The sequence below is a fragment of the Megachile rotundata genome, chromosome 15 (genome assembly GCF_050947335.1).
Source record: "Megachile rotundata isolate GNS110a chromosome 15, iyMegRotu1, whole genome shotgun sequence".
Taxonomy (NCBI): domain Eukaryota; kingdom Metazoa; phylum Arthropoda; class Insecta; order Hymenoptera; family Megachilidae; genus Megachile; species Megachile rotundata.
Window position 1 is genome coordinate 3,503,008 of NC_134997.1, and position 107,651 is coordinate 3,610,658.

General features: G+C 39.8%; 1 protein-coding gene and 1 long non-coding RNA gene across 12 annotated transcripts; one reads left to right on the forward strand and one right to left on the reverse strand.

Moving 5' to 3' along the window:
- Window positions 1–24,767: 24,767 nt before the first annotated feature.
- LOC105663905 (uncharacterized) lies at window positions 24,768–98,233 on the forward strand. Of its 7 annotated transcripts, XM_076540555.1 has the most exons (12): window positions 24,769–25,057; window positions 42,046–42,089; window positions 42,173–42,385; window positions 43,444–44,435; window positions 57,974–58,283; window positions 60,764–61,207; window positions 82,397–83,361; window positions 91,703–91,805; window positions 91,888–91,977; window positions 94,130–94,681; window positions 96,798–97,151; window positions 97,238–97,352. In XM_076540555.1, exons 2-12 carry the CDS (start codon window positions 42,051–42,053, stop codon window positions 97,250–97,252), a joined length of 4,077 nt encoding a protein of 1,358 aa, XP_076396670.1. In that variant the 5' UTR covers window positions 24,769–25,057; window positions 42,046–42,050; the 3' UTR covers window positions 97,253–97,352. The 7 variants fall into 7 exon arrangements, with proteins under 7 accessions (XP_076396672.1, XP_076396670.1, XP_076396666.1 ...); XM_076540557.1 differs by lacking the exons at window positions 96,798–97,151; window positions 97,238–97,352 and having other exon boundaries at window positions 24,768–25,057; window positions 94,130–94,411; window positions 94,579–94,680; XM_076540551.1 differs by having other exon boundaries at window positions 24,772–25,057; window positions 96,798–98,233.
- LOC143265909 (uncharacterized) lies at window positions 25,054–42,114 on the reverse strand. Of its 5 annotated transcripts, XR_013040701.1 has the most exons (7): window positions 41,375–42,114; window positions 39,647–41,021; window positions 28,928–29,374; window positions 28,560–28,765; window positions 28,401–28,487; window positions 28,049–28,224; window positions 26,928–27,935 (listed from the first exon to the last, which is right to left on the reverse strand). It is a non-coding gene; the product is annotated as an uncharacterized LOC143265909 (long non-coding RNA). The 5 variants fall into 5 exon arrangements; XR_013040699.1 differs by having other exon boundaries at window positions 28,401–28,765; XR_013040700.1 differs by lacking the exons at window positions 28,049–28,224; window positions 28,401–28,487; window positions 28,560–28,765 and adding an exon at window positions 25,054–26,873 and having other exon boundaries at window positions 27,531–27,935; window positions 41,375–42,106.
- Window positions 98,234–107,651: the final 9,418 nt, after the last annotated feature.

Sequence of the window (107,651 nt, forward strand, 5' to 3'; positions counted from 1 at the left end):
AAAAATGTTTACGTATTTCTTCTACATCTCACACTCCATGAATTTATCATTTAGATCTTAATCTAAAGTTCAGGATTCGATTCAAAATGAACCTTAATCATTAAACTGTCTCTCAAACTATTAGGGATTTTCAATAATACGAGATCGATTGTAAAATTCATTTACAATTTTCTTTTAAGAAAATCCAATAACCTATTTCATAACACGTGGAACAACTGTCCGTGCTTGTAAAAAGAATACCGACTCTAGGTCAGCGTATGGTCATCAACAAAAATCCTTATTCAATAAAAATTCAGTGTCGACCTTTTGTCAGCTGAAATCAAGTGCAAAGGACAATCGTCTATGGCACATTATTGTCATCAGGTTTCGACCCTCATTTTAGAATATTACCTGATGAGACCCTGGCTATCCTCATGGTCACAGAGTCCTATTCTTCATCTATCTTACATTCTTTTCTCAAGAAAGTTACTTTTATTTAGTTTCATGGAACAAAACATTAGAACCACAATTAAAATATTATTATTGGAATCTATATTACAGATTAACTTTAGATCATTTATGTTCAAAGCATCATAGAATATTTCAGTTCTGAAGATTTACGACCTTCTTGAGCTGGAAATTCTATGTAACGTGAAAACAATGTACAAATACATGATACTCAATTCAAAAATATCAAAACATCACATAATTCGTATTATTTAAGCATTTCAAACATGAGGCTCATCCTTTCTCTGTTTCTTTATGGCAGTTTTGAGGCAACTCGTACAGTCTTGGTTTACTATGGCAATCAGACCTGTTCATTATGGATCCCATTGCACACCAACTGCACTGTGCACACCAACGGTGCACAGTGTTTTACCGAATCCTTGCTTTTCCTTTTGGGCCAATGCATTCAAACTTATCAACATATATCAGCCGCGCAGTGTCCGATCCTCACAAGGATACGCATGACACTCGGGCACAATCAAACATTATGCTTTATCAGCCGCGCAGTGTCCGATCCTCACAAGGATACGCATGACACTCGGGCACAAACAAACATAATGCTTTATCAGCCGCGCAGTGTCCGATCCTCACAAGGATACGCATGACACTCGGGCACAAACAAACATTATGCTTTATCAGCCGCGCAGTGTCCGATCCTCACAAGGATACGCATGACACTCGGGCACAAACAAACATTATGCTTTATCAGCCGCGCAGTGTCCGATCCTCACAAGGATACGCATGACACTCGGGCACAAACAAACATAATGCTTTATCAGCCGCGCAGTGTCCGATCCTCACAAGGATACGCATGACACTCGGGCACAATCAAACATAATGCTTTATCAGTCGCGCAGTGTCCGATCCTCACAAGGATACGCATGACACTCGGACACAATCAAATCACAACCATTCTTGCCAGTCTCACTGCAGACTTGATCAATGCGCCCCAATCAAACGGGTCTACGCATTCAAATACAATCTATTGGTGCGCCCCACACAAGTGGGTCTACGCACTCAGACTTAAACGACAAACAGGCACGCTTAACACCCATTCCTTATTTCCTTTTAAAGACCCAAATCATCCAACTATTTAAGTCACCTTTGCGAATCATCACAACAAAACATACGCAACCAAGACACGAGGGTACACTAGAATGCCAAGTAAAACGGAAAACCAACTTCCGTAAAAACTAATCAACCTCAAAACAATGTATAAATCATACAGGCTGCAACATAACAACATTTCAAACTGCTTTTCACATAAATTTACAATCTTAATATTCTTTGAGAATCTATGAGCCACATCGAATGCAGGTAATTGATTCAATCTTCAATTCTTCATCAAACTGCTTTCATCACGAATACAACTAACTGACAAACACAATCAGAATTCAGCCTCAAACGTGTCGCAAGAACTAAATTATTTACATTGCAATTACATGTTGATCATTCGAACAAAATTATTGTGAAATTACGTTCATTCATGTTTGTCATAACAGACGCAATGATTTATAATTCTTTATTCCAACCGATTTATTATCGGCGATTCATTAACGAGTTCTACGTAAGCGGAAGTCAAATCATCAAACAAATCATCGAGATTCAGTGTTCATTTGAATGAAAACATTATTCAGAAAATAACGCGCCATCACTGCAATGGCTTCTTGGTTCAATTATGCATCCAGAATCAGACAACTCCATCCAGGTGATCAACATTCGAAGTGTCACAATAATTCTTATCAAGAAATCAAACGAGTACTACTTTACCCAATCAAGCAAAACAGGTACACCCAAAGACATCAAGGTAATCGTAGGTGATATCACGTGACAATCAACAGCTCAAAGATAAGTACCCAGACTTTATATTATTGATCGGTACCCTCTCAACGGGGGGAGTATGTTCCGAGTTGCTCGGAATATAATTAAGGTAATATTTATGAGTATTTTGTCAAACCCAAAAACGTTTCACCTTTGGAATTTTAAACTGATATTTAAGACCATATGAACGTCTCCACAACTTGACGTTCTTAACAATTGACAATAACCTTCTAATAGGCCAGAAAAGCACGCTTTCTTAACACCAATATACCTTTTCTTAAAGAAGTTTATTCCGTGGTCCTAAACTGTGCACCCCAATAAAGTGGGCCTACGCGCTCGAACTCCGATGACAAACACATGGTGCCCATTTATTACTTCCTTTGAAGGACCCAAATCACTCAATTGCTTTGGGTTACTTTGTTAACAAAATGTAATTTACAACCCTGGAATAAAGGCTAAAAATCTTACTATCCCATTCGCTAAACCATCTCACCAATCAGTATTTTTCACAAATAACAATCTGTCCTGATTGGCCTTTTTTGGTAACGCCTTCACGTCCTGAACTTCCTGCATTGCTTTCTTTTCTGGCTGTTTAGAAGCGACGAGTCAGTCTTAGATTAACTTCCTTAGAATATACTTACTTCAGTCAGTCTTACATTAACTTTGTTACTATCAACGACTTCAACATACAACAATCATTACTACCAGTGGGATGATGAACTACATCCTTCATTGATCTGGGCACACCAGTGTGGAGGACTCTGAGCCACTCTATCAATTCTACTCTATAATACTAACTCTACATATAATTCCACTACCGTAACAAGTTGTGGAAACGCCATGGGTCGACGAAGATTTACAACCTTCGAAATTAACTATAAATAATTAATATTTTACCCAGCGCGTGAACAGTTGAAAGTTTATCACGTTGACTCTATGACTACTGGTACATTCACTCTTTTTGTCAGTACATGAAATGACACCCAACCCAGATCACTTAATTCGGAAGCCGGCTTTCGCTAGCTGCTATAGCCCAACGATACTGGAATTAAATGAACAACCTAGTCTAACAGGGTTGCAAATAAAATGACTCCATTTGATCGTGATTACTGAACCGCCACCCAAAACACTGGGCTTCAGAGACCACACCGCTCAAATACGGAGCCTGCTGTTAGCTAGGTCTGAAAGTAGAAGCGAACTCCGAGAATCAGACAAAAATATTTAATACAGTGGCTGTAGAGTCTCGTTTCGATGACTTAGACTTTCCTGGGGCTGAGCATAGCACTCTCCAGAGAGAGTTTCAGATAGAAAACCGTTCAAATGGGGCGTCTGCTTTCGCTGGCTGATAACTTAGCGATCAAGTATCCAAATGGCTGATATCGCTGTCCAGTCAAGACATAAGAATCTTTTTGGCTCTTACCCACACAAACTGTTCCGATTATACTTTTCCTAGGAAGTGCAGCTTGTAATACTGTGAAAATTGTTCTGCCTCCTACAGGTCTTCTGTTCGCTCTTTTATACCCCAAAAATTCGGAATTTGCCTACTACTTTTTAAGACCACGCAAGCTACCCCTATGATAAATGTGCACAATTTTTACATATTATTTTTAATTATTTATACTGTGACGGATCGGTGGGGGAAAGCCCGAAGGGGGTTCCCTGGAGTGGGGGCAGTTAGGGAAAACGGCCCTCCACGCACCGATGCTCACACCCACGGCCGATTTATTTAACGGGGCGCCAGTGCTAATGCACTCGTCCGTAGTAATCGCCCTTCCGGCTGCTCTGTCGGGAGCCGGAATCAGAGGGGGTCAGAAAAAAAACTAGTAAAAGACCCGCGAGTTCGTATCCAATAGAAAATGCTTTTATTCGGGCCTCCAAGTAGGCCACGTAAGCAAAACAGAAAAAATGAATTCGCGTGGGCCCCACGCGTTACAAGCAACGGTCGAGGAAAAGGGGTCGACTCGCCAGTTGCGAGGGAGGCTTTCGCGGCGCGGGGGCTCACGGTACGCGCGAGTACAAAGATAGAAGGGTACAAAGAAAACGCTGCGGTATTCGCCCGCGAAGGAACACGCACTCTTAGGGGTCGTGGACAGTAAGGGGACGTTGGTCCTAAATACCAAAATACAGCGAGAAGAGAAAAAACTAGATTAGAGGGGACGGTGTCGTGTAAACCGTCCGCGGCCTCTAGGGTCCTCGTCATTGGGGCCAAGGGTCCTATCGCCCTCGCCCACGCGCAAATGAATAACAAAAAAAAAAAAAAAAGAGAAGGGTAAGGAGATGACTCCTACCTTTTTGCGCAGGTGTATCCAAAAATCCACGCTGGGGCAGCGGCGACAACTCTCCACGCAGGCACACAATACAGTACACAAGCACGCAATACGGGAAAAAAAAGAAGCAATAAAAACGGAATGCACTACTATTAACAAAGAAAAACTGAGACGCAAAAAAAAAGAAAAATACAAAAGAAAGAGAACGGACTTGGGCTAAAGCGAGGGGTTGTGGCGAAAAACTTCTCTCGCATGCGGCGGCTCGCTAGCTTCTCCTGAACCATTCTCTTCTTCCCCGGTTCGCGGTATTCCCCCACCCCGAGGATTTCGGCGTCGAGGATGGGCCATTCCATGGTGGTGTCTGGTGGCCAGGTCCTGGGGCCCTCTCGAGGTGGCAGTTGAGGGTGGCTTGTCTCCAGGCCTGGCGTTTCCCGGTGGTCGGCTGCCGGTCGCCCCCGCGGAGGATGACGGGGTGGCGCCGCGACCGGACAGCCGGTGTCCCCTTCGGTGGACCCATCCCGCGCCTCCGTCGCTCAGAGAGAGGTTCCTCCGCGACCGGGGATAACGGTGGTTCCTTCCTGGTGTTGGAGAAGGGTGGGGGGGGGGGGGGGGGGGGGACAGAAAACGTAGCGTCCGATATAATTTAAAAAAAAAGAAAAACACACACGCTCGCTCATTCATACCTGCCCCAGCGGCGAGGGGGTCCGCTTGGGCGGAGGAGTGGGGCTGGCAATTCGGGAGGATCCTCGTAACGAGGCATAACCAAAAAGAGAAAGTAATCAACCAAATGAAAATATGCCTCGTTACACAACCCCCCCCCAAAAATTGTCCTACCCCCCTCCTCGCTTTCGCGCCCGCTCCTAGAGGCCGCACAACGAGGCGAGCGAGCGGCCGACTTGAGAGAAAAAAAAACTGCGGTCCTGCAACATACTAGGACGTCGTTAGAAAAAAAAAAAGAACCGAGAAAAAAAACATCTCACAAACAACCAACCAAAACAAAAAAACGAAAAGGGTCAGAACGATGGGTCCCATCCAGGGAGGGGGACCCTTGCTTCCTCAGACCCAACGCGCCTGACTCCGTTGTCGGCCGCGGGGAGGAAGCAGAGCAAAAACCTCGCATACCGACGAGCGACGGGCCACGGAATAAGAACTGGCGCAAGAAATCGTCGCGCCGTCTTAATCCGGGCGCGATAAGCCTTCCTCAATCAACCTAATTGGCTTAGCCAAATTAGATGAGAGGCCGGGCTTTTTCATCGTCGTCGGCCTATATTCAGTATTCTCTAGACAATATTTACTCACACTCGCTGATCAGCTGTTTCGGAATGCGAGTCAATCAACGCTCAGGAAATCGGCGGAGACTCAGCATTAAAATCCGAAACCCCAACTTTCGCTCGACATCAGGGGTGGCGATGTCGCGCGATAGGGCGATCCGCGGAGCTGCCTTCTATCTCTACCGTTCTCTGAACAGAAAAATCTGTCCCCCACAACGGAACGGAGAGAGAGGCGGTGAGTCAAACAAAACAAAACCGAAAAGTTTCAATGCAAAATCAAAAATAAAGAGGTGAGAATACTGCTGCGAGGTAACACACAGTAACACGACACACCCCAAAAAAACATATAACCACGGAAAGAAAAATAAGGTAGCAATATAAATGAAATTACGAAAGAAATAACGAGAGGAGAAACAAAAAAGAAAAGCAAAACTTTGGGGGTAAAGAAAAAAAGAGAAACTCAAAAATATAATTATCAAATAAAGAGGGGGAAGAACTGAAAATAAGATAGGGAGAAAAAGAAAAATAATAAAAGACGGCATAAACCCCTAAAATTCCACCACCACACATAAACATATATACTTTTTTTTTCATTTTTAATTTTATAAAATTTTTTTTTTTTAATTTTTTTTTTTTTTTTCCTACGTAGCTAAACTAAATTACCCACCACCTAGACAAAGGACAAACAAACAAAAGCGGTCAGCAGCAGGCTTCCTACCGCCTTCGGTGTGGGGCCGCCCCTCTCTTTGCGGGACCTGCCTGCGGACAATGCGGGCAGGACCGCAGGGTTACCCCTGGCCGCCCACACCTAAAGCAGTAGGGGCCGGCGGGGGAATATGGGTACTGTAGCTGCTCGTGCCCCCTCCGCCGGCACCGAAAACATACCCCTGCGGGTGCCGGGCCCGCCACCGCCGGTCCATGCGACGGCGCATTTCCCATTATTCCTGTCATCAGAGACAGGAACTGCGCCGTCGCGTCCAATATTCGACCCGCGGGACCGCTAGTCCCGGGGCCGACGACCGCGAGGCCGGCCGCGCTTGGCGCCTCCACCGCGAGGCGGGGGCGCTTCACCGGCCGGCGATCCACTACCCGGTGCACCGTGGGTCGCGGTCGAGGAGTGGGGGGGAGCGCCGCTCCCTTTTCGGGGGTGCTCACCCCCCGGGACCTTTTTCGCCTCCTGGGCGTAGAGGCGGGCGCTGCGGCGGGTTGCGGGGCCTTCCTGGATCGGCGCCTCCTCTTCCGCCCCTTCCGTCCCTCGCTGACCCCTGGGGTGGCGACGGCGGGCCGGACCTCTGATGTCCGGTTGTCCTCCGGGGCCCGCCGCGGCTCCAGGCACGCCCCCGGGGGCAGGGGGTCGAACTCCTGTTCGGGGCGGTGGGGCGCCGCTGCACTGCGGGATGTTGCTCGCCCTCCCCTCCTTCCTTGACGCAGCATCCTTAAACAAAACTTCGTTAGGAGGGGTCGGGGGGGGGGGGGGGGGGCGTCGTCGGGGTCATCACCGACAAACGGCTTCAAGTCGGAGACGTGAACCTTCGGAACCATACGGGTTCCGGTCGTCTCCAACTCGTACACGACGGGCGATAGGACCTTTTTGATCTGAAATGGACCAATGTAGGCGGCCGCCAGCTTCGCGGCCACATTTTCTGCGGCGGACGAGAGGACCCTATTCCGACGCCAAACTAAATCGCCTACCCGGTATTTAATGTCTCGATGACGCGCATTATAATACTTCACTTGTCGCTTGTGAGCGCGTTCCAATTGTGCTCGCACTAAGTCGTGCAATAACAACAAGCGACGCGATCGCTGTGCCCAGGCTTGCGGGTCTCTGCGGGAGAGCAGGGGTTCTCCTTCCACGGCGCGTCGAATACTGCCGACGGATCGTGGGGCTCTTCCAAAGTTGAGCACCGCAGGAGATTCGCCAGCTGAGGAATGCACAGCAGTATTAACAGCGAATCGGAATTCGTGCAAGTGCACGTTCCATTCACGGTGGTCCTTTTCAATAAACGATGAAATCATCGTTTTTAGAACGATTAACTCGTTCCACCGGATTCGCTTGCGCGTGATACGGGGGAATCGTGTAATGCGTGATTCCCCATTCTTCTAAAGCCGAATCAATCTCTTTATTGCAAAACTCGGTACCGTTGTCAGTGAGGAGTATTTCGGGGGCTCCCCAACGAAATAGCACGAGGTCTTCAAAAGCTGTTAAAATAGCCGACCCCGTAGCTTTTCGGAGCGCCTTACACTCTACCCACTTTGTAAAATTGTCCAAGAAGATTACAACGTACCGAGCTTGACCACGCCCGGGCGGAAAAGGGCCCATTACGTCGGCGGATACCACGGCCCATGGCCGTTCGGGGATTCGCCGGCCCATGTGTCCAGCGGGAGCGCGCTGCTCGACCTTGTGCTGTTGGCACACGGGACATCGCTGCACAAAACGGCGGATGTCTCGGAACATCCCCGGCCAATAAAATTCTTGGCTCACCCTTTGGTATATTTTATCAATACCGGGGTGACCAGCGGCCGGGGGATCATGGGCATTTCGAATGGCCTTTTCTCGAAGATCCTCGGGGAGAACCAACTTCCACGCATCGTCATCCTCTCCGATAATTTCTTGCGTGGGAGACGGACGGTGATAATACAGACGTCCGTCTTCAACTCGCCAATCGGGGTACGACGCGGGGTGCGATTCTACTTTTTTCAAGCGGTCAGCGTACCAATTACTCTCAATGTCCTTGAGAGCCGCTAAAAAGTCGTGAACAGGTGGTTCTTCAATGACGACGTCGTTCGGGGGTACTATCGCACGTGAAAGTGCATCCGGGACGTGGTGGAGGGCTTCTTTACGATGCTCAATAGAAAAAGAGTATTGTTGCATATCAAGGGCCCATCTCGCCAATCGTCCCGTGGGATCTTTTAAATTATGCAGCCATTTGAGGCTGCTGTGATCCGTAATAACGGTAAAAGAGTACCCCTCGAGATACGGACGGAGTTTTTTAATGGCCCATAAAACTGCCAAACACTCTTTTTCGGTCACTGAATATTTTTGCTCGGCAGCGGTCAAGACTCTATTCACGTAAACAATGGGGTGTTCCTCCCCATTTTGTTTTTGTGTGAGGACCGCGCCGATTGCATAGTGACTCGCGTCAGTCTGAAGAACGAACGGTAACGAAAAATCAGGACGTGCTAAAACGGGGGTGGTGCTCAGGGCTTTTTTCAAATTTTGAAAAGCCGTTTCTTGAGCTTTACCCCAATGCCAGGGCTCGTCTTTCTTAAGCAACTGCACCAAGGGGACTTTGTCACGCGCATGGTTCGGCAAAAATCGTGCGTACCAACCAACCATGCCGAGGAAACTCCGTAGTTGCTTGACCGTCGTGGGCGCCGGATACGACAAAACCGGCGCGACCTTTTCGGGATCGGGTTCGAGGCCCTTTTGGCTTATCAAATATCCCAAATACCGGACCTCTTGGCGACAAAATTCGCTCTTTTCCCGATTGATTTCGAGCCCTGCTTCGTTTAATATTCCAATGACCTTTTCGATCCATTCAAGATGGTCATCGAAGGTCTCATTGACGATAACAATATCGTCAAGATACGCGAAGGCGTGAGGTTCAAGCTCAGGACCAATCAAGCGATCCATCAGCCTTTGAAAAGTGGCCGGGGCGTTGGTCAGCCCGTACGGCATACGCGTAAATTGGAATAACCCTTTCCCTGGGACTACGAACGCCGTAATTTCTCGACTGGACTCTTCCAGAGGAATTTGGAAGTACGCCTGACTCAAATCGATAGTCGAAATGTATCGTGCAGTGCGTAATTTGTCCAGGATCGCGTCCATATGCGGAAGAGGGTATGCGTCCTTCTTCGTGACATTGTTTACATCGCGATAGTCAATACAAAAGCGGTATTTCCCGTTCGCTTTTGCGACTATCACGGGACAACTCGCCCAAGCGCTCGACGAGCGCTCAATAATTCCATCCGCGAGCATCTTGTCAACCTCCGCGTGCGCGACTTCGTAAATTTTCGGGGATACGCGTCGCGCGCGGTGTTTAATCGGTTCGTGTCCCTGCACGTCGATTCTATGCTGAACAAGAGTAGTCGCGGGAGGTTTTCCCGCAGGAGGGGGAATTATTCGATCCAACAGCTGATTTAAGCGCTCGCTTTGTTTCGGAGTAATCTCAACGATAGCGGCGCAATCGGCGTGGATAATTTCCCTCGAATCCTGCAAACCTGGGACAACAAAGGAATGAACGGGACCATTCCTAATTTTCCAAGTCGCGTTCGATGTGTCTAGGGAGATTTCAAAAGCCTCCAGAAAATCTATCCCCAGCACGCAATCGTAATCTAAATTGTTCGCGACTCGGATTGGTAATGCAATCTTTCGCCCGTCGATTTCGATCTCTATCACCGCTTCGCCTAAGATATGGTCCTGCACGCCATTGGCCATACGCATTTCCCCGGAAAAAGTGGGATCTATACGCGACCCTAATCATGCAATCGCGTCTGGTCCCAAATAGGAACGCGCGGCCCCGCTATCAATTAAAGCCCAGAGCGGATGTCCAGCGACCAGTAAGCGGACATAATAGCGGCGGTCAACATATCCCGGCGGAAAATCACGGCGAAATTTAATCGATTCGCGAGCCATTCCGACCACCTGACTGTCCTCTGGTCCAACCGGCAAATTGGCCGTCCCGTGGACAAAGTAGGGATCAGTGGAGGTAGTTACGGCCCTGTTCTCCAAAAGTGGAGGCGCGGGTAATGTACTCGCGGAATCGGGACCTTCACTTCGCTTTCCCCTGGTCCAACCAGCCTTTGGGCCGTCACATAGACAAATTAGGGATCGAGAGGTGACCCCCTCCTCGGTCTCCCTAAGTGGAGGCGCAGGAGGAAGTTCCGTGGGATGAAGGCCATCTTTTCCCGGTCCCCTGGTCCAACCAGCCCTCGGGCCGTCACATGTACAAAGTAGGGATCGGGGAGTGGCCTCCTCCCTCTCCTCCTCCAGTGGAGGAACGGAAAAAGGTCTCTTGAGATCGAGATCGCCACCTCTTTGCCCCCTGGTACAACCGAGTATACGTCCGTTACATGTACAAAGTAGGGGCTCGGAGGTGACCTCCTCCTTTGTCTCCTGGGGTGGAGGCGACGGAAGAGATACCGCAGGATAAAAGTTATCCCCTCTCGGTCCCCTGGTCCAACCAGCCCTTGGGCCGTCACATAGACAAATTAGGGATCGAGAGGCGATCTCCTCCTTGGCCTCTTTAAGAGGAGGCGCCGGAAGAGGTTCCGCGTGATGGAGGCTATCCCCTCCTTGTCCCCTGGTCCAACCAGCCCTCGAGCCGTCACATAGACAAATTAGGGACCTGGAGGTAACCTCCTCCTTGGTTTCTGTAAGTGGAGGTGCCGGAAGAGGTTCCGCGGAACAACAATTATCACCTCCCTTTCCCCTGGTCCAACCAGCCCTCAGGCCGTCACATAGACAAATTAGGGATCGGGAGGTGGCCTCCTCCTTCTTTTCCAAAAGTGGAGTGGAGGGTGGCCCCACGGTTTTTGGCGAAAGAGACGGGAGGGTCAATTCAGGGAGAATTTTGGGGGTTTCCGGAAATTCCGCACAAAGGTTCGGATCCGTTGGCCCTTCCTCCACCTGAATCGTGCCTATCTGTGAGGCCGCCACGTCTTCACGCGGGTGGTCGCAGGCCTCTAGCGACTTCCCCGCGGTGCATTTCCCGACCGCCTAGCAAGGCAATCGGGACAGGTTAGTATCGTCACCCCCTCTCGGTTACACCCGTAGCACACCCGGATCCTCCGGGGGAGGGGGCAGTCGGCAGCCCAATGTCCAGGCTGTCCGCAATTATAGCACTCCCCCCCCCCCCCTAGAGGCCAACGGGGTGGACGTTGCGAGCGGGGGTGCTGTAGCAGCCGGTATCGCGGGGCTCCTCCGCTCTACTTGCGACCTTGAAGGTCGCGGCGGGGTGCGCGTCCGCGGTGGCTGGCGCGGAACACTCGCCTTCGGTGCCGCCGCCGGAGTTCTCACGGTCGCGGGGGTCGAGGCGTGCGGTCTTTCCGCTTCGACCTCGACCACGGGCCTTGAAGGGCCCGTTTTCATGTCCTGCGATCTCGCGGATTCTCCTTGTTTCCAAGCATCGGCAAGCGGCTCGTAGTCGTACGGCGAGTCCGTCGCGGCTAAACTACTAAAAGCTCCTCGCGGAGGCGGCCTATACGCGGTTTCCGCCAACGCGAGATCTGCTGCGCTAGGGGGTGGGCGATGCCCGGCTCTTTCTCTAGCCGCACCTTCCTCCACCTCCCTACCCAATTCGCGCAGCTCCTTAAACGTATTAAATTCCGAGCGTCGGAACCTTCGGCGGTAATATGGCAACAAGTTGTCATATGCCGTATTTAACCGCTCTACATACAAAGGAGGGGGATTCATATGCGAGAAGATCAGCTCTAAGCTATCTAGAAACATGCTGATCGTTTCTCGCTCTCCCTGCGTGCGATTCTTGGCATCATTTTTAAGCTGTTGTTGGAAGTCGCGCGCGCCGAAGCGTTCCCGGAAAGCTCGGGCAAATTCGCTCCAGCTCCGACACGACACACCACAGATACGATGCCAGTTCGCAGCCGCTCCTCGCAAAACAGCAGGCAGCGCGGCCAGCATGTCCGGCACAGGCATCTTCGAGCTGTCCAGACATCGTTCGAGGCGGTCCAGAAAAGTTTCGGCCCCCTCCTCGAACTCGCTGGAGTACGAGATGCGTCATTTAGTCAGCACATCGATCGCCTGATCTCCCCGGAAATGACCGACAGGAGATTGTCGTCGATGCACCGTGGCGTCTCTCTCGTATTCCGTGTCCACTTCCCGGTGTCGCAGCACACGGCGGGAGCGGGGGGAGCCTGGCTCGCCCGAAAATGGACGAGCTTCTTCCTCCCCTCTCCTTGTCGCCAGTGTGCGGTCACGGGGCGCCTCCACCGACGGCCTCGGGGCAAGGTCACGGTCCTCCGCGCGGCGATACGTGTCCGAACGGTAGTCCACGCGCTCTAAATAACCATCCCCGGATGGGGAGGGAGCACGGGGATAACCCCGGGACGCCAGGTTGTCCACGGGGTCGCGAGTCTCTCTTCTCCTCTCGCGCCGTTCGTCACGCTGCGAAACAGTGTCGTAATCGCGCTCGACACCTCCGCGCTCTAAGTAACCAGCCCCGGATGGGGAGGGAGCGCGGGGGTGGCCCCGGGACGCCAGGTTGTCCACGGGGTCGCGAAAACGTAAGCGATCACGAGGAGAAAGGTCACGAGTTCGTTCCCTTCTCTCGCGTCGTTCTTCTCTGGGCAAAACAGAAACGTACTCGCGTTCTACACCTTCGCGCTCTGAATAACCAGCCCCGGATGGGGAGGGAACGCGGGGGTGGCCCCGGGACGCCAGGTTGTCCACGGGGTCGCGAGAACGGGGACGATCACGAGGGGAGAGATTACGAGTTCGTTCCCTCCACTCGTATCGCTCCTTACTGGTCACAACAGAAACGCGTTCGCGCTCGACACCTTCGCGTTCTGTGTAACCTACCCCGGATGGGGAGGGAACGCGAGGGTGGCTCCGGGACGCCAGGTTGTCCACGGAGTCGCGAACACGTAGACGATCGCGATCCTCATCTATTCTTTCGCGTCGTCCTTCGCGTCGCTCTTCGCGTTGCGGTTCACGACGGCTAACGCGTAATTCGGTGACAGCTGGTAGTGGAACGTCTCCGTCGCTCCCACTGCTGTCGTACCAAATCTGTTGGCGGGAGAGTAGGGGGTCTGGTTGACGGTGTTCATACCGACCCGTGGCTCGCTCTCTTACCAGCCGCGACGCGGCAGAAATCCCCTCCCTTTCGGAACGCGTTACTCGGCGATCGCTACCGATCGGTTCGAATTGGGGAAGGGGAGCCGAAGAACCTCGCGTCTCCAGCGGTGGGGAAGCGTGACGCGCTTCGCGATCACCCCTTGGTCCGGTAAATCCGGACCCCGCGAGACGCGACTCCCTAACTCGCGGCGTGCTTGCGGTTGTTAGGGGGCGGTGGGGAGTAGTATCCGCCGGCTGGGACGTTTCCACCCCTTCAGAGCGAAGACTAAGGGGGTCCCGATAACGACCGACGGACTGACCAGTGGGCAGCCACTGGCGGTCCTCCACCCATCCGCGCGGTAATTCGGGGGTGTTGGGATCTTCCGGTTGGTCCAGCGCGGACGCGTTTTCTTCCGCTGGCCGCTCCGTAACCGGACGCGAAGGTTCGGTCACGGTCAAGGTCGGGGCGGCGGCGGGAATCAAATCAAAACTAGCGCGCGCTCCAAGTGGGTACCCGGACTCGCGAAGGGGGGAGAGACGGAGGATGGACTCGTATCGGGCGAACAAGTCCCTTCCTCGGCTGCCGGCCACCAGGGTCTCAAGTGAGGCGTTGGTCTGCGCGCCGGCCACCTCGTCTACTGCAGGGTCCCACCCGGCCGCGTTGGGTCCGAATTCGAGGCGGAAATGGTAACGCCTGAATCGGTCAGCCAACGCGGTCCACGTACCGACGGTACTGAATCCCAACATCTCCATCAGCATAATTACATCTACGGCATTGTGTCGGTCCACTAATGAGGAGCACATCTCCCGCAGCTCAGCTCTCTGTTCGCAAAGGGCGAAACGGCGAGCGCGGTCAGTCTCAGTGGTCTCGGAGCCGGACATAATAAAGAATTTTTTTCTAACTCTAACCCGGAGTTAAGCTGACGATGAAGAAGCGATAATATACGCTCGAGAAAAAAAAAAAAAAACAACAACCGACAGCTCAAACCGTCACGGGTGCCGACTCTTAACACAAACAAAGGCTCGGTATAATCGGCCTTGTATGCCGTTAGAAATCAAGGAAAGTAACAAACAATAAGAATCCGTTACAGAGTTTCGCTCTAGAGACAATCGCGGCAATAATATCGGATATCCACCTGTACACACGGGGTACAGGTAGATGTCAACGAAGCAAAAACGATCGCCTATTCCTAGATACGAAAACCAAGACTCGTCGCTGAAATCAACGGTACGAGTAACGGAAATTTCAAACCGTCTAGAACAAAGAAAATCTTTAAGGGTGGATACTCGCGTCCCTGTGGTCAACTTTATTCTGCCCCACGTTGGGCGCCAAATTTGTGACGGATCGGTGGGGGAAAGCCCGAAGGGGGTTCCCTGGAGTGGGGGCAGTTAGGGAAAACGGCCCTCCACGCACCGATGCTCACACCCACGGCCGATTTATTTAACGGGGCGCCAGTGCTAATGTACTCGTCCGTAGTAATCGCCCTTCCGGCTGCTCTGTCGGGAGCGGGAATCAGAGGGGGTCAGAAAAAAAACTAGTAAAAGACCCGCGAGTTCGTATCCAATAGAAAATGCTTTTATTCGGGCCTCCAAGTAGGCCACGTAAGCAAAACAGAAAAAATGAATTCGCGTGGGCCCCACGCGTTACAAGCAACGGTCGAGGAAAAGGGGTCGACTCGCCAGTTGCGAGGGAGGCTTTCGCGGCGCGGGGGCTTACGGTACGCGCGAGTACAAAGATAGAAGGGTACAAAGAAAACGCTGCGGTATTCGCCCGCGAAGGAACACGCACTCTTAGGGGTGGTGGACAGTAAGGGGACGTTGGTCCTAAATACCAAAATACAGCGAGAAGAGAAAAAAACTAGATTAGAGGGGACGGTGTCGTGTAAACCGTCCGCGGCCTCTAGAGTCCTCGTCACTGGGGCCAGGGGTCCTATCGCCCTCGCCCACACGCAAATGAATAACAAAAAAAAAAAAAGAGAGAAGGGTAAGGAGATGACTCCTACCTTTTTGCGCAGGTGTATCCAAAAATCCACGCTGGGGCAGCGGCGACAACTCTCCACGCAGGCACACAATACAGTACACAAGCACGCAATACGGGAAAAAAAAAGAAGCAATAAAAACGGAACGCACTACTATTAACAAAGAAAAACTGAGACGCAAAAAAAAAGAAAAATACAAAAGAAAGAGAACGGACTTGGGCTAAAGCGAGGGGTTGTGGCGAAAAACTTCTCTCGCATGCGGCGGCTCGCTAGCTTCTCCTGAACCATCCTCTTCTTCCCCGGTTCGCGGTATTCCCCCAACCCGAGGATTTCGGCGTCAAGGATGGGCCATTCCATGGTGGTGTCTGGTGGCCAGGTCCTGGGGCCCTCTCGAGGTGGCAGTTGAGGGTGGCTTGTCCCCAGGCCTGGCGTTTCCCGGTGGTCGGCTGCCGGTCGCCCCCGCGGAGGATGACGGGGTGGCGCCGCGACCGGACAGCCGGTGTCCCCTTTGGTGGACCCATCCCGCGCCTCCGTCGCTCAGGGAGAGGTTCCTCCGCGACCGGGGGTAACGGTGGTTCCTTCCTGGTGTTGGAGAAGGGTGGGGGGGGGGGGGGGGGGGGGGACAGAAAACGTAGCGTCCGACATAATTTAAAAAAAAAGAAAAACACACACGCTCGCTCATTCATACCTGCCCCAGCGGCGAGGGGGTCCGCTTGGGCGGAGGAGTGGGGCTGGCAATTCGGGAGGATCCTCGTAACGAGGCATAACCAAAAAAAGAAGGTAATCAACCAAATGAAAATATGCCTCGTTACAATACAAACATTAATTAATAAAGTAAATATTTTTATTAATTCGCTAGTAATATATTCTGACTAATATTGAATAATTTTAACATAAAAATGATAATTCAATAATAATTTAATTCGAAATACATTCTCTGTCCTTTTCTACTTGCTGCACGCGCATCCTACAAGGACCTATGTAAATTAGCGAAAGGCGCGATTTTTAATTTCTTTAGACTGATGAAAGAATGCATTTATTCGATTACTAATCATTTATTTTGATTCTTAATTAATCAATTCAATATATTTTAATATATAAATAATAATTATTTATAACCTAAATAGTTTATGTTTTACTGACTGATTAAATAATTCATATGGTAATTCTATCGACACATGACGCAATCAGTAAAAAAAGAAACGATGAATTTGCAATAAAGAAACTTGTAACACGGCCGTTTCCTCCACCTGCGTTGCTAGGCAGCGCGGTGGAGTACGCGGCTCACGGGCCCACTTGTGCCGGACGCTTCAGCGCGCCAGGGTCGACGCGAGGGGGCCGTTCGCGGAAGGAAGGGGACTGGTGCGGGTACAAAAGAGAACACACAGTTTAACTCTAACTATACTATACTTTATTATTATTCAAATCCACCGGGGGCGCGGGTGGATTCGCCGGCTGTTCTGCGGTCTTCGGCTTCTAGAATATACAATGCCCGGTGTTAGACGCGATAATCAATACAATATGGCGGCGGTGGCGGCGCAGGTCTTACAAGCTAACGCTTACAAACTATTCTTACATGCTACACACTTACATACTACGCTATCCTATTCTTACAATCTATCTTATATCTAAGTCCGACGCGGCTTTCGCGGTTCGGTCGGTCGGAAGAACGCCTTGCGGAGTTTACGGGTCGGTCGGAGGAACGCGTTCGCGGTTCGGGCGGAGGAACACGTCGCGGTGTTCGCGGTTCGGGCGGAAGAACGCATTCACGGGTTTCGCGGTAATTATACTACGGCCAGTGCGCGATCGAGAAGAGGAGAAGGAGAGGATAGTGAAGAACACAGGGTAAGTGGCCACTTCTGGCCTTGCCTTGCTCTTATTAAAACCGAGGGTTGTTCCAGAGATGTTCCTGAGTTAGCTTCCCGGCGGTCCGGTAGATTCCGCGCCGTGGCCTGACCTCCGACACGGTGTCCACTCCGACTTATCTACCCCGGGCCTGACCGCAAACGGTAGAGAAGTCGGTAGACCGTTGACTCGCGTCCTCCACTGCCGCGGAGCTAGGCCTTGCCGCGACACCATGGCCGGTGGAGGTGCCGAGGGTTGGCGCGGCCAGCCCCGGCGCATGGCCTTACCTCCGCACCAGCGCCGACCTCCGGCTTTCCCAGCCCGAGCCTGTCCGCAGAGTTTTTTTTTTCCTTTTTTTTTTGTTTTAGGAAAACAGAAATCCAATGACGGACATCTGAGAAGATAGCCCAGATAGTGTGAGACTCTCGCTTCCGGCGCCCCTAGAAGAGGGACGGTTTACATGCATACTCGCTAAAACTGTCTCCCGCCCCCGCCACAAGGGCAACCCGTCAGACTTCCCTACCGGATATGGCATAGTCCACCTGCTCTAGGCCATCGCTCGCAGTTGTGGAGAAAAGACTACCCCCCCCCCCCCCCCCACCTCTCGCGCATGTGTTCCATGTGTGGGGAATGGATGCTCTCAACCAAAGGGATTTGGTCCGAGAAGCAGCGTCAAGATCTAGGGGAGGCTCCCGGGCAAAATGTGCTGACCTCCGGCTGACCTTGTAGCGCCCCCTCGGAACCGCCTCCCGGTGGGCTCGAACATACGGCAAGACGCGACCTCTCCCCACCATTTTCCACCTAAATATCATAGTATATGTTTTCCTGCAATTTACGCTTTCTAGTTGTCTGTTTCCTTCCGCGTTCAAAATTTGGCCTCCCCCCCCCCCCCCCTCTTCTTTCTCAAATTCAATTTCAAAGTCATTGATATATTTTGCAACGAATTCTAACACCGTTTAGTTATCAGGTATGTAAGCTATCATACCCCTAAGACATTTCCATGACAAAAAATGCGGTCGCAAGACCCGTAGAGAGGTACATACATCGTACTCTCTCTGATTACACACACGCGGTCGCAAGACCCGTAGAGGGGTACGTACATCGTACTCTCTCTGATTACACACATGCGGTCGCAAGACCCGTAGAGGGGTACGTACATCGTATTCTCTCTGACTACACACACGCGGCCGTAAGGCCCATAGAGGGGTACGTACATCGTACTCTCTCTGACTACACGCATGCGGTCGTAAGGCCTGTAGAGGGGTGCGTCAATCGCACTCTCTCTGACTCTGCACGTGGTCATTCTTATGACCCGTTTCGGGTTTGCGCTTTGCGCAATCACCCTAGTTGCACGCACACATCTCACACTTACATAAAAGAGTTAAATACACGATTTTCACGAGGTTTTTTGGCCGCAAGGTCTTTTTCCTCGGGGTTTACACTCAAAACTATTGTTGTTTTTTATTTTAATGACACCTGACCTTTTTTGCATGAACAACGTGACTCAGACACGAGGTTTGAGTTTCGACGCCTCAACAGGTAGCTTCACTGATAGCTCTAAGGGTATCGAAGCGTGTTGTCTGCATCATCGATTCGTCTCGGATACTAGACGCAAACTATCACTTTCGTGGGTCTCGCCCGACACCTCAGCGACGGCCATGTCCGTACAAACATGCAGGGTACGCCCACGGTACGCCCCCCTGCCGAGAGGCTTTCCACTGTGCTGTCCCCCGCGGCCTCGGATGTAAAATGGTCGCGAATATTCGACGTAAACGGAACTATTCCCGTTAGCGTAAGCAGGTTCCGCCGAGTAGCACTTTTGCAACTCTACCACGCAGTTCTGCACACAATGGCATGCGTTACCCAGATTTTTGGAATTGGGCAGCTCCGGTTGTGGCTTTTTAGGGTTAGCGGTGTGTGGTCCCCGGGATTTTGACTCGGATACTAAGTTCAAGCCCCAACACCTCGTGCGACGGCCCTGTCACGCTAACCCTTGAATCCAAGTTCGAAAATTCCACCACACATAATTATTTCTGTCGTCGTTTGTACTTTGCGCAGAAACCTAAGATCGTATAACTCCGAACGATAGTTTTATGGCCTCCAGAGTGTGGTCTGCTGTGAGACCCCGAGTGGCTCGAAAGTAAACAATAGAGAATCCTTTGATCCCCCTCCATGATCCAGAGGCACTATAGAAGGCCGTAAAAGTCGCATCTCGGTGTGCATTCTGTCCCGATCCTTCTGCCGGGCATAATCGCCACCACGTTCCTATCCAAGTCACGGGTTCGAGCCCCAATAAGTTAGATTATTCTAGCTTTGTTGCATCGCCTTAGAGTGCGATGCAGTTATCTTTTGTATTTTTACCAGGCAATAGACCGAGGATCCCGGACTGACCGTACAGGCAATAAGTTTATGAAGCCATTGACCATTTTTCGTTAGCAAAAAATACCTTCGTGTCGGTACCCAAGTTTACTGCTTGGGACCAGCATGTTTAATTTCCTATTCCGTTACTTTCAATCATCGTCGTCAGGGTCAGAGTGCTTTTTCACCTTATTACCTGCTACGGGTTTTTCCCAAATCGCGGAATCCCTCGTGCGTCACCCCTTGGTCGCGACTACTTCCAGGGGTGACCATTTCTTGTACGAGGGAGGTGACCATTTCTTACGAGGGCGGTCACCTCTCAAAAATCAGCTACCAATGAACGTACACATCCCCTTCCTAATTACCAATTCCGAGGTAATGTCGATAGTCACTTTTGCGGAAACCGACAGAACACGAATATATTATCTTCTACATCACATATCGAAAGCACGGAAAGAACACGATACTATCTCCTATAACATACATCTAAAAAACACGAAGAAGACACGATAATATCACGAACAACACTTCTAACTCATTTGTATTTCGAACAGAATAAACACTTGAAAATACGAACGAATCGACTAAGATCTCAAACAAGAGAATCATCACATCACAAACTATCACTTAAAACCAGGCTCAGAGCTCGTTAAATCGTGACCTGGTCAGAATAGTGCCGGGTGCTCGAATCCGCGCTGTTCACGCAACAAGCTTCTATTCCTGATTCCAACTCTACCTACCTTATTTACGCGTTAATCATTAAGTATTTGCCAATCCTTATTGTACTAATTTTGTTCTTGTTATTTCTTGCAAATATATCATTACTATTATTATTAATATTTTATCATTTGTTATTATACCTTCTCTAGTCGTAACATCCTCACTGACAATGAGTCTTATATTATAATTCTTCTGTCTTGATTTGATCAAGTTCGGAGGTGCGAGACATAGCCGCACGGAATCTCAAGTGATTAAATCAAGCTAATTTCGGCCCGCACGACTCGGGGGTGCAAGACATAGCGGCACGGTGTCATATAGTGCGTTCGACCACTATTGCATTTTCGACTCATGGGAAGAACGCGATGGGGAGGACGACGCTACCAACAGATTCTTTTACCTCCCAAATCCCGAGTTAGTCGCACCGACTTCTTGTAACACCGACGCGAACATCAAGTGGAAATTAATACCATTCGACCTACCCGATAAAAGGGTGGAAAGCATAAAAACTAAATGCTGCATGGTCAAAAAGGATTGTATGTTCAATGTCTACTCTGATGAATTCCTCCTTTTAACGCGAACCAAGATCCGGGACGTAACACTGTCTCACTGATTTCGAAGATTGTAAATCTTCGATCCATGGCATTTCCATAATTTGTTACAGTGATGGAAATTATATGTTGTAAACATGGTTAACCAATGTAAGGAATAGGTTAACACAGGAAATCTCAGGAAATCAAGGTTCTCTGGAAAATAGTAATTAATTCCAAGATTAAGGAGATCGTACAAGAAAAACAAGGCAACAAATTTTCTTTCTTTTCGTATCGCAAACATCATGACTACTTAATCGTTTCTCAATCTCTCTAATCAAACAGGCGTCCAGGAGTAACTCTGTTCTCTCTCGTTCGAATGGCGTCCAGGTAATTTCTCCGAACTCCCCATAACGAACGGGCGACCAGGAGTATCCTCCCGTACTCTCCTGTATTCTTCTCGGGGTGTCCAAGAGATGTTTTGTTCTCTCTCTATAGACAGGCGTCCATGAATGTTCGCTGAACTCTCAATATTGAACGAATGTCCCGGAACAAACTTTCGTACTCTCCTCCTATTCTCCAGGCAGACGTCTAGGAAGGTATCGCCATACTCTCCTGCCGGGGTCTTAAACCTTTACCTCAAGGAGGCTCTCTTTGAACATCATCATCCCACAAGTTGATGGATTTCTTAGTTGTGGATTCGTGACGGAATCAGTTTGGTGATGAATTGGTAACGAAATCAGTTGCATGCATTCGATGTGGCTCGCAGGTCTTCTCAAAGACGATCAGATCGGCGGAGGCTATGTTATCCGTTCCACTTACTACGAATGCACTTTCGTATAATGAATGTTCGTAAATGTTAGTGTAGTTCACCGTAGATTGTTTTAGACTGACGCGTAGTTCAAAAACTGTAAGACACGAAAGGAATATAAGAAAGTGAAGTCGTGAAGACCTTACCATAAACAGCCAATCAAGACAGTTTGTTATTTGGAAAAAAAAGTGATTGGTGGGATGGTTCAGCGAATGAGTTCGTGAACCCTTTAGCCATCACTCTAAGGTTGTAAATATCGTTTGTTAATAAGGTGACCTAAAAACTCAAATGACTTGGGTCCTTCAAAGAAATTAGGTAATGGGACACTCTGCGAGACTACCGAATGATTGAATCCGAGTGCGTTGGCCCGCCGAGAAGACAAGGATTTCGTAAACACTGCACACCACAGAGATGCACAGTTTAGGATCAAGGAAATAAACTTCTTTAAGGAAAGATATATTGGCACTAGACTGATGTGCCTTTTTGGCCTGTTAGAAGGCTATTGACAAAGTTAAGAACATCAACTTGTGGAGATGTTTGTGGTCTAAATTATCCGTTTAAAAATTGTAAGAATGAAACGTTTTGAGTTTGACAGGATACCCATAAATATTAGGTTAATGATATACCAAGCAACTCAAAATAGATACCAGTATCCATTGTTTCGTTTTTTAATAATAAATTAATTTCATCATTGATAGTGTGGTGTCGATTTAGCGGCCGCCACGTTCCTACCTAAGTTATTGTATTTAGTCTAGTCTTAAGATTTTAGGTGTGAATGAGATGCGATAATGAGTTGTTTGCCTGAGTCCGAGTGAATGCTGCGTAGCGTTTGCGAGAGGATGTTTGGATCATCGAGTTGAGTGTCGCGTTGGGTGTCCGAGTTCGAGGAATGCCTAAGAAATGCGCGTGTATCGTTGAACGATTGGTTTGGAGTGAGAGCGATTCGGCTTGGATGAGGAAAGAATGATTCCGAGAAAGAATGCATCAGGGTTTGTGGGGGTGAGTGTTGTAAGCATGAAAGTTTTTAGTTCATCACTGCCAGTCCTAGAGTTCGGTCGTGGACCACTCTTGTAAAATAAATCGGAAAGTTAAAGGTGGAAAAGTAAAGTCATTATTTTTCCCTGCGAGTTCTCATCCCATAATAGTAATTCCCCATTTTTCTCTGTCATTTTTATATTTTACTTCTTGAAATGAATTTGGAATTTTATAAACTACAGATTGTGCGCACATAAAATAATCATCATTTAATTCTAATTCTTCATAAGAAACAGAAGGTTTACATTTTATTCTTTCGCTTCTCCGTGACTTTAATTTATTTTGTTAAATTATTAATAAATTTAGCATATAGCGACATCTTACAGTATTAGAAATGATGTGCGATGTTAGTAACAGAATAATTAAATATTAGAAACAAAATAATTGAATATTGTACTTCCGTCTTGTCGTTATGAAAATGTAAGCATTCGTGATGTGTTTGATTTGAAGAAAAAGTAATCCCTGTTTAAATGGTTAATCTTTAAGTTAAAATGTTTGTTGTATGTGTTCTTTATTAAATAATTTGTTCGTGTTTAAAAGTGTATTATTAGTTTTTTATTTTGCATAATTCTGATTATTTAACACACATATATATATAGAGAGAGAGAGAAAGAAAGAAGAAATCATATGCAAAATCACTAATTTGATACAGAAGAAACGCAATAATAACCTGAGCAATATTCTTTATCCCGAGAAATGTTCTAGAAGAGAATGGAAGCTTAAGAAAATGGATATACTACCCCCCCCCCCCCCCCCCCTGGAATTATATCAAAATTATTAAGACCCCCTTCCCTGACCCAAGACGTAAGCACTGGAAGATGTGTTATTTGAAGAGGGCACAGCATCTTCGAGGAATAACGAAAAAACCTGTCGTTGCTGCAAATACATTATTCAGTATTTCCCAAAAACTGGAAACACGTCTCTTGAGGAGAAGAAACTTCATAAGGAGGAAGTTATGACATCCCAGAAGATTTAACTCTGACGAATTTCGGTGTATATTTAGTTTCTTTATTGTAAATTCATCATTTTGATTGTTTTTTATTACTTTCATTATCGACTGTTTCTTTTTTTACCGATTGCGTCATGTGTCGAAAGAATTATCATATAAAGTATTTAATCAGTCAATAAAACATAAACTATTTAGGTTATAAATAATTATTAAAATAAATTATTAAAATAAATGATTAGTAATCGAATAAATGATTAATAATCAAATAATTTTAAACAAAGATCACGCCCTTCGCTAGCCTATGTCCCTGTAGGATACGCGTGCAGCAAGTGGAAAAGGACAGAGAATGTATTTCGAATTAAATTATTATTGAAATATCATTTTTATGTTAAAATTATTCAGTATTAATCAGAATATATTACTAACGAATTAATAAAAATACTTACTTTATTAATTAATGTCTACAAAAATAATTAAAAATAAGATGTAAAAATTGTACGTATTTATCATACGGGTAGCTTGCGAGGACTTGAAAAGTAACAGGCAAATTCCGAATTTTCGGGGTATAAAAGAGCGAGCAGGAGGGCGCGGTACTTCTGGCCTCCAATTTACAGTAACGGAACTTACGTGCACCAGAGGCAACAGTAAGGCATTTTCACAAAAGAAACGAAGAATTCAATATTTTGTGGCATAGACGATTTACGAGAAATTCGATAACGAATTCAGAAACATTTGATTTTGTGTCGAGAAATATTCGGACGTAGGTACGTGCGAGAGAGAAGTATCCCAAACAGGAAAAAGTCGTGAAGAAAGAAACAAAATGACATTCACGATTAAAATAATTAATTATGGATTCCATCGTCTTTATCTTGTGCTATAATTTATCAGTACCTGTTTCCCCACCGGAGGATTATGTTCGAAAGGACCCAGAGGACCTTGCCGGCATGACGGAGTAGTCACTTTTCGATATAAAATCGCAAGGTGCAAGTCGTTGAGTTAATCTATTCACATCTTTCTGTAAAATTCGAATACTTCCTTTCTATAGCAAACTGAAGTGATAAATACGAGTAATTTTTATGTAGCTTTGTGTTTACGTGCGACTTCCCTTTTTCTTTCAACAAAATATATTCATCGATATAAACAACGAAAAATACGTACGTGAATATACCATACGTTTGTAAAAGAAGAATTTATCGGTGAGTGTTTTAACCTATTACTGAAAAAGTATTACAATTTGCGTAAATAAAATTTCAAATTATTAAATATGTATAGTATATTTGTGTACTGAAAATGTACAGAATAACTGTTAACATTTTTTAAAAGTAGTTTCTAAACTATGGATCTTGATAAGAATGGACATATTATTGTATTAATAGCTGTTTTTCATTATAACAATTAAAGAGACGACGGAACTTTTCCTAGATTTTATGCCAGCGAGGCAAATAGAGCAATTCTTGTTGTATTCTTATATTCGACGCTTTCAAAGCGTTAAATTTACCTTCCAACATGATAATGTTGAAGTAGATAAGAATTTAAAGGTTATGGACTGACCATCCAATAGAGAATCCAATAGAGAATTTATGGGGAATTCTTGCTCGAAATATCTACAGTAATTGCCATCAATACAATACAGTTGCACACCTGAAATATGGCATTATAATAGCATGGGCGAGAATCGAGCCTGAAACTATTTTAATTGCAAATATGCAGGATTTTGTCAACTATACAGTATTCCGACGAATGTACAAAATATTAGTTATTTATATTTGCTTCTTTTTTGTTCGAATAATAAATTTTTATTAACCCCTTAACCTACAATGACGGGCATAGCCCGCGTACGATGGTTGGGCCAGAAGTAAATATTACGGGCATAGCCCGTATAAAATGAACGAGTCAAACATAAACATTACGTTTCCGGCCCAAAATTCTCGAGCGTAAATCGTAGGTTAAGGGGTTAAGAACGTCTAAATTTTTCATACGCCCGTTTTTCGCGTTTGGGATAAAAACATATCCCACTGCTGCTGCATATGAATGTTTTTGATGGTAATCATTATTTCTCAAGGCATTCTGCATATACGATGCAGAAAATCAATCAAAGATTTATCAGAAAGTACATTTTTGAAAAAGATTGCAGTACGTCCAAATTTATTAATATGCAATATACTGACAAGGGACATTACCCAATCGACACACACCGACTTTGATGCACTTTGATATGATATAGAACGCAAAAAAATATTTGATACGTATTTTTTTTATCGGCCATCGTTCACATTGAAAGGGTGAAAACGGCCCTCAAATTTAAGGGCTGAAATCATACTTTTGGGAATATCTCCGGCATTAATGGAAATAATTGGAAGCTCTTTTTTAAGTTGCTGGACTTTAAATAGGGAATGTTTGAAAATTTTTGTTTAAACTTTTGTGCTAAATGTTGATCTATTTTTTTGTAACTTTGTGTATGTAAAGTATGGACTAAGATAGAGGATACATGTTTTCAGAATATGGTGTTTGTAGCAATGTTTATTAGATATATAATTTAAAATCACTCCCTGTGAAGAAGGGAAATCAGCATATTTACTATTTAGAAGGGCAATATTTATTAATAATATCATTATTTTTACAATCTTTTACAATGTTCTTGACATTTTATGGATTTCCATTTGCCGTTAATTGATTTCTCAATATTTATTGTAAGTGTCGCAGGTATGTGACACGATTCTAGTCACCGCCACGCCGCGCCGCAAGGAACAAAACGCATCAAAATCGGCATGAATCAATTAGGTAATGTCCCTTGTGAGTCCCCCTGAAACTAGTGTAACAGTCGAAAAAAGGTAGTAGGCGAGACGGTTCTGAAAAATTTTTTTCTTCGCCAAAATATTGGTTATGGCTACATTTTCGGATTACTAGCAAAAAAACTGTCTAAATGCATGAGTAACAACTTCGAGTGTGACGGCCGATCGTGGTTATAAACAAGGCTATCGATCCTGCGTCGATATAACAGGGCGCTATTAGCTGAAAGTTAAAAGAGACAGTCATCGTTTATTGTCGAAAAAAAACCAGGCGGAATAAAATATCATAGTTTTTAATCGAAAATTTCGCTTCATGAATTTTTCATGAAATTATTCATGTATTTTCGTTCGCGTTTTTTGATTTGGTCTATTCACGTGTCGGATTCGCAATGACTAATTAGTGAAAACTGACAAGGAAAAATGATAATTCAAGCTAATAATAAAAGATGACAGTGATAGATGATAGTGAAGTAAATTGAGAATTTCTGTGTGGTGATTTATTCATTCTAACGATCGGTGGATCGTCCCGGTGACAGAGATGCATTTTCATCCATGTAACTATTTGCGATTCTATGGGTAAGTTACATTTAAATTTGTTAATTATTGAATTTAAACTTTTATTTGTTGAATTGAAAAGTTATTTAATTTTTAAAAATGAGAATTTGTTCTTTTTCATTATCGTAATATCAAACAAGAATTTCTGGACAATTTATAATATTGATCAGACAGTCACGATTTCGTAACAAGTTAGAATTAAAATATCTCCTAAACTAATGATTTTTTCACACAAATAGATTAATGCTTTTTTCTAAAGAATGTGATGGAGTATTAGTTGATGCAATAAAATATATATGATTCCATTTAAAAAAATATTAATGACCTTGTTGCGGCCTACCGGCGTAAAGGTAGGTTCCTGCTTTATCCGATGCATCAACGATCCCCTTTTTGCAATCCTGGACGAATTACAAAAACCGCCGACAACGGTTCGCGATTTAGAATCGTCCTCGTTACCTTCGAAAAGACTACTCGTTCTCGCCACTTTCGAAAAGACGAAGTGACTATCTTAATGTACTTTTTTATTGTTCTATAAAATAGCGTTTGTACAATCGTGCAATTCGTGTGGTGTATTCGTTCGTCTAAGTTCTTATTGTTCATTAAACTGTTAATACAAAACGTGTACTGTGTCGTCGTTCGTGAACACTTTCCTCTTCGTTCCGTTATTTCTTTTGCTCCTTGCTGAAACTTTTTGGACCTTCGAGCCGGATTAACCGCGTTTCTCTTCGATCTGCGAAGGAAGTGAAAGTAAATTTTAGTGAATGTGTCTCTTTTCTGATACACCGCGTAGAGTCAAGGTTACAGTTTAAAACTTGAGCGTGCTCGACCTCTGTGCACAGTGACCTTTTAAACGAACAACTTCTATTCTTGCGTAATAAACAAAACCGTTACTAGTCAAAACGTCGACGATTAACGGTCTGATAGATCGCCAATTCGAGCATTTTTCATCAACGAGCCGAAGGGAGAGCCAACATCGCTGAAGTGTATGTCAAATCCCGCTTAGCAGCTTTTCAGGACAACTGGAAATTGTTTTAAACAAATCATTTAAAGATCACCGATCTAAAAACGGAAGCCGTAAAAAATTCATCTTATTTCTCAGAAGATCTTCTCTTGCAATGCGAGAAAATGGTGATCGACAGCCAGGCAACTCTGAATGAGTATTTAACAAAATTTGAAACCAAATCGAAAATCGCACCTAGTGAAAACTACTACCCGACGTCATCCGGTAACACTCAGACTCAGCAAATGCGTTTTCTACCCCAATTATCTTTACCAAAATTCTCTGGAATTTACAAAGAATGAACTGCATTTCGGGATCTTTTTGAGTCGATGGTAGTTAATAACCCATTCATACCTGAGGTTGAAAAGTTCCATTATCTGAAATTAAGCGTTACCCGTGAAGCTGCGCAACGTATAATCAATTTAATCGTTACTGGGGACAATTTCAAATTGGCATGGCAACTCATCTCAGATCGTTACGAAAACCGCCGCGTCCTTGTCGACGCACAATTAGAGTTGTTGTTTTTACTCAAAAGGTCGTCGCACGAATCGGCCGCCGATCTAAAATGTTTACATGACACAACAACCGAAGTTCTTGGCGCACTCAACGGTTTAAAATGCGACACAAATAATTGAGACCCGTTCATTGTCTACTGGGTGTCTCGCAAATTCGACTCCGAAAGCTTACGAGAGTGGGAACTCCACATCTGCAACTCAACTGACCTGCCGACTCTTGCCCAACTAAACTAATTCTTAGTGCAGCACATTCGTGCATTAGAATCTATGGAACGAGCCTCCGTGGTGCAAACGCCGGTTAAACCGCAACTCTTCAAACCTCAAGCGTATCAGATCACGGTTTCTGGAAACGTGTGTCCAGCCTGCAAATCGTGGCATGCATTATCATCGTGTCAGCGCAAAGCTTTCGTTACACAACTTCTGCTGTGTTTCAATTGTCTAGGTACTCATCAAAGAAAAGCCTATCGCTCAAAGGGGCGTTGCAACAATTGCAGAGCTTGCAACCATACATCGCTACAACGCTGTCACCAACGTTTTCAAATAACGGGAATACGCCTTCACAAGAACAATCTTCGGAGCCTGCGACAGTTCTCCATGTTGCGAAGAACTCAGCATTTGCCGAAACAGACCTTCATATGTCCTTTACACGTCCCCCTACAAAAAAAAATATACCACCAGCATATGTTCCTCTCAAAACTTCATCCGAAACATTGTTTGCTGTGAGTAATAATAATGATGCAAATCTAGATGGCAAAATGTGACGAGCCACCCTGTATATTGCCGTAGCACTCTTTTGTTTTCTAATGCAACATCGGAATTTTACAAAACGCAAAATCGCCACGTACCACAGTGGGCCAGAACGGCGAATTAGCTGTTAAGGGCCAATTGTAGCGCTATTTGAAGACTTCAAACGAAAGTATAGCGGCCGCTGTGTCGTTCCAGCATTTAAAACAAGTATTATTATTACATTTAATCACACCGGATTATTTTCTTGCCGAAAAAATTAAAAATAAAACAAAAATAAGCGTTATATTTCAAAAAGTTAGTGAATATACTATACTCTTAATGTGAACGTTCAATTTATAAGCATAATTTTTATTAACGTAAACATAAGTTTAACATGAAAACAATTTTTATGAATAAAAATAAAATTTATTTAGTATTATTTATGTATCATCGTCATCGTCTTGTAAGTCTTCTTGTAACATTAATTTTTCTATTTCATCCTTGACAATAGTAAAACGCGAAAGTGTTTTATAAATTTTTCTGTTTTCTGTCGAAATTGAAGATATTAAAATATTGGACGTATAGAATAAAGTCTGAAAAAGGTCCGCCAATGTTTCTAATTGCGAAAATTTTCGTGTGTGGTCTCTTCTAATATTTCAGAAATCTTTGTTTCGTGTCTCCATTGCTTCTTCAGAAAACAAGAAGGTTTACAATGAAGGTTTTCAAGCTGGTTTCCAATGGGCAAACCAGCACTTTGTATTATATCTGCACCATGCAATAATATTTTGTGCAAACTTAATGGCATATAAAACCAGTCGTACTCTGCTACATATAAGTTAAATGTTGCCATTGCATATTCTTGAAATAAAATCGAATGAATTAATTAATATACTTACAGAATATATGTATAATAAAATATAGTAATATCTATTCGACTAAATATACAATATATACCTACGTGTTGCTGAAGCGTGTGTCACGCGACGCTTCAAACAATAATAACTTCTGCGGTGGGATGAGGGAGGACATAATTCCTTTTGGATTAAAATAAGGAAATCCTGCTGAAAATTTTGCACTATGATAGAGCATGCAACTCTTTGAACTTTTAAAGATATCCCTTGCTAAAGATGAACAACTATGAAAATAATCTTTAGTTCATTGAGAATTATTAACCGACTTCGAAAAAGGAGGAGGTTACTCAATTCGATCAGTATATATATTTTTTTTTTTTTCTATGTATGTTCGCCGATTACGCCTAACTGGGTGGACCGATCGGAATGAAACCTTTTGCATATGGAAGGTGCTGACTCCCCATTGGTACCATTATCAAAAAATTGTTCATTTTTTAATTGCAAAGTGTTGTTATTGCAAAAAAACCGGCAACTTCTTTCTTTTTCTATGTATGTTCGCGCATTACGCCTAGTTGGATGGACCGATCGGAATGAAACCTTTTGCATATGGTGGGTTCTGATTCCCCATTGGTACCATCATCAAAAAATTTTTCATTTTTTAATTGCAAAGTGCTGTTATTGCAAAAAAACCGGCAACTTTTGAAATAAACTTTTCTCGATTTTAGTGCGCTTTTAATGTCTTATCACGGGCATGATTCTGAACAATTTTGTTCATATACAAATTTCGCGGAAAACTTTTGTTTTCGAGATATTAGCGAAAAATTGTTATTAACTTTTGAAATCAACTTCGAACGATTTTAGTGTTCTTCGAATATGTTGTTAGGGGCGTGGTTCTAGACGACTTTTTCCTCTTGCATGATTGACGGAAAGCTCTTGTTTTCGAGATATTAGCGAAAAATGTTGTTAACTTTGGAAACCAACTTCGAACGATTTTAATGTCCTTCTAATACGTTATTAGTGGCATGATTCTGAACGAGTTTTTCCTTATGCATAATTGACGGAAAACTCTAGTTTTCGTGATATTAGCGAAAAACTATTGTTATTAATATTAGTGGAACGCCCCGTGCTATGCACGGGAAAGACAAGAAAGGGCAATTACAATGCTGTGTACCAAAACACTAACCTAAGCTTTACCGCTCTGACACGCGACTTATACAGTAAGATGAGTTCACGTTGCCGTTGGTGTATTATTCCCATTGCTTGGTACAGTCTCCGTATCGTTCTAGAAATGCATCAATTTGATTTGTTAAAAAATTTGTTGCGCAGGATCTGCTATTATATTACGGATACTTTGACCCTTGCGCAGTCCTAAACCGTCAGGGATACACATGCGCAGTAAATTTTTGCAAAGAAAGTTAACAAAGAACAAATGGATGAAGAACCCTCAATCATGATGTAATTAGTTTGTACTTGTCCCCGAAAGAGTGTCCCTTATTTTTTTTTCTATGCATGTTTGCCGGTTTTTTCCTAAGTGGGTGGTCCGATCGGAACAAAGCCTTTCGCATCTTGTAGAGTCTGACTCCCCATTGGTACCATTACCAAAAATTTTGTAGTTGCATAGCATTATTCTTGCAAAAAAAATTGAAAAACGAATTATCCATGTTGTCTTTTACTTAATTATGCTCATGGCATTTACGCAGACAAAAAAAGCCCAAAAGAACTGTCTCACAGTATCCCATACAATTCTCCCCATTCCACTAAAAAGCTTGAAATAAAATAATTTTCAGAAAAAAAAATACACCGACTTCGAAATGCACTAAAAAGTATAAAATAATTTCTATTTTCTAATGAAGTAATTTCTATTTCATTCAATCATGCAATTACGTAACAGATATGAATGAAACCTATTTACTCGTTAGGTAGTATCTTAAATACATTTCAACTTTTTCGGAGGCGGCGAAAAATTAAAAATACCTCAGTAAACGTTGCTGCCAATAACCAGTTGATTGTGGTATGGCGTATTGGAAATTAATAAATCCTGAGAAAGAATACGTACCATTATAGATATATCTGGTAATATACGTAAATGTAACGACTGCATCTTCATTTCGCAACGTTTCTGATATAAATGAAATTGAATTGACTTCGTTCGCATGTGGAAGCCATGGATCTAAGAACCTATAAACGGAGCCCACGACGCGGGAATTACCAAATTTGCGGCAGATGGGCTCTATCTTCATAGTATATGCGGCGATCGAGTCTTTCCGTCGCATACACTATGAATCTAGCCCTTTGCGGACTATCGCCGCATATATGCGTTCTGCGTAAATCATCAAATTGGTGGAAGAACTCATATATGCGTTTGGCGAAAACAGTTGATTGAGCCTTGAAACGCACATATGTGTCCCACGTAAATGCGTGGGTATGGCCGAGAAACTTAACTATGCGTTCCGCGAAAACAACTGATAGAGCCGAGAAACGCGTACATGTGTGTATGCACGTAAATCTGTGCATGTACATATAATATGTCCAGAATTTGAATTGGAATGCTATGAACGAAAACCGCGTTTAAGCAGAAATATGCGCTGGCAATTTTTAATGACTATCGCGGCAGGAGCTCGGCCCCACGGTGCGGTTCACTTCGAACCGTCCCCTCCGCAAAGGGCTAGATAGACCATAGTTACATTCTATACGCACTAACACCTACTTCGCGGCGTGCTGTCGAGTTATATGTATAGAAAAAAAAGTAGCTATGCAAGCTTTGCCTATGTTTGGCTGTCCAAAGGTTGACATGTTCAAGAAAATCTTTTAATTTTGCGCCGCCTCCGAAAAGGTTGAACTGTATTTAATATACTACCTAACGAGTAAATAGGTTTCATTCATATCTGTTACGTAATTGTATGATTGAATGAAATAAAAATTACGTAATTAGGAAATAGAGATTATTTTATACTTTTTAGTGCATTTCGAAGTCGGTGTATTTTTTTTTCTGAAAATTATTTTATTTTGTAAATAAACTACAGCTAATAATTTGTCATGGCATGTGTATTCTCAATATAAACATATGCTGTTTATTAAAAAGAAAAAAAATTTTGCAAAAATGTTTAATACTTTTGTCAGGGCATCAATATGAAAAAGAGTAAATTTTTCGGTGAAAAATAGCATTTATAAAAGTCTGATCTTTGAGTGCTTGTTATGACTACAATTTTTAATGAATTTCATTATTTTCTTCGGTTTTGAATTCGACAGGTATTTAGTAAGCAATATATATTTGTTTCATATCGATCTAGGAAAATCGAATTTTTGACAAATGAACAGCTAATTCGCCGTTCTGGCCCACTGTGCGCGCTACCGATCGTTATGTGCCGCCCTTATGCCGACTACAAAACCCCGCCGAACTCTATGGCGGCTACAAAGGTACCGAGGCCGGCGAAACATCAAACCCTATAAATTTAAATTCTTATTTGTTGAATGGAAAAGTTATTTAATTTATTAAAAATGGAAATTTGTTCTTTTTCATCATCACAATATCGAATGAAAATACTTTTCCATATTTTATCTATTACTACCTTTACGAATAAACGTTTCGACTAAATTTAATTTATCGTGGTTACGTGAGTAAGGACTAATTGCGTTATTTTTGTAGATTCTAATTGCTTTATCTTACAGCTTTTTATTATACAGACGCATTACCGACGCAATACCGATACGCTTGTTCATGACCATGAGGGTCATCAGATTCGAAACTGTCCGCCACACCGCGTCGTCGAGCGCCCGGTCGACGCATACTTTTATTCATTAGTGTTTTTTTTCTGTATACAGTGATGTCCTTTTAACTACCTATTCGTTTACAACTCATCGGAATCACTAACAGTAATGAAAATTGATTTCAAATCTGGTGTACTAAGTATTAGGTTTATTTAAACGACACATCATTTTTCGACGCGCGTGCCCTAAAATGGCTCTATACGATTTTAGTTCCATGTACTCCTAATTATGCTGATTATGCTGAGTTTAAATACACGTTACCATAATTGCAGTCAGTAATAACTGACGTGATAGTGAACAAGATTTTCTCTATCACAATGTTCACTAATGCTTAGTTTTTGAATTAGTCATAAGAATCCTCGACAAATAAAGACGTGCATATTAATTGACGCCGTATCGGTAATATAATATGCATCCATCAGTGTATCGTTCTAAAACTCACAATTACTAATAAGTATAAACCAACCGACGAAGCTAGTTTTATCGGTCAAAATAGGGTAAAAATAAAGAGTAGAAATTTATTAGCGCATAACCATTCCTGTAGCTGAGCTCACGCGCTATGCGCACTCTTATTGCATCGTGTTCCTCATTAACAATTCAAAACTAACCTTATCGAACACTTTGATAATTTTAATATTCATATATTGTTTATTCGAATTGATTCTGCAAAGTATTCTGTAGAAAATTAATATATTATACAGAAAAATCAGCAGTAACATATTTAAAATAAAAGGGTAGGTGTCGTGTATAGAAAATTAAAATATCTTACGAGTTACTAATTCTTTGATTTTGTTTATTGATACATTCTTATACAGAGCATTGCAAACAGATAGCTATGCAAAATAAGCGCGAAACCTCCGATTTTGCTGACCTTGAAATATTTTGTGAACAGATAGGGTAGCCTTAAATTGCGGCAGCTGCTGACGCCCCAAAAAAATTTGAGGTTTTATTGAGTTTCCCACTCGTTATACCGACAGATGTATGTTAGCATCAGCGCATTTTCGGAGAATCGTTGAAGACAATTAGCCGTCGCTATTTCGTCTTCGAATGATTTATAAATAGGAATGTTGTTCATTAATGATCTGGGCACGGAGTAGGGAAGGTAAGGATGCTGAAAGAATGAATAAAGTTCAGCACATTTGCCATCAATCGAGAGTAAAAAGGAAAGAACGATGCCGATCGTGGGCTGCCACTGTGATGCGCGTTTGACAGTCGTGAATGCTTCAGCCATTAATGGTGCATAGATTTTATTGTAGTGTGCCGCAATTCATAATACATTCAGTCATCTGTTGCCATCTGGTAAGGGGCCAAGATTTACCACTTGGTACTTACCCCAGATTTTTTTATTAACATGTACATGTTCAATGTACAATGGAGAAATCATGAAAACTAAAAACTAAACTAATTTTCTTGAGCTATTTTATTAATTTATATTTTCATTTGCTTATAGTAATGATTTGTACAACTACTGTGCCGACTCATGCACGTTTATTCAAAAGAAATTAATCTTTTGAATAATGTTTGAAAATGAGTCCGAATGATTGACTCGTATAAGTTACTAAGTCCATAGCGAATGACTTTAGTAAAAATTTCTAAGTCCGACTTGGATGATTTCGGTATTGATTCTTTTCACGTCCGACACGATTGACGTTAGTAAGAGTTGTTAGTCCGACTTGATTGACTTTTATATGAATTCTGAGGAGACGCTTCGTCGTTGCTTCCTCGAAATGTCGGAAGTGCAAGGAGGCATGCTGATTAGTTCTCATGAGAAACGTTGATTTTTCAATCAACATGCCCCTTGACTTGGGTCCACCCTCTCTTGCGCGCTGAGAGCGCCTTTCTTTGGAAGAGGGTGGGAAAACTACCGATGAGTATGGGAGGATCTCGAAGGTCGGCACGCTGGGGTTTTTCCCTCCAGGTGACACGTACGTTGTCCTAAAAATGACGGGAAAACCCCCATTTATGACGGAGTAGTTATTGAAGATTAAATGAAACTTAGAAATTCTAAAGGCATTGTTCGAAGAAATGTAAAACTAAATTGCTGTCGATGGCTAAAAATTTGTCTTTCAAAAGTAACTGTTAGACCCGGACTCATCATAAACTACCTACGAAATCCTCGCGTATTGTGTTCGGAACAACTACAATTAAACAACTGAATATTTGTTAATTCTAAAACATTCCGACACTGTGGACCATTTAAGAACGAATCGAATTTTGTTAAATTCGTGTGAATTTACGTACAGAATTTTTACTAATGATAGAACAAATGCTAACTTTGCCGTTCTACAATAAATGATTTATTTGATGTTTGGTTATCTGATGTTACAAAAACTCTGTCTTCAAACTATCGATTTGAAGTTTTTATAAATGTTCGACTGTGTACTAAAATTAAAGTAGGAAATGTCGCTGTCCAATAAAAATTTGTGGATAATGTCGAGGGTTATTCTGCCCTTTCCTTTAGGTACGTCTTATAAAAAAAAACAAGTTCGCGTGCAGGTGGTATGTACCGTTTGAATGTTTGTGCCTATCGTTTTATGATGTGTCTATTGCCGACGAGAGTGAAAGGGAAAAAAAAAAAATATACTGATCGAATTGAGTAACCTCCTCCTTTTTCGAAGTCGGTTAAAAAGAATATTGTTCTGTCATCAGCGTATTGGCCAGGGTGACGTGCCGGGCCTGGGCGAGGTGAACGGTTGGCGACTTCGTGTCGCGTCCCGGAATCCGAGTCGAGGTTCAGGAGGCTGGTGTCTCAAAGCCAGTCTCAGGGAAGCCGGGGGCCTAGAGAAAAATTCCCTACAGCAGGCAATGGAGTCAGGTGATGTCTTTGGAACCCGCGGATTGGACTGGGCTCCGACTCTTGTGCGGTGGTGGGTCTAAAACTCGAACACCTGCCGATATAAGCGAAAGCTCAGGAGCGGCAAAAGGCCATGATGCTCAACTAGACAATAAACTTTCATCAGCGTAATTTCAGTAGTAGACTACACCGCATTAGATATCAGATAAAATCATTAATCTGTCTAACTCTGTGAAAGCGTATTTAGGTACACTTAGAGAATCACACTTAGGTCGTGTTCCTCGCTGCAGTACACTATAACGTGCTAGTACTATTAGTTTCGTTCTATCGTCGAAATCTTTCCAACATGGAGAAATTTAGTGTTTCAAAGGAATGGATGAGATCTCTGTTCTCTCCCGTTCGAATAACATTCAGGCATTTTCTCCAAACTCTCCATAACGAACGGGCAACCAGAAGTATTCTCCCGTACTTTCCTGTACTTAACTCGGAACGTCCAAGACATGCTCTGTCCTCTCTCGATTGACAGGCGTCCAGGAATATTCGCCAATCTTTCCGTATCGAACGAGTGTCCAGAAACAAACTTCCGTACTCTGCTCCTATTCTCCAGACAGGTGTCCAATTATTGGTCGTCGAACTCTCCTCCTTAGGCTAGTCCAAGAGCGACCGATGGACCTTTCCTCGTTCTCTCTCTTAGATTTCCAAATAGGCCGGCTCCTGTCGCAAGCCTCTATTTTATATACACCGGTTGCTATCCTGCGGCCACGTTATCAACAGATTCGTCGTTAGGTTCACTGCTCGCGGCTTCGCGTGATGCGCTTTGCCTCTTACTTCGCGGAGCAGCCTACAATCTCTTGCGTCGCAGTACAGTTCGACTTTTCGAGAACGTTTGCGTTTCTAGAATATTAGTGACGCTATATAATATTTCGACCTATGCTTTACGATTACTACGGGATATCTAACAAGTTCTATATCTGATTTTCAACAAATCATTTCACTTTATTCGCTCGCGTTTTGTAATTCTTTTCCTGTGCGCTATAACTATTTATACTGTGAATACTTTTTCTAATCAAACATCAATTGCTCGATTAGTTTTGCTTAAACACTCTATTGTGTAACATCTCGATATAAACTTTTTTTCTGTTATTGTACATCTCTGATTATCAATTGCAGTTTTCTTTTTCTTTTACCAACCGCGTCGTGAAATAAATAAGTTACAATATGTATTTAACTAAGCAGTCAATCATACATATCCTTTAGTTCACAAATTATTAGAGTTATTACGTAATTGTTACGTCCCTCGCGACAAGACCGAATCGTAGCAACTCGCGCCTATGAGGGTTGTAAGTCCTCACTCGATTTATGTTGATGTCCCGAATTAACGTATTTCCTAACAGGTAGATACCGCGGTAAGGATGATTCTATGGGTGTTTAAATTAGAGACTATGTTTGAACTTTAACTAAAATGCTGTTTATTTTAAAAAGACTATGGAGTTTAAAAGTGTATGATTGTGTCGGATGTTTGTAGAGTTCTGATTTTTGGGTGATGAGATGTCGTGTAAGTAAGTTCGTGTGGATGTGTTTAACAAGGTAGTGTCAGGGGGTAGTTGTTTGTGATTGGTGTGAAGAAATGTGTAGTCAGGGATCTTAAGTGACCGCCCACATGTGACGTCAGGGTTTTTGGGAAAAACCCTGAAATGGTCATGTTGCCTTGATTTATTAGATGGACCCTTGACCTTAGCAAGCAATAAAATTAGGATGCGCCTTGACATGAAGAAAACATGTGTTTGAAAAAAGCGAAAAGCTAAAAACTATTACCGGCAATAAACATGGGCAAATGGTGACTCTAAAGAAACTCGCGGAGTTCGTACTGGCTTCATGAGTTTATTGCTGCTGTAGAGAGTCAGAATTCGTGCGGACAATGGTTATAGTTGTGTAAATATTAAATGTTCTTTACGAAAATAACGGACGCGGTATCTGGCCGCGTAACAGTAATTGTTAAATAAATCAGAGCACACAAAATTAATTCATAATAATCAACTAATATGAATGATTAATTATCGAAGTAATGTATTATTTTATCGACCTAAATTGTAATGCGTTGTATATAACATTTTGAGGCACCAGATGTTTCAGCGGTTACTTCGGCCATTGTAAAATTCGCACGCCATAATTATAAAATACAGGGAGTCTTGTAATTAGTGTTATTCCCTGAAAGGAATGGTAGAGGACGTTATTCTGAAGAAGATTTTCTCTTGCAAAAATGGGGTTTGAACCTTCGCTTTTGAATTACTAAGGAAAAGCACTAACCAATGAGAGCGCGAGAATGATGTGCGCCCAGATGCGAGAGCGACAGCTTCGAATGTGACGGCCAATCATCGTCGTGAACAAGCGTATCGATACCGTGTCGGTATAATAGGAAGCTATTAGGTGAAAGTTAAATTGAATAATAAATTATGAAGTTAAGAATCATATTAAGTTCTTCACTATTCTTAAATAGGAGATAAACCAATTAGTTATTGTTTATCTAGACCAAGTATACTGTACTTATTTTATGCCTTCGAAAAGGAATAAAGAAAAAATTCACGAAAATTAATTTTGTCAACTATTCTAATGAAGCAAACGAATAAATTTACAAATTCATTTCAAAACGAATGTGTATTTTGCCTATGAAATGAAATGGAACTGGAATGGAGTATTTAATGCAGTAACTCACTAAAGTGAAATAAATATACAATTACTGTGTACGTTTAATTTTAAACAAGGACAAACAACTTAAACAAAACTTACCTATTAATAAAACTAGCTTCGATAAAAACTATTTCTGTCATCGGATAGATGCTCCGATTAGAGTATCAACAGTTGATGTTCTGGCAGGGTCAATGAACTCACAAATCATTTTACTGTCTCTTTCTAATAATTGCACAACATAAGCACGACCGGTAAACAGATTGAATGAAAACGCGTGAACGATTATTCATAGATATGTATGTTTAACGATACTCTACATTCTCATTATAAGGTATCCGAATTGAGGACCCAATATTACATTATATTTTATTAGAAGACATTGTTAGATTGGCTACGAATCGCGGCTTCGTTTTCGATTGCATGGCGTACTTTAAGCCGCAGCAAGGACACGTAATCAACCACTACCAAAATTGCTACTTTCAAGGTTTATTCAAAAGGTCCGGGACCACGTACAGAGCACTGTGGTATAGATTGACAGACTGAGGATAACTGAATTGTTTTGAGGAAATGTCCGGGTTTTTATGTCCTTCGAAATACAAACTATGACGCTTAGGTTGATAGGGCGGTTGTGACGCATGGAGGATGACGACCGTGTTGCTTTCGGATATCGGTGCCCTTTGAAATTATACGGTGACTATGGAGGATGAGACATCGATGGTAATGTGTCATATCACAACAGTGCGTCGCAAACGGTTGCTATGCAATGATGTTATGTTGAACGGCTGTGGCGTCGATCGAGACAGTCATCGTTTATTGTCGAAAAAAAGCTAGGCGGAATAAAATATCGTAGTTTTTAATCGAAAATTCCGCTTTTTTGCTATAAAGACAATAAAGTTAAAATTATTCATGAATTTTCGTTCGCGTGTTTTCAGTCGGTCTATTTACGTGTCGGACTCGCAATGACTAATTAGTGAAAACTGACAAGGAAAAATGATAATTAAAGCTTTGCAATGACATATAAATGTATCGAATAAATTCGATTTATTCTGATTACGTGAGTAAGGACTAATTTCTTTATTTCTTATCTATTAATGAATGATAATTCAACAATAGTTAAGATTTTTTATTTGTTATGCGATGTAATTTTCATCTAACGTATAACTTTCAGCTTTCTATTATACCGATCCTAGACCGATGCAGTATCGATGTGCTTGTTCATGATCACGATGGACCGTCATTTTCGAAGCTATCGCTCTCGCATCTGAGCACGCAAAATATTCACGCTGTGATTGGTCCATGTATTTCCTTAATAATTTAAAAACGAAGCTTCAAACCCTATTATTGCATAGACAAATCTTGTTCAGAATGATATCCTCTACCACCCCTTTCAGGCAGTAACACTAGTTACGAGACACCCTGTAGAAATCTGACATACGTGGTATGTTGTCTTGTTAGTCCTTCCCTTGTCGCATTACTATAAAAGGAATAAACAAAAAAGGTTAAAAATATAGTAGTTATTTTGAACATTAATAGACATAAAGGATTGATATTTATGTGGAAATAGTTATGATATATCGAAAGCAAAGTTATTTAAAGTGCAGAAAAGCGAATATGTACTTTTTATGTGCTGCTTAAGTTGAAGTGAGATTCGCACTGTACAGTGTAGAAGATCAATGAACTTGTATTTATGTATAAGGTGGTACTCTATTTATGACTTTTCAAGTTTTTATTTGCATTGATTAAACGATAACTACATGAGTAAGAATATGTTGTCAACAAAGCTTTTTCTTTAAGTCCAGAAATTGACTTGACTGGTTGTCAACAAACCTTTCTTTTACGACGGGGAAATGTTCCAAAGATTCCTCCTTCAGGGGCACGGGGTAATGCCGGATTCTTATCGGCTAAATCCCCCACGTTGGTCCTTCCCCGACGCATGAAGGGACCCTCAGGAACTCTTGAAGAACATGACTGGGGCCTCCGCGCCATTGAATGTCATCCCGGGGGAAGTCTTTCCAACCTTTTCCCATAAAACAAAATTAATGTTTACGGCGGTGCCCGGACCGCCGACCTACCGCGACATCGCGCAGGGTGTCCTGGATCCCCTTTCAGGACGCCATTGCCCTTGCGACGACTCTGCGAGGGAAGGCACAAGACCTCCTCGGAGCTACCGTTTGTCCGCCGGCAATGATAAAGCGGCCTTACCATAGAAACGAGGTACCGCTGGCCTGCCACCCTCATCTGGGAGAGTCTAGTTGTGACCCACGGCGGCCCTGACTGTTTCCCCCATCTATGAATCAACGGCCGCATAGTGTTGTCGTTTCTCTAGCTCTCCTACGCGCATCCGCTCATTCACGGACCCGCTCTACGGTCTTCTTCTGCAGCATAACTTGCTTACAGAAGTAGGCTTGTCAACAAACTTAACCTAACCTAATATGATCAATTTAAGTAATTTATGTAACCTATGTTTTTCAACCTTTTTTTATTTGTAATTTTTTCAGAAACAATGACTGTCGGCTGCAACCTTTTGAAGTTGACAGCATATGTATGTACATATTTATCTCTATCTTCAGCGTGAATTAGAAATACAGTTTAAAATTTACTTATAAGACACAAAATTTTGCAAAGGATCGTCTAATTTTCTGTTACAGAAAGTATCGTTTTTACATAAAAATTTATCAAATGATTGGCACGTTTTGGATCATTTTTCCAATCATTCTCACTGCATACAGCGAATCAAATGCATTTCCATGCCTACCAGTGCGTAAAGAAGTTTGGAACTGCCCCACAGGAAACAACTCAGCCTTCCGTGTGGATATCACTGCATACACCAAAATTCATGTAAACATAAGTATAAATATTAAATTATACACTTTTGCAAAATTGTACATTAAGTCGTAAAAAATTACAATTCCTGAATCGATACAGTAGTAAGGAAGAGAAATAAGGGTTCTGTCAGGTTCCGGATTACTTTAACGAAAAAAAGTCTCCAAATTGAACAAGTTCATTTTAATATTCTTCAATATTAGGGTTTGAAATACCAATATCACTGACACGTGGTTTCAGATGTATGTAGAAGTATATTTCCGAAATACTGATGACAAAACAGCTCTATTGCTACCGCCGAAGGTTGTTGTCCAGTGCCACACTTTCTGTGTGATAATTTATGAAAGTAAAGAAGTGTAGATATTGCTATCGGCTTCGTATTTTATTGCCACGTCTTTGATTTTAGGTAATTATTGCCTATTTTTAATTTTACATTTTACACTACAGTGGTGTACCATGTAAATTACGGAGCAAATGTCGGCGCCCTACGAAATATTAAATTTGTTGTTAAATTGTTGTAGTTTTTTGTTTTATGTTAATTTTTTCGTGAATTTAATAAAGTTCTTTTAAATTAATTTTTCAAAAATACTGCCGGCCCCTGGCGACGTTTGACTGCGTAGACGTGCGGTCGTTAAAGTGTTAAGGAAACATACGAATCACTCAGAGCACAAGGTGGGAATAGATCAAAGTGAAGTTTTCGTACGATGATTCTCCTTCGCGTTGACTTTGAGTTTCGGAAAGTTCTAGCGCGCTACCAAATAAAAAGCATTTTATAGGCAACAAAGCTGTTCTCTCGCTTCACGGAAGTCGCGAACTACGCTTAAACGTGCAGCATCAACATAGAGATAGACACACAGCTTACGTAACAACTTCCGTATATCAGAGTAGTCGGTATTTCACTATGCAAAATTTTATTCAAACCAGAATGTAACGTGTGACACCTTTCGTTCCAATCCTGACAGAGCCCGTGTTTTATCATATATTTCTATAACACTTATAATAACACTGTTCAGTTCAAATTACTAAGATTAATATTATCCGTTGCAATAAAAAAAACAATTTCAATTACTTAGATCAAATGTCAAAATTATCCGCAATGGCCCCCATTCTACTTGTTCAACTTATTCCTGAAAGAGCATATAAGGTGGATGAAAATATCGGAATGCGGTCTGCAAATGAACTCGAGCATAAGTGAAATTTCGAGTACATTCAACGGGAAGGATATCTATTATTTACAGCTGCATAATTGGAGCGGTGCCATCGTCAGAAACCATTTGAAAAGGTTTCCAAACCTGAAACATTTCGTGCTGTTAAGTAGCGATCTTACGAATTTGAGCACCGACCTATTCGCAGATGTACCATATCTTTCTCAGCTTTCTTTGGAACATAATAAAGCCTGTTTACCTTTGGGAATCTTTAATAATACACGAAACCTCCGAAGACTTCACTTAAGTGGTAGCATGATGAATCACCTCGAGCCGGGTATATTTGATCCGTTGACGAAATTGCGTGTGTTGAGCTTGCGGATAAACAATTTCACAGATAAAGAACTGAAACCTGGGATATTTGATAACCTCGCGTCTTTGACGCGTCTGGAATTGAATTCGAGTAATCTAATCACTTTGCCAGAGAACATTTTCGCAAAACTGGAAAGTCTAACATGGCTAACGTTAAGTAATAACAGTTTTATCTCGTTTCCAAAAGGTATACTAAAGCATAATTCTCATCTTATGACCATTGATTTGTCGCATAATACCAGAAACATATCTCTGCCACAAAAATTTTTCGCAAATTTGATACGTGTGAGAGATATACGTTTGAATCACAATAGTTGGAGCACAATACCTGAAGACCTGTTTTGGGGCTTAATATCATTAGATTATATTGATCTAGAAAAAAATTATTTTGAGACACTACCTAAACGTATTTTTGAAAGACTACAGCAATTGTCTTACTTAAGCCTAAATTCCAATAGATTAATTACACTACCAGATAGAATTTTTTCAGATACAACTAACTTAAGGCACCTGAATTTGTCAGAGAATTGTCTTACTTCGATATCCAGGTAAGTTTATGATCATACGTTTACTTATCATTTCTGATGCTTATTTCAACTGATTTTTGGATGACATATGAATCGGTTAAAAGTAGAATATGGAATTTTAACACATTGAATTAGTTAAAACTGATATTTTTAATATTATAATTTTGAATTACCAGTAAGATAAAGTTCCTTATTGTACGTCGAATGTCTCTTGTGCATGTGTATTACCGACCTGTATAGTGTTTATAGACTTATAATTACATTGTTCTAAAAGTTGTTCATACTATTTCGGTCGACGACAATCAAATTTAAGAAGTAATACCGATGTAGAAAATATTTATTATTTCTATTGAATTCCTTAATTCATAGTATTCCGCAAAGAAGATATAGGATGTAAATAAATACAGCGATCGATATTCTATTTCGACTAGATTTTATTCCACGTACCTTCATTCATTTTAACGAGAGTTAAGACTAGCAAAACAGATTTGTAGAGATCAGTTGAAATATGCCCATATAATTCAGTCAGGAAACTTCTATTTCTCGAATAATGAAAGTAAAAGAGTTACTGAACAACTCTGCAGCAATTAGCTGCATACATTTCAAATGTATGAGATTTGTAAAGAATAAGACTGTCTGCATTCGATGACTATCGCACGGCCGCGTTCTAGAACCTTTGTATAGAATGACATTCATTGTATTTCGATCGTATGTAAAAATATGTCTTGTTACGCAGGAAATCACTCCGTTTGTGTTTTAAAAAAAACTTTATTTCTCAACCGCAACACTTTACAATATAAACACTTGTTACAAAAGTATTATAGAAAGATCTCGATATTTGATTCGCAACAACACGATATGGCTCGTTGGTAATATTGTGGTCAAATCAGGAAGAACTCAGCTGGATGTTGTTTTAGACGTTTATTTTTATTCAGACTATTACAGTGACTGCCGCACAGAGTAAAGTTTAACTTAGGATTGAGTGTAGAGGTCCGTCGAAGGGCCTTCTTATACAGGGTGTTCGGCTACTGGTGGGCATAATTTTAGGGGGTGGTAGCTGGAGTGATTCTGAACAACTTTTTCCTTTACCAAAATGCTGGTTAAAGCTTAGTTTTTGAATTATTAATGAAAAACACTGACCAATGAGAGCGCGTATAGACCGGTCGCGCGACAGCGTGAGCGACAGCTTTGAATATGACGGCCGATCGTCGTCGTGAACAAATGTATCGATACTGTCGGTATAACGTCGGTATAACGTCGGTATAACGTCGGTATAAAGTCGGTATAATAGAAAGCTGTTCGATGAAAGTTACATTGAATAATGAATAAAAAAATCTGGATTATTTTTGAATTATCATTCATTCATGAATAAGAAATAACAAAATTAGTCTCTACTCACGTAATCAAAATAAATCGAATTTATTCAATACGTTTATTCGTTATCGCAAAGAAATAATAGATAAAATATGGAAAATTATTTTCGTTAGATATTGTAATGATGAAAAAGAACAAATTCTCATTTTTAAAAAATTGAATAACTTTTCCATTCAACAAATAAAAATGTGAATTGAATAATTAACAAATTTAAATGTAGCTCACCCATTAAACCGCAAATAATCGCTGTTGAGAACTTATTAGGGGCCCATAAATAATAGTTTATTTATGGCAGGATCGTCAGCCCATCGTCGGGCCAGGGTGGACTCGAGTCTAGGTCAATGTTGTAAACCATGTGGCAGGCAGAGAAATTAGAAAACTGTGCAAAACATCACAGTTGCCTGTCACATGGTAAAAATAGGGAAAGTTCTCAACCCCACTTGAACGCCGAAACGTCTAACATCTCTGGAAGGGGAACCTTTAAGGGTTTACCTTATTCCTGATTTTCGTGGAAAGTGTTAGAAATTTCTCAACAGCCACAGGGGCTTGGTAGTGTTCCGACCGTCGGACACTTACGGATTCGAACTTGTATTTTCGAAGGGACAGACCCTTAATAAGTCACGCGTCTAAGTGTTAACAGTAAAACTTTTATATACAGTCCACTTTAAAATTGTGAATATCACCTTTCCCTACCTCAATCATTATACTTATCCGAGCATTCGGGCGCGAACATTGGTCCTTCGAGCCGGATACTCGGGATTGAAGATAGTGGAACTGTGATACAACGAGAAAAGAGGGTGAAATTCCAAACGGACGGATTCAAGATAGAAGAAAGGAGGTCCAAGACCAGAGGCAACTTCATTTTGAGGTGACTAAGCGGATCCAGAGAGACATCAGCCGATCTTCATTGCTGGGAACCTGAGGCTAAGATCATCGCAGCAGCTGATTGTGGAGTCTACAGATTCCGGCAGAGCGAACCCTTTCATCAAATTCCTGTCAACTTCCGGTGAGTCGAGTTTGATACATTTCTTGATTTGCGTTACACAATGGCTACGTCAAGCGAAGAAATTCTTCGTAAATTAGTAGAAAAGTGCGGTTATCTTAAATCGTCGCTTACGAAATTCAAGACTTTTTGTGATACGCACGCGAAGACTACAACAGTTGATTCTCTTCAAGAGCGACTTAATCGATGTGTACCGCTGATTGATAAATTCGAGAAAATTCAGGATCAAATCGAGTCTTTGGTGACGGCAAGTGCGGAAAAAGAACAGCATATTCAGTATAGGGATGCTTTCGAGACATTGTATTTTGATTTGATAGGCGGTGTTCGGGGTTATATACAGCGCTTAAATAATCCAAATGCAAATCGTGGTGTGCAACAACCCGTCGGAAACACGGCTGCGTCGCCTGCGTTGTCTGTAGCTTCAGCTAGTGTTAAATTGCCGTCAATTCCGTTACCGACTTTTCATGGTTCTTTAGGAGAATGGGTTTATTTTCGTGATAGCTTCGAATCGTTGATTAATCAGAATGAAACTTTAAGTAATATTGAGCGATTTCATTATTTGAAATCTGCAGTAAAGGGAGAAGCTGCTCGCGCTCTTGAAGCATTGGCAATGTCGGATAATAATTACACTGCTGCATGGACTCTCTTACAAGATCGCTATGAGGATTCGAATGAGTTAATAGATTTTCATGTAGGAGCATTGTTTAATTTGCAATCGACGACAAGAGATTCGCCAATGAGTTTGAGACGGTTAATTGATGATTTTAACAATCATTTACGGTCGTTAGTATCTTTGCAAGAGCCAGTAGATAAGTGGGATACTTTGTTAGTATACTTGTTATCAAGTAAGTTAGATTTACGAACGCGTGAATCGTGGGAGAAACGGGTATCAGAGTTAGGCAGTAAGAAGACTTTGGCTGATTTGCGATCTTTCCTTGAGCAGCATTATAAGTTTCTCGCGAAATCTGTTCGCGGAAATACATCATCGTCTCCATCTCCCAAATGTAGTATTCAGAAACCACAATCGCGTCCAGTTTCATTCGTTGCTACTGAATGCAACAAATGTCCATTATGTTCTTCAGAGCATACGTTAGTTGCATGCAAAATGTTCAAGGCATTAACAGTAAATGCTCGCAGATCAAAGGTCAAAGAATTGAGGGTATGTTTCAATTGCCTGCGTACAGGACATGGCTTTATGACGTGTACTCAGGGATCATGTCATAAGTGTAAATCGAAGCACCATACATTGCTTCATTACGAAAAGGGAACAGTTCCAGTCGCGAATCCTGTTGTAGTAGAGAAACCGGTAGATTCAGGTGAATCAAAGTCTGATAATCAAAGTTACATCGTTCATTGCGCGACAAATTCAGACGTAGTATTATTGTCAACCGCGATCATACATGTAATCGATGACAAAGGGAAAAGACACGAGTGCCGGGCACTGTTAGATCAAGGGTCGCAGGTAAATCTTTTAAAAGAGGGATTTGCGAAGCAAGTAGGTTTGACTTGGGAACCGACTACCTCAGTACTTTCGGGTGTAGGAGCGGTTGATTCAGGTAAACAGGTTATAGGGAAGGCTCACATTAGAATAGCTTCTCAGTACAATGGGTTCCGTGCAAATTTATCGTGTTTAGTAATGCCAAAAGTTACAGCAGATATTCCTAATTTCAAACTCCCGCGTTCACTTCTTCAGATTCCTTCACATATCCAACTCGCAGATCCGCACTTTGATGTACCGTGTGATGTAGATATGATAATAGGGAACGGTCATTTGTGGGATATAATGAGTGTAGGATGCCATAGATTAGGACCCGGGTTGCCAATCCTAATGAAAACTCAAATGGGTTGGGTTTTCGGGGGACGTTTTAAAAATAGTGTTGTTCCGCAGCCACAAGTTTACAATGTAGTAACTAACGATGAGCTGAGTAAACAGCTTACTCAGTTTTGGGAGGTTGAGACAATTTCGACGAATGAAGAATTGTTATCTCATCCGTGTGAGGAACATTTCATACGCACAGTTACAAGACATACTGACGGACGTTTTATTGTACAGATGCCTGTGACTGACGACGTGAAAAACCTAGGTAATTCCGAAGTAATGGCAGCGAATAGATTTCGAAATTTAGAAAGGAAATTGGCGAAGTCACCTGCGTTGCGTTTGGATTATGTAGGATTTATTAGGGAATATATTGCGCTTGGCCATATGTCAAAGGTATCGCGGCATACTTTGACAAACGCGTGTCTAAGTTACTACCTGCCGCATCATGCTGTAATTAAAGAAACGAGCACAACCACAAGGGTACGGGTAGTTTTCGACGGGTCTGCAAAGACGTCAACAGGAATTTCTTTGAATGATGTACAAAGGGTTGGGCCCGTAGTACAAGATGATCTATTCTCAATTCTTGTTAGATTTAGGCAACATCGCGTGGTTGTTAGCGCCGACATAGAAAAAATGTATAGGCAAATACTTGTATCGCCTGAACAAAGGTCGTTACAACGTATTTTATGGCGAGAAGACCCTTCACAACCACTCGATGTGTACGAACTTAATACCGTTACGTATGGGACCGCGTCAGCTCCTTTTTTGGCAACCAGATGTTTGCGGCAGGTCGGTCTTGACAATATTGAGAAATACCCCGACGCGAGTAGGGTAATCATTAAAGATTTTTACGTTGACGACCTTCTGACGGGTGCGGATTCAGTAGAAGAAGCTCAGGTTATTAAAAGGGATGTAGAACAACTTTTAGATACAGTAGGATTTAAACTCAGAAAGTGGGCTTCGAATGAGGCCACTGTATTTCAAAATAGTATGGATAAAGATAAGAGAATAGTTTCACAGAAGGAAGAGGATCCTAGAACTCTTGGTATATTGTGGTCACCAGTTTCGGATGACTTGCGCATTGTAGGCAGTAGTCAGGTTACGACTCGCGTAACAAAAAGGGTTATTTTATCTCATTTGTCTAAAATTTTCGATCCTCTTGGGTTAGTAGGTCCGGTAGTGATTCGTGCGAAATTGATGATGCAATCATTATGGCAATTAGGTATTGGATGGGACGAATCAGTACCGCAACAGATTTATACGGAGTTTCAGGAGTTCCAGGGTGAACTCGAGTCATTATCTCGGTTGTTGGTACCGCGGTTTGTTTTGGGCCCGAATCCAGTGCAGGTAGATCTTCACGGGTTCTGCGATGCCTCCGAGAAGGTTTTCGGGGCGTGCGTATACCTGCGTACGATTGATCAAGGAGGGCACATTACGGTTCGGCTATTGTGTGCCAAATCTAAAGTAGCGCCGTTAAAAACAATAAGCTTGCCGCGTTTAGAATTGTGCGCAGCTCTATTGTTAATTCAGATAGTTTGCAAGATTCGAACGGCGTCTAAAATTCTTTGGAATTCGGAAACATATTGGACAGATTCAACGATTACTTTAGCATGGATTCAAGGGTCTTCTAATCGTTGGAAAACATTCGTAGCGAATAGAGTCACTGAAGTTCAAAATTCGTCTCAGGGCATTTGGCAACATGTTGCTTCTCAACACAATCCAGCAGATTGTTTGTCTCGCGGGGTACGACCATCCACATTAGAGTCGTTAGATCTTTGGTGGAATGGTCCGTTATGGCTCCGCCAAGGCGAGGAAGGGTGGCCTGTCACTGGTCCACTGCCTCTCAGTGTTCCAGAAGAAAAATCAGTGGTGCTCACGGTATTGAGGCCAAATAATAGTTTTGATGAGTTACTAACTAGGTATTTAAGTTATACGCGATTAATTCGAATTGTAGCGTATTATCGCAAATTTTATCATGCGATCTGTTGTCGTCGATCGAAGAAAATTAATAAACCATGTAGTGAACATACAGTTGGTCATATTTGTGCAATAGGTAATAATCTAACGGTTCAGGACTTGAACTTGGCTGAGGAAGCGGTTCTTAGATTATTACAACAGCAATATTTCATGCAGGGAATTCTTGACCTGCAGTCAAACAGGGATATTTTCAAGTCCAGTTCTTTAAGAGGTCTTAATCCATTGTTGGACAAAAAGGGACTTTTAAGGGTGGGCGGCCGACTTAACTTTGCAAACCTAAAGTACGAGCAACAACACCCTGTAATTCTTTCGAAGGATAGTTTTATTACGAAGCTAATCATTCGCCGTGAACATGAGCGTTTACTACATGCCGGTTGCGAGTCAGTATTGTCAGCGATTCGAAGAAAGTATTGGCCGCTTTCGGGTAGAAACACAATAAAGGGAATAATTAGAAAATGTGTCCGCTGCAGTCGAACGAACCCGAAGGGTGTTGGTTACCTGATGGGTCAATTGCCTGCGGCGCGTGTGCAAGTTAGGGCTCCGTTTTTCACTACTGGGGTGGATTATGCAGGACCTTTTTATGTAAAGGAAAGGACTCGTAGCAAAACAACTACTACGGCATATTTATGTTTATTTGTCTGCTTAGCAACGAAGGCAGTTCATTTTGAATTATCGGTAGATTTAACGACCAACGCATTTTTAAATTGCCTTAGGAGGTTTGTTGCACGTAGAGGTAAATGCAAACAAATATTTTCTGACAATGGCACAAATTTCGTGGGTGCACGGAATGAAATGCAAAGAATCGAGCAATTTTTTAGAGACGAGGTCAATCAACGACATATTTTAGATTTTACTGTTACGGAAGGGATAGATTGGCACTTCATTCCTCCACATGCACCACATTTCGGTGGATTGTGGGAAAGTGCAGTCAAATCTGCGAAACGGCATTTGTTGCGCGTCATTGGGGAAACTCGTTTAACATTTGAAGAACTTTATACTGTGTTAACGCAAATCGAGGCTTGTATGAATTCTCGGCCATTGCATCCGATCTCTTCCGATCCCAAAGATTTGACTCCTTTGACTCCTGGGCACTTTCTCACGGGTGGCCCACTGTCTGACATACCTTATCCTGATGTCACAGACGTCAAGGCAAATCGCTTAAGTCGGTTTCAGCTCCTTCAGGCGATGCAGCAACACTTTTGGAGACGCTGGCAGACTGATTATTTGCATCAGCTGCAGCAACGAAACAAGTGGAAGGTCACCGTTCCAGAGAAGTTCGGCCCTGGTACCATGGTGGTTATCAAGGAAGATAACCTTCCCCCTTTGCGTTGGAGGCTGGGTCGTATCACCGAGGTACATCCGGGCAAGGATGGTGTCAGCAGAGTCGTGTCAATACGAACAGCCGATGGGATTATCAAGCGACCAGTGGCAAAGATCTGCATCCTGCCCATAGATGACAGTGCAACCACGGACCAGGATTCACAGGGAGCGGTGGACTCCACTTCAGCGTAGTACTCCAGGAGTTGGAGTATAAAGTGGATAATATCCAATCTTTTCATTGTATATACATGTACATATTTAACTCTTATAGATAGTATTAAGATTAATACTTAATAATTAGTATTTAATAACGTTTGTATCAATCTATAGTTATGAATAATGTGTGCTATGAGTAAGGTTTATAGATATGACACATATACATGTAACGTAGATGTAACACATAGGTTTAATGTATAATTATGTATTATTGGTCTTTTTGTTGTATTGAACGCGGAGCGTTCAAGGTGGGCGGCATGTTGAGAACTTATTAGGGGCCCATAAATAATAGTTTATTTATGGCAGGATCGTCAGCCCATCGTTGGGCCAGGGTGGACTCGAGTCTAGGTCAATGTTGTAAACCATGTGGCAGGCAGAGAAATTAGAAAACTGTGCAAAACATCACAGTTGCCTGTCACATGGTAAAAATAGGGAAAGTTCTCAACCCCACTTGAACGCCGAAACGTCTAACATCTCTGGAAGGGGAACCTTTAAGGGTTTACCTTATTCCTGATTTTCGTGGAAAGTGTTAGAAATTTCTCAACAGCCACAGGGGCTTGGTAGTGTTCCGACCGTCGGACACTTACGGATTCGAACTTGTATTTTCGAAGGGACAGACCCTTAATAAGTCACGCGTCTAAGTGTTAACAGTAAAACTTTTATATACAGTCCACTTTAAAATTGTGAATATCACCTTTCCCTACCTCAATCATTATACTTATCCGAGCATTCGGGCGCGAACAATCGCAATAAAAATGCGTCTCTGTCACCAGTCCGATCCACCGGTCCTTACTGTTAGTATAAATCAATCACCATGCAGAAACTCTCAAAAAACTCTCAAGAAACTTCATTGTCACCTATCACTTTCATCTTTCATTATTAGTTCGCATTATCACTTTTTTCTTTCATTTTTCACTAATTTGCACTAATTTTCACTGTGAGTCCGACACGTAAATAGGACGAATGAAAACACGTGAACGAATATTCATAAATAATTTAAACTATACTATCTTGAAAGCAAGAAAACGGAATTTTCGATTAAAAACAACGATACATTTTATTTCGACACGTTTCTTTCGACAATAAACGATGACTGTCGATCGACGCCGCAGTCGTTCAACAGATCATCGTTGCATGGCAACCGTTCGCGACGTATGCCTCGCGATCGAGAACAAAATCGCGATCCGTGGCCAGTCTAACAATGTTTTCTAATAAAATATAATATAATTTCGATTCCTCAATTCGGATATCTTATAATGAGAATAGTGTATCGTTAAACATACATATGTATGAATAACCGTTCACGCGTTTTCATTCGGTCCGTTTACCGGTCGTGCTTATGTTGTGCAATTATTAGAAAAAGACAGTGAAATAAATTGAGAGTTCATTGACCCTGCCAGGACATCAGCTGTTGATGTTCTGATCGGTGGATCTACCTGGTGACACAAATATTTTTTATCGAAGCTAGTTTTTCCATGAATCAATGAGTAAGTGTTATTTAAGTTACTTTTGTATTTTTAAAATTAAACGTATGCAGCAATAGATTTATTTCACTTCAATGAGGTACTGCATTAGATATTCTATACCAGTTCGATCTCATTTCATAGACAATGTACTCATTCGTTTTGAAACGTGAATAGTTGACAATTTTCGTGAATTTATTCTTTTTCCTTTTTGAAGGCATAAAATAAATACAATATACTTCGTCTGGTTGTTGTAAACAACAACTAATTGGTTTATTTCTCATTCACGAATTACGAAGAATTTAATATTATTCTTAACTTATTAATTCATTATTTGATTTAACTTTTACCCAATAGCTTCCTGTTATACCGACGTTATACCGACGTTATACCGACAGCATCGATACATTTGTTCACGACGACGATCGGCCGTTATATTCGAAGCTGTCGCTCACGCTGTCGCGCGATCGGTCTATACGCGCTCTCATTGGTCAGTGTTTTTCATTAATAATTCAAAAACTAAGCTTTAACCAGCATTTTGGTAAAGGAAAAAGTTGTTCAAAATCACTCCAGCTACCACCCCCTAAAATTATGCCCACCAGTAGCCGAACACCCTGTATACTACAAATTCGAGGGGGTGGTAGACCAGTGATAGGGAGAGGGTCCTGGGAAATGAGGTTTTTCCACAAAACCATAATTAGTTAGGGATACACAGAGGAAATCATAAATTGGCGATAAGGAGTTTTTGTGGTCTTGCGGGTATTGGCGCCGATAGTCTGGCTTGATAGGCAGGTCCCAAATCTTGGGACCGAGAGTAGTGTGACAAGGATTGGAAAAGTTATGGGGGTCCTTCTGGGAAACAGGGAAAGCTGGGCGATAGGGATCTAAGGGTTACTCGACAATATGAACTCCGAATATCTCTCTCGCGCGCCTGCCTGCTTCTGTTTTTATACTTTGCTTATCTCCGAATTGCGTTATTGTCTCGAGCTTATCTTATTTGCATCTTCTGGACCGCGCGTTATCTTGTTTACGACTTCTGACTGGTGAGAGTCTAAATATAATAGATTAACTGTTAATTGATAAACTACCATTGAATAAAAGAAAGCAAAATCGAGATTGGTTAACAAGTTTATATAAATAGTTTGAATACAAATTGTACGAATTTATAGATGAAAGTTATAGATGAAAGTTACAGGATGTATAGAACGGAAAAATATTACCAGTAATTGACAAACGAAACCACGTTAGTAAAAATATAATTAATTCGCGAATATAATATCTCTTTTAAGAGCGAGATTGTGTATTTTAAATACACAATCAGTTATACCGCATATATTATACTAGGTATACGCAGTTTAGAAAAAACCACAGGTACAGCGTAAATATACAAACTCTGACAAAAATATAGTTTTGAGAAATTCGTACATTTGATGAAAGGAAGATTTCCTGAGGGATCGATATATACTAGATGATAACCTATTCGAAGCACAAAATTAGAAGGCTAATCAAGGTACAGAAATGTTTCGCTTACAATGAATATTCACAATCGGTTCATCAAAACCAAAGTATTAAACGAAACAGTGCAAGATGAAGTCACCTTATTACATAATAAATAGGCATAAAGAAACATGTAACTGAGAATATAGACGAATATGAGAAGTTTTTTTTTTAATTTTAAATTACTTTTACATTAATTTATAATCGTATACAATACATATACATAGTGTTTCATTTTCAATTCGTTAAATAGTCTCAGAATATTCTACTACAGCAATTATTCGATACACGCAAAATCTTTTGGGTTTGAACTCTTACGCTTATCTACTAGCCCCATTTGATTGATGGTTTACCGATCGTAGAAAAGAGCCAGCAAAACTTACGTACATCGTATAGGTCCTATATTGATGAAGGCTTTACCGAACATGGATAAGAACAGTGAGAGGAGCCCAAACATATCGGTGAGACAATTGTATTGCAAGAATAAAGCCTTTTTATGTTTTTTTTTTTAATGAAACTCTCATCAATATATCTGTGTCACTTTCCTAATTAATATGTAGAATTGTAGAATGTATATGTATAGAATGGCAACCACTGCGAAACTGCGTGTATGAATGTTGACTTAATGAAAGGAACAGTGTGAAATAGGTTGTGTAAATAAAGTATGAAATAGGTTATGAATGTTAAAATGTGAAATGCTATGCGAAGTGGTTGCTAGCGATCGGGAAAAAGTAATGATAGAGATTCAGTATAAACACGGGATTTAAACGAACATAACGTGACGAAACAGCAAAATACAAATTGTTTCATTTTACTATTTATGATTTACAGTTGAACACGTTAATCATTATTTGTTCTTATTGTGTTCTCTGTTGTGTTCTCTTAATGAAGGAATGATAGTTTATAAAATTCTATTCCTAGAAATATTACACCAAACACAACGTAATTCGGAACATACGTATTTATTTGTAATTTCAAATGTTACACTTACATTGAGAACTTTATTTTGTTTCATGCTAGCCTATACAAATATATACAGCGTATCCTAGTTTTTTCTAGCCAAACTTTGCAAGCGTGTTCTACGAGCAAAAATAAAAAAAAAAATGTCAAATGAACATATGCTGTTAAATGTTTTCTTAAGGAATTACAACTAATAATACAAAATTATAATGAACTGGCATTTCGTCGACAGAGCGTACGAAGGTATTATAAATATCTCTCTGTCTGTTTATATAAACTCCTATGTCTACTTGCTCTGGTAGTTGATATCCATATTTTGTATTAACATTTTATTACCGAATTAACAATGCAAAATGATGTCCGTTATTACGAAAACGTTAACGAAATGCCAGTTCATTATAGTTTTGTATTATTAGTTAAAACTCCGTAATAAAACGTTTAAGAGCATATGTTCATATAATTTTTTTTCTTATTTTTGCATGTAGTACACGCTCGCTAAGTTTGGCTGGAAAAAACTGGGACATCCTGTATATCCTGTCCAATTACTCAATTCCACCGATGACCACGATAAAATATCGAGTTTATTGTACGCGTTAAATAAAAACTTGCTTAAAATTCTGAGTTTGATAAAATTTTATTAAATACAATAAACCTGAATCCCTACGGAATACAACAACTTCAATAAATTATTGCAAATAAATATAACTCGAACTACGTCATGTTTGCTTTTATTTTATTTAGAAAAGCATCACGAATATGATGGAAAAAGTTGTATAGAAAATGGATTAAAAATAAAGAAGTTAGCAAGGGGCATTGGCACTGTAGACAATTGAATAGACTCTTTGCCAACTGTCGCAGCGTCTGTTCCTTTTTCATTCCAAGTTATGTTGTGTTTGGCCTCATTTTGATAAGAAAAATGAGAAAAATTTATTGGTAAAAGTTGGATGACAAAAAAATAAAAAATAAGAAAGTTTTATATCTACACATGTACAGTTTTAGGAATTTTCTTCAACTCGAAACATCAGTTACATTTCTCGGCGAGTGAGCTTACACGTTTCGAGGGATCTTACTCTCCAAGTGGTGGGGATAATACTTTTGCTGATATCGAATAATTACTGTATTAAGAATAAGAACAAATGTTACAATAAAACGAATTCATAAGTAATTCTATTATATAATTATATCGAAAATGCAATAATTAAAAATACGTAGTTGTGAGAATGACTCTACTACGTCTGCTGCTATCGACACATATTTGTAGGGAAAATTTAATGAAATTGTGCCAATAGTTTTTTGCGAATAGTTCAGAAACTAAATCTGGTTGGTGGTTATACATATTATATGTATGAAAGACTGATTCTATAATGTATTAAAAAGTCATCGAAATAAGAGAGGTCGTGCGTTTTCGAAATCATTGTCGAATTATTATTATGTATTATTACAATTTATATGATCTTAGAAGTGTTATTAAGTGTTATAAAGAACAGAAAATTCATTTTACGGAGTAATAACATAATTCAGAGAAAAAATATTTCGTATTGAACTTCTTAAGATGTTTTATTCAAAATCATTGCTCTTCAGGTTTTTAAAAGTATGTACTGAGCTATCAAAATAAGTATTAATAACATCCCGGTTAAATTACATAGACTTCATAACATTTGATATGTATTCACAAAAAAAACAGAGTTAATGCATCCATTCTTGTTCTGTATGATACCAATTGATTTCCGTGTAACAGCTCAAGTTGCTGACTTTTCTTCAACATTGATTTATAATTGGTTTATGTTATAATATTCCAATAACATGACTCGATACATTTGGCATGTACCTCGTGTGAAAAGAATACACTCCATTTACTCGGCATTAAGATATCTTTTCATTTTCAAAACTTATACTGGTTCTGCGAAATTTCTTCTGTTGAAAATTACAGGGATCTATTTGGCAACTTGAAATCGTTGGAAGATTTGGATTTGTCACACAATGGATTAAAAGAAATTGAAGATACTAGTTTTAATTCCCTGATGAATTTACGGAGCGCTGATTTATCCTATAATCAACTTACATTGTCGTTTTCGATCAAAAATGAATACGGAAACAAATCACCTTTTCACAACTGCACTTCTCTCAATGTATTAAATTTGCACAACAACAATATATCACACATATTCGAAGATTGGGTTAAGGACCACACACAGCTGCGGATATTGAATCTGAGGAACAACGAAATATCTCACATATCAGTAAGTTAACAAAAAATTCCTTGCTTTACCAAAAAGTACAATTAAAGAACTGTGATTATAAAACAATACTGTTAAGTAACTCGTATCTATTTTATCAGAGAGTTACATTTGTATGTGTTGGAGGGGGGGGGGGGGGGGGGGGGGCAGAGTTAAATAAAATGTGAGGAAAATGTCTAGTATTAGATATAAAGAATAGTATATTAACTAACAGATTACATCGGATATTATTTTCGTTAACACGTGCTCACTTGAACGAGGTTACAAGGGCAATGGAAGTGATAATCGTTACATACTTCCGAATAAAAACCACAAACAAGGTGTCGCCGCTGGACACAGGTAACCAGCGCGGCCTGTATACAAAAATTCAAATCGAATTCGCGCAAACACTTAACAGTATGTAATCTTCCACAAATTGTTTCTGTCTTTTTTTTCTATAATTTCAATTTCAACGACAGCGGATCTGTTTTTGAGGAAACCGTTTTAGAATTTTTAGTGAAAGCATGATTGTACTTAGAATTTTGCCAACGGTCTCAACAGTAAAACGCTTAAGTTAACCTAGGGCCCGGGGAAATTCCGCTGCGTTGTCACCTTTACCAGCAAACGCAACCCGTCAAATCGTACCTCCGCTTCAAGGAAGCGTGCTTCGGGCACAAGAGGGAGGTCGTACGATTTGGCGGGATTTAGGTTTTCTCTAATTGGTTAACCCCGCCTAATCGGGGGTTGGCCTAGCGTAGAGCATAGTTTTTGAAAACGAGAAACTCTAGTAAAAAGAAGAGATATAGAAAAAGTTCGCAAAGAAAATAGTTCATAGTCGCATCGTAATCTTGCAAGTTTCGAAGTATAAGATATACGCGTCTTTAATAAAACCAGCAGGAAAACGCAACACTTGTGATTTATTTTAAACACGCAACCCACTCCTAAAAATATTTAATACATACTGTAGCGTACAGGAAATATTGTAAAGTGCGGCGAATAAATTAATTATGTTCGAAGAGAATCAGAATTCCCTTACGAAATAGAATAGAATAGATCGAAATAATATTTAGCGTCGGGAACATTCGAGAAAAGCGAATATTCCAGAATAATCGAAATTCTGTTGCGAGGCGAGAGTTCGTCGGCCGCTCAGCGGAGCGAGAGGCAAGGCGCGACCCGCGAGCCGCGAGCGCGAAACTTAGCGACGTGTTGTTGATAGCTTAGCCACAGGATAGCAACCGGCCTATATAAAATAGAGTCGCGCGCCCGGAACGGGCCTATTTGGCAGTCTGGGAGAGAGGACGAGGTAATTACTATCGGCCGCTCTCGGACTAGCCTAGGGACTCCAGCAGGAGAGATCGGCGAGAATACCTGGTCAACTGCTGGAGAAGGAACTTAGCTGTTAGGGACTCCGGCAGGAGAGTTCGGCAACAATTCCTGGACGCCCACCTGGAGATAACTGTTAATACCCAGGCAGGAGAGTACGGCGAAACCCTCCTGGACGCCTGCCTGGTGAATAGAGGGAGAGTACGGGAGTTTGTTCCTGGACATTCGGTCGACATGGAGAGTTCGGTGAATATTCCTGGACGCCTGTCGACTGAGAGAGGACAGAATATCTCCTGGACGTCCCAAGTAAAGTACAGGAGAGTACGGGAGAAAACTACTGGTCGCCCGTTCGGAATGGAGAGTTCGGAGAGAATACCTGGACGCCATTCGAACGGGAGAGAACAGAGTTACTCCTGGACGCCTGGTTGACGAGAGAAAAGATATATATATATATTGTGGTTTCCATTATCTAAAAAGCACTTTTGGTGGTTTTATGTTATGATTAGGTCATGATAATGGTGTTATGATAATGGAACCACATTGAACACGAAATGTAAACATATCAGTAAGAAATACGGTAAGTATAGTAATACGAAATATTTGAAATATTTCGTTTGTTCTTGACTCTGAATGGGTTTCAAGGTGATGATATGATACATCGTTGAATTCGTTTCGATACGCTCTTTCATATGATATAAAAAAATATATACCATTCCATTAAAAAAAACTGAAGGTTACCTTCATATTTTAAAAAATAGTATAAACACAAAAAAAATACATACTTCATTATGTTGATTATAAAAAACACTATCACTTTTTCCTCTTTCATTTTTTTCTAGTACCAGTTGTTTACGAGAAAAACGCTGGCTAGTAAATCGCTGAACACCGTGAGAGAGAGAGAGAGAGAGAGAGATAAAACCGAACTATATTCTGTGCGTTAATTGCGAAAGAAAATTTGTAACTCCGTTATTTCCTGTACGTTCTCCTAATCTCCGAATAAATATTCCCATGTTCCAGAATTCCTGTTATCCTTACGATTTCCTTGTGTGTCGGAATCCTAACCTGCATATAAGATGGCTACAATACTAAATAAATAAAACAGTGACCATAAATGGTATATTCATCACATTTATTTCATTATAATCTCTAAATAACTTCTTTGTTGTATGACTTTATTTCAGGCTGAAGATCTACAATTCGTATCGGACAACATTACAGTATATCTCCAACATAATAAAATACAGCACATTTATATGACTCGGGCAGAAGAAATAGCGAAATATCAAAATAAAGCACGTGCCGTAAATATATTCGTTGGCAGCAATCCTATAATATGCGACTGCAATCTATACGATTTTGTCCGCTACTTGGAGGGAAAAATGCATCCTTACGTTCGAAATTACTTCATTATAAACCCAGGACATGATTCAATTTGTTATGGACCGGAACAGATGTATAATGTGTCTGAGTATACTTTCAACTCAAAGTCTTCCAAATATCTAAACTCGAAATCACATGTAAAACAGTGCATTTGTAGAGAAAATGAAATGGACGGAATATTTGTGGTTGATTGTGCCTCTAAAGATTTAGCATTATCACATAAAAAATTATTGATTCCAGATCTGGTACGTAACACATATTACTTTCTTAAGCAATTAAAATTTCTTCATTTCTCATAAATAGTTTTATTGAATTTAGTTCTATTGAATGTCACTTGAAAACAGTAAAACATTACTTCAATATAACATAAAACTGATGCAACTAGAATATTTGCATATAAAATATGCATTTTTAAAAAGTATTAAAATGTTTTATTTGAAAATTCTTTAGCTTCATCTGATGAACAAGAATCTGATATCCGCATGCTTTGAGTTGAATAGAATATTATCATAATTAACGACATTTTATTTCAGCAACAATTTTTGTAGTATTCAATTTTTTGTCATAAACGGTCGCATGCTTTCATCATGTAAAGATTTTAATTTTTCCTCTGTAGTACTAACAACTAAGTGACACATTTTGTTTTGTTATATCAAGAAATACTTGATTTTAGAGAGTGAAACTTATTCTCAAAGATTTACTGTCTGACACAAATAATTGGAATTTTTTATGAAGAACTGAATCTTTTTAATTTGATTTACGGGTCATTCCACGCCAAATCGATCCCTTTTGGAAGTCACCATCTCCGATTTTGCTCTAATCGAAATATGTTATAGTCCATGTGAAATTAAGGGGAGTTTAAGTCATCATTTCGCCGGTTTCGAATTCGTTAATGAGTGACAGGCCTTCAAAGTTTGCAATTTTTGCCCATTTTGGCGAAAATAGGGTCTACTTAAGAATTTTTTTCTTAGAAACTACGCAACCGATTTAGCTAAATTTTTTTGGTTTATTCACGAAGAATTGGTCTATTTTGAAATATTTTTTCTAATTCCGTCAATTTGTTGTAAAATGTCGGAAAATTTAAACAAATTTTCTTTTTGCGTTTTTCTCAATAAGGGGCGAAAAAAGGGTTAAAATTTATAAAAAATATGGTCATATTCCTTGAAGCTTCTCCTTGAAAATGAGCTCTTCAGAAGGATGGAGCCTCAAAAATTGACGTCTGTACAAGCTGGAATAAGACGCGGAGTACCCCCGTTTCAGGTAGGTGAGTCGTGTGCTCCGCTATTATGATCGGTTTTTTTATACCATCGGTCTCAAAACAATACGACAAGACTTTGTATACGACTAAATGAGCCTGTTCATACCTAGCAAAATATATTAGTACTTACTCTTGGCCAATGATACATTTATAATTATGTTAGATTTAATTGTAAAGTGATATAAGTATGAACTATTTGTTTAGTTATCGGTTTGACAATAATAAAAGCGTAAAAGTCATTAGGTTGTAGAAAACATGTCCGACGAGATAGCTACGCAATATGAAAGCAAAAAGAGTTTTACTAATTCAACTATTCATTTAAGTGATGTCGGTGTTTTTGCAAAATGGCATTCTTGTACAATTACTGATGATAGAGGGGCCATGCTATGTTATTGGAGAGAGCATTAAAAAACTTGCTATGTACGCTAGCTTACAAAGATTGTTAGTAAATTTATTTCTCACTCTTAAAGATTTATTTCTAACCTCCTTTGGCAACAGCATTATCAATAATAGGGTCTAAAAGTTTTCACAGCTTTGCGCCATTATCAAATAAAGAAAATAAAGTAGGACTTACTCGTACGATAATGGTGGTTCTGTACTTAGTGTATGAATTAACTGACGTTATATTTTTTCCAACCACACACAATGCTTTCCATACTTTTGATCACAACCCATTATTATCTCATTGCGATAGAAAGAAATCACCACTTCTTCGCGGATTCTATCAAGTAATGATGCCTTTTTTTAAAATATAAACAATAAATATAGGAATTAATATCTATGAATGAAGTTATGATTAAAAAAGTCGTATACGAAGTCTTGTCGTATTGTTTTGAGACCGATGGTATAAAAAAACCATAACAGCGGTATTATAATAGCGGAGCACACGACTCACCTACCTGAAACGGGGGTACCCCGCGTCCTATTCCAGCTTGTACAGACGTCAATTTTTGAGGCTCCATCCTTCTGAAGAGCTCATTTTCAAGGAGAAGCTTCAAGGAATATGACCATATTTTTTATAAATTTTAACCCTTTTTTCGCCCCTTATTGAAAAAAACGCAAAAAGAAAATTTGTTTAAATTTTCCGACATTTTACAACAAATTGACGGAATTAGACAAAATATTTCAAAATAGACCAATTCTTCGTGAATAAACCAAAAAAATTTAGCTAAATCGGTTGCGTAGTTTCTAAGAAAAAAATTCTTAAGTAGACCCTATTTTCGCCAAAATGGGCAAAAATTGCAAACTTTGAAGGCCTGTCACTCATTAACGAATTCGAAACCGGCGAAATGATGACTTAAACCCCCCTTAATTTCACATGGACTATAACATGTTTCGATTAGAGCAAAATCGGAGATGGTGACTTCCAAAAGGGATCGATTTGGCGTAGAATAACCCTTACACGATTTTACGTACAAAAATCTACGATTTCACGTTACACGAATTTCTAAGGAAACTATCTTCAGTGTCAATCGGAGGATAGGTGCAATCTCAAAAAAAATTTCAGGGCTTTTATAAGAGTTTGAAAAATGTATTGATGATTTTAAAATATGCAAATTAATTTGAAATTCATTTTAATGCTTTATCGCATTACTGCGAGAAAGAAATCTATGGTGGCGGAATATTTTTTATATTTACTAACTGCCGAACACTCTCGCGTTTCAGAGGGTGACAGTTAAGAAAAGTCTATTATTTGTTAAAACTGCGAGAAAAGAAGGCATAGCCGTTAGCCGATTTATGGCAAGCACATGATTACGCCTATAGACTTTCAAATTCTTTTTATAAATAAAGTAATATAAAAAATGTAATATAATATGATTTCCACAATATTATGTATAGAAATCAATCGTACGCCGAACGGAAGGTATAAAATGTACGTATAACATCAACGACAGTAATATTTTTTCCAAGAGCGAAATTAAAAATTCCAATTTATCCGTATTTTTTCCTTGGACACATAGTTTACGTACGCGAAATTTGATAAAAATAGTTGAACATTTTATTTAAAAAATTTGCAAAATAATGATAATTTTTAACATATTTTTTAAACAAACAAATTTTTCAAAAATCTACTTACGCCATATTATGAGCCTTCTGAAACAGAAAAATTTGCATTCTGAAAATATTTTTTTCGACCACAACTTTAAGGGTTATTTTTGCCACTTTAAAGTGGATATTCGCCGATAAAAAGAAATATGTGTGAAATATTTTTTCGAGTTCTATACCATATAAAAATTTCATAAAAATCGGCGTGTATGAATTGGGTGATGTCCCTTGTAGGACCGGTCCGGGCAGAACTTAAGAGACAAAAGACTTAATAGTCCTCGGTGACCCGTATTTGGAGGTATAAGGTTATTCACGGTGATCTACGCGTCGAACTACTTGAACCCTATAATAAGTTTCTTAGTCGCGGCAAAGGTCTAAGTTCGAACATATTCCCCCCGTTGCGAGTGAAGCGAGCAATGTCATTGTATTGATGAATGGTGTGTTGCGTGTTATAAGTATAAACAGTTTATTACAAAATGGTACAATTATTTTAAATATTCTCGATTAATGGACCTAATTAAGTTGTGTTGTATTTCACGATGCCGTTGGCGGTCTTGACCGTGACGACTCAGACTTCTGCATCACCACTCGGATACATGTCTGTTACTCTGCCCAACCTCTATCGCATGCAAGGCTGATTTCTGTCCATCAGAATGACGATTGCGTCAATCTTTAACTACCCGCTAAATTTGAGCCATTTCTGGCGCCTTCGTAGTTCATTTACGTGTTCCTGATACCACCGTTTCCGGAAGACTTGACGAGCCTTACTGATAACTTTCCAGGAAGTCGGTCGATTTTCTGCAACTAAAAGATTATCTTCCGGTAGCATCGTGAGCCAACAACTAACTAATATGTGCTCATATGGTAATGCAATAGGATCGTTTGCGTCTGACGAAATAGAGCATAACTATTGTGAATTTAAAATTGCTTCGATTTCTATTGCTAACGTATTGACTTCTTCGAATGTAAAAAGGCATTCGACTACAACGCGTTTGAAATAATGTTTCATGACTTTCAATAATGATTTGATCGCGGCCTTCAAAATGCCTCCACAGTGGGCTGTTGACGTTGGTTTGAAATGCCATGTTATGTTTTTGATTGTTGCGCACTCAGTTACGGATTCTTTAAATTTTGCTGATCCGAATAAGGCGTATAATTCGCCGATATGATTATAAGATGTCGTTATCGGAGTATACGTGAATAGATATAGCTCGACAAATGAAACGTCTGAAAGAACCGAGAAAACCTTCGGTCGTGAGATCGCTCACAATTTCAATATGCATTGCTTTAACGGACGTGCAAATAAAGACACATCCGTATGCCTTTATGTTATTTCTATTCCTACGTTTTTTCTCCGTAATGAAGAGCGGACCGAAAAAGTTGACACCCGTGTGAGCGAAAACTGCTGCTTGTTCGATGCACGATTTTAGTAAAGGGTATAGCCGGATAAGGTAATCAAATGTGCCTTTGTGTTAAATGAAAAACCCAATACGTCAGACGGTAGCATATTCAGAAAAAACATCCCACACCAAGTTTTAACTGCCTACATGATCCGTGGGGGCAGTAAAAGGAAAAAAAAACAAAATTCCGGTTTTTGGCCCATTTTTGTCTGAGCGTTAGCGAAGACTATAAGATGAAAAATGAAGGGAAATTACCCACGCTAGGGCCAAAACTACTGGACCAATCTCAACCAAATTTTGAACTTAGCATCCTCATGGCATGGGGCATTGCAGATGAAAATTTGGTTAAGATTGGCCCACTTTGACAAAATTAGTTCTTTTTTTGCATAATAGATGGTTAATAAAATGATGAAATTTTGCATTAAATTAAATTAATTAAATTGTATATTCAAATTGCATATAATAACAGATTTGGCATTTTTAATTTATAATTATTGAAATGAAAGTTGAAATTTTATAATAGAATCAAATTATGTAATATTTTCTAATATCTTGGTTAAGATTATATTTATTTTATATAAAACTTAAATAAATTAACCTATGGCTTATTGGTTAGAGCCATAGCTTACATTAGCATGAGTGACCCGAGTTCGGGAACAGCTGGTGGCAAAGATTTGATTTATAACTTTTGATCAAACAGAAGGTATTTTAGAATAAAATTTTTATTCTTAAGTACATTTCATGAGCCATCCGTTGTTGGAAGGAGAAGATTTATGGCATCAAGAGATTTGTAGTTTTTAAATACATTCTACTTTGAATAGAAGTTGTAAATTATCTTTTCATATTGTTTTCCGCATAAATTGCTTGAATTGATTCCATAATTTTCACATATCACAAATTTCATCCACAAAAATAAAAAAATTGTAAAACTTAATACAATTGACATAATTTACATGAAGCATAATCGATAAAATAAACAAACTAAATATTATCAAAGTTATAGAAGTTTTTAGCATCATAAAATGAAAAAAAAAGCTCAAGGCTAATGCTATTTATATCTTTTCAAATCATAGAATGAACGATTGATTTTTATTGGTGTAGCACAATCAATCTATGTATATACGCACGCTCAGACTTCACTGTTATCAACAGTAGTCTAGTGCCTATTTAATTTCGTAAAACTATAAACTATAAACTATAAACTATAGACTATAGACTATAGACTATAGACTATAAACTATAAACTATAAACTATAAACTCTAAACTATAAACTATAAGCTATAAGCTATAAGCTATAAGCTATAAGCTCTGTAAACTCTGAAACTAAACTCTGTACAAGTGTCTGCTAGCGCGAGTTGTTGAGACGAAACTTCGATGTTTTCGGAGTATTGGCTCGACAATGACTGATTGTTTGACCCGGGAGCCCGGGAAGATACACCGAAGGTGACGGTATTAAGTTCGAACGTTCGGACACGATTATTTTCATACCAAAATAAGCGTTGCTATTTCCGACCTTCCGGATGTATTAAAATTTGTCGATACATCTTTTCCATGTCGACATTGATGACATGTATGTGTACAAAATTGGTGATCAAAACGTTTATCTTGAATTGTGGGACCGATCATGAACCTATTAACGCGATGTTCTTGTCCGATTTGGCCAACGCGTCGTAAACGACCCGGACCTTGATAGTCGCGCTCGTAGTCTTTATCACGGCGTGATGAGGTATATAGTAACCGCTTACAGATTCGTCGTCTACCTGCGACGTGTGCCCGAGATTAACGTGCACTCGCATGATTTTCGCGTATTCCGATTTTCGCACCGAATCTGAGTTTAATTTTTTCTGCAACGCATGAAAGCGTTGTAAAGCAAGTCGTCGAGAGTCCCCGAAATCCCTATCACCAGATTGGAACGGTAATGTTGGAATATCTAGGTTCAAAATACAAGTCGAGTGTCGTAGCATTGTAAATGTTTCTTTATTGCCTGACAGTCCTCAGGTCAAGAAATTGAAGGCCTGCAGTTTCTCACTGCGGAGTGGGCCAAGTAATAAACAAGCACATGGGCACTCTGAGTTTTTCTTTCTATAGGACCCAACAATGGTGTTTCTTTTTCAAAACTTTCTTTTTCGTTTTCACTTCAGTTCTAGCTTTCGTACAGTACAGACATCCTCCGTGATCATAGTAGAAAATAAAGTTCAGTTTAACGTTGATTTCGTGTGTACAATTTATTATAAACTCTATAAAACCATATCCTATTTCCATTAGGTTATGGGCCCAGGACACGTATAGTTTTTAAGTGTATTGTGTGTTTTAATTAATTCAGTTTTTTTTAGTATTGCATATATAACCAAGTGTATTCATTAGTGTTTGTTAAAAGTGTGTTTGCTCTAGTGTTTAATTGTACAGTATTTTAATCGTTTGTGTGTAAGTACTTTGACAATGGATGCATCAAATAAAAGAAACATTCCACAATTTAGTGGTACGAAATATAACGCGTGGAAGCATAGAGTTCGTAATCTGTTATACGAACTTGATGTTCTAAAGGTTGTTGATGAGCAACCACCAATTCCGCTCACCAAAGAATGGTCTAAAGCTGAGCGTATTGCTAAGTGCACCATTGTACAATATTTAGCTGATACGCATTTAAAATATGACACTGCGGGAAGTACCGCGAAATCAATTTTATCGAACTTAGATAGTGTTTACGAGAGTCAAAGTACTGCCACAGAATTGTCTATCCGGAAGAAACTATTAAGACTAAAAATGAAGAGTGATGGTTTGTTAAAAGATCATTTCGAAGTATTCGACGACTTGATAACCGAATTATCGGCTGCGGGAGTGACAGTGCGGGAAAATGAAGTCGTTTCAATTTTATTATCGAGTTTGCCGGAAACATATGACACCGTATCAACCGTCATAGAAACAATAATGACGGAAGCAAATATTACATTGGATATAGTCAAGAAAAGACTTTTTGATCACGAAACCAGGATCAGATCTGAGGAAATGGATACAAATACGAAAGTTTTACATACTGAGGTTCAAAACCACCGGTCAACCAATTTCGAGAGTTCCTGTTTTAGAAGAGGAAACCGTAGGGGTAACACAAGAAGAATGCCTGTCTTTAAACCAAATAAGCGACAGTTTATTGGAAAGTGTCACCAGTGTGGAAGAAAAGGACACAAAATCAGGGAATGTTTCTATTATAAAAAGAGTTTGCAATATAAAGAAAAGAATAAGAAAAATCATAATTTACATTTGGTTCAAACATCCCAGGCAACGACCAGTGACAATGTATCTGGTTACGCATTTATGACTGGGGATTATAAATGCACAGAAAGTGAAAAATTATCATTTATTTTGGACTCCGGAGCGTCAGACCACATCGTTAATGAAGAAAAGGTGTTTTCAAATATACAAGTGCTTGATCCACCAATAAGGATTTCTATAGCAAAGAATGGGGAATACATAATGGCCTTGAAGAAAGGACAGGTAGCTGTAACCACCAACATGGGAGTCAACGGCGTTTTAGAAGAAGTATTGTACTGCCCGGACGTACCGTACAATTTACTATCCGTAAGGAAATTGCAGCAGAAAGGGATGAAGATTATCTTTGACGAAAGGGGTGTCGAAATAATTAAAAACGGTAAAACGTTGATGTATGGTAAGCCCTTAAATAAGTTAATTTCTATAGATTTTGACATAGCAGGTAAAAGAATAAATTTATTAAATTCTTGTATGTCAAATAGAATAGTAAATACTTATGAGTTATGGCATAGAAGATTAGGGCACATAGGAAAAACGAAATTTTTAGAGTTGAAAAATAAACAAATGGTAGATGATATAACGTTTCTTGAAAAAGTAATTCCAGATGATAGTTTATGTGAAGCTTGTATAAAAGGAAAACAAGCACAATTGCCATTTGAAAAGGAAAAAGATAAACGTCACATTACGCGACCTTTGTTTATAGTTCATACAGACGTTTGTGGTCCAATCACTCCTTCTACAATTAATGATAAAAAAATATTTTATTACTTTTATTGATGAGTATACGCATTATTGTGTTACATACTTGCTAGAAAATAAATCGGAAGTTTTTACAATTTTTAAAGATTATGTTGCAAAATGTGAGGCACGTTTTAATTTGAAAATAGTCAATCTATATTGTGATAATGGCAAAGAATATTTATCAAATGAAATGAAAAATTATTGCGTACAAAAAGGAATAAGTTATCATTTAACGGTCCCGCGAACTCCACAATTAAATGGTGTTGCAGAACGTATGAACAGAACAATAACGGAAAAAGCCCATGCAATGATAAACGGTGCAGATTTAGGAAAAGAGTTTTGGGGAGAAGCAGTTTTAACTGCTACATATTTAATTAATTTAACACCATCGAAAGCTCTTACTGTCGATAAGACCCCATTTGAATTGTGGCATAATAAAAAGCCCAAATTGAAATATTTAAAGGTTTTTGGTTCCACGGTATACGTACATAATAAAGTTAGGAAGTCTAAATTTGACGAAAAGTCTTATAAGTGTATATTGGTAGGATTTGCACCAAATGGATATAAAGTGTGGAACGTAGAAAATGGGAAATTTGAGATAGTAAGAGATGTGTTAGTAGATGAAATAAATTACTTAGGATCTCGGCCTCTAATAAAGGAAACTGGTTTAAAACGTGACGTATGTGAAACTGATGCATCTCTTGAGGTGCCAAAATCAGTAGAATTTGATAAATCTGATAATGAAAAATCAGATAGGTTAAGGAAATCTGATAATGAAAAATCAGATGGGTTAAGGAAATCTGATAATGAAAAATCAGATGGGTTAAGGAAATCTGATAGTCAAAAATCAGATAGGTTAAGGAAAAGGAAATCTGATAACAATGAATCAGATGTATTAGAGCCGAGAACGAAAGTAATGTTAGATAAAGGGAATAGTAAATCTGTAACTGAAACAGATGCAACAGGAGTATCGGGATCGGAGAAAAATCGAGTAAATGAATTGAATGATAATGTAGAACCTAGAAGGAGTGATAGGATTAAACAACTCGTTCCTATATCATATAATGAATTGAATATTGACAATGATTATCTTTTGTGCGCACAGTCAATAGTTTTTAAAATTCCCACCTCATTTGACGAAATCAAAACTAGAGAAGATAGAGTTAAGTGGGAACAAGCGATTGCTGACGAAATAAACTCATTGGTTATAAATAAGACTTGGGATTTGGTATTGAAACCAATAGATAAGAACATTATCGATTGTAAATGGGTATTCACGATCAAAAATGATGAATTTGGTAATCCGTTGAAATATAAAGCTCGATTAGTGGCTCGTGGTTTTAGTCAAAAATATTTAGAAGATTATAATGAAACATTTGCACCAGTAGCTAGAATAACAAGTTTCAGATTTTTTATGGCCTTCGCAATTCAGAACAATTTATTAGTTCACCATATGGATGTGAAGACAGCATTTTTAAACGGTATTTTGAGAGAAGAAATTTATATGCGAATTCCAGAAGGTGTTAAATGTGAAAATAATAATCAAGTGTGTAAATTGAATAAAGCTTTGTATGGTCTTAAACAATCAGCTAGGTGCTGGTTTGAGATGTTTGAAAAAGCTCTCATAGACAAAGGTTTCCGAAATTCATCAGCAGATCGTTGTATTTATATTTTAGATCGGAAAAATATATTAAAGAATATATATGTAGTATTATATGTGGATGATCTTGTGATAATAACTGCCGAGTCTGAAACAATGAAAAATTTCAAAAATTATCTGAAAAATAGATTCTCAATGACAGATTTAGATGAAATTAAATTGTTTCTTGGAATAAAAATTAGAAGAACTAATGAACAAATAACATTGGATCAAAGTGCATATATTAATACTGTTCTTAAGAAATTTAATATGTTAGATTGTAAACCTGTTAGTACACCTCTTCCAAGTGCAATGGATTATATAGCTTTAAACTCGGACATAGAACACAATGCACCTTGTCGGAATTTGATTGGATGCTTGATGTATATAATGATTTGTACAAGACCCGATTTAAGCATAGCTGTAAATATTTTGAGTCGGTATGCAAGTAAAAATAATAAAGAATTATGGCAAAACCTTAAAAGGGTTCTTAGATATCTTAAAGGGTCAGCTGAAATCAAATTAGTATATAGTAAATATAATTATAAAAATCTATTGAGTGGCTACGTAGATTCTGATTGGGGAGGTAGTGAAAATACAGATCGGAAAAGCACAACGGGATATGTGTTCAAGTTGTATGAAAAATGTACAATCTGTTGGAACACTAAAAAGCAGACATCAGTAGCTGCTTCGTCCACAGAAGCCGAATATATGGCGCTTTTTGAAGCTGTTAAAGAGGCGATTTGGTTGAAATCTTTAGCAATAAGTGTTAATATAAGTGTCTCTGATCCAATAATGATATACGAAGATAACATGGGTTGTATAAATATTGCAAATAATCCAGGCAGTCACAAAAGATCAAAACACATAGATATAAAGTATCATTTTTCCAGAGAACAAGTTGAAAAGAAAGTAATAAAACTTGAATTTATTCCTACAGGTGATCAACTAGCCGATATATTCACGAAACCATTACCGATTGCATGTTCATTCATACACCACAAGAGGCACGGAGGCATATGTAAAATTCAATATACAGTATTCACTCCGTAAATGTTAAAAAGATCTCTACCGTAAATGTTAAAATTGTATCTCCACTACTGGGGGATCCCCCTCGATCAGTCAAGAAAGAAACACGATAGGTCGCCGAAACGACGAGGATCGAATATCGGTGAGACACATCCTAATGCAAGCAAAGGAAAAGATTGTAACTATCTTATTTGTTACTATTTTTTAATGAAACTTTTACTGTTGTATTTGTCTAGATTTCCTGATTAAAATGACACCAAACATGATATAATTACGTTAACAATTGTGTGTGTAACGAGTGATTAAAGTTTTTAACATAAAAGAGGACGGCGAATGGAAAAGAAAGAGCAGCAGAAGATTGACGCGTTCGGCAAACATGAAACACTCGTGCATCTTCTGCCTTTTAAATTCAAAAATCAAAATTCTTTATTTTTGGGGTTTCATCAATGAAGCTTTGATTATCGTATTCGTCTCGTTTTTCTGATTAAAATGGTACCAAACACGGTATAATTAAAATCATAATTACTTGTATAGCAAGCCTTTAGAAGGAATTCGCACCTCTACCGTAAATGTTACATCCCAAACTTTTATGGCTTGTTACATAAGTAATTACGATCGTAATCATATCGTGTTTGGTGTCATTTTAATCAGAAAAACGAGACAAATACGATGGTAAAAGTTCCATTGACGAAAAACCAAAAATAAAGAATTTTAATTTTTAAATTTAAAAGACACAACACGCACGAACCTTTCATGTTTGCTGAACGCTCGAAACTCTATCCCTCTTTGTCTTTTGTATGGCTGTCTCTTTCTACGTTCGGCACACTACAAAGAATGTAGGACCTTCACCGTAAATGTACAATCGAGACCGGCAAAACTAATATTTACGGAGTGAATACTGTATTAGAAACAATAGTTTTTCGCTAATAACTCGAAAACTAAAGCTTCCCCTTAATTGCGGATAAGGAAAAAGTTGTTCAGAATCGTGCCCCTGATAACATATTAAAAGGACATTAAAATCGTCCAAAGGTGATTTCAAAACTTTTCAACAATTTTTCGCTAATATCTCGAAAACTAAAGCTTTCCGCGAAATTTGTATATGAACAAAATTGTTCAGAATCATGTCCGTGATATGATATTAAAAGCGCATTAAAATCGAGAAAAGTTTATTTCAAAAGTTGCCGGTTTTTTTGCAATAACAATACTTTGCAATTAAAAAATGAAAAATTTTTTGATAATGGTACCAATGGGGAGTCAGAACCTACCAGATGCAAAAGGTTTCATTCCGATCGGTCCATCCAGTTAGGCGTAATCGGCGGGCACACATAGAAAATAATAATAATAATAATAATAATAATAATAATAATAATAATAATAATAATAATAATAATAATAATAATAAAATATATATATACTGATCGAATTGAGTAACCTCCTCCTTTTTCGAAGTCGGTTAAACAATCACCGCCGTAAGGAACATAGGCTTTTATGGCCAATACTGCTTTCATATTTTTACAGGTGTAAAGACTTCATTCTAAATAAAATATTTAGAACTTTTGGAAACATTAGGATTTTTTAAGAAACTCAGAAATTAAAAATAAATTAAATTATTTTTTAACAATTTGCCTGAGTATATTGTTCAATTTTTAAAATATCAATTCGAGCCTCGAAAGAATATTCTACGAATGATTGATAAATAGTAGCCGTTAATACTCCCCTTTCTGGTCACAGCTTTTGTCTTTGCTGTTAATCAACCTTTATCAGCGAGCACGCGCCAGAAATGTGCACAGTGCGCGTGGTTTTTGTGTATACATTTTTTAAGTCTTAAATAATTACTATGCTTAATAAAACAATTGTTGCTCTAATATAGCATGTATTCCTCACATTTTAATATGAAAACAATTAAACAAAATTATATTAGTTACTTTAAAGACATTAGACTAATTACAGTTGACAAAATCTTAGCTATTTACATATTTACAAGACTTTACAATTGAACGTTTAATATTATTAATAATGTAACACAAATTAGCTAGTATACTAATATTTAGAAATTAGTAGTGTTCTGCCGATAACGAAAAATTTGTTATTGACCACAGATAGTACTTGTATATACATCATGTGGATGCCGGATATATCCGGCGCTCGTACGCACAGGTCGCCGCGCGGATGCCGGATATATCCGGCGCTCGAAGCGAAAGGGTTAAAACGTTGTAATAGAATCGTTTTCTACGACCTCCATGTATGATCGTTTATTAACTCCTCATCATATACACGTCGTGCATGTCCCTTTAAACTTAGAGCAACAACCAGCAATATATTGTCGTCACTCCAATTATATCGGCGCGCTATGCGATCAACCTGCCGTGTCCACTGCTCCACATCCGCACTATCTTTCGTAGGATCGAACTTCGGTATCACGAATTGTTCATTGATTAATCGATAATGCACCGCTTGAAGCTGTTGTCTTAAACATTTTATTGTCGTACGCAAATTCTCTGATCTGGAACTGTCCATCGAACGGTTCCGACGGCGCGAGTGTCCATGAGCTGATTTCCGTTCGCGATCCCACGAACGCCTTTGTTCTGCATATGCATCATTATGCAAAGATTCAGAATAATTATCTAATGAATTAGCCCGCGAACGATGACGTCGACGATCTCGCGATTCGCCACGTCTACGACTTTGCAAAGTGTCTTTTTTTCGGTTCCGTGATTTATCGCGTCCGCGGTCACGAGATTCACCAGGTTCCCGATCTTTTGAGCTATCACTATCATACACGTTCCGTTTTCGCGAACGATTTTTCCGTTCATACTACGAGCATTTTCGCAAATCATCTTGCGAACGATTTAGCGAATCTTCTCGCGAACGATCGCGTGCACTATCACACAATCCCTTACGCTCAAAGTCCTTCGATTGTTCACGCTCGCGCGAACGTCCCCGTGAATAATCCTGATAGGACCTCCGCGACTTTTCGCTTGATCGAACCATTGTCACTAACACACACTACTATTTCTCGCACTGTACACAGGAACAATCGCGTTAAAACGTCTAAAATTAGCAATGTATATCATGAGCAGATTTAATATACGAGGTTTATCGAACCTCTTTTAAATCTTTTTTTTTTTTTTTGTTTGAGGAAGACAGAAATCCAGTTCCGGACATCTGGGAAGATAGCCCAGATAGTGTGAGACTCCCGCTTCCGGCGCCCCTAGAAGAGGGGCGGTTTCCACGGTCTACTCACTAAAACTGTCTCCCGCCCCCGCTACGCGGGGGTTGGTGGCAACCCGCCAGGCTTCCTTACCGGATGGGGCATAGTGTACCTGGTCTAGGCCATCGCTCGCAGTTGTGGAAGTAAGACTGCCCCCCTCCCCCCCTCCCCTCGCGTATGTGTTCCATGTGTGGGGAATGGATGCTCTCAACCAAAGGGTTTTGGTCCTAGGGGCTGCGTCAAGATCTAGGGGAGGCTCCCGGACAAAATGCGCTGACCTCCAGCTGACCTTGGAACGCTCCCTCGGCACCGCCTCCCGGTGGGCTCGAACATACGGCAAAAAACCGTGACCTCTCCACACCATTTCCCACCTAAGTGTAATTTCTAGTTTTTATTTCCCCCGCGTTTGCCTATTTCGCCCCAGTCTTCTTCCACAACGCTACATAAGCCCATTGCTCTCGGTAAAAATTTCTCCTTCCTCTCTCCTGTCGATTCTACTCAGTCCCCGTTGTCGCCCCCTAATGGTGCCATGACCAGGCTGACGACTGGGTTCCTTGCTGAATCAACAGTTGATCGGAAGGGTGCTCGATTCGATTTGATCTCTCTCCCTCCTCTCCCCCGCTTCGTCGGTCCCCGTTTTGTGCCCCCTAATGGTGCTATGACCAGGCTGACACCGGTTTCCTCCTTCGCAGGTTTGAGTCGTTCGATCGATCGTGTCTTATGTTTTCTCCTTCTTCTCTCCCGCCGATCCCACTCGGTCCCCATTGTCGCCCCCTAATGGTGCCATGACCAGGCTGACGACTGGGTCCCTAGTTGAATCAACAGTTGATCAGAAGGATCCTCTGCTCAATTTGACCTCTCTCCCTCCTCTCCCCCGCTCCGTCGGTCACCGTTTTGTGCCCCCTAATGGTGCTATGACCAGGCTGACACCGGTTTCCTCCCTTGCAGGTTTGAGTCGTTTGATCGGTCTTGTCTATTTTGTTTCTCCGCTTCTTCCACTCCTGCTCTTCCTCTTCTCCCTCTCGCTGTCCTCTCGCTTCTTCCCCTCCTCTTGCCGTTTGAAAAGCGCACCATGCCTCCGCCGTCTTGCTTGTTGCTGCATCCTTTCGCTTCACCCTTTAGGGCCGCTCTCCAAGTGTTTGCAGCGTTCCTTCCTTCGCCATGCTGGATATTCTCAATGCGGCCCCTTTTCTCCACCATCGTTGTGACTTCGGAGTTTCCAGAGTGCTAGAGCGTTTTCCGCAGTTCTTCCAACACTTTTCCGCCATTTTCCCGCTTTGCACTATTCCTCTGCACTCGTGCACGTGGTCACGTATATTCCCCTGTACCCGCAACACTCCTAGCACTTCACTGCCCTCCCAAAACACTTTCCTAACACTACACCGAATTAGTTGCCTATCTGTTAATTATTTATTATTTATTATTTATTTATTTATTAATCTACTAATCACTTCACTATTTATAATAATTTATTCGTTAATTATTAATTAATTAATATTATTATTATTATTATTATTAATCTCATTCACTTTATTTATTTACTAGACTACTGTTGATAACAGTGAAGTCTGAGCGTACGTATATAGATTGATTGTGCTACACCAATAAAAATCAATCGTTCAGTCTATAATTTGAAAAGATATAAATAGCATTAGCCTCTAGCTTTTTTTTCATTTTATGCTGTTAAAAACTTCTATAACTTTGATAATATTTAGTTTGTTTATTTTATCGATTATGCTTCATGTAAATTATGTCAATTGTATTAAGTTTTACAATTTTTTTATTTTTGTGGATGAAATTTGTGATATGTGAAAATTATGGAATCAATTCAAGCAATTTATGCGGAAAACAATATGAAAAGATAATTTACAACTTCTATTCAAAGTAGGATGTATTTTAAAAACTACAAATCTCTTGATGCCATAAATCTTCTCCTTTCAACAACGGATGGTTTCCTTTGAATATTGTCAAGTCGCTCTCGTGTAAATGGTTTCAAGATTGCAAGGTAAAAAAGTGGATTAAAGTGGGCCAATCTCAACCAAATTTTCATCTGCAATGCCCCATGCCATGAGGAAGCTAAGTTCAAAATTTGGTTGAGATTGGTCCAGTAGTTTTGGCCCTAGCGTGGGTAATTTCCCTACATTTTTCACCATATAGTCTTCGCTAACGCTCAGACAATTATATAACACACGTATTATAATTTAGTCTGCGAGTGACATTAATATTACAATCAAAGCCGAAATACTTGATCCCGCAACGAAAGTCTTTGCAAAATATAAAGTAAGGTCCGTAATTACAAACAAGTACGTCCCGTAACGACAAGATATAAAATACAATCCGTAATGCCAAATACGAAATAAATCTCGAAGTAGCGAAATATAAAGAGAAGTCCGTAGCGACAAATATCAAGAGAAGTCTCGTAACGACAAATATAAGAGTGAAGCGCGTAGCAACAAATATAAGAGAAAGAAGGTGCGGGCCCGGTGCCCTCGCTTATTTTATACGTTTCACTCCCCTACGACGTCTCCTAGCAACCACCCGATTTCTTAGAAATCTGCCACGTGCCCTCCGTCGACCTTGGCTTCGCGGTCATCCCTCTACGACCGATCCTCGCGATGCCGCCCGCCCTTTGCGGCCGAGCCGCTGCGCCGCCACGCCGCGCGCCGATATCGATGTCACGCCGGCATTTGCCGGTACCCGCCGTCAAACGGAGCGGTCCGCGCCTTTGTACTCGTTTCTCGAAAATTACGCATCAGGAGACGTCGCCGAGGAGTGCCTTTCTTTTCTGCCGAAATACGCACCTGGGTTCGCCGGCATTTCGCGGTGGATCAAATACTTATTAATTGGCATTTTTCTCGGAATTTCAGAGCATGTGCCACTTTTGCCACGTGCCATTGCCACGTGCACCACGCACGTGTACATTTCTTAGAAAAATTAATTATCGTCTTCGAGTGCGACCGATCCCGCAGACAACTAGCCGGAGCGCAGGGCAAGCAAGCTCGCCCTCGCCCGGGTTCTCACCTCTCCCGAGCGGAGTGGCCCTCGGTGTTTTGGTGAGCACCACCACTCCCGGGCGGATTGGTTACCCCCGGTGCTACGATGGTATTTTTCATGCCGAGACACTCATGGTGTTCGACGAATACGGCCACAGGTTTCCCCGTGCACGTAGGGCTTCGAGGCATGGAAACTCGCCATGCCTGCTGCTTTTGACCAGTCGTCCCCGAAAACCCCGCTAAATTCGTTAAATCTTATGTTTATCTTTAAATTTTCATTCCATGCTCTGAAATGCCTCAATTGGCCAATTCTATCCGTAACACGGCGGGTTGCGGTATATGAAACTCGGGATCGGCGAGACGTAAATTTGACAGAATTTTGATAGATTCACACGGGTATCGTTCGTCCGGTACAGAATCAGTGTTTTACGGAACAATTAAATACGCTAAAGACTTTTGAAATTTGTTATGTAGTGACCGGAATGTTATCTTAATAAGGCCCTTTGACATCGTAGTAATTTCGTTAATCGCGTTGATTGGAATTAACTACAGTTGCGTTGGAAGCTTCAATTATCTTGCGAACTTTTCCGTAATAAAGTGAGCTGTCGCGTAAATATCGAGAAGTGCGCGGGCCTCCGTAAATCTTTCGTTCGCTGTTCGGATGCGAACTGTCGTGTTCATCATCAACTACGGTCTCGAGGTACGATGCACAGTAGTTAACGCGATTTCTTATTGTCATTCAGAAGATTTTGATTCAACTGTTTCGTTCAAGGATTTTGGCGCTAATATTGACGGCACGGCGGATGTTTATTGTTTTCCGAAAGGCTGAAGTAAGGTATCATGAAAATTCTCGAAATGCTCACATCGCGACGATTTGCATTGTTCGCGATGAAAACGAAGACAATTTTTTCATAGTTTCTTGTGTTTAACCGCGTCCTACCGCTGTGATATGGTTAATTTACTAAACGTCGGGCAGTTAAGAACAAAATGGAATTGATTGCAATACGTACAAGTATCCGTATGTCAGAAAATATAATTTTTTTACTTCCACACAATGCGTAACGATTCGGATTTTGGGGTAAGTACTCAGTGGTTCAACAGAGTTCTCTTACCAGAAGGAATAATATAATTGAATTATTCACGCGCATTCACGATCGAACGCCGTGTATCACGATGGAAAGTACAAGATTGGCCTGATTCATGTCTTTTCACGCTCGATTCATGGCAAATGTGCCGAATTTCATTCATTCTCTTTCAGCATTCTCACCTTCCCCACTTCGAGGCCAGATCCCTAGAAACACTATTCTTATCATAAATTGTTCAAAGGCAAAATAGCGCCAGCTAATTGCCCTTGAAGACCCTTAAAATTACGTTGACGCTAACACATAGTATCAGTAGCAAATGCCCGCGCACCAGACTCGATTTTACGTGTTTTTACCGCGCACGAATCATGATCGGATTGACGTTTCCCTGCCATTACTGTGTTGTCGCGACCGATATTTTGCTCGAACGTGAACAATCAGAACGAGGTTTCACGAATGAATGTGTAAAATTGATTTACCATGGGAAGGCCGTCTAAATTCAGAATTTCTTCCCATTTTTGGCGGATTTCACTCGGCAGCGCCCTTTCCATTACACAAATAATGAAACCCGGATCCGGATCGACTCCCAACTTCAACATGCTAATATGTTGCCGAATCTTATCGATTAATTTTGCAAGCCCCTTAGAAGTTGCCTTAGTCACTGAATTTATATCAATAATGGGGTCGTAATGTTTCGTCACGAGTATACGCCGTTTCTCGTACGAATCGACTAAGAGATGCCACGCGTTGTGATAACTTTCGACGCTCGCGTTCAAAAGTAAAATTTTATTTAGCGCGTCGCCCTGGAGAAAACTCTTCAAGCATAGAAATTTTTCTACATCTAGAAAGCCATCCTAGAAAGTCATTTGTTGATGCTTCAGTCGAATTTCGGTAGTTCGGCCACAGTATAAGAAAGCATAGTAGGTTCACTCTGCTAAAAAGTGTCGTAATATTCGTCTCTCGTGTATGACTGAATCGCACAACCAGCAACATTGCGTTCTTTTAGTCGTGAGATCAAAGGTGCCGACACCGAATGAACCTACTGTGCTTTTTTATACTGTGGTTCGGCTACCGGCAATTTCAGGATGCGTCGCCCATCTACTATTATATTATAGTATTTAACATTGCCTTACCGAATGTATCATTGATTCGCGTTGATGAAGTTCCGGCGGTCGTTCATCGATTCAATTTTACTCGCAACGTTATAGTAACGACTCACAGTTTCATCGATGCCACCCAGCTTTCTATCACCTAATCGAATTAAGTTATTAATCATGTCCTGTATTTCTATAAGCTAATATTTCGATCATTTTCATCTTATTCAGAAATTTTACTTTTTGCGTATTTAAAATAGTTCAAACCGTCCCAAAAATGAAATTTATATTTTTTCATAATCCTCATAATATTTATACACTTTAATAAGAAATAGTAAAGTACTAGAACCATGCTGATTTCGATGGAATTTACAGTGCATCGTCCAGTATTGTAATAATAATGGATGTGGCGGTTTAGCTAGCTAGTGGAAGGGCTAAGAAAAATGAAAGAGAGGACGAGGGCGTTCCGTCCGGGACCTACTAGTGGACTCGTCAGTAAAGTAACCTAGCAGGCTCTTGTTTTAAACGCGGGGATCTATGGAAGGAATGGACAGGAACTATTTGTATGGATAGGAAGACTCGTCGAGTACTAACGAGAAAATCAAGTCTCGATCTTATGCGCCGTTTAATCGCGATGAACGTAGAAGACAATTAAGAGATATTGTTGCGTAAACAGCGCGGATTCGGGCACCCGACACTGTTCTGACCCAGTCACGATTTAACGAGCTCTGGGCCTGGTTTTAAGTGATAGTTCGTGATGTGTTGATTCGTTTGAAGGTTCGTTGTTCGAGATATTAGTCGCTTCGTTCGTGGTTTAGGTGTTTATTAAAATGAGTTCGTTCGTGAGTTAGATATGTCTTATAAGAGATATTATCGTGTTATGTTCGTGTTTTAGATACGTGTTGTAGAAGATATATTCGTGTTCTGTTTTCTTTCGCCAAAGTAGCTGTCGATGTTACCTCGGAATCGGTAATTTGGAAGGGATGTGTTTTCTTATTGGTCGTTGATTTTTGAGAGGTGACCGCCCTCGTAAGAAATGGTCACCTCCCTCGTACAAGAAATAGTCACCCCTGGGAGTAGCTGCGACCAAGGGGTGACGCACGAGGGATTCCGCGATTTGGGAAAAACCCGTAGCAGGTAATAAGGTGAAAAAGCACTCTGACCCTGACAACGATGATTAAAAATAACGGAATAAGAAATTAAACATGCTGGTCCCAAGCAGTAAACTTGGGTACCGACGCGAAGGTATTTTTTGCTAACGAAAAATGGTCAATGGCTTCATAAACTTATTGCCTGTACGGTCAGTTCGAGATCCTCGGTCTATTGCCTTGTAAAAATATAAAAGATAGCTGCATCGCACTCTAAGGCGATGCAACAGATATCAATAACAAGAAATAAGTAAAAGCAAAATAAGAATTCAGAAACTGAGTCGTTAATAACGAAAAATATATAAAATTTATATTAAAACTGTGTCCATATTGCTGACAGTTCTATTGCAATAAGTGAACAGTAGAATAATACATTACGCTCTAAACATTCCTTACTGATAAAAAATAAATTAATCCTCTTTCTTAATATTATGTTTTTGCTCAACTCCTTACAATAATATAATCAAACTCGAAATCAGTAAACATAATGTCAGTTAGTCCATTAAAAATTTTTCTCTTGTTTAGATGCCGTGTCACAAGCAGCAACGCTCAACCTCTGACTTGTTTAATTCCTTAATGAAGTGCGATCTGTCAATGAACTGGAGTCTAACAGACTACCTGAACCCAACTGGCAAATACGAAATGAAAAAGTTACTGTTCAAACCGTTTGGTAATTTGAGCACCATCCTAACCAGGAATCATTTGAAAGGTTTCCCACATTTACAGCAGATAATTCTATCAAGTAATGGTATAACGCACCTTAGTAGTGACATTTTCGCGGATGTACCTCACCTTGTTGTTCTCGATTTACGAAATAACATGGTACGTTTAGCTCCAAGGATTTTCGATAACACTCCAACACTTGAAGTTCTAGAACTGAGTAACAACTCAATTAATGGAATTGAATCAGGTACATTCGATCCTCTGACGAAGCTGCAGACGTTGAACTTTTCATTGAATAATTTGACGCAGCTTGAGTCCGGTATATTCGACAAACTCGTTTCTTTGACATCTTTAGACCTCAGTTCCAACAGTTTAAACTCTTTGCCAGAAAACATTTTTGCAATGATGAATAATATGGAAATGCTGAAATTAGACAACAACAGCTTTAACTCATTACCGACACGTTTACTGTGGCAGAACAATAAACTGAAACGTATAACTTTATGCAATAATAGAAATAACATGACTCTACCAGAAACATTTTTCGAACATCAGATGCACCTTATAGAGCTAAGATTAGAATATAACGGTTGGATCATGTTGCCGAAAAATATATTTTTGAGTCTTAGATCATTAGAAATTATCAGTTTGAGGAGAAATGATTTGCTGTCACTGCATGAAAATGTTTTTTACGGACCAGGCAATTTCTTGAAGGTGGTGGACCTCAGTTACAATAAACTGACTACGCTACCAGATGAAATTTTCTACTTCTCGTACAATTTGAAATACCTAAATTTGGAAGGGAACCGCATCACTTCTATCAGCAGGTAAGATTGTTATTACATGCCTGCTATAATTTAAGTTCGTTCGGAAAGCGTTTCTGAAAATTGTTATAGGTTAATCCGTTTTTCATAAATGTAAATTGCTTATACGAGGTGTGACACAAAAGTAATGAGACTAGGTCTGTAACTTGAAAAAACAATGGAATTAGCAGCAATTGTTTTTGTGGCATCATCCCACATACCTCCTCTATCCATGTTGCCAATTTCGATTGAATCGGTCATACCATTTGGAAATATTGCGTTATTTAGTGAACACGTGCAACTGCATTCTGCCGGAAAAATGTCTAACGTAAAAACCGAACAGCGAATAAACATCAAGTTTCTTGCAAAATTAGTTAAAATCTGTTGTAACATGTGATGAGACATGTATTTTTAGCTATGACTCACAAAGTAAGCGCCAGTCGATGCAATGGAAGTCTTCAGGATCCCCAAAATCCAAAAAAGAACGCATGTCAAAATCAAAATTCGACATTAATGGAATTGTAATGATTGAGTGGTTTCCCAGTGGTCAGACTGTTAACTAACACTATTACATTGAAATACTAAAAAGACTTCGTGAAAAAATTAGGAAAAAAAGGCCACAGTTGTGAAGCGATGGATGGCTGTTGCTCCGGGACAAAACACCCGCTCACACGGCACTATCTGTCAAGCAGTTTCTGACCAGCAAAATTATTATTGTGATAGGAAATCCTCCTTATTCGCCTGATTTGGCTTCATGCGACTTTTTTTTATTTCCTAAAGTTAAATTTTGCTTAAAGGGAACCCATTTCACCTCAGTTGAAGAGTTTCAGGCAAAAACGGAGAATCGTCCGAAAGGACTTCCAAAAACCTCGTTCCAGAATTGTTACCAGCAATAGCAGCGCCGAATGCATAAGTGTGTGAATGCTGAAGGGGACTACTTTGAAGGTGATAATGTCACGGAGAACTGATTCTGCAGGTACAATGATTTATTGGACTAGTCTCGTTACTTTTGTGTCACACCTCGTATACTATATTTCGTACTAAAAAATAATTTAAATTCCAAATATAAACGCGAAACACAACTGCCGAACAGAATATGCAGGCGTTTTTCTAAAACAGTTGAACGTTCTTGACGCGGCGACGAGCCGTGCTATTGCAAACGTTTCTGGAAAAATACTACACAACTGAATATCTACCACACGATATTACCGAAGTATTGTTATGGGTGTAGTACTTTTCCAAAAACGTTCACAATAGCACGGCTCGTCGCCGCGTCAAGAACGTTCAACTGTTTTAGAAAAACGCCTGCATATTCTGTTCGGCAGTTGTGTTTCGCGTTCCGCACGAGAATGGTCGCGAAAAGTAGTGCCGCTTTACCGTTTGGGCAGAAGCGTGTTAAAATCTTTTAAACATATTGGTGCGTTTTCCCGATTAAAATGAGACCAAACGCGATATAACGCGGATAATGTTTCTCGTTTATTAAAAAATGGGTTGTTTCGATAGACTGACTCGGGAACCGTGAGTGAATTCTCGCTTTACAAACGCGAACCGCGGCGCGAAGAAAGCAGCTGAAAAAATTTGCTGAAAAATGACAGTGAAAATGATCGTGTTGTGAACTGAAGTCAGTGCAGTGACCTCTGAGTGCTGTCAGCTGTGGTATACGGTGCCAATGTTACGGCAGGTCATGATCAGCGGGACGACTCAGGACCCCCAACGCTTTCATTGAAGGATTATTTTCAAACAGGATTATTTTCAAACAATGGGTGCGTGCTATTTTAATAAATTTCCTGTGAATGTAAGGTAGACCGGTTAATACATTTATTAGATATTACATTGAAACTCTTTTTTGCGAACCGAATTATTATTTTTCATTAAAATGAGTAAATTCATTGACTAATATTATTGTTAGAAGTAAAATAAAAAATTTCCAATATTTAATTTCACATTCTTCATCGATAACGAATGGCAATATTCAATAAATTTCATTTGCATAACTTGCATTAATTACGCATAATTAATTCCGTTCCTCCCTCATGATGAATGAATAAATAAACAATACTTTTAATTATTCTGTTCGTTATTTAACTGAGTTTCGATGTAAAGACTTCGCGTTGGATGTTTAGACTGTTCCGAGGCAAAGACTCTTGATCGTGTTCGCGTTCAGCCGCTGGACTTCAAGCTGTCGCTCCCGCTTCTCGACGCGCGAAATCCTCGCGCTCTGATTGGTCCGTGTTTTTCCTTAATAATTCAAAAACGAAGCTTCAAACCTCATTTTCGCAAAGGAAAATCTTGTTCAGAATGACGTCCTCTACCACCCCTTTCAGGGAGTAACACTAGTTACGGGACATCCTGTAGATATATTTTCGAATGCATTAATTGATGTTGCTTATTATTATCTACAAAATTATATTAAGTTATTTCTAGCAAAACGTTACTTGCATGTAATGGGCCTTTTGGAACAATTGATGTATAAACCCAACTATCTGTATATGTATGAACACATAGTGTGCAGATAATTTGTGTCTCTTGACTGAAATTTATCACCCTATAATAATCATCGATAAAAACAACAAATTCGAAAAACTCATATCCCCTATTTTAATCCATAATTTATATACACAAAGTTGCAAAAAATAGTTCAACATTTAGTACAAAAATTTAAACAAAAATTATAAATTTTCAAAATATTTTGTGCGATGGCACAACATACTGTACAACATAAAGTCACGATACCTATGACCTCATAAACATTGAGAGTCAAAAAAGTCAATAAAAAAATATACTTTACCACCACACTATGAACTAAGACCGAAACCATCCCTCCTAATCTAAGTCCGCGGCCTGTTACAGGCCCATAATAAAATTTCTGGACAAAGCCAAAAAATACCGTTCCCTCGTCATCCCTACTGCCAGTTTCCTTCCTATTGTAGTTATTTGGGTAAAGAAAAACAGTCCGGTTTAAAGAAAAATAGTATTTAATAATATATGTAATAGATATATTGAGAACAAAAAGAACAAAACTGACACGTTCACGAGTTTGTAACCGACTGACGAAACTTTTAATATAATTGAATATGAACAAAAGAATGCGGCGCTCATCCTCTCTAACGATGCGTATAGACGCGTTGAAAAATATACAGTGAGTCACAGCCAAAATCGTACATCGCGTATATGAATACGTTTCTTCTCGTGAAAAAGTTCAGGTAAGGTATAGGGGAAAAAATATCATGAATCTATATTGTAAATGTATCTATATTTATTATGCAGTAGTGTCAAATGAAACAGAGTTGTCTAAATATAAAAAAAACAAACTTCCTATGATTCATGCTGAAAAACGCCTCACAGCTAAAATCGTACATTTGTAGAAAAGTAACCAACAATTTGTTTTAATTAAAAGTTAGTATTTTGTTGGATACCCACGACTACATTGTACCGCACGCAATCTATTTGGCATGGATTTTACCAATTTTTCAGTAAAACTGGGTTCAATTTTGCTCCATTCCTCCATTAATGCCTTTTTTAAGTCACTTTTATTTTTAATGGTATGTTTCCGGATTCTTATCCCTAATTCGTTCCAGACATGTTCTATCACGTTCAAATCAGGTGACTGTGGCGGTGTGTTCAGTACTTTAGGGCAATTGTACAATACCCACATTTTGGCTACATGCGAAGTGTGTTTGGGGTCATTGTCGCTATAAAACTTAAATGTATTTAAAATCCCTAATTTTTCGGCACTGTTCTTCAAATTGTTTTTTAAAATATTTATGTAATCATATTTATTCATATTGCCTTCGATAAACACTAAATTTCCCACTCCGGCAGGAGACATACAGCCCCAGACCATTACTGATTGCCCTCCATGTTTCACAGTACTGTTTAAATTTTGAATTTTAAACTCTTCATTTGGTCGACGCCACACCGTAATTTTGCCATCTGAATGGAATATATTAAATTTACTTTTATCCGTAAATATTGTTTGTTTCCAAAAGTCGAAGTCTTTACATAAATATTCTTTTGCGAAATCTAATCTTTTTTTTCTGTTCTTCTCGCTTATAAAAGGTTTATTTCGAGCTGTACGTCCGTGAAAATTGTGGTTTCGGAGTACTCTTCTTACTGTTTCTGGATTTACACTTTTCCCTAAATATGTTTCAACTTCATTCGTCAGTTTCGGTGCACTAATCTTCGGATTCTCTTTAATTTTTCGTACTATCCATCTTTCGTCGTACGCGTTGAACTTTTTATTTGGAGCTTTCTTTAATGCATTACTTATTCTATTTTCATTTTCATATCGTTTTATAATATATTGAACAGTACTAGCACTTCTACCAATAATTTTTGCAATTTCACGATAGCTTTTTCCGTTTTGAAAATTTCTTATAACTATTTGTCGCACTTCTATCGTTGTTTGCTTCATTATTATAATATATTTCTTTATATTTTTCAACTACGGACTTTACGACGCTAAAGGACAATTGCAAATGAGCCAAAAAATGCAATCTTTCATTTGTTTCATGCTTTTTATTTGTTTTTTCAGGGATTTCCTTTGGAAAATGCTAACAAATATATGCTGTACGATTTTAGGTGTGAGGCATTTTACAACCAGAATCATAGTAACTTTGTTTTTTTTCATATTTAGAGAACTCCGTTTCTTTTGATACTACTACATAATAAATATAGATACATTTACAATATAGATTCATGATATTTTTTCCCCTATACCTTACCTGAAATTTTTCACGAGAAGAAACGTATTCGTATATGTGATGTACGATTTTGGCTGTGACTCACTGTAAGTGGTGTTCAGTTTTTCTTCAACACTTCTTCCATTTCTTTGCTAATTCCCAGGATTCCTAACCCAATCACAACCCATTTCTTCCCTCTTGCATAGTTCCTTCCTACTTTTCTTACCCTCTTACCATAGACGCTTTTGCAAAAGTTTTCTTTTTTTGAGAAAAGCCGATGCAAAAACAGAACAAATCAAAGTACCAACGTAAACACATTTGCAACAGTTAGCATTAAGAAATAGGTTAAAATAAATTAAGTGTTGAGTTTTTAACAGTCATCATTTCTTTACATCAATCCAAATTCGTCCTCGCGACATTGACCTCTTAACGCAGTTTTTTTTAAAAACCGGACAAAAAAATCAATTTTTATATACTGCGCTTTTGTTCCATGGAAAAAGGCTATATTTTATTCTTGAATAAATACGTGTTATACATAGCATACAATCCCATGTAAATGATAAATATCAATAAATCGATTTTTTTTTCTTTGCTTTCACATTGTTATTTTCAATTCTCGATTATATTCGAATGTGAAAAATTATAAAAGCATAAAATACAACGTCGCTTGAATCGTCTCGAATGTGCACAGTTCAGCCTGTTTAGCGCACTCGAATTAACTCGAGCGTACAAGTTAAGGGGTTAAGTTGCCGTCGAGCACAGTGATCAAGTAGCAACTCGATTCATTTTTAACTTATCACGCGAGTTCGCAATCCTATATTATTTAAACAAATAAAGTTTATTAACATTCTTTTACGCACAAAAATTCCCTATTTAAAAACGAGTAATTTAAGAAAAAGTTTCCAATTTTTTCCTTTAATTCCGGAAATATTCCCAAAAGTATGATTTCAGCCTTTAACTTTGAGGGCTATTATCACCCCTTTAATGTAAACGATGGCCGATAAAAAAATACGTGTCAAATACTTTCTTGAGAATGTATTTTCTTCCTTGTAAGCTACGTTTTCCTTGTTTTACGTCCTTTTTACTTATTGTTTAATTACGATCTGGGGCCTGCGAGTACTCCAAGTACAGGGTTTGTCCAATAAGTATCGGGATTGATGTCCTAAAATAAAATTCGTTGAAGATATATATACATTGAGTTAATAATCTTCAAAGTATGCCCTTCCTGCATCAATACACCGTTGCCAGCGAGTTTTCCACTGTTCATACGCTCGCTGGAAGTCGACAAGCGTAAGACTCTTCAGGCACTCCGTCGAAGCCGCTTCAACCGCCTCAATCATCCCAAAACGATGTCCTTTAAGGCTTCTTTTAATGCGAGGGAACAGAAAAAAATCAGAGGGGGCCATATCTGGACTGTAGGGTGGTTTAAAAATTCAAAATTTCCCGCACTTTGTCAACATTCGTATCGGATCGGGACGACGCGACGTCACGTCGGTCATCCAGCCCGTTGCTCGTCTTCAACGTCTTCACGGTTATCTTTGAATTTTTTGTTCAACACTTCAACACTCAAAAACACGCGTTCTGGACATGAAATCGTCCTTGTAAGCTTGGCGAATCATATCAAATGTCTCCTTAGCAGATTTATTTAGCTTAACACAAAATTTAATGGCATAACGCTGCTCGACGGTTCGTTGCATCTTGAATCTCGACGCGAACGTTACATACACTTCCACTTCAAGCACAATATAAACAAAACAAATGGTGGAATACAAATGAACCCAGATTTCTATTATACATAACAACCTCCTGCATCGATCTAGTCAATAGAGATTGCTCCCTGACCTTCCAAACTAGTAGAAAAAAATTAGTCCCGTTACTTATTGGACAAACCCTGTATAGATGCGTGTACTGTCGTGGCAGTCTATTTAGTTAGTTCTAACTGTGTGCCCGTTTTGTAAGCATCGATTTCTTCAATAGTTCTTCACCGTTTCATTTCTCTTTATAAAGATAAGAATTACTTTGATATACTCTACGCATGTATTTTATTTCACGTAACCCCTTAACAAAGACAATTATAAAATATATTATAAAATTGTAGCGGCTATATATAAATCTGTAAATTTTGTAAATAGCTTTTAACGTGCAAACAGCTAGCACGGTTTATGATATGGACGATAGCGGAACTGTTTTTGAGAAAACCGTTTTAGAATTTTTAGTCAAAGTATGACCGTACATAGAATTTTGCCAACGGTCTCAACAGTAAAATACTTAAGTGTCATAAACCCTGGGTTTCCCCGTGGGTCTTCTTCAGAGGTCAAGCGACCATCGGCTGGCCGCAGAGCTGACCTAGGGCCCCGGGAAAATTCCGCTGCGTTGCCACCTTTGCCAGCAAACGCACCCCCGTCAAATCGTACCTCCGCTTCAAGGAAGCGTGCTTCGGGCATAAGAGGAAGGTCGTACGATTTGGCGGGATTTAGGTTTCTTTAATTGGTTAACCCAACCTAGTCGGGGGTTGGCCTAAGAAAAAGCGTAGGTTTTAAAAAGAAGAAAATCGAGCGCAAAGATGGATAGTTCGCATAGTTCATAGTTCAGAGTTCTGTTTAAGTAGTCTTGCAAGTTTCGGAGAAAACAAGACATACACTCCTTTAAATAAAGATTAGCAGAAAACGCAATACAACTGTGATTATTAATTCATACACGCAACCCACTCCTAAAAAATATATTTTTATTGAGTTAAAATATGACTTTTATAATGTTGAAAGTTGTAAATATTATCTTACATTGTAAACCTTATCACGAGGACACACTTTTAAAAATCTGAAATTTTCTTGCGATTAATATTTTAATAAACTGTTAAAGCAAGCTAGTACGTCCCGTACTAGTTACGATAGACTAGTTATGATAGACTAATACAACAAATATTACTCTATATTTGTTATTTTAATAACTTCTTCGAAAACAAGAAATTTTGTTCGAGCCTTAATACCATTATTTATAGTTTTAGCTAAGTTTTACTAACCCACTTTAAACATGTGACGCCTATTGTATATTAATACAACTTTTATTATCGGTTTGTTCATTTTATGATTATTTGTAATAAAATGTAATTGTGTGATGAAAACTATTAGAAAGTGCGAGCTCGCTGAAACAGGGTGAGAGAAAGCTAAAACATAAACAATAAAAGTGAACAGATTTGCAATGAAACGGAACATACCAGCTATGATTAACATGTTATTATGTTATTAATAAAAAAAGTACAAGAATGGTTATTAGTTAATTTGTAAAGAAATCTTCAATATCGCTACTATAATAACTTCATGTTTTTAAAACTGTGATCTCGAAAAGGAATTTGCAAAATAATAATGTATTTCTTTTTTAATTCTCATCATTGAAAAATTATTATTCAAGCAAATGAAAGTGTATTTAAAAAATAGACCCACAGTTGCAGAGTGAAAAACTGACGCGTATAACACATTATCACGACAAAGGGGAAAATTTTGCAAAACTCGCGATGTTAAACTTTCATTTTTTAATTTGTATTGTTAAAATTGTTTTCAAGTCTCCCGCAACTTCATATGTGATTCATTATACCTATTTATAAATAAAACAACTAACTTTTTTGTATAATAATTTAGTATTTCGATTTTACTTACTACAAATTTATTTTACTGTGAAAATTACAGGACCGTGTTTCAACACTTATTTTTTTTGAGAGTTTTAAATATGGGACGAAATCAATTACAAGTATTTGAAGATATAATTCCTCTTCTTCGCGAGTTGTCGCCGGTAAGAAGTGTCGAACTACAGAAACTATTACCACTCCTTAATTTGGTCAAAGCATCTCATGACAACATACGTTCTATCACAGGATACCTCCGAGAAAGCTTACTACTGGTGGGCGCCACGTGCACATCTACGTGTATTCAATTTCAGTTATAACAACATACGTCAGATTTCGGTAAGTTATAAAAGAAAAAATAATTAAATAACTAAAATAACTGTTTTATAATTAAAGTATAAGAATAATTTAAGAATAATTAAAATAACTACTTTACTAAATAATTCGGTAAGATATAATGCTTATCAAACGTTAAAATTAAATAAATGTTATTGTAGGATAGAATTCTCCGTTGCAGGATAACTCGAGAAGGACACTGAGAAATTTCTGAACAAAAAAAATAATACATTTATTCATATAAACGTACATAGGCTCTTACAAAATCTAAATCACAAAGTTCCAAATCAAATTTACAAATTTCTAAGTTTCATGTTATATAATCATAGAAGAATTTACAGATTATAGCTTTTGATCCTTGGACTTCATTAAAGGTGTCCGGTAGCTTGTAGATCGTTGATAGCTTCTTGTCCCAGGTTGTATGATCTGTTCCCACGTAGGTATACAGCCTTCAAGTCACGGTTTTTGCGTTCTACCGGATAGGCTTCAGGATGGTATACTGATGTGAAGTTCTGTTGGATGTCGAAACGATGTGTGACCTACTGCATAACGCCGATGATAAATTGTGTTCCATTATCTGCCATCCTTTTTTAGTACCAGAACAACAGAAGTAGTCTAGGGTGATTTACATTCTTCTACAATGTCCCTCTCCAGCATCTTCTAAACTTCTTTCTGGAGTTGATCACGTTTCGCAGGTGGTATGCGATAAGAAGGTACTGCAATTGCTGCGTGGTCTTTAGTTTCTTTATGGTCGACTGCTTCTGCCGTGGATGATCCCATTGCACGAAATAAGTCCATATTTTGAAGTAATAGCTCCTGCTGCTTTATTTTTTCTCTCGGTGCCAGTGTTCGATGCTCGCCTTCTCTGATTTCTTCTATTTCGACCGCATTGATCTCTAGTCAAACCATTTTCTCGAAGGATCGAAGACATTTATCGAACAATTTGTCGAAGTCAGGCCATTGAGTTGGAGCTTCTTCGATGAAAATTTGCATCGGCTCCTCTGGGATACTTTCGGGATATAGTTCGAGGTGGTGTGGTCATCTTGTATTAAGCTTAATAGCGATGGCAAAGATTTCGCCAGTTCTTAGATTTTCTCCCAATCCGTTGCGTTAACCGCTTCTTGCTTCCTTTTCTGTCCCTTGTCCGAAGTTATTTCCCCAATTTCCGACTCTTCAATAAATTCAAAGTGAGTCTCCGGTATATCAACGAATTTCTAGCTTTGCAGTGGGATATTCCAAACAATTCTGGCATTATCGATGAAATCCATCCCCCAGCAAGGTCTGGTTATTTTTGATTTCTGGAAACTCGATAAAGGTAAATTTCATCGTATGCTCTTACAGGCGAATGTCTAATTCGATCTTTAGAACGTTCCATATGCGTGGATGGTCGTCCGCTAGCAGAATTTGCATCTTCTTGTATTCGAATTTAATGCCCTTCTTTTTAAGCAAGTCATACAAATTTTGACTTGCTATGGAGCATTTTGCGCCAGTGTCCAGAAATGCATGACCCTACTCGCCAGCAATAGATAGCTGAACGGTGAGACGAGGAAACATCATCGTCGCCGTATTAACAAAGTAGAAAGCAGCTTTATTTGGACTTTTGTTAGTATTTTTCGAGTAGTTGGGACATTTGCTCCTTACAAATCCAGCTCTTCCACAACTGTAACAGTGTACCACTGTTTGTACGCATTGTGGCTCGGTCTGTTCTGCTTCTAGTAGTGGTCGCAGGGCATTTCCTTTTGGCGTCAAAGTAGTCTGGAATCGACACTGGTTGCAGTGGATGCTTGTGTGCCCGTAACGTCTACAAGTGTTGCAGTAGTTACGATCCTTCGGATATGGAGCCACGAATTTATGTTCCACTGCATAGCACTTTGTGGTCTCTTTTTCCTAGTCTTCAATTTCTCGAACCTGCTTCATTAGATCCTGGATTCAGTTAACAAGTTAGAGATAGTTCTCTTTCGTAACGTATTTAAATATCCTGTATAACTAGAACATTCAGTCCTTAATCGAAAAATTGGAGGTTGTAGATGCCTGTCGGAGATAAGATTTTAATAAATATTTTGGTCGATTTTCTACGTCATTTATTCGTTGCTTTGTGCATTCAATTTTATTCTATTTATTTGTTTCAAGTTCCTGTATTATATGAATTTTTTAGACTACAGATTTGATATTTGTGGAAAGTAACATTACATTGGATCTACGACATAACAACATCCAACACATTCAGCTCAACACAAAGGAGGAATCGGGGAATTATGAAATAATAAAAGGAAACATAGAAATATTAGTCGCTAATAATCCTATAATATGTGACTGTAATTTGTATGATTTTCTTTATTACTTGGACGAAAAAGTGCGCCCTGCTTTTCAACAATTTGTTCATATAATGGCAGAAAACTTGACGTGTCGTGGACCAGAGTGGACGAATGGTATACTTGTAAGCAAATTACAATGGAAAACCTTTAAATGTCCAAAATCAGAATCATGTCCAACCAAGTGTTCTTGTTGGATAAAACCAAACGAGAGAGTATTTTTAATCGATTGCTCCTACAAAAATTTAACGGCAGTACCGACGGATATGAATAATATTCCCTATTATCGTAGCAAAATAAATCAATCTATTGAAATTTCGTTTTTAACGAAATTACGTCTTGCGAACAACAACATCAGCAATGTGTCTGTGAAGGAATTGCCATTAAATGTGGATGTATGTAAAGTATTTGTTTCTGTGGAAATTTGAATTTTAGTTATTATGCACGTGAAATTGTTATATACAAGGTATGTCCTGAAAGTAATGTCACTGACTTTATTGTGACGCGACTTCACGTCGGACCGCGATTATTTCGGTTAAAATTGGTAGTACGGGACACCTGCCTGAACCTAGCACTCGACTATTAAAAATTTTATTTTTTCCAATTGTATCGTATTCGGCTTAGTTTGTACCCGTTTGTACCACTTTTCTTTTCGTTTGTACCCTAAGGGGTGAAAATACCCCAGCATCCCACTTTAACATTTTTTATTTCTTTCAACGCCATCATAAAAAGGAGCGTCTGTAGAGGTTTTTACCACTTCTACTTTCGTTTGTACCCCAAGGGGTGCGTCTGTACCGCCGTTCGAAAGTGCCCCCAAAGGGGTAACTTCGCCATTTTTTGAGATATTTCAAATTTTCTTGCGGGTGCTGTTTTCTATTCGTTTGTACCACTTTCATTTTCGTCTGTACCTCAAAGGGTTCGTTCCTACCGCCCTTTGAAAAAATTCCCTAGAAGTAACTTGGTCGAGTTGTAACGAGCACTTCAATAAATAATTTTTAATCGACTTACTGACATTACTTTCAAGACATACCATGTATGAGCATATTTATGCTAATATTTGTCACGATTATATTAACGTATGTTCCCAGAAAAAAACTAACAAAGACATTTAGGACCTTTAAGCGACCAAAGTATACTTTGAACTTACTAATGCTTTATTAATGTTTTAAATAATTTTAACATTCAGTAGACAGAAGAGGACATTCGTTACCGTTATCATTTCAGTTGTCCCCTGAACTATATCTGTTCCAATATAACAAGCTAATATAACGCCACAGTGCAAATTCTAAATAGCAAACATTGTTTTAAAATTAACGCAATTGAGTTAAAAGTATTAGCACAATAATTCATGATAACTAAGTACATTCAAACTAATTATTCGTATCATAAATTTTCCACACGTGCTTCACATTCTTTTGTGGATTTCACTCTATCTCCGATTTCCCTCTTCTTGGTTATTTTAATCATATCTGAAATATACTAGTCAAAAAAATTAAGGGAACAGAAAAATTCCTTAAATTTTTAGGTCATTTTCAAATTGCTCTGCCTCCGTTGAAATTCATCACAGAAGACATCCAGAATAGTCATTTTGAAGCTTCAGGTCTCTAGTTTTCGACCATTTATCTCAAAAATTTTTTGAGCCCATTATCATTAACAAAATATACAAAAAATCGCGATGAAAAAATTTTAGAATTTTTTTTCTTTTTTTTAAGGCTTGTAAAGACATGGAAAAATTTGTTTGATTAATGCCACTTCCAGATTGCTGTTCCTTGTTCCTTTCCCAATAATTTGCACGTCCATGAAGTTCGTTTCGATGATCGGTCGCAAAGTTATGAGCTACCAAAGCCGAAATGACGCTTTTTCCTTTGATAGCCATTATCTCATGAGTGCATTCTCCGCTTTCTGGAACCGTATTTACAATTTCTGTCCGATAGTGGGTTCATGAGATAATGGTTATCAAAGGAAAAAGCGTCATTTCGGCTTTGGTAGCTCATAACTTTGCGACCGATCATCGAAACGAACTTCATGGACGTGCAAATTATAGGGAAAGGAACAAGGAACAGCAATCTGGAAGTGGCATTAATCAAACAAATTTTTCCATGTCTTTACAAGCCTTAAAAAAAAGAAAAAAATTCTAAAATTTTTTCATCGCGATTTTTTGTATATTTTGTTAATGATAATGGGCTCAAAAAATTTTTGAGATAAAGGGTCGAAAACTAGAGACCTGAAGCTTCAAAATGACTATTCTGGATGTCTTCTGTGATGAATTTCAACGGAGGCAGAGCAATGTGAAAATGACCTAAAAATTTAAGGAATTTTTCTGTTCCCTTAATTTTTTTGACTAGTGTATAAAGTATTCTCTACATCTAAAATAACTAAAGTAACTCTGCTGATGTAGATCTTTTCACACGTTTTTATGAACCTTTTAACGAATTAATAGTTTTAACTATACAATATGCTATTTATACTTGTAAGTTTAGAATCCATCAGTTTGACAGTGAACGTTTTCAGATTTTGGAACTGCATAATAACAACATTAAAAGATTGAAATCAGCAGTTATACAGTATTTAAGAAATTCCACGACGCTAAAAACTCTTACGTTACATGGTAACCCATGGATATGTGATTGCGACTCAAGGGATTTCGTAGACTTCATCCAGTCACAAACTTCTCAGCGGATTTTGAATTTATCCATGATCGAGTGTAGAGATATCAAAATTCCCATACTAAAGATAAGAATGGAAGATGTTTGCCCAAACAACGTCATGATATTGATAGTAGGTGCAAGTTTCGCTGTTATTATTGCTGCATTAATCATTAGTACTGTAATAGCACTATATTATCGATACCAGCGAGAGATCAAGGTATGGTTGTATGCTCACAAGTTCTGCTTATGGCTGGTAACAGAAGATGAATTAGATAAGAATAAGTTGTATGATGCGTTTATCAGTTACTCACATCATGACGAAGATTTTGTTGTAAATGAGCTTATCAAAAAGTTGGAAGATGGTCCTAGACCTTTCAAACTGTGTGTGCACTTTCGTGAGTGGCTGGCTGGGGAATATATACCAACCCAAATTGCTCGTTCTGTCGAAAATTCAAGACGGACGATAGTAGTATTGTCGACTAATTTTCTAAATAGCGTTTGGGGACGGATGGAATTCAAAGCAGCACACTGTCAAGCTCTCAGTGAAGGTAGAACAAGAGTGATTTTAATTCTGTATGGTGAAATCAACGTCATTGATAACTTCGACTCGGATCTTAAGGCGTACTTAAACATGCACACATACATAAAGTGGGGAGACCCTTCATTCTGGGATAAACTACGATACGCTCTACCACATCATCCAGAATTAAAAAGTAATTATAGCTATGGGGAAACTGTTTCGGACACATTTGCTTTAGATGTAATTAGGCAGCAGTAAGAAAATAAAGGGGAAAATAAAAGAAGGTTCCGAAATTATACAATCATATGTAACTGATTGGTAACTTTTTTGTACGAACGATTTTGTTTGAAAACATCACGTTTCGAAATAAAGTTACAAGAACATAAAAAGCAGTTGATTATTAGAGGTCTACGTACAACCGTCCGATTCCATTTGCACTCCAGATGTTTATATTTACGTCACGTAAAAGCCCATATACCTACTGTGATGTTTGGGAAACTCCGATGACAGACCATCAAGTCATTCCTAAATTGTTCATACTATCGTCCTATTCTTTTACGTGAATTTTCCTTTTAGAGAACTTTACAGAAATATAACAGAGTATATCTGTGTTATCGAAACGTTGTAGAGAATAAATATACAGCTGAGACGGCACTGAACAACTTTTTCCATTACAAAAATGTCGGTTGTACAGTGAGCTCATTAACCTAGCAGCGGCAATGCCTATTATGCGGCGTATACCTTCTTTTCCGGAATATCAGGGTTGATAGAACGACCTAGCTACGGAGATATATTTTCACCGAAGTAGAACTTCTTTTAAACAATGAGTGAGTCCGATTTACATTATTTCTACATATTTTGTGAATTTAAAATAGACAGGAGTTAATACATTAGTTAGTCATTAGATTTAAAACTTCTTTTGATGAATAGAAATGTTATTTTTCCTTCAAAATGTGGGAATTTGTTGTTTTAGATCTTCGTAACAAGTGACAAGAACGAGTGAATCGAATTTGTTTAAGTTAACTGTAGACTATTCCGGGTTAAAGATGGAAAAAATCAATTAAAGGCCGACAACAATTTAACAAATAATAGATACGGAGGGTGCTTAATGTTTCAATGTAAATTTCTTAGCGAAGACTGTCTCGCATCTTCTTTTTACAGAGTATTTATGTCCTTCTCAGGACGCTGGGAAGGGAGAAAACACGGGGTAGGAAAATTGATGATGTCTCTCGAAATCGGAAATTCCCACTTTCCCCTGCGGTGGTCATCCGGCCCAAAACCGTTGACCGATGATCCATCCGGTCCTCGACTTACAAATTGCCGTAAAAGTAATAAACCCAAGGATCGCCTCGACTTTTCAAATTACATGTACTGAAAAAAAGAAATATAACTACGCCAACCCTGGGCTCAATGTGCCTACCAACTGTTAAAACGGACAAGTAATGGTACCTTGGTCTTTTATTGTTGTTATGGCAAATCTTCAATATTATAAAACATCTTAAAATCTAATATTATATCTACATAATAAAAAATAATTGGTTTATCCCTTGTCTGATAATAAAATATAACATATTGTTGCGATATAAAGCGAGCCTCGCGACTTATGAAGTGAAGCTGGTCCTGACCACGAATTGAAGCGGTCTGCAGAAGTCGTCAGACGGGACGAGTGGATCAAGTGGTCAGGGCTTCCGGTAGCTGAGAGCAACCGCGGTTTTTAAAAACTAGAACGACGCCAGATCTCAAGACGAACAGACGCGTCAACTCTTTGTAATAAATTATGGATCGGGTAGATCCACCGATCAGAGCATCTAATGTCCTCGCAGGGTCAATGAACTCTCAATTTATTTCACTGTCTTTTTCTAATAATAATTGCATAACATAAGCACGACCGGTGAACGGGTCGAATGAAAAAGCGTGAACGATTATTCATAAATATTTATGTTTAACAATACGCTATACGAGGTGTAACACAAAAAAAAAACGAGGCTAGTCCAATAAATCATTGTATCTTCATAATCAGTTCTCCGTGACATTACCACCTTCAAAGTAGTCCCCTTCAGCATTCACACACTTCTGCATTCGTCGCTGCCATTACTGGTAACAATTCTGAAATGAAGTTTTTGGAAGTCCCTTCGGGAGATTCTCCGTTTCTGCCTGAACTTCGTCGACTGAAGTGTATCGGGTTCCCTTTAAGCAAAATTAAACTTGAGGAAATAAAAAAAAGTCGCATGGAGCCAAATCAGGTGAATAAGGTTTATGCCACATCACAGTAATATTTTCGCTGGTCAGAAACTGCTTGACACACATTGCTGTGTGAGCGGGTGCATTGTCCTGGTGCAACAGCCATCCATCGCTCCACAACTGTGGCCTCTTTTTTCTAATTTTTTCACGAAGTCTTTTTAATACTTCAATGCAATAGTGTTGGTTAACAGTCTGACCACTGAGAAGCCACTCAATCATTACAATTCCATTCATGTCGAATTTTGATTTTGACATGCGTGCTTTTTTGGGTTTTGGGGATCCTAGAGACTTCCACTGTATCGACTGACGCTTACTTTCTGGGACATAGGTAAACATCCATGTCTCATCACATGTTACAACAAATTTCAACAAATTATACAAAATACTTGATGTATATTCGCTGTTCGGTTTTTACATTAGACGCTTTTCCGGCAGAATGCAGTTGCACGTGTTTACTCAATGATGTAATACTCTCAAATGGCATGACGGATTAAAACCAAATTGGCAGCATGAATAGAGGACGTGTGTGGGATGATGCCATCAAAATAATTTCTGCCAACTCCATTGTTTTTTCAAACTACACACTTAGTCTCGTTTTTTTTTGTGCGTCGCACCTCGTATTCTCATTATAAGGTATCCAAATTGAGGAATTGAAATTATATTATATTTTATTAAGAGACATTGTTGAACGGGCCACGGATCTCGGTTTCGTTCTCGATCGCGAGGCATACGTCACGAACGGTTGCCATGAAACAATGATTTGTTGAACGACTACGGCGTCGATCGACAGTCATCGTTTATTGTCGAAAGAAATGTGTCGGAATAAAATGTATCGTTGTTTTTAATCAAAAATTCTCTTTTCTTTCTTCCAAGACAGCACAGTTAAAATTATTCATGAATTTTCATTCATGTGTTTTCATTCGTTTTATTTACGGACTCGCAGTGACTAATTAGTGAAAAGTGACAGGGAAAAATGATAATGAAAGTTAATAATCAAAGATGACAGTGATATGTGATAGTGAAGTAAATTGAGAATTTCTGTGTGGTGATTTATTTGTTACGTCCCGGATGGTACCTTTCCTGATATCAATATGAAGATCCGGAATCGCTCTTGAATTGACAATCTTTTAGACCATGCGGCACGTGCGCCCGTCGTATGTCAGGGATCCCAGGGTGTACAAGTATGACACAGTACTTACCCGAAGCTTCCTCCTTAATTTTTACAATAGATTTTTCGTCTCGGATCCGTAGGTAGTAGATCCTTCACTGTGATCTTTTTCACAGGTATATCAATAGGTAATAACCGATACTTAACTTTAGGGATAACTGGTCGTGGAGTAGGAGCTAGACAGGGTAGATATAGGGTGCGTAGGATCTTACGTAATTGATATCTACGACCTCCTCATCGTCGTCCCCCATGAACCGACTAAAAATGCAACACATATGCGCACCGTGCGGTTATGTGTCGCACCAGCGCAGCGTGACGATGTGGATTAACTATCTCGACTTCGCAATATAATGGATCTCGTGCGGCTGTGTCGCACCACTAGATCCAGCGTAATCGAGTATACGTATTTTAAATAATCAAAAGCTCTTAGAAATCTCGAGTTCATGAAAAATGATTAAAGGCGAATATAACTAAATATAAAATATATTCAATATTAGGAACAATGTCGGAATATAAGCTGATACAAATTGCAGTTGGTAGGAAATGGGTAGAATTGGGATGGGAACTAGCAGAAACCAGCACGAGAGGATTGAACCCTGTAACTAGTCGGACTGCTACTGCTCGTGAGGCTACTCGAATTGGGCTTTTTATATTGCCCGGTGATGTCAGAGGAGAAGATAAAGGAGAGATTAGTCATGATCTGTTATTGTCTGGGGATTGTGCGATGTAAATAATGGTTCGCGGAATTAGATAGGGATGTACATAGCAGGATGTTTAGGTTAAGATAAGGGATGAATTTGAGGATCTAGGAGTAAAGGAATTAGTTAGGAATTAGTTAGTAAGTGGAGAGAAGTGGTGGGATGGGGATCGCGCCGCCCTCCCCGGCGTCGGTCCTCATCCCCTTGTGTGAGTGTCGGCGGTTCTCGGTCCGGGGTGTCGGAGTTCCCGGGATTGACCGAGGCCGCCATGACCGCAGGTGTCATGGGCGGGGGTCTATGGCACCATTGCACGCGGCCAGGTGTGTGGAGACAACGGCGGGCGTGATGACGTCGTCGGCTCCGATAAGGGTGGGGCGGGACTTATAATTGTTGTGGGGAGGCTTCCCCTCCCCACGAGAAGGGCGACGCGTTTGTCGCATGGCTACATTTTGGCGGGCCGTGGCGACGAATATGGCACGACCCCATGGCCCGCCATGCCGCCGAGGGTGGGCATCACCGAGGGGTTTTAGTGGGCACGAATCCCACACTACCCCCGCTCCTCCCCCGGGGAGTGGGGGCGTCTTTCGAAGATTTCCCCTCGTTAAAAAAAAAAAAAAAAAAAAAAAAGGAGTAAAGGAATGTGAAACTTATTTCACATTCCTGAAATGTGCACGTACCAGCAGCCGTTTTACAAAACAACGTTCGGAGCCGTAAAACGGTCCATTTCCCGTATCGACTGCTTTGTATTTTCGTACTATCTGGCCAGGTATTGACGAACGGTATGTGACCAGTGGACAGAAAACCCTGTGCAATACCAAAATGTTTAATGTCTGCTAAAAAGGGTCATCTAAGGTAATTAGCTTTTCGTTAGTTCGCCTTCGCACAATTTATTGCACGGTCAAGCCTAAACGGGACAATGGGCAATCCAGAGGAAATCGAGTCTCGCAGCTATCGGCTGTCGTATAATTGATTGTTTCGAAAAATCCGTGGGGACGTTCAAAAATGGCAATCAGACTCGGGGAAATCGTTCAAACAATATGCACACTTTTGTTAAAATATCCAGCCATGGGGTGGGTAAAGGCAGAGTGGTTTTTGGAAAGAAAACTATGTTTGACCCGTGAGCATTTTCGTGAGAGCTGCCGGACAGTAACCATCGAAATGTCTCTGCAAAGGACTAACGCAGAATTTTATATTTTTTGTATTTACGTCGAGTGCAAAAGGAACGCGAGGTAGTCGAAGAGTTCCATGAAGATGGAACGCTAAGCATAGGAGACTTCGCTCGCCGTTTAGGGTAAGTAATGTTAATAGTATTTAAACGTTAATATTAAAGTATCCTTTTTCATTTATTAATATTAGGTTGGTGCATATGAAATGTCGTTTCTTTTTTAGGTGCTTAAAGTTGTCTCCCTGTTTTCATAATGCTTTTTTGTTTTGCATAACCTTGTTTATAGTCGTATTCTCCATTCTCAGAACCACATTTCAACGAAGAAGATTTTGTCAAAAGTGTTTCCTTTCGTTATTTATTTTGAATTTTACACCGATATGAATTCAACCGATATTCGTGTAATTTTTTTATACGAGTATAAACTCGGTCATAATGCTGCAGAAGCTGCACGCAATATAAACCAGGCATTTGGGGAGAATACCGTTAACGACCGTAAAGTACAGCGTTGGTTTGAAAAATTTTTTTCCGGTGATTTTTCCTTACAAAATAAGCCACGCGGTAGACCCAAAACGACTGTGAACAACGATACGTTAAAATCATTGGTGGAAACGGATCCAACTGTATCCACAAGGGAACTTGCCACCAAAATGGAAGTTGACCATACATCAATATTACGACACCTGAATGAAATTGGTAAGGTGAAAAAAATGGACAAGTGGATACCGCACGAACTCACGGAGCGACATAAGCTGAATCGATTGAACGTGTGCTCATCGTTGCTAACCCGATTAAATCGAGAGCCATTTTTGGATCGAATTATTATGTGTGATGAAAAATGGGTTCTGTACGATAATAGGAAGAGGTGTGCACGATGGCTGGACAAGGATGAAGCTTGTGCTCATGCCGCAAGACCATCACTTCATCCACGAAAAATTTTGATTACGGTTTGGTGGAATGTCACTGGGGTAATTCATTACTCATTCCTTCGTACTGGGGAAACAATCACAGCTGACAAGTATTGCCAGTACATTGAGGAAATGCACGAGAAATTAAAAATTTTACGTCCATCACTTATTAATCGGCATGGGCCGATACTTCTCCACGACAACGCTCGGCCACATACGTCGTACAAAACGATTCAGAAATTAAATGAATTAAAGTATGAAATTTTGCAACACCCACCTTATTCGCCAGATCTCTCGCCCACTGATTTTCATTTTTTTAAACATTTAGAACAGTTTGTACGGGGCAAAAAATATGAAACTGAAGACAATCTAAAAAATTCTGTATCAGAATTTATCGAATGTAAAGATCAGAATTTCCTTAAGACAGGCATTTATGCATTAAAATCTCGTTGGGAAAAGTGTATTGAAGCCAATGGCGCATATTTTGATTGAATAAACAATTTTTAAAAAAAGATATGCGGTTTTATATATTCACCTAAAAATCCGACATTTCATACGCACCAACCTAATACATTTCTGTATTTTATTTCAGTATGCATGGCTCCGCGGTACATCGAATTCTTCAAGAGAACGAGATGCACCCGTATAAGTTTATACAGCCGCATAATCTAAATTCTGAGGACTTTTCACAGCACCTGCAGTTTTCAACACAGATCTTGGGGGATTATTATTAATCACAGGAGCAGTCCAGGACAATATTAAAATAATCGGCCCCTTTCGGACACCATCGGAGGCATCGGGTGGGACAATACCTTTTACCAGGAATTCTCCAGAAAGTGAAAGTGAAAACAAAAGTGTTTTGAAATAAAGACAGTGCAGTGACCTGTGAGTGCCACCAACTGTGTTATAAGGTGCCAATGTCTGCGACAGGTCTACATCGGCAGGACGACCCAGTGGCAATTACCCCATCACTTTTACTCTCGGATTATTAACAAACAGGATTATTTTCAAAGAATGGGTGCGTCTTATTTTAATAAATTTCCTGTAAATTAGTAGAGACGTTAATACATTTGTTAGATCTTACATTGAAACTCTTGTAGGTTTTATTGTAAAATTAACTGTAATGATGATTAGTATAAATATAAATGTAGGTTAATATAAATATAAATGATACGTCTTTACGTCGCGGCGTCTCGTAAAACTCTGCCCCGAGCACGCGTGCAGGTTTGGCACGTCCGAGAAACAAACGACGATCGCTTCGACGCAAAATTCCGTTAACACGCAAAAATCGTTATATACTACTTCACGAAATACGTTACTCTACTATAATACAATGTATGTTTACTTACAACTATGTTACACACCCTACACTCTTTTTTATCACAAGCAGAATAAGTATTTCCTATTAAAATACGTAAATTCGCTTGCCAATATTACTGTCGGAAATAAAACTAAAAAAATTCCGATATTTAATGTCCCATTCCTTGTCATTAACGAATTGCAGTATTCAATAAATTCCATTTGCATACTTTATGTCAATCACACATAACTAATTCCGATCTTCCTTCATGAGGAATGAATAAATGAACATTACTTTTAATTATTCTGTTCGTTATTTAACTGAGTTTCGATGTAAAGACTTCATATTAGACGTTAAGACAGTTCCGAGGAAAACTCAATTGATCGCGCTCGCACTCCGGCGACCGGCTCGAAGCTTTCGCTCCAGCTTCTCGGCGCGCGTAATCCCGGCGCTCTGATTGGTCCGTGGTTTTCGTTAATAACTCAAAAACGACGCTTCAAACCCGATTTTTGCAAAGGGAAATCTTTCTTAGAATCACGTCAGCTACCCCCCATTTCAAGGACCTACACGATTTGTGAGACACCCTCTATACATAGTAACCGCTTACGGATTCGTCGTCTACCTGCGACATGTACCTAAGATTAATGCACTTTTGCACAATTTTCGCGTATTCCGATCTTTGCACCGAATCTGAATTTAATTTTTTCTAAAGCGCGTGAAAACGTTGTAAAACAAATCGTCGAGAATCCCTGAAATCCCTATCACCGGATTGGAACGGTAATCGCACTAACAATAAGTATCGCCTGTTTTCGCAACGCGTCGTGTTTTGAGAATACAGTATTACCTCGAAACAAGCAACACGCTTGGGACCGGCCAGTTGCTTATTTCGAGGGTGGTATGCTATTCGGCTTGCCTTTGTTCCCGAGCGCGCCGACGGTAGCGGTAAACTATAAAGTAATCGGTCGAGCAGCGATGTTATTCTTTAGACGAGGACAGAACATAACATGCTTTCCCTTTTTAATACTAGTAAAAATTCGTGAATGGAACATGTATATAATACATATTGCCTCGAAACAGGCAACAGTTTCGAGCCTCAAAATTAGCAACTGGCCGATCCCGAGCGAGTTACTTGTTATAAATCAATGTAGAATCAAATGAATGGATCACGCTCTAATTCCTAACTTGTCACACTTCATCTTATTTTTTTACAATTATGTGAATATCAGTATACAGCTACATATGTATGTGTTGTGTTATTATTGTGTGTTGTATATGTGTAATTCATATAGTATTATTATATTGTATATTCTATATACTGCATTACACTTAAATGATGTTTCATTTGATTGTTAAATAGATTTATTCAAATTATTAACTAGGCATTAAAATTAAAAGAAAAAAAAAACCAGCACTATAATTTCAGAAAATATATTTTTCGTAATACTCCAAAATCGCTATGTGTTAGAGTGAGAAAACAATACATTTTGTAAGATAATCAGGAATGTTGTTAGTAGCGGGTGAGGTTTATCAAATAAACTAGTGGGCGCGATTTTAAAAATACTGCAATGTTTTACTGTGACTTTTCACGGCGAATGCCAATACAAGAGTGTCTTCATTGACACGATCCTGTCTTGAGGACACCCCCGTCAGCGTGGCTGTTCAGGGCACTTGGGCCCAGCGAAGTTCCCTGAGGGAGGGAAAGTGCAATGACAAAGAGCGGATGACCTGTGTCGACTATTCGTTAATTTCTATTTTCTAACAATTTATTAAACTTAAATAATTTTTCCTCCAATTTTTTTTTATTTGTGTTATATAAATTAATTAAAATTATAGGTAAAAATATACCTGAAATTATTGATCATTGTCAACCATTAGATTTAAAAAAAAAAAACATTGATATAATATAATTTCGGAGAATATACTTTTCATAATACGACAGAATCGCTATGCATCAGAGTGAGAAAACAATACATATGTTCTGTCCTCTTTCCGCTATACTGTTCAGTCAAGAAGACTGAGAGAAGCAAACCTTAGTCTGCAATCCGATAAGTGCAAGTTCTTGAAGAAAGGAGTGACTTATTTGGGACACATAATAGACGAAAGTGGTGTCAAACCAAACCCTAGAAAAATCGAAGCGATAGAAACATTCTCTGTGCCACAAACTGTACATATAAGACAGTTTTTAGGATTATGTGGTTAATACAGGAGATTTATAAAAGATTTCTTTAAGATAGCAAAACCAGTTTCAGATCTAATAAAAAAAGAGCGGAAATTCGAATGAACTCATCTCCAGCAAGAAGCATTTACAATCCTTAGGGATCATTTATGTGAAGAGGTTTGTTTGATGCATCCGGACTATTCAAAGATCTTCAATATCACTACAGATGCATCAGGAATTGTGATTGGAGCCATACTCAGTCAGTCAGGGTGAAGTCAAAAATCAGCCTTCCATCCTAAAACAAATGGATCCCTACAAAGGAGTCATCAAACTTTAATAGAGTAGTTAAAACAATTTATATCTGAAGAAAAACAGTGGGATTAATGGTTACCACAAATGACGTTTTCCTACACCACTAGTATCCAGGAAGGAACAAAATTTGCATCTCATGAATTAATATCTACCAAAAAGATACGGCAGTCCTCAAATACTGAAGAATATATCAGCACATACCCGGATTATGTTGACAAACTAATTTCCGCAAACACAATCTTTGAAAACC

Bases quoted from the DNA above. Each gene is read 5' to 3' on its own strand.
- LOC105663905 (XM_076540551.1), top strand. From the start codon at position 42,051: ATGACTGTCGGCTGCAACCTTTTGAAGTTGACAGCATAT. The intron at 61,208-82,396 runs GTACGTAACACA...TCTCTTGTTTAG, and splicing joins AATTATTGATTCCAGATCTG to ATGCCGTGTCACAAGCAGCA. The intron at 91,978-94,129 runs GTAAGTTATAAA...TGAATTTTTTAG, and splicing joins ACAACATACGTCAGATTTCG to ACTACAGATTTGATATTTGT.